This window comes from Pararge aegeria, chromosome Z (assembly GCF_905163445.1).
Source record: "Pararge aegeria chromosome Z, ilParAegt1.1, whole genome shotgun sequence".
NCBI classification, from domain to species: domain Eukaryota; kingdom Metazoa; phylum Arthropoda; class Insecta; order Lepidoptera; family Nymphalidae; genus Pararge; species Pararge aegeria.
Window position 1 is genome coordinate 13,426,893 of NC_053208.1, and position 144,179 is coordinate 13,571,071.

General features: G+C 34.9%; 9 protein-coding genes and 1 pseudogene across 11 annotated transcripts; 5 read left to right on the forward strand and 5 right to left on the reverse strand.

Annotated features, from left to right (window-relative positions):
• The first annotated feature begins 6,871 nt into the window (after nucleotides 1–6,871).
• LOC120636172 (gamma-soluble NSF attachment protein-like) lies at nucleotides 6,872–13,313 on the forward strand. The gene is made up of 8 exons (XM_039907515.1): nucleotides 6,872–7,130; nucleotides 8,095–8,162; nucleotides 8,538–8,692; nucleotides 8,881–9,036; nucleotides 9,182–9,252; nucleotides 9,543–9,690; nucleotides 9,941–10,189; nucleotides 11,079–13,313. The coding sequence occupies exons 1-8, from the start codon at nucleotides 7,078–7,080 to the stop codon at nucleotides 11,178–11,180; spliced, it is 1,002 nt and encodes a 333-aa protein (XP_039763449.1). The 5' UTR covers nucleotides 6,872–7,077; the 3' UTR covers nucleotides 11,181–13,313.
• A 2,505-nt stretch (nucleotides 13,314–15,818) lies between these two features.
• LOC120636244 lies at nucleotides 15,819–20,669 on the reverse strand. Its single transcript, XM_039907622.1, has 2 exons — nucleotides 20,490–20,669; nucleotides 15,819–19,583 (listed from the first exon to the last, which is right to left on the reverse strand). Exons 1-2 carry the CDS (start codon nucleotides 20,620–20,622, stop codon nucleotides 19,198–19,200), a joined length of 519 nt encoding a protein of 172 aa, XP_039763556.1. The 5' UTR covers nucleotides 20,623–20,669; the 3' UTR covers nucleotides 15,819–19,197.
• Nucleotides 20,670–23,607: 2,938 nt separating this feature from the next.
• Nucleotides 23,608–29,352, forward strand: LOC120636572 (annotated as a pseudogene).
• Nucleotides 29,353–41,712: 12,360 nt separating this feature from the next.
• Nucleotides 41,713–47,214, forward strand: LOC120636308. The gene is made up of 4 exons (XM_039907735.1): nucleotides 41,713–41,776; nucleotides 42,053–42,111; nucleotides 46,259–46,572; nucleotides 47,081–47,214. The coding sequence occupies exons 1-3, from the start codon at nucleotides 41,759–41,761 to the stop codon at nucleotides 46,539–46,541; spliced, it is 360 nt and encodes a 119-aa protein (XP_039763669.1). The 5' UTR covers nucleotides 41,713–41,758; the 3' UTR covers nucleotides 46,542–46,572; nucleotides 47,081–47,214.
• Nucleotides 47,215–47,516: 302 nt separating this feature from the next.
• On the reverse strand, nucleotides 47,517–60,516 carry LOC120636307 (mitochondrial thiamine pyrophosphate carrier-like). Its single transcript, XM_039907734.1, has 4 exons — nucleotides 60,283–60,516; nucleotides 58,833–58,924; nucleotides 54,427–54,622; nucleotides 47,517–48,275 (listed from the first exon to the last, which is right to left on the reverse strand). Exons 1-4 carry the CDS (start codon nucleotides 60,514–60,516, stop codon nucleotides 48,063–48,065), a joined length of 735 nt encoding a protein of 244 aa, XP_039763668.1. The 3' UTR covers nucleotides 47,517–48,062.
• A 9,526-nt stretch (nucleotides 60,517–70,042) lies between these two features.
• Nucleotides 70,043–81,778, forward strand: LOC120636014 (probable 3',5'-cyclic phosphodiesterase pde-5). Of its 3 annotated transcripts, XM_039907236.1 has the most exons (14): nucleotides 70,043–70,431; nucleotides 71,843–71,918; nucleotides 73,814–73,871; nucleotides 74,860–75,005; nucleotides 76,417–76,485; nucleotides 77,705–77,866; nucleotides 78,201–78,365; nucleotides 78,576–78,781; nucleotides 78,913–79,194; nucleotides 79,330–79,894; nucleotides 79,971–80,129; nucleotides 80,231–80,415; nucleotides 80,677–80,869; nucleotides 80,963–81,778. In XM_039907236.1, the coding sequence occupies exons 2-14, from the start codon at nucleotides 71,847–71,849 to the stop codon at nucleotides 81,107–81,109; spliced, it is 2,409 nt and encodes an 802-aa protein (XP_039763170.1). In that variant the 5' UTR covers nucleotides 70,043–70,431; nucleotides 71,843–71,846; the 3' UTR covers nucleotides 81,110–81,778. The 3 variants fall into 3 exon arrangements, with proteins under 3 accessions (XP_039763170.1, XP_039763172.1, XP_039763171.1); XM_039907238.1 differs by lacking the exon at nucleotides 78,576–78,781 and having other exon boundaries at nucleotides 79,121–79,194; XM_039907237.1 differs by lacking the exon at nucleotides 78,201–78,365.
• A 1,037-nt stretch (nucleotides 81,779–82,815) lies between these two features.
• LOC120636260 (macrophage migration inhibitory factor-like) lies at nucleotides 82,816–86,214 on the reverse strand. The gene is made up of 3 exons (XM_039907648.1): nucleotides 86,036–86,214; nucleotides 84,074–84,249; nucleotides 82,816–83,104 (listed from the first exon to the last, which is right to left on the reverse strand). The coding sequence occupies exons 1-3, from the start codon at nucleotides 86,141–86,143 to the stop codon at nucleotides 83,026–83,028; spliced, it is 363 nt and encodes a 120-aa protein (XP_039763582.1). The 5' UTR covers nucleotides 86,144–86,214; the 3' UTR covers nucleotides 82,816–83,025.
• A 7,622-nt stretch (nucleotides 86,215–93,836) lies between these two features.
• On the reverse strand, nucleotides 93,837–95,860 carry LOC120636416. The gene is made up of 2 exons (XM_039907890.1): nucleotides 95,460–95,860; nucleotides 93,837–95,233 (listed from the first exon to the last, which is right to left on the reverse strand). Exons 1-2 carry the CDS (start codon nucleotides 95,608–95,610, stop codon nucleotides 94,284–94,286), a joined length of 1,101 nt encoding a protein of 366 aa, XP_039763824.1. The 5' UTR covers nucleotides 95,611–95,860; the 3' UTR covers nucleotides 93,837–94,283.
• A 4,735-nt stretch (nucleotides 95,861–100,595) lies between these two features.
• Nucleotides 100,596–102,261, reverse strand: LOC120636435. The gene is made up of 2 exons (XM_039907913.1): nucleotides 102,074–102,261; nucleotides 100,596–101,967 (listed from the first exon to the last, which is right to left on the reverse strand). Exons 1-2 carry the CDS (start codon nucleotides 102,110–102,112, stop codon nucleotides 100,630–100,632), a joined length of 1,377 nt encoding a protein of 458 aa, XP_039763847.1. The 5' UTR covers nucleotides 102,113–102,261; the 3' UTR covers nucleotides 100,596–100,629.
• Nucleotides 102,262–136,496: 34,235 nt separating this feature from the next.
• On the forward strand, nucleotides 136,497–138,573 carry LOC120636375. The gene is made up of 2 exons (XM_039907828.1): nucleotides 136,497–136,517; nucleotides 137,325–138,573. Exons 1-2 carry the CDS (start codon nucleotides 136,497–136,499, stop codon nucleotides 138,237–138,239), a joined length of 936 nt encoding a protein of 311 aa, XP_039763762.1. The 3' UTR covers nucleotides 138,240–138,573.
• The last annotated feature ends 5,606 nt before the right edge of the window (nucleotides 138,574–144,179 follow it).

A 144,179-nucleotide genomic window follows, 5' to 3' on the forward strand; every position in this document is an offset into this window, starting at 1 on the left:
ATGATAAATACCGTAACGACAAGGCTGCTTGGGGGCAGGTCACTTCGCTCTCATCTCTAACAAACAGAAAAATTCTAGAGATTGTTGAACGATAAAATGGAAAAGAGAAATCTGCTGAGTTTCTTGAAGGCTCTTCTTCTTAGAATACGCCTTCCGAACCGGTGGTAGAGTCACTACAAACAGACTGACTTGACGTTTCAAAAGTGCTTATAAACTAGGCCAACTTGAAATTTAATTTAGGAACTTTACTGCTATGCTAATGAAGTAGTTGCTACTGTAACAGAATGACAATGATGCAAATTCGCAAGATTTTACCAATCAAAAAAATAAAACAAGGATACGGTCAAGTAGGTATTTACAATGTATTAGTGTATAAATGCGTGTACATCTAAGGTAAAGATGTACACAGGCTGCTATACTATCGTCACGAGTCTAGCGCAATGTTTCACGAGCATGTCGTGGTCATCAGTGATGCGAACCCATAAGTTTTTCTCCTGAAGTTGTCACTTCAAAAACAAGATTGATTTGACTTCAAGAACATGATTCTATTTTATAAATAATAAGAATTACAGAATCAATTTGCTCATTAAGAAATACTGGCAAACATAATCAAAACGAGTTCTATTATTAAAAGTGGATAAACATACGTTGCCATAGACATAGATAGAGTCATTCTAAACATGGAGGTATATCCGTTCATCTTAACTTGAAGAGTGAACTGGTTGGCCCAGTTTGGCAGTACTGGAGCAATCAGTGCTGCATGTCAACATTAATTAATAATTGTTTGTAATTTTAATTCAAGAAATAAAACTTAGAAATAATCGAATTTTAATACTTTAATAATTTTAATAAATAATGGTTCACTCTAAAGACTCGGTTAGAGGCGCGTAACGTTCTTCTTCTTCTTCTTTTGATTTATGACTTTTCGTAGTGCCAAAACAGCACAATGTACTTTGCCAGTGTCAAGTAGCTTGGAAAAGGCACGAACTAGAGTGGTCAGTAAAGAAAAAGAAATGTCTATTTCATAACTTCGACCTGCAATAGTAGTTGTTAGTGAAATGAACTAAGTACGCATGAATTTAACAATCATTTGAAGATAAAATAGAATTCAAATTTTATATCCAAAATATAAAAATCATAGTTTTAATTTATTAATTTTAATAAATTTGCATAGATATTTAACATACCTACTATACACTGACATTAACACACACTCGACATTTAAGGGACGAGGAATTTTAGAAGGAAGTATATCATACAGATTAAAGGGCAATTTCGGGCAGGAATAAAGGATATGTGAGACTGATCCTTCGTCCAGGCCACACTCACACAGAGAATGATCTCGAACTCTTATTTTTGTCAAATGTACTGGGGTACAAGCATGTCCAATCCGTAGACGACTGATAGTTGACGTGACCCAGCGAACAGGTTTTTTATGAATAAAGAACCAAGGTTTTCGGGGGATATTAGGCTGGATTGAAGCATATTGTTTTCCTTTAACCGATTTTGATTCGACCCACACTGAGTTCCAAGATTTCTCCAAGTCAGATTTTGCTAAGCAACGAAGGTCTTGCGGGTGGATTTTAAAATAGGTCATAGAACCCGATTCGGTTGCAAGTTTAGCCCAAGCGTCAGCTGTCTCATTACCAATGATGCCTGAGTGACCTGGAACCCATCCTAACATAACGGTAAGGCCTTTCTGCTGACATGTTTGCAATACCTCTCTTATCCTTAATATGATGGAGATTCTCATCTTAGAGCGAAACGGATTATCCTTTAGTGCTTGTAAGCAGCTTAAGGAGTCAGTTAGTACTATTGTTCGTTTTATGTTATGGGCTTCCACAAAGAGGATTGCTTCCAATATACCTATAGGTATAGACTCTCCAGTAAATACTGAAGATTGTGGGGGACACTTGAATTGAAAACCAATTTTGTAATTTGGTATCCAACATGCTACGCCAACGCAACCAGACAGAGATAATTTTGAGGCATCCGTATAGATGGTAAGGTACTCGGGCCAGTTACTATGAATAATTTCATTGAACCTTTGGTTGGCCTCAATTGTATCGTTATGTATATTTAAATTAACAACGGATGGTTTATAAGTCAAACTTTTGAATGGTGTAGAAAAAAGGGATATCATTGGAGATGACTGAATTGGATGAGGAAGAGATGTGAATTTACGAAAACTATTTAAAAGAAAAGGGAGGTCTTGGCTTGTTTTGACAACAGAAGATAGCCGTCGAAGGCTATCAAATAACGGATGCGAAGAAAGTTGTAAAACTTTACAGATAAAGCGGTCACATAAATACTGGCTTCTTATCTGAACTGGGGGATCAACGCATTCCACTTGCAGTGCATTGGTGGGAGATGACTTCATGGCACCAAGTATTATTCTTAGACATCTGTATTGTATTTTCTTTAGCTTTTCAGTTGCCAATTTGTTAATGGGGTCAAGAACAAATAGGCCATAGTCCATGTGGCTGCGGATTATTGCATTATAAAGAAGTTTTTGGGAGTAGGGGTGAGCACCCCACCACACCCCTGACAATGCATTGAGGATGTTAATGCCACTTTCACATTTTTTACTGACGTGTAGAACATGAGACGCGCCATTGAGTCTTGAGTCAAGTACAACACCTAAAAATTTGGCCTTATTTTCGAGGGTAATGCGTTGACCATTATACATAATATTAGCATCTGGAATGATTCTTTTTCGAGTAAAGACTACTGCCTTGCACTTATCGATAGAAAGAGACATACCATGATCTAATAACCACTGGCCTAAATAGTACAATTCAGAGTTTAAGTTACTTGTGATATTTTCCATGCAATTGGAGCTAACGTACAGAGCGATATCGTCAGCATATTGTAGAACATTGCAAAAGCTTACGACAGACAGTTCGAGATCATAGGAGTAAATACTATAAAGCAATGGACTTAAGACAGACCCCTGAGGGAGACCTCTCCAGATGGTTCTGGGGGGAAGAAAAGAAGAAGGGGTTTTTACCAGAATATTTCGGGTTGATAGAAGATTTAATATGATTTGAGTTAACCTCGGCGGAATATTCAGCTGATGCAGTTTATGTCTCAGAAGCGGAAGGAGAACACTATCATATGCTGCATATGCTGATTCTATGTCAAGAAATACACCCACAAGATACTCTCCTTTAGCCAGGGCTGTTCGAATATCTGTCGTAATGACTCCAAGACTATCCATTGTTCCGAGTCCCTTTCGGAAGCCAAATTGGGACTTGGCCAATAAACCTCTACTTTCTACTATCCATTCCAATCTGATTTTTATCAAGTGCTCCATAATTTTGGCTAACGTGGAGGGAAGAGCTATGGGATGGTAAGAGTTTGGATCCATGGGGTCTTTACCATGTTTTCGTATTGGGATTATGACTTGAGTTCTCCAAGATTCCGGGACTATTCCTGTTAAAAAAACTGTTGATCAAATCAAGGTAAAAATGCTTTGCTTTTTCGTTAAGTTTTACCAAAAAGGAATACGGTATGCCATCGGCCCCAGGGGCTGAATCTTTAAGACTTGAAAGAACTCCTTGAAGTTCATCAAACGAAAATGGGGCATCCATTTCATTGCTAGATAATAAAGATGAGGAAGGAGTAAAGCTACTTCCACAAGGGACATACGGAGGAGCAAGTTTATCTGCAAAGGCTTCAAGCCAGATATTTGTATCGTTCGATGAAGGATCTGTAGATGTAACAGAGTTCCGGAAACGCTTAATTTTATTCCAGACTCAGGACGAGGGAGAACGGGGATCTAACGATTCACAGTAATCTACCCAACCGTTTTTTTTCTTATTAGACATAAGTCTCCTAGTTAGACCATTAGTACGCTGGTAATCAAGAAAATTGCTACGAGTCATATTCATTGTATAAGAGGACTCAGCTTCCTTGCGTTTTTTAATCATGTTTGTACACTCGTCATCCCACCAAGGTGGAGATGAGTAAAAGTCACGTTCAGTCTTTTTTATAGGAATATGGAGGTTAGCTGATGATTTCAGAATTTTAACAAATTGCTCATAGTAAATTAAACAATCACCACCACCTCCAGCAGCTGAGAGAGAATCAATAAACCTATCAACGGAATCTGCGTACGCAGGCCATTGTGCTTTTGTTAGCTTATACTTAAGTAGCGGGTTAGGCACTTTGAACGGAATCGACCTTTGGGCCAAAGTGAGAAGAATAGGGAAATGATCGCTGCCGTGCGAGCTTGGGAGGGTTTGCCAAGACATAAGTGAGGCTAAAAAAGGAGAACAAAGAGATAGGTCTTAAGCAGACTTAGGGTTCTGATCTGGGTATACTCTTCTTGTCGAAGATCCGTTATTGAGAATACATATGTCAAGCTCATCAAAGAGTTCCATCAAAAGAATCGCAAACCCGTCACATGAGTGGGAACCCCAGGCTGTGTGGTGAGAGTTAAAATCTCCCATTACTACAATAGGGGAATTAAGTGATAGAAGTATAGATTTCAACTCTGGGATAAGTGATGAATGTGGGTGTGGAATATACACAGAGAGGAAATATATATTAAGTACTTTAACAGCTACAGCATTGAACTTTTTACTGTGGGAGGGAAGAGGAATGGAGGAATAGATGAGAGAGCGTCTGACTAGGATAGCGCTCCCCGCATACCCATCATCCCTGTCATCCCTCAGACAAGCAAAGCCCGGGACCCTAAAATGGGAAACTGGCTTAAGCCAAGACTCAGAGATGGCAAGAATGGCAGGTTTATATTCGTTTATTAGTAAAGATAATTCATGTTTTTTACTACGTAGACTTTTACAGTTCCATTGTAGAATTGTGACTAAGCTCATTATGAAGAAGAGAGATGATTTTTATCAATATATTTGCAACGTTGGACGGTAATGATTGGGTAGTAATCTTTTCTAAAAGATCAATTAGGGATGTTTTTAAAACAGGGACATCATTGTCACTAGAATTAGTAAAGTAGGAGTGATCATGGTTGGGATTAATGGCACAGCCATTGCCTAGGGAAGATGAACAGTTACCAATGATATTTTTATGAGCTTTTTGGTCGTATCCCTTTCTTGGGCTAGGTCTAGGACGAGGATTGCTAATAACCGTTTTTCGGTAAGATCGTGTAGGAATTGATTTAAACTGGGTATTGTCATGATTATTAGATGAAGCAAACATTTGCTTAGATATTTCGGCATAAGAAGGGTGGCTAGGCGGGAAACGGGAAGAAGCTTCAATATAGGATATATTATCTTGAGACATAGCCTGCTTAATAGACTGTTGGCGTGTATGTTCAGAACAGTTTTTGTCAGTAGCTAAATGCCCTCCTGAACAAAGTATGCATAATGCATCATCCATAGTTATGTTGCAAGTATCTCCGGTATGTTGCTGTGAACACTTGTAGCACCTAGGTTTTGAGCCGTATTGGATTTTTGTATGACCAAATCTACAACAATTAACACATTGTATGGAAGGGAAATAGTACGTTTCTACTGGAAGAGATGTATGATATGAGTAAATTTTATTGGGAAGAACTTGTCCTCTAAATGTGACGACTACCGATTGGGTTGGAACCCAAGTCACAATGCCTTCTGTTATTTGCTTACGGTTAAGTCTTCTGGCTTTGAGCACCTCTCCACAGCCGGAAGGGAGATCAAGAGACTCAACAAATTCGTCCAGGTGCCATTCAACAGGAACTCCTCTTACTAGACCCATTCGAGTTATATTAAACGTAGGGATGTATGCCTTAAATTCTGCATTTTCTAAAATAGGGTTAGTAAGAAAGCTATTAGCTGCTTCCCCGCACTTAAATTCCACAGAGATCTTATTTCTACCTACGCTCTTAACACCGTCATTAACAATAGATTTAATTTTATTCTCATATAAAAATTGTCCGAATTTTATTGCCCTGATAGAAGAGCCGGCCGAGGGATCAGTCACTTCGCGTGATACGTAAACAACAAAAGGGCCTGAATCCGTGTCCAAGTATTTTTTAGATGCAACTTCTAGGGATGGATGGATATAAATTAACTGAATAGAGGGATTTGCAGATGCAGGATCACTGATAGATTTTTTAAATGAGGCGTGGATTTTCTCTTCTAGTGGTCGCTTGCGACCAGAGGAAGTCGGCGTACGCTGTGGGATTTCTACATGCTCCCCTGGATCAGGGGGCATGGGAGGATCTGCCTCCATGTTCCCCCAGCTTGGTACTTCGGCGGACGAATACAATAAGCAAGCACTTACCAACAACAAATATTGCACAAAATATTAACACAAAACTATAATATACTTTACACCAAAGTCTCTTTGACCCGTGCGTTAACCACAGCTATTAAAAAGACACTCAAAACAGTTATTATTTTTGTAACCGAAAATTTTATATTTGGCGGCATAAAAATTCAACGTTGTTTCGCGCCATCTTTTTTTTTTCTGCGCGTAACGTTATCTGTGTATTGAAACATTACTGACAGCTTTCTTTTCACAAAGAAAATAATTGAAAGGTATTTTATACCTACAAAACTTATTAATATTTTATTGTGAGTAGCTAAAGTAGTTAAAGTATAACAGGAGTATTTGTATAATGCCGTACCCTTATTTTATTATTTCCATTATTTAGATCTTAAAAAGCAATTTGTTCATTCGATCGCCTGCCTGTTTTGAGGTACATTAAACGCTTTGTAAAATATGATTTTGTTTACATTTAGCACTATTATTAATTTAAAACACAAATTACAATACCCTGTCAAATTGATTTAATAAGGTAAAACACTCAGCTTATAGCATTGAAAAATGTAGTGAATATATTCTCTTTGATTCTGGAGTAGGAAAAGCCTAGAATTTAGAGCCGCAAAGGCTGAAATGAAATAAAGAAATAAAACTGTCATCATAGAAATGGAAATCTAGCTGGAAAGCGGAAACTGGAAACTTGGAACTTGGAAAGTAGAAGACTGGAAATATTCTCGGAACTTGGAATCGGTGTTGGAAGTATTGATTTTTCCACACATAGATAGAACTCATGTTCTGTACGTAGTATCGTTGTATTTATTGACACAAAAGCAAATACAGCAAGATCATAAGATGTCCGCTAAACTTCACGAAGCCCAAGAACATTGCAAGGCTGCAGATAAATTGTAAGTACGAAAGCTTCTACGTATTGAACATCCTAGGTGTATATTGTTATGAAAAGGTGGCTTGCCTTGCATCGGCATAAATAATGTAACACGTAGTTCATATTATTTCATTAACTTATATTGCAAATTCGCTTTACTTTGACTTTGGGATAAAATAGATATGACATGAGTTAGATGTAATCTAAGTTTATTTTGCATCTTATACTCCACCCAAAAGATATGTGTTAATATTATATAGATACTGATTCTCTCTAGTAGTAGTGCTAGCATGCACTTCGATTTTCAATTGCGCGATATTTTTATCGCATTTGTGCAAGCGAATCAACGCATTCTTAGTTCATGTCATCTAAAGTAAAATTGTGGTTGTCCTAAGCCTAAAATATACAGTTATTGGCCCCTCAATAATTTTCTCTACAAAATTATAAACATTAAACTGTAAATTCATAGTCAATTTATCTGCAACTTTCCTTATCAAGTTACATATTTAACAGTAATTAATAATAAATAAAAAAAAAACAGTTTGTAACAAATATATATATATGGTGTTATGGTTGTCACTGCATAATATTTTGAACTTTATATATCACAAAAGGTATTAGTTATCATGAATACTATACTGCGTGTCCCATTCCAACTCGAAGACTACATAGGATTCTTTGGGATTGTGGCTATATTATATGCAAGCTAAACAGGGCATGGTACATTTGCAAACAATATCAGATGCCTCTTAGCTTTGAGAGCTTTGTGTTGCTTGCAAGTATAGTGTTCTGGAATTGATTTGCCAAGTTGGGTTAGAATAGCAATAGAAAAGAAAAACTTTATTGCTACACAACCCAATAAGACAAAACACAAGGAAACTAGCTATACTAATAGTACTTTGTGCTAGGGACTTAGTGGGTTAGGTTGGACTTTGGAATAATCTTTGCATTAAGTACGTTAAAAAGTCATATTATCTTTCTTTCAGTTTAAAGACTTCCTTCCTGAAGTGGAAACCTGATTATGACTCTGCTGCCGACGAATATAGTCAAGCAGGTTAGTAATTCTTATTTTACATATAAAACTGTTTATACAATTGAAAGAGCCTTTGAATTATAGAGGCTGTAATTCAAAGACTCATTTTAATGTTAAAACATTACATATTGTTTCTATACACTATGAAAGTCTAAACGTCAAGTCCTCATTCAAGGTGGTGGTGAACAAGGTGGTGTGATATACTATATCACTGAAGATGCTATAAGGCCAGTCTTTTAACTTGTGTCCTTTAAAATCATGGCAGTTGGCATCTGTGTTAGGTAAATTATTAAGCAGGGATGCTGTAGGAAACATCTTGTCAGAACACTCCCCAACAGTTTTTTTCATAACACTTCAGTAAAATAAGTTATAAGGATAAATTTTATTTTATTTTAGCTCAATGTTATCGCATCGCTCGTGATTTACAAACTTCAAAGGATTGCTATTTTAAAGCTTCTGAGCTTTATAAGAAGAATCGTGCGTTTTTCCATGCAGCCAAAGCACTTGAGAATGCTATTATAGTTGGGAAAGAGATGACACCACCTGATCAGGTACTACTAGTTTTTAATAACAACCATATTACAGTTCAAGATGGCAGATTTTCAATCCTTTTCATAATTGGAACGCAATAAAGTTATGAGAAAAGAATTCTGAAATTGTATTTTAATTTGTCTATGATGTAAATATACAAAAAAAAAAGTTTTTTTATTTTTTATAAATGAATATTTCATTATTTTAGCTGTACTCCCTTGCTTGTGAGTCCAGCAGTTTGTACCAGCAACATGGCTCGGGAGATTCTGGGGCTAGTATCCTGGATAAAGTGGCAAAGATCATTGAAGAGAAAGCCCCAGAGTTGGCAGTTAAGTTGTTTCAGCAGGCTGCTGATGTTTCTTCGGTAAGATCCATTATTTTTGTGTTTGATTAACAAGTATAAGTAACTTATAAAGATAATTAATGATAAAAATAAAATTAAAAGATTTATCTATAATAATATTATGTTGTATACAATATATTATGATAAAACAACCTTCTTATTTTAGACTGAAAGTGGTCAGCACCAAGGCTCAGAGTACATCAGCAAGTCATCAAGGATTTTGGTTAAGCTGCAAAGGTTTTGTCATTTTTATTAACAACTGCAACTCATTTGTAAAATTTTAACATTCCAAACTCTTATTCAAGAACCTTAAATGTTGTATATTTACGATTTATAAAGTAGTCTTTTACTCCCTGCACAATCTTCTCCCCACCTGTAAAAGTCCCATCAAGATTGGTGCAGCTGTTGCAGAGATTAGTCAAAAATTAACATACCAACAAAAAAAAATTGAAAGACACTTAAATTTTATTTATTAATAAGAAAGTGATGCCCAATTGAAGAGTAAGTTTTTCTGTTTGTTGGGTTAGATATGATGAGGCTTTAGATAGCCTTCGACGCGAAATTGGCTTCCACCAGGAGTCTGGTAACATAATGGCAGTAGGAAGGCTAACGGTTGCAATTGTGCTGGTACAACTTGCAAGGGGTGATGCTGTTGCAGCTGAGAAAGCTTACAAGGTAATTAACAATTAAAAAAACTATAATAGCTAATAAACTATATTATTATATAAGTGTATAAAAAGTTTAAAATTTATTATTATTATAATATAAATTTATAGATTATAAAAGGCACGACGGCATAAGCGAGCGTCATGAGAGGGCACTACGGCATAACCGAGCGTCAAGCCTAATGTCGTGATGCCGTACCGTCGTCTCGACTTCGCATCAAAACTTCTTTTTTTTTTCTATTAACTTTTTTTTTTTATAGGAATGGGGCAACAACTGTGAGGCTCCGGAAATGCAGACCATCGAACAACTGCTGCAAGCTTTTGACGAGGAGGACCGTGAATCTGCCCAGCGCGCGCTCGCATCGCCTTTCATTCGCAGTATGGATGTCGAGTACTCGCGTCTTGCGTCCACGATTCCGCTGCCAGAGGCCTTGGAACCAGCACCGAAAAGCGTGGTGCGGCCGAATGCTGCTCTTTCATATGTCACCGCCAGTGCTAACAGCATAGCGGTGAGTTTTTGTTTTATCTGAACTTTTAACTTTCTTATGATTCTAGTCATCATATACACCCATATGGCTCTATCATATGATGTCTCACAATGCGTTTTTTGTATTTTGATTGGTTCTTTTGTAATATTTTAGAAGTCTAGATATACATATTATTCAGTAGCATGTGCAAATTGATATGATCTTTAGGTGGTACGAAGTTCACGATTCTCTGATATTTTTTGATAAATTTATAGATTAAATTGCCACATTAATTAAACGGATCTACCGTTTAAGGAATGTGAGATTGGAATTTTAAGATGTGTCAACAAGTTTACAGAAAACTAGAAAAACTATATATATATATATATCTTAATATATATAAATCTCCTGTCACGATGTTTGTCCGCGATGGACTCCTAAACTACTTAACCGATTTTAAATTAAATTGGCACACAGTGAGCAGTCTGGTCCAACTTAAGAGATAGGATAGCTTAGGTCTTTAATTATAAAATTAAAAATTCATTTATTTCAAGTAGGCCTAATATAAGCACTTTATAGTCGCAATTTTATTTTATTGCAAATTATTTGTCTATGATTAATTGACAGTCACAACTCACATGTTATATAGGTATAAATACTACTATACTCATTTAAGGCTTAGCGATACTGAACACTTTAAAAACAAAATCAAACGCAGACGAAGTCGCGGGCAACAGCTAGTATATATATATATATATATATATATAAATAATACTATATAGTATGCCCAATATCGAAATTTTCATGTCCTTAAGATGATTTAAGTGATCTTAATGTTTTTTTAATAAACTCCAATTATATTAACTTAAAAAATTAGACCTATATGTCTATTATCTGGACAGTTGACGTGAAACTTTAATGTTTTTTTCAGAAGGAAGAAAATGAAGCTAATTTGCGAATACAGCAGTCTTTTGATAAAGCGGCTCAAGAGAATAAGGAGAAAGCCGCTGAAGACGAGGGAGGGTTGTGTTAAGCTCCAACTCAAGTATGAAATTGCACGCTGGCTCTCCGTTTATTCGTCAATCGACAATCATTATTTTTCGTATTATTTTAGGGCACAAGGCTAAAATGCAGTGCAGTGCACATCGCAAAATGCTGAGTCGCGGTTTTTTTGCTCTATTTACATCTTTATGCTACAGCAATAAAACGTCATATTAGTAAATTTATTACTTAGTTAATTTTTCATTTCACTTTATTACGAATACTTCAAGATTGGGCATACATCTAGCCGTTTCTCCTTCAATTAATTATTTTTCGTGTTATTGAAATTATTGCATAAATTTGTTTATTAACTCATATCTTTCCTTACTGCGCAAAGCTATAGTATCCGCAGATAATGCCCGTGAGTGAATTTAAAAATCTCCCTATGGCAATTACCGACCACAAGTTTTTTGTAATTAATCTATTACAAGAATAGTAATATAGTACGGGGCCTTATTATTTAAATAACAAATAGAGAAGTTTGACAGTCAGAAATATGTAAGATTATTTTAATATGAAGACAAATAGCTTTAATATTAATAGGTTGCAAAAAACAACTTTCATCGAAGTATAGGGTCAAACTGATTTTGTAAGCAGTAAGAAATTTTGTTCCAACTTTTAAGGTTAAATTTTCATTCAATCTGTTTTATTTTTTATAATTGAAAATCTGGTGTGTACTGGAAAGGGAATCGCTAACGAGTCTTCGTGAGATCTGTTCACATTATAGGTAAGAAAATATGGCAACCGTTTTTCATGGTGTTACATCCCTTCCGTCATGGACGTGCCACCACGTACAAATCGTTTAACGGTTTAATAAATTAGGCTGAGTTTCTTGCCGGCTCTTCTCAGTGGAATCTGCCTTCCGAACCGGTGGTAGAGTCACTACAAACAGACTGACTTGACGTTTCAAAAGTGCTTATTAATTAGGCCTACTTGAAATAAATGAATTAAGAATAATTTTTTTGAATTTAATTTAGCTGCCATAACCCCTAACAGTTTACACATCACATCTGTCACATATTCACTTGCCGTCAGGTGGCATTGCAGTCAAGTCAAAAAAAAACTTTGAAGACATAAATATTAATTACTTACATGTTAATCATTGATCGAAATCGTATTTAAGGACTTATTCTGCGTTATATGTATATATTGATGTTAATTTTGTAGTTATATATGTAGTCTTAAAAACACCAAATTAGCTATTTTAGGTTTATTATTATAATATAAAATATTAGTATAATTTAGTCTACTGTTCTAGTTATATAAAATTAATATTCTAAAAGTTGCGCTAAATTTGTATTAATAAATTAACCAGCAGTTATATAATTTGTCAAAATTCTTGTATTTGTTATTATTGCCAAGTGTAAATTTAGGCAGTTTAGTAGTTACTTAGGCAGGATTTAGTGAAACGGAATAGGTAAACCAAATCCGTATTAGTTATCAGCACATTTCAGCTTAATTTTGTTAAAAAGGAATTATATAAATGTCATGGAAGAATATTTCTCATATATGATACGTCATGAATTATTTTGTATCTTTTTTCTCTGTTAATACTACTAAACTACTAAAACAGAAAACAAAAGATCTCCACATGATAGATCATTATAGTTCCTAATAGTTAAAACATTTGTTTATTTGTTATATTATGTATAGATTTTATTTTATTCTGTTATTTTACATTCAATATTCTTGGAAACATTAAACACGCAAAAATATTAATAATTCATTTAATTATGTACGTACTTAAAATTACATTACGTTAGTTAATTAAAAATAAAGCATCGTTTTTTTCAGATCACATTTTTGACATTTATGTAATTTAGCTTGTTCTTCATGATGATCGTAATTCAGCGATATTTGAGCATTTAATATTTATAAATCACTTCGCGGTACTACCCGGTCAAGCTAAGTTTGCACCGCGGATTACGTCACACTGACGCTTAGGTACGGTATGTAAAAAAGAAGATCATTTTGATCCCTTAAAAGAATTGTTGTTGTAATTGAAATATTAACTAAACGAATCATTGTTAAAAAGTGTTTGCCAATTAATTTTGACTAATAGTATGTCAATCATATATCAGCGAGGTGCAAATTTAGCGCGACCGAATTATATATTACGTATATTATTTACATTATTAATGCTAATAATGTTAATAATATACGTAATATATAACTCGGTCGGTATATTATTACGTATATTACGTAATATTATACATATATTACTATATATTTTGTAGAAAATAGATAGGAATTGATTTAAATATTAACCATGACCGGTATATCTGCCTGGCCATTTGTAGAGGTGCCACTTGGGCAGTATTTGCTATGGTTTAGTTTAAGGGTGTTATATCATTTTTTTTTTATTCCTTGCATATCTTTAACCTTTAGTCCCGTATTTATAAGTGTTACATATATTTAAGACAATATAATATGTATTAGATTAGGTTTAAAGTGATATATCAGACGCTGTAATTGATTATAAAATAATTTATTGTTGAACGTATAGATAGATATACGGTTGAAATCTGATATATAGCACTTGTAGTAAAATGAGCACCTTTAAATTGTTATTTTCTAAGTAATTGTTATTAGAAATTTGTTGATTGGTTCCCTTTGTTCCCAGGGATAGGCGGAAAAATGGGACAAAGATTTGCGTCGCAGAGTTAGACGCTTGTTTTGGCTAATCGGGCTATTAAATAAATGCTGCAAGATAAAACAAAAAAATAAAATATATGTATGCCTAAGTTTAGAATATAACGCGACTGATTTCGATTCCTGAGGCCTGTGTCAAGTTAGAAAGTTTTTCTTTATGTTACAGACATAAATAAAAACTAGTTAATTTGAGTCTGGCTTACTGATAATGTTTGTATTGCGACGAGAATGAGTAAAGCCATGGCATATCTCAAAATAAAGCGAAAAGCAATAATTATATTCTAGATTATTGGAGTGTGCTCTTTCTTATTTCTTAAAATACTTAATAAATGTATTTTGATTAATATGCAATTTAAATTACTTCGTGTTATGTAAAAGATTTTCACATATATATACCGACTACGTTCATATGTACTATTTAAGTTGTCAACTTAGTACGCATTGCAGAACACTACTTATTTATTATTAGCTTTAGAGGAAAAAGTTCGTTAACTAGGATCGGTTTTGACTATCGATACTCTAACCAGAGAGTGAAATGGAATTTATAGAAATTGTTTTTAAGCTCAAATTCGACAACACTTGTAAGCAAAAGCTAGAATGAGTGCAATTAGGTCCGTTCTCCTTTGACATTAGTGTTTCGGTACTCTAACACGTCTGTGATTGCGAGCGTGCATAAATCATATACTAATCGTACTGGGCCCAGATTCTCTTTACACTCATATCTTAACACACATATTGTAATCATATGAAACATTTGTTTTCTACGTGAAACCAAATTCCAACATTTTTTATAGTAGAATGATGCTGTCAATATTATGTATTATATTGCATCATCACTGCAACCGCGTTATATAACCCGGTTGCAGTGATTCAAATTTAATATTTGAGATATCATAAAAAAGTCCAGTAATGCAAGGTTTTACCTTGTGCGTGATATGCGTTTTCATGCACAATAAATCAGATTCGAATGTCAGAGAATTAGGGCCCTGTAACCACGAAGCACGGATTTTTATCTTATAGATCCGTACCACGAGGTTTCTCTTTAAATCTGTTGATGTTTATGACGTAGGTACTAGTTATCAGATTAACGAACGAATGTCATCCGCTTTCTAAAAATATATAAATTATTAAAAAATATATTGTATATCCTACATTGCTTATGTATGTTTAGTGCAACTTTTCCTGTGTTTAAATTATAGCATTTAATGTTTTAGCTCTTATGAGACAACTCAATGTCAATTTAGCTGAATATCAGATGCTTAGCCTTTATCTTCGAAATAAAATACTTAAATAATATATATGTTTTTTTTCTATTTATCTCCATTACTTAACGGATACTTCTTACAATTTTAAAATATTGTAAATAATATTGACGTAGTGTATCTTTGGATAGTTATCCTAAAGAGCTTCGTTCAGGGTACCTGTAAATTCAGGCCGTTATTCCTACTAAGATTCAGCGCGCTTCGCGGTGTACTTCCTGAGATCCCATGGCTGCTTGGGAGAAGCCTATAACTCGTTAATTATCGCATTTACACTTTTTCTAACTCATATAACCTAATTTGTTTATGGTTCTTGCCACAAGGTGTGGTATTTTGTGTTTGTATTATCATTTTTATAATTTTCCTAGTATCCATAAGGTCCATTAAGGTTATTAAAAAAAACGAATTTATTCTTTTTAATATGACATGTGACAGTTTGCGAGTCCCCTAAACTTTATGATCCGCCAAATCAGTTTATTCACTTCGTAAGTTATCACATTAGAGTTCGTGAAACGCTTTTTTTCTCTAGGAATGACTTAAATAACTAGGCATTAGGGCGATTCCTAGGTCTAGTGAAAACGGGCATACGGTATTCACCTCTGCCAAGTTCTTAGACATTTAAAGTTTTATAGGTTTGTTTTCAATGTGGGTTCAAATATTTTATAGTAGTTACTTAATAATAAAAAAATGAACATTATGCTTCGCAATAAAAAAACACATTACGCTAAAAATACGTTTATTTCCGCCTCATCCAAAATAACATTTAATTATTAAGGTACAGGAATACTATAATTGGGTATAGACGTATAATACAAGATGTTGGCTACATGACTAATAGATATATAATTAGTCTCACAAATAAATGTACGGGTATGCACAATCTTACTTGCCCGTAGCTCGTAGGTGGCTCTTCGAAACAATAGCGCGTGTACCTACCATGGTAGAGCAGTCTCTTGGTTATGATGAGCTAAAATTGGTAAGCAACCATATTAAACTCATCACCCGTGAAATCCTTATCAGTTTTACTTTATCAAGTTGTGCCTTGTGAAAATGTACAAGTTAGTTACTATCAAAAATACTCAATTCGCTATAGGTGTGCCTACTAAATTTGAATTTCACCAGGATTCCTAGATTTAGTCAAAGTGTCCATTGGGCCCACCTAAAACATTTTCCAAATCTGTTAATAAATGTTCTGATATAACAAACATAAAAAAAACTAAATTGAGAACCTACTCCTTTTTTCGAAGTCGGTAAAAAACTATATGCGCGGTCACTAGTGACTTACGATGTCCAGGCCTATTAAGATCGTGCGTATCTACTGAAAAAGTGCTTAGATTTTCATAATATGAAAGTTTTTTTCACACTATGGTTGCGTGATTAACATATTGCATATATCTATTTAACTAATTTTACCACTCTTCATATATTTTTTAAAACAATTAATTGCATACACATATTACATAAGACTTACATACAATAATAATACCTATAGTGAATAGAGATCTGTATATTTCAATTGCTGTTAACACATAGCATTGGTAAACAGTAATGTTAATTCTGTATGTAAATTGTACAGAAATCCTGAACTAAATATCAAGCCCAAAAGCAGTGACAATATTCGAGGAAATTTTAGTTAGATACAGTTGCACGGACATGTTTATCTTTAGAAACACCATTCGGTAGCCAATCAGTTGTCATAGTTAACAAATTAAAATAAGCTCAAAAAGAGGTAAAAGGTAATTGCTTTATGCCTCTTAATTTACAAATACAATCTACTTAGTGAGGAAAGCAACAAATATTTTGCAGGGCACGCTGCACGTGGTTTCGGGTGCAAATCTTATTCCTAAGTTAACAATCGAAACTGTAATAAATAATAATAGCTAATAAATTAAATTATTATCAAACATCTTGTTTCAAAGGCGTCAATGTTACTTCAGAAACAATTGGTAAATGGAAAAAAACGATACCCATTGAGAAATTGCTTTAGCGTTAATTTTGACTATATCTGCGGTTTAAAACGTTAACAACAAAACGTCAGGCGCCTTTTAAAAATGTATTTAATAACGGCGCGGGTTATGCATACATATAAACGTTTATAAACGTTTAAACCCATTACTCTCCCGTAGTTGGGTAATAATAAAGAGACATTACATTTTTATGGTTTTAAACTACACTGTGCTGATTTGTTTGATTAATTGAAGGTCTGTTATATTAATCTCAGAATGTATATATAATTTGACGATCCGTTTGGTGATGCCTTTTTAATAGTTGGTTGGTGAAATTAGCCCCTAACTTCATAGTATTTAATAATCCTTCATTACAATAAAATATAACAAATGACAATGATAAATACAAAACAAGAGTATATTTTACTAATATAATTAAATTACCATTATGCCATTTTAACGCCAATGCAAATCACTAATATTTGGTTGTGCCTATAAATAATTTTTATAAAAGCACATGATTGATAGCCATGTTTGAAAATATCATGTTGTTTGTTGTTTGTGTTTTATCAAAAATAACAGTATAAAAACCAAGTTATACTTTGAAAATAATTTATGAGGCAGGTTTATTTACTAGTAGTGTTATTTTTTTTAAATTATTTATCAAATTATGTAACTTAAACTCTATTGTAACTTTATGTATAAATTATTAGTCTATTATTATTTAAAAGTTGTCTTTTTTGATGTCTACTGAATCCCTTCTGCAGGGCTAGCACAGGTAGGTGACAAAAATTATATCCCCTGACAAGGGATATAATTAAAATTTCCACCTGCTAAAGCACGGGAACAGGAATAGGAGAAATCTATCCCTTAAGAGGAAATTTATTCCATAGAATAGAAGAAGTTTATCCCCATATATTATTTAGATAGTATTTCCAGTTAGTAGCACCAGTGCTCTGAGAGTTGATAAAGCTGTGGGAGAAGACAAATTTTTATTGTTTTCCTGGGGAGATAATTGTCTCCTGTTATGCTAGCTGTGCAGGGGTAATAATGTTAGTACTTTCTGGTTTTCAGGTAATAAATCCAGAAATCTTACATCTAAGATATAATATTTTTCCACTATATAAGTTTATCTTATAATAATACAACTACTATATTTATTCAAAAACTTAACTTAGTTTTTAATATATCTAACTGAGAATCTACAACTTTTCCAATCAAAAAGAATAATATATGAAGATCCATTAAAACCAGTGACAGGGATAAACAGCCCTAGAGACCAGAATCTTGAAATTCTATCAGTTATCAATGATCAATGAGAGAAAACACCATCAGATTGTCCTGGGCCCTGACTCCAACCTACAACCTAGCAACCATAGCAACCGTTCAGTTGTAACCACCTCTGGCTCGGCAAATGTCCCTTCGAAAAAGAAGTGACATCATTAATTGTCAATAAAGCTTATCTGCCTTTCCCTTGCAACAAGGCCTTAGCACACTGTATTAAGTTACACTTACTGGAGTCAAATATAAAATGAGAGTTCACACAAAAAAATGTTTATGTCCCTAGATGTATGTGACATAACTATGTCTATTTTACTTGTTTTTCTATATACATAGTGAATGACGAGTGGTACTCGCGGTGCCTACGCGTCATACACTTCACACCATGCTATGTTGCATAATATAAAGCTAACATTATAATGTATTAATTTGAGTAGAATCTCAATTGACTCTAAATGGTGTGCCTTAAAAAAGCAATTTTGAATGTAATTCAATAGAAGATCAGGGCTCTGGTAGAATCAAACAACCGGATAGCACTGTGAGCATGTTGATGAACCACTTTTTAAATATTTGAATTCAATGTGTAAATGAAGTCAGATAAATTATAATAAGCAATGATTTGTCTATACCTGGTCTGGATGGACCATAGTTATTTTCAGTTATTAAATTTTCAATTAATTTTACAACTACCATAGACAAGACAACAATTGGTAAAACAAAAAGCTTACCAACATAAGTTATTCTTACCAACCTAGTTTATAAATATAAAGAAGATTATCATTGAATATTTTTTTGATTGAACATAGTGAATGTATGGTGTAACTGATCAGCCATCAATTACACAGTTAAAATGAACCTTACTCATAAGAGTTTAAATTCTAAAATATGGTGTAATCATCTGGGGGACAGATGAGGTAGATTCCGCTGGATGTTCTTTGTCTTTATTATTCTTTGTTTTTCGGAACTGGAAACCATTTTTACGAAGAATTTTTCTTAATGTTTCGCGTGAACCTTTAAAGTTGATGTCATCTCTCAAGATTTGCAATAGTTTGTTGATAGTAGGCACTTCTTTTTTGAAAGCATAAAACTCGTGAATTTTTCTTCGTATAACTTGCAAATCAAATTCACTTACTTCAATCTTCCCTTTAGTTCGGACACGTTTCTTGGGTGCCCTTTTCAAAGTATCTGGATCTAACAACCCTTGTTCTACAAGCCTGGCTTCTTTAACTATGTTGAGCACTGTTCTTTCTGATACTCCTATAACAAATAAACATGCAGATTTAAATAGGTTTGATTTTTTTTTTCTTTAAATAAAAGAAATCCTACCCTATTTGAGAATCAAGAAATTTCTTAGTGTTTTTAACAAGCTGAAGAACTTGAAACTCAATTGAACTTCATCAAATTTGTCTAAATATTAAATATAAAATTAATTAGTTGATTGCACTAGCTAGAGCTACTAAAGCAATAATGTTCTATTTTACTGATATAATTACTGAGTCCAAAACCAACACCATTATTATTCTCACAAGCAACAAGCCCACAATTTTGTATGCTACTATTTTGGTTTTTTTAAATCTACCAGCTATACTGTATTTTGCCAGGATAAAAGGATCCTATTGCCATCTCCATTTGCAAAATTTTACCAAGATAATTTGACCTGCTAAGCCATGTATAAGTAGTTAATGCTATTTATTCAATCCTACAGGTATCTTTTAACATTAGCGTTTCGGCAAATATTATCCTACGTCCACCTGCAAAATTCAAGCTACATGAGAGCCAAATTTCATCATGATCTGTTCAACCGTTGAGCCGAACATAGTTTACAAAAATCCAACAAACAGACAAACTTTCGCATTTATAATATTAGTATGGATGTATGGATGTCACAGGTGGTTTATTAATTTAATTAATTATTAAGTGTAGTAAGTTAATTAATAATATGAAACCTTTAGAAAGCGAGTAAGTCGCACTTGGTTTTGGCCGGTTTATTGTTAGTCTCGAGACCAATCAACATGTGGTTTGCAGGGCTCTTTTTGTACTAAATTCAGTATAATGATATTTTTACTAAGATAATCTGGATGATATTATATTGATTAAAGATTCATATCATTCTCGTATAAAATTACAGTAGGTAGGTAGGTAGTACCAAATTGTAACACAAACCTGTGGCGGCAGACACCCTTACGTATACTTTACTGAGCGGTATTATTGGTACTTGCATTCGTTTCTCCTCGTCCATGAATTCTTTTACCTTTAAAATTATATCGCGCACTTCATTTGTTATATTTTTCGGCATTTTGTTTACAAAGTAGTTTAATATTTTCTAAATGGCCGACTTTTATTTGGTACACAGACTATAGATTTGGTCACAGACTCACAGATTAATAATTAGGATTTGGTTTTGCTCCAACATAGACAATAAAATAACTATCAATGAGTAGATAAGCACCTTTTAAATGGCTTTTAATACTATTAAATATGAAATAATTATAGGCGATTGCTTTTTGATGTATAGTGTGTTTCATTGAGATTAAAGATATATATATATATATATTTATGATATATATATATATATCATAAACACTACATACATCTAAAACACTATATATATATATATATATATATATATTTCCTTTTTTAATTATGCGTTTTTTTATTTTCAAAAATGAATTGGGACAAAAAAATACCTAGTTTGTTGTGTCAAATTGTTAAACCATTTTTTTACAATATTTTGCTAAAGAATTTTGGGCTGTTGGCTTCAAAACTTGACTTGCACGCAATCAAACAAAGCATCGAGGTGTGCTTCCCAATCAAAGTGCGTGTATAACATAAACTGGTGTTATTGAAAAGAGTCACCAGCCAAAACCAGTTAAAACGTAGTGTTTATATTATTAATAGCAAAATTGTCTTAGGAACTAGCGTAGCTGATAACCATCATATGAGTCGCCACAATGCCAAAGGAACGGGGCGAGTGCGAAAGCAGAAGCTAGCTTTCTTTCTGGAAAAGAGCATAGGCATTGATTCCCAGTGATAGAAGATCAAGCTCATGGGAAATCAGGAATTTCACGCAGACGCTCTCGACGTCGATTAGGTACGAATATAATATTTTTTTATTTTTACTGCGCCTTTATAAATCAGGTGTAGGTAATATTATAAATTTAAATATAAATTTATAATATAAATATAAATTGTGACCTGATAACGTATAAATCATGGAGCTGATTTTGAAATTCTGTTGGAGGTAGGCGTAGGCAATCGCGGAATCAGAACTTAATAGCTAGTGAAACCTAATAATGTACAAACAACAGTAGGTTAGGTACCTACTGTTGTTTGTTACAGAGGAATGACTTATTAATAAATGGTCTTACTAAGACCATTTATTAATAAGTCATTCCAATGATATTAATTTTGCTAATACGAAAACACTTTTTGGCGTTCTTGAAGTTTTCTGGTCTTTTTGAGCCATTTGGATGAACTTTTGTGATGTGTTCATGTCGGACTAGATTATTTATAAAAGATGCCAACTCATTTTAGCAAATATTTTTTTATTAAAAAAATACCTACTTATAATATTTTCATAACATCCTATGCCTTCTAGACACTACAACAATATTTAAACACCCAAAGTGCTAAAATTGGTAAGGCCATTTAGGTGTAGCTACAAACCCACATAGATATATTATAAACCCGAAAAAACATCGTTCTACTTTTAAAAGCTTCTGCTTTCGCACTCGCCCCGTTCCTTTGGCATTGTGGCGACTCATATGATGGTTATCAGCTACGCTAGTTCCTAAGACAATTTTGCTATTAATAATATAAACACTACGTTTTAACTGGTTTTGGCTGGTGACTCTTTTCAATAACACCAGTTTATGTTATACACGCACTTTGATTGGGAAGCACACCTCGATGCTTTGTTTGATTGCGTGCAAGTCAAGTTTTGAAGCCAACAGCCCAAAATTCTTTAGCAAAATATTGTAAAAAAATGGTTTAACAATTTGACACAACAAACTAGGTATTTTTTTGTCCCAATTCATTTTTGAAAATAAAAAAACGCATAATTAAAAAAGGAAATATATATATATATATATATATATATAGTGTTTTTGATGTATGTAGTGTTTATGATATATATATATATATATATCATAAACACTATTTTGGGCTGTTGGCTTCAAAACTTGACTTGCACGCAATCAAACAAAGCATCGAGGTGTGCTTCCCAATCAAAGTGCGTGTATAACATAAACTGGTGTTATTGAAAAGATAGGAATGATATAGGAATAAATATCATAGGAATGACTTATTAATAAATGGTCTTAGTAAGACCATTTATTAATAAGTCATTCCTCTGTAACAAACAACAGTAGGTACCTAACCTACTGTTGTTTGTACATTATTAGGTTTCACTAGCTATTAAGTTCTGATTCCGCGATTGCCTACGCCTACCTCCAACAGAATTTCAAAATCAGCTCCATGATTTATACGTTATCAGGTCACAATTTATATTTATATTATAAATTTATATTTAAATTTATAATATTACCTACACCTGATTTATAAAGGCGCAGTAAAAAAATACTATTAAAAACTTTAAAAATAAAAAAATATTATATTCGTACCTAATCGTCGTCGAGAGCGTCTGCGTGAAATTCCTGATTTCCCATGAGCTTGATCTTCTATCACTGGGAATCAATGCCTATGCTCTTTTCCAGAAAGAAAGCTAACCGCAAATTTCGAATTTCCTTAAGATCAGCTCAATAGTTTATACGGTGGATGGCTATAAAAACACAGAAAGGCAAACATTGGCCTTTAATGGTTTATAGTTATATATATAAACTGGATGTGCCCTGCGGCTTCGCTCGCTTAAATTACGGCATAAATCAGATACAAAACGTGAAGTATTTTCAATCGAATTGAAAGTGCCAAATATACAAACCTATGGTATTAAGTACAGATAGTAATTCAATATATTTAATATATCAAATTATTTAACCAAACAACTGTTGTGTGGGATATAATAGGTCTGTTATATCTGTTCTTGCTCTTGGAGCTTAAATCATCCACTACTTGAAACCTTACAGTATAAAGTAGTGCTTAGGTACATTCTCTTTGGTTCAAGAGATTACTAAAAAAAAAAATAACAACTCTTTAGTCACCTCTTTTATGCAGGCACCTCCTATAAAACACTGACCTATAGAAGCCTATAACTCTAATGCAGGACCTATAAAGTAGGAGGTTGGTAGAAGACCTCAGATTAATGATAAGAGGAGGCGGAGAAATGACAGTCACCATAAGTATGTCATTACCTGAGTTATCTGTTCTGTCTGTCCTTGGCATACATACCTAAAAGCTAAAGAAGAAGAAGTGTCCTATATGTGTCATTACATCTAATGAGTCATGACATCAGACGTAATCATTGATGACAAAAACAAGGATTGATTTAATATGTTGCTCTGAAAAAAAGCAGCAGGAGCTGAGTAAAATAAGATATTTAAAAGATATAAATCTTAATCATCCTCTACTATCCTCATTGCCTTTCTTAATTGTGCTTTACATACCTAGTGTTTCTCTTCTCAACTTCGTAAGAATGTCGAGCTAAAATTCTTGAGAGTTGGCCTCTCAAGAATTTTACCATCACCTTTGATTGGCAGTGTACGAAAAAGATATCCTTGAATTGAGTTTGCAGCGTACAAATTTGTTTGTGAGTTTCAAAAGGTCCACCTTTTGAAACTCACAAACAAATTTGTACGATTTGTTATGATTTGTTTCTTCTGTCGTATTCAGACAATCGAGCCAGAAGTTTCTATGGCAGTTCACATGCTGTTAAGATGAACAGATCAAAACAATATCGTTTATATCGAAAAAGTATTCACCCTTTAAGCAAGTTCAGGTAAATATTTATTAATGAAGAAATGGGATGAAAGTAGATATTATGATTAATTTTTTTTTGCTTATTACATAAATTATTTCAACTAATAGTCAATACCGAAGATTCATTGTAGCACGGTTAGAGATAAGATCTACAGATTTCACCAATCGTTGCCGAAACCAAATTTAATAAAAGCAAATTTTGCTGAATTGTTCCCAGTACGCCGCTTATAATGTTAAAGCTGCAGCCCTTAATCAAGTTTAACGCATAAACTTAGTTAAGCCTGCTTGATCGCGTTTAGTTTCAACGGTGAAATCGGCCCTCATAGTGCGGCAATATTATGTTAAAATTAAGATCGGGGATTTACAAGAAATCCATCGCAGCAGTCCCATCTCTTAAGAACTGCAGGCCACATAAGAGTAATCGGTCGCTTTGACCCGTTTTCATTGGGATGTGGCATCACGTAAAGCTCGTAAAAGTAGAATTCCCCAGTCAGTAACTAGGAAATAAAAATAATTAGGTACACCCAGAAACTCGTGCAAGATTAACGCGAGTGTATACATGCATGTGGATCTCCCAAATCGCCTGCGATGTAAGTAATCAACTGTGGTAATCAATAAAGAAGAGTCCATACACCTGAAACCCATCGCTTGCGAGGCAACTCGTGATGGATTGCTAACGAAGGATTGCGCCTTTGTGGACCCCTTTATCTATATTTATTGATTTCAACTAGATTAAAGACAAACAGAATGTTAAGGTTAGTTTGCACTGACGGTGCTGGCATTATTATTTAAAAAAGGCTTATTTTAGCATTTACGCTGCGGTTAAGCTATAAATGTTTCACTGGGCAAATTTAGACACCAGCTAAAGCCAAATTTTAAAATACATGGCTAAATTTGAACCATAAAGTTATCATTACCATTATCTTATAACTTATCAGTTATCATTACTTAACATGAGTTTATAAGTAATATAGGTTATTTTGCTTGCAGGAGTGTCTTAGATCCATTCATGGTTTACGTTCTAAACATGATGATATTTTACCACAGTGCATCTTTTATTTATGGTGAATTAGAATGGTCCTATTGCTTTATTGGAGTTGTGTTGGAATTTATATTATTAGGTGACATTAATTCAAGAACCGGTTATATAAATACGCGTAAAATTGTTTTAAATACGAACAAAGTTCTAATATATTACATTTCTACAAATTTATTCGCACACACATTGTCGTCGTTACCTTTGCAAACATAAATTTTCGTCAGATATGGCAGAAATATTAACTGCGGTATCTGTAAAAGCAACAAGTTTTTGCAACCTTTGAAATTCTTGGAGTATTTCGACTGTACCGCCTGTTCGATGCGTCTAGGTACTGGAACCGTCCAAGGAGCACATTTAAGGCTACATATTGTTTCAAATTTCTACGTATTTGTGTGTTTGGCTTAGCTACAATGCTAATTTTATTGAACCTCTGGGACACAATAACTTTTCTAGCGATAATAAGTACAGGCCATGTTAACGAGAAGGCCTATTTAGCCAAAATTTTAGTTGTTAAACATAGTACATCGGGTGCGCTGTCGAATTTCATGTTTATTAGTATAGAAATAGTGAGAGCTTGCTAATCTTTTGTTTTGTCCGTTTTTAGCCTCAAGCCAAGAGTGTACTTTATAGACAAAATAGCATCACTGGTTTCTTATTTAGTAGCAATGGTGTTTTATATGTGGAGTCTCGTAGAGTCTTATGCTTGTATTGGTTGGATAAATTTCCCACAAGAGCTAATGGTTACTACTTCAGAAAATACGATGAATTGCCTGATAGCTTTTCCATAAAATATTACGATTTCAATATGAAAAAATTAAAAGTAACAGAAATAGAGAATAACCTGTTTAAGAATTTGCTGAAATCTCTCAAGAACGAGATTATTTTAAGATCTCTATTGACAATCTATCTACTCGGCTGGTTACAAGAATATCGTATTTCTCGGATTGGCCCACTTATTTAATCGATGAAATAGTCTTGCTTATTAAAGAACAGTGTTATTTAGAAGGCGATGTCGTCGCGGAGGTAAGGAAAATTAAATAATGAATACCCTAGGTAAAATTGAAATTTTAATTTTTTGGCGTCTAAACTATTGGTAGCCTTAAGATATTGACAATTTATACAAATAATAAAAATGATCTTACCCACCGGTTTTGTTGAAATTCGTATCGATGGACCATAACATAAGTTTTAGCTCGTGACAAATATATCAACCGGCAATTTTACACCACTGAAATGAATTTGACAAAGTCGCGTGCTTGTATGTAACCAGTTGAAAGTTATTAGTGATTTTTAGGCCTCAGTTTCAAGCGATGGTCTTGTTATAATCGACGTTGGAGTATTGGCTGTGTACTTTTTACGAAATGAAGAAAAGGGTCATCTTATTGACGATGACTATTTTGGGGAGCTGTCTTTAGTAACGGATAGGGAAATCAGGATGTCTTCTGTGGTGGCGTTAAACTCATGTAGGGTTAGTGGATTCTTAAAAATATAAATCAAAAGCTATGAATAAAAGATAACAGGCGCGTATGTAAGCCTGTTATTTTTTAATTATTTTATAGTACCTGTCTACGGACGAACCACGCAGCTGGCCCACCTGATGGTAACCGGAAGACTAACAAAAGTAACAGAGCAAAGTTTCGCTGCTCATGCAAGGAACACGACCCACGAAGTGCCACCCCGTTTGCATCAACTGTTTTTACACCGGTAATCACACGGAACACACCAATGCAGCATAAATAAGCACGGCAGTAGTACTTCCCCGAACAAGCTCTATCACAAAAGAGCTCTTCTACTAATAAACTATTACGCACTGCTACATATCATAGGGCAGAGAGATAGGTTAATCATCATTACCATCATCAACTCATTGCCGGCCCACTGCAGGGTACGGGTCTCCTATCAGAATCAGAAGGATCAAGACCGTAGATTGACTGCATATTGGTAGACTTAACACACCGCTAAGAACATTATGGAGAACTCTCAGGTATGCAGGTTTCCTCACGATGTTTTCCACCACCGTTTAAAGCAAGTGATGTTTAAATTGGCCAAATTAAAAACGCACCTAACTCCGAAAAGTCAGTGATTCTTGCCGCGGCATTAACACGGTCTCCACGAAAGGAAAGCCGATGCTTTACCCACATGGCTATCACCGCTTCATAGATAGATAGGTTAGAGTAACGCAAATATAGAAGAATTTACTATTTGGGCGTTATCGAGCTTCGGTATCGACATTTGCCCCTATCTAGTCGTCTACACTCGTAATCATCATCATCGTCAGCCAGTGGCGTGCATAGCCCTTGGACCCAGGGTATGCACAAGGTGTTCAGCACAAACATAAAGTAAAATTTATACCTATTTTAGATATGTCGGTTTATAATCAAATTACTTTACGAATGTTATATTTTTGATTGATTTAATACTATCGTCTATCTACTGCTAATTGAATAAAAGTACATACCTACCCTGATTTACGTCACAAAATTATGACACACCATTCGGCAGCATTTTCTAAGCACACTGATGAAAATTATTAATATCACAATATCCTTTATCATTCCACACTTTACGTATATTGGACAATAAAACAAAAGGAAAGCAAAATAATCGATTGGTGTGTACAAAGCCGCTTAGTCAAGAATAGTTTTCGTAATATTTATTATTAAACATACGTGTTACTTTATCACCTTTTTTTGTGGATATTTGTAACATTGGTACACACCTTCCTAGGGATAGAAATTAAAGATGTCTCTAAGTACTTTTTCCAGGCACACTGAACCCAAACAAAGACCGCACGAATATGCTTTCATTATAAAATGAATGAATAAACTATAAAATAACGTTAACACATTAAACTATCACTACTCAAACTTTTATAAGTTGCTGAATTTATGCACTTGAACCGTTTATTTATCACCAACGCCATAGAGCATTGTTCGAAGGTAAACAATAATGGCGACTGAATATGCTAATGATAATATTGCAATCGAAATTAGTCAAAATATGTCTTTAATTTTTTTGTACGAACGCTATTTTATTTTGATATGTCAATAATAAATAGAAACAATATTTATTGTTAACTTTCTCACTTTCCAATAATTCCTGGAATACTTTTCATAACAAAATCAAACACGTAATTGATTATCCACTTCCGTGAGCAGTGCTTATAGACACCCATACTTAGAGAATTTATGAATGAGCTGTTCACACAAGACCGATGCTAATCTTGTAAGTACAAGCGCACGATTATAACATTACACGACACACACTACTAACTTGCACGCACACATCTAGCAGAACGATTCTTTCTTTGGGCGTGCTTATTTTATTTGATATTTCTATGCAACAGTAGAGGGCGTCATATGTCGAGTGATTCATAATAATTGATTTACCCTGCAATCGATAACATGAGATTAAAATAATAATATAGGTATTTTTACGTGTTTTAAAAGGTAAATGTTTAGCATTTACGGTTAAAAATTAAAATACGAAGTAGAAGATTTTATTTTTTACGCTATACGCCTCGCGCGCGCTGGTTTCGCTGTCGCCTGTCTAGCGACAATTGACCTAGAAGTTTGGCCGCTCATTACTAGATGGCACTTTCATATATTTTTTACTTAGTGTTTTTTTAATTACAAAACTTTAATGGTCCTATCTGAAGGTTCTTTAAGACCCTGAGGGTAGGGTGTGCACTGCTTATTTGCATATATGCAATGCACGCCACTGTCGTCAGCCTATTATAGTGTGCGCCGAAAGCTGAGTACACTGAATATAACCAAAAACAGCGCGATACCGTCGAATGTAGTTTTAGTTTCAATCGTATGGCAGCCGAAACTGAAACTTATTTTTTTTAAATTGTAAATTCTTTTAAAGGAGAGAGGTTTTGAATTTTTAAAGAATGGATCTCACGCGCTTCGTCTGTGATTGGCGGACTCAATCTTTAGTAATTTTTACACATAGTAGGTACATACGAAGCCGATAACAATATTTTTTAATGTTTCCAGATTCTGTTTTTGGATCTCGTTCAGAAAGTTGATGAGAGAATATCCACAGCTGTTTTTTAAAATGAAACAAACGCTCACTTTGAATTATGATTTACAAAAACGAACTAATTAACGTTATGTTATGTAAAGAAAAATGCTTGAAGAAAAGTTGCAGTTTGACTATATTTAGGTGCCTATGTACCTACCTACAAATTATATCTACTGAATATTGTTTTTTTCTTTCCTTCTTGTTTTTAGTCTTGTTAAAGTCTACTAATCTAATTGTAGTTTTACCTACATAAGTTTTTTTTAAAGTTCTGATTTGAACAGTTTTCAGTTGCTATTCCGGGAAATATTACTTTGGACTTAAAAGCTCTGTCTGCAAATTTTGACCTAGATCGTTTTAGTGGTTAGGCAAATTTTCATCCTAAGCTGCCCTATATCTAGATACTATTAGATCCACTTACGAACGACCTATTGTTATAAATATTATGAAATGATTAAATAGAGCCACATACTAAAATTGTATTCCAATTATAAATTTTACTTTATCAAAATATTGGTTTGTTTCAAATACAATCCTGTCATCCGAGCAAGCCAAAATAGTGTAGGTGGGTACCTACCTATGATTATTATAGAAGTACCTACTTCTTTAAAAAGTAGTTTAAAAATAAACTTCTAGTGCAGTTTACTTGAATACATAAAATTAGTTATTAATTCAAGGGTAATCTTATATAATTTATAACAAACTAGCTGTCCCGACGAACTTCATTAAGCCAACTTATATATTTTTTTTTTGACGTGACAACGTCTTATAATCCGATGGAGCCGGCTGCACGCACGAAAAAACATGACGTATGCGGCGTTACCTCGCTCTGAGGCGTTACATTCAAGGCTTGAAGTGCAAGCGAGAGCGCGGAACGAACGTTAAGCACAGTCGGCCTCCGCGGTCGACATCTGTCTCTCTCCTACTTGAGTGAGCGATGCGTCCGCGTGGACAGCTTCTATACAATAATACATTTACATGTTTTCAAGGATGAAGTGCAGTGAAAATTGAATGTGGTGTCAATTGTTTATAGCAACGATAATATCTATCAAAGAAATAAAATTAATATTAAAATGCACCCATTCCATCAGTATTTTCTTACGACGTTGTCACGTTCAACTATCGTCAGTAAGCCGACTATACAGACAACCAATTGGTTTTATTTGATGAATGTTATATTTTAATCCTTGTTATACTATTCCGGTCTAAAACAAATCCAAAATAACTAATATCTTTTTAGTTCTTGAGTTCTGAATGGTTACACCACTTTCTTTTATTTTGGGATTGGGATGTTGTGAGCTTCTGGGCTCTTCTTAGACGGGCGCGTTTGGAAACCTCCTAGTTTTAGTTTTAAGTTACATATGTCACCATCATCTAACATTAATGCTAACATATATGTATAAGCGCATCAAAAGTTCATTTGATAGGTCTACATGAATGAAACAATATATATTGTGGTAAAAAAGTTAAAGCCTTTGAAATACGAATTTAAAAATAATTAACCTACTTCACTAAGTTTTAACTGTAGGTACTTACTTATTACTTACCCACTCTTGCTTTGGCAATATATTTGGCATGCTAGGATGCGTGACTAACATTTAAAGTTTTGTTAGTTTGCTCAATTGAGTCAAAAGCGGGCCAAATAAACGTTTAAGTTGTTTTATAAGCGAAGTGTAGATTCCGCGATCGTGCGCGTCTCGTCCACGTGGGGAATGCGAAACAGTTTTTTTTTTTATTTAATTAATATTCTCTATAGTATAGTATTGCGACAAACTGGAGAAATGTCAACTTGTGCGTAATTTTGCTCATCGTACAGTTGCGTCATTACGGAACCCCTCTCCTGTGCATTGGCGGCGCAGCTTATACCTTGCAAGCGAGAAATGCCGATTCGAATTCCTGGTATCAAACATCTATTCTAGTTGACATGTTTTATGGTCTTCTGCGGCTTGGCCAAGCGGGGTTACGGACCTAGAGGCTAAGAGTTTTTACCCATCTTATCATCCGACAAGGGCTGGGAAGAAGACCCCCTGTATTGTTTTTTAAGCCTATGTAATGCCACTCATCTGCTTTGTGAAAGAAGATTCTGACACTTTCAATTTAGCTTAATTGAGAGATTTGTGTACAAATAAACAATTGCACATCTATGTATATACCTATTTATGTAGTACTGTCATTTTCATACTGTATTCCCCTTGGAAAGCAACAGCACTAATATATATATACAATATACACGTCATTTTAGTTTAGATAAAATATTTCTAAACGACAGAATTAAAACAGGTAGGTAGGTAGGTATTGGTTGATTTCATATAGATTGTATGAAAATAAAATATCCAAAGGAAGTTGTAACTCCCAATCCAAGAAGGTTTCGTGTCTTGGGTTTCATTAACGTTTACGAAACGCCTTAGGACTTTCATAGTTATTCTTGCAAAATTTCACCAGTAGTCAATCCTTTCGATTTGGTTTTAAACTTAAGTGATGTTTTTTTAATATTTTGGTAAAAACTCTTGCAAGGTGCGAAACCTTCCCTTCTAAAAAAGAGAAACATTAAACGCATTTCAAAAAATATTGCGCAAAAGTTTATACACTCGGTCATCTTAAGGTAGGTACTATAGGTTGGCGATTGTTTTTAATTACATATTATTATGTTATGTAAGTTTATCAAGTTACTGAGTACATCAGGTTTAGGAAATGAGGTTTCTCGTCCAATCTCTTTGAATGGATATTACTTAACTTAATACATACGGTAAATGTTATTTATTAAGAGTAGACCAAAGGTTAAATAATAGGTAGGTATATGGTGTTATTTACTTGCTCTCTCTTTGAGTTACCTGACGAGTAGAACCCAATATGTTGAAATCGGATTTTACTGCACAACCTCAGAACTATCTTCTTACTCATAGCGTGCAGTATTTTTGGCAGTCTATATGAATGAGCTATGTAATGGATGTATAAAATTTACCTTCATAGTTTGCCCGATACCTAGCGACATAAACAAAAGGGAATTTAGTTTTAGATTCTATGTAATCTTTGGACTCTACCTTTATAATAAGTAGGTACCTTATAAAATACTCTTTCACTGTACACTGAACAGTCATCATCATATCAACCGATAGACGTCCACTGCTGGACATAGGTCTTTTGTAGGGAGTTCTAAGTTCAACGGTTCTGTGCCGCTTGGATCCAGCCAGCGGTTACCTGCGACGCGCTTAATGTCGTCTGCACACCTTGTTGGGGGTCGACCAATGCTGTGCTCACCAGTTCTGGGCTGCCATTCCAGCACCTTGAACAGTAATAAATTATAACTATAAATAAAAACTGGCTTTTTAAACAACGTAATGCAGTAACATTAGGGTTATTGGAGATTCTAGTAAAATAGTTAGGTAAATTGCATAGTTGTTTAGGACTCGGAAAAAAACCACTTCTATTCATTGGCCCGACTCGGGGATCGCACCGAGGACTTCGTTATCTGCAATCGAATATGAGAACAACTAGACCAACGAAGCAGAGGCCCATATTAATAAACCAATCTCGAGCTAAGACAGATCTTAAGCATGGATTGAATGCTACTTGAAAACCGGTTCTTAGCTCGACGTTTGTTATTTAACAGTCTGTGTGAGCTTCCAGGATACCCCAATTATTCTGTGTTATGATATTTACCTTACCTCAATATCACCTTTTTAGGGTTGCGTGGGTTTCTTGTCTCATAAAGGTAAAAGGTTTCTGGCCCTTTCTTCTTATTTATCTATTTAGAGCTAGGTGAAGATGAGCCTATAGCGAAGTAAATAAATGTATTATGATTTAAGACTTTAACATTGGGATGCAAATTAGAATATTAAAAATGTTTTTTTTATCGCGTGCCTCCGACGGTTTCGTTACGGTACGGTGATATTGAGTACTTTCGTACTAACATTACAAATTCAAATGAAACCCTGTTTAATAACTGTATTTACTATATCTTCACCACACCTGCTGAACGTATTTCGATAAAATTTTGAAAGAAGATAGGCCTTACGGACGTATACATTTTAGCCCGGCAAAATGGTCGGTTCGAACGGGATTAAAAAAAAGGAAACAAACGGGGACAAATTTGCTGGTGGCAACTATAACAATTACAATTCACTTGTTTAAAATGTTTTTAAAACCATTAACCATTTTATTCGTATCCTTTCGTTCACACTAACATATTATTATGTGCTAACTATTCCCCACGATTTCACCCACGTTAACTAAAGGTTTTATCGTAATTATTTTTTTAATCGCCCATGCTTTCACCTTACTCATAGAATCTTCCCTTACGTCCCGTACTATTAATATTTCATTATCTCTTAAAGTTTGCGACTTAGGAAAGTTTATGTATATTAGATTATTTTGATAATTAACTAAACCCTAAAAATTCGGTGAATACGTTATTGTGGTTTATTCTAGAAAGGTTTCCTTGACTTTTTTAGATCAACTAAGGACCAATGTTTTTGTAGAACATTATATTTAGAATAACTGCCTAAAGCGAACACATAGGCAGAGAACGCGGGTACAATATAAATCAGAAATGTTAATGATATTTATACCTAATGCTAAAAAGAAATATAAAAATCGATTCAGAAGTTTAAAGTTTATCGATTACCAAAAACATAATATCTTATATCTTTAAAGGTGCAATTCTTGTATATATATATATATATATAATTGGAAATCTCAGAATCGGCTCCAACAATTTTCGATCTAGCTAGGATTCATTTTTAGAAAAATGACATTTTATTTGTGTTTTCCGGTAATAACCGATTTGGTGCAGACGAAGTTGCACGGGTCAGCTAGTTTATATAATATGAGGTTGAGATTCTCGTATATGTATCTACTCGTATGTCTTTCAGTTAGCAAACCGCGTCCACTGACCGAGATAAACATGAGCAAATATTCGTGGTGAAATTCCACTATTATTTCCACTCTTAAGTAATAATTATGATGCGTATAATAATCTGTATAAAATAACAGCGTTGCACTACTACGCCAACAAATTGGTATGCATTTCTGTTTCCCACGATTAGGTACACCTTAATGGTTAACCATGGTTGTCAAGAAACGTAGTAACGAAAAGTAATGAATTTTTACGCCACATTTCCTTCCTAGAATGATGGGGATAAACGTTTTTTTTTAGTCATAAATGCCGAACCAAGTAGATGGCCCACATGATGTTAAGTGGACAACCATCGCCTACCAGGTGTCCATCAACCTTTTTCTTTTTTTTTTGGCGTGGTAGAAAAGCTGAGGCGTAGGTGTTCCGCCTCATGTGCTTATAATTACACCAGCAACCACGGCTTTCAGACCAGAACACTGCATTGTTGCAATGCTGCTTATCGGCAGAAATAAGCATGGCGATAGTATTTACCTAGACGAGCTCTGTCACAAAAGCTGTACTATTACGAATGTACAAAGTTTTGGGGTTTTGGGCCTAATACGAATGCACAAAAAAATATTGGGTGGAAAACCAAAACATGAGATTTTTATATTTAAGGCCAATTACCACATGGGGTATTATTATAGCAATTTATTTATTTATTTATTTCGTCGTCGCTGTCGCTAATCAGATGTCGCGTAGTAATCGATTAGGGGTGAGGGTTAAACATAACTGCTATACTCCATAACAGGTTACGCTGCCACCGTCTTAGACTCTATCATCACTTACCACCAGGTGAGATTGCATAAATGTTCCGACATGACACACTTTTTCACGATGACGTGAAAAAATTGATGGCTAGCTATTACAGGGTTTTAAAATATTTTAGGTTAGTAAAACCTGATATATAATTTTGGTAAAAAAAATAAACACAAGTTATATTCACTCTAAATTAAGTTCCTACCAATGATAATTTACAGGGGTGAACTATTTTTTTATAGGTGTTGTTTCAAATGACCTTGGACAAGCGGACGTAATGAAAGTTCTAATGTGAATAAAACTAAAACTAAAACTGGCCTAAAAAAACGCTCAAAACAATGAGCTAGGTATGTAGAGATCGAAATCCTGATATAATAAAATGTGCGTAGTTGGTGACAACCCATTTATTTATTTTATTTATACTCTTTATTTGTACACCACTCAGAAAAACGAGACAAAAAAAATTAAAAAACACATAAAGAATGAAGCAGGATACAAAAGGCGGCCTTATCGCTAAGTAGCGATCTCTGCCAGGCAACCTTAGGATTAGGAAAACTAAAAAGAAAACAAATAGGTGGGGTACACTATTTAGTACACACGAATATCTACATACTAATACATAAACCAGACTACACAAATAAAAAAATACTATTGATAAATATTAAAAATACATATCTTAATATACCATAAATACTTAAATATGAGTTTGAGTAGAAGAAATAAATAATAATAGTCGTCTATTCCAGTAAACACAAAAGACGGATTTGTCATAGCTTTGGACAATAGGTCAACATTCACTGTTAAGTGATTGTACCTATATCTAGCAAATCTGAAGCATACCAATTGTATCTCTACTGCACTCTACTTTACTGACAGCTTCTAATCTGTGCAGAATTGTCACCACCATACATATTTAATACATGAAATTTAACTGCTGAGTTTCTTACCGGCTTCTTCACGGTAGAACCTGCCGCGCACTGGTGTTAGAGTTATTACAATCATGACTTTTCAAAAGTGCTTAAATTAGGCCTACTTGAAATAATTGCATTTTGAATTTAGAAGACGTCTGGGTGGGAACCAGGTTAGCAAAGTTATAGATTTGCGATTGGGATTTGCTTGACTCCACTTTTTCTTTTATGAAAACAATCTTTCAGATACTTTATAGTATAAAGATAGTTTTGAAAATATCTGTTTTTAATTAATTAAGTTTTTATCTATTTCAACATATTAGTTTTACTTCTATTTTTGAAACATTCTCTACTCTAATAAGTGATGAAAAGATTTTTCATATCAGAAGACATGCAAAAAAATAGAGTTTAGTCGGTATTTGTAATTATTGGTTGAATTGGTAAAAATTGAGTATGAAAGTATATAAACCACGGGACATAAACGAAACAAAGTTCATATAAGCAAAACATACCTACTCTCGTTTTAATTACAGCAAACTTAGTTACATAAAGTGTAGGTACGTACTGATTTAATTGGGTGGTAATTAATACTTTCGAGGTGCGTCGACTGTAACTCAACTACTTAATTAATATTGGGTGAAGACGATGTGATATTTTTTTTTAATTATTAATTTAAGGATCAAGCACATGGCCCACCTATAAACAGAGCAATACTTTGCAAGGCATGCAAGGAAAGGCCCTGCAACGTGCCGCCCTCTGTCCATCAACCTGAGGCTAAGGTGTTAGCCTCATGTGCCTGTAATTACACCGGAAATTAAGCCCTACAGACCGGCAGGGTGATAACGTATCTCGCGAGTCGCGACAGGTTTGCGACAGGCGTAAATCTTGCAATCACTGCTGTCAAACGTAACTTTTGTTTATTTATTGTATGGAAAAGTAAAGTTTGACAGCAGTGATTGCAAGATTTACGCCTGTCGCAAACCTGTCGCGAGATACGTAATCACCCTGCCGAACACAAAATTGCAACAATTCTGCTTACTGGCCAAAATAAGTATGGCGGTAGTACTTCCCCAGACGAGCTCTCTCAATTTCATTTTTATTATTTTCATATGTCATGTTCGGAAAATTGGCGTTCTATATCTAAATTGAGCTGCGGGTGCGTCGTTATTACATATTACCTTATCGCGGGTGGTAAAATCCTTATTCAAAAAGAGAAGTCAAAACAGCCAATCGCCTCATACCTACTTTTTTTTATGGTGTTGTTTTTATATTTGTGCCTTTTAGGACAGGCAAAGAGCATTAAACATACATCATATTCAGTCACGTGTTTTTTAAATAGATTTTGTAGACCGATTTTGTAGTCACATAGAAAATAATAATTGACAAATTTAAAGTAAGTAATCTAATAGCTAGCTAATATTTTTATTAAACTTTGTGTCTTAGAGTACGACATATATAATATTTAACAATCATTTAGATTGAGATTATACACATATCAAAAAACTGAAAACAATATTTTATAATCGTTGAGTAATTTTGATCCGTTTTTTCAATTATTTTCAATCATTCTATTATCAATTGGTAGCACCGCGAGGCGTAGCTATTTTCGAATAATTTTGCTAAAGCCATACTAAAGCTTTTGTCATCGACGTGAAATAATGTTTTGCTTGGTTGAAAGAGAATTTCTTCCTTCCAAAAGTGAGGCCGAGTATCAAAAAAACCAGATAAATAAAGCCATTAAAATCATCATAATCATATCGACCCATTATAGGCGAACTACAGGGCACGGGCCTCCTCCCACAATGAGAAGAGTTTGAGTCGGCAGTCCACCACGCTGGCCCAGTGCGGATTGGCGAATAACCGTTCGGTAAAGTTTTATTAGAAGGATAAGCTATAAGTTTTGTATTTACCTTACAAAGAAAAGAGTGTCATAAGCCAGGGTTCCAGTTGACACAATGTAATACACTTTATTATGGTCGCTCACTTCACCGCCATTTTCTAGAAAAAATAAAATATTATATTTATCCGTATAATATCTTTATATCTTTTTTAATAGCTTGAATGAAATAATTTACATTAAAATTTGGAATAATTATTTGTAAGCTCATTAATAAATATTAAACCGTGGGAACAAATAGTAGAAATTAATTTCTCCAGTTTTTCTTACTTCACAATTATTGGAAAATTACAGAAAAAAACCTCATATTCCAATTGCGAATACTGATCGGAAGAATGATCGGTCTTTGTGAATTTAAAGCTATTTATCGCAGTTAAAATACATATTAAGAGTATTCAAAATAATTTAAGATTTAATGTATGAACATTCACAGAAAGTTTTAGCATATACACTAGAGGCACAGGTAAAGCAGTTAAAACAAATATTGTATGAAGTGGCGCGATGGGAAAAAAGTTAAATCTTCTTGAGAGATTATTTTTACTGTTTCTTCATCGCATTCTTTTTCCTCACGATTGATATGAAAAGAATTATGTTCAACTCGGGAACACACCCCACTCTCATACTCAAACTATGTAAATATCTCGTGTGAGAATGGGGTATTTTCCGTCTTGTTTAACAATTTTCTGTTAAAAATATAATATAATAACTATTCAATATTATATATTTTATCTACTTCTTTATTCTAAAACTTTTTATTGCTCTTACATTTAGGGGCGGATATTGGTAGTCAAAATTCAAATTGGAACCTAAAACCGCCATTGCGTCGGATCCGTTTTGTAATAATTATTAATTTATTATAGTTTTGTAAGTATAAGATGACAGTTCGCAACCAATAAACATTTGCAATAGTAACTGTCAACGACCCCGCATATCGAGCGGTTTGTAAACGGGTGCATGGAATTTCATAAGCAGTCACAGTAAGTTTTGACGACCTCTTGGCGCAGTGGTGAACGCTGTGGTTTTAATTTGGAGTTTCCGGTTTCATTACTGGCAGCTGCTATCGGAGAACTTTTGAATTCAGAATTTTCTCTAGTCTGGTCTGGTAAGAGACTTCGGCCGTGGCTGGTTACTACGTTACCGAAAAAGACATGCCGATAAGCGATTTAGCGTTCCGTTACGATGTCGCGTAGAAAACAATTTGGGTATGGGTTTAATATAACTGCCATACTTTCTCACAGGTTAAACCGTTATTATCTTAGACTGCATCACCACCAGTGAGGTTGGAATGGCTAACTTGGAGTGGAAAAAAAAGTCAGTCAGTCAATTACGTACTCTTAAATGAAATCTATGACGTAATAATTTGCAGTCCTTAGGTTTAAGAGCTGCATGCATTTCATATGCGAGAATCCATGGCCAAATACACGTAACGTTATACAAATGTTTATTTATTTTTATTTATTTTACGTGTCTTAATTATGTTTAATTTATGTAGAAATTGTAACAACATGACATCACTTTTACACGTGTACCTATGTGTTTGCTGTAATATTGATTGTATATTATCTAGAACCTTTTGTTTTTTGTTGCCATAAAATTTCTTTTAATGTAAATGAAATGAAATGAAATTTATTTTTGCCCACAAAATCGCTTACAATTGTAATACAAAAATATATCTAACAAAAAGCATGTGGACAAATAGGGTTCCACTTCAGCACGAAGCTGCAGCGCTGGTTTTCAGGGGGACCCTGTATACTCACAGACGTGTTTGCGACTGCTTCATGCATATAAGACTATAAATGAAATAAAAGAGCTTTACATTAATTAGTCATCATCATTATAATCATATCAGCCCATTACCAGCCCACTTCAGGGCACGGATCCCTACGCACAATGAGAATGGTTAAGGCCTTTGCCCACCAAGTTGGCCCAGTGCGGATCGGCAGACTTTACACGCCTTTTCGAATATTATGGAGAACACTCACGCATGCAGGTTGCATAACGATATTTTCCTTCATCGTTGAATCAAGTGATATTTTAATTACTTAAAACGCACATAACTTAGAAAGGTTAGAGGTGCGGGCTGTGATTCGAACTCGGTCCCCCGAAAGTCAAGCCGAAGTCCTAGCGTAGGGTTATTAACGCTTCTTTCTCATAAGTCCTTCTTAAATTATTATTTTTTTATTAACAATGGTTATCGAAGCCAGAATACTGAATATATTTTTAGTTATATAACTCACTATTTTTTTATAGTAATTTTGAACGGACCAAGCTGATGGCCCACCTGTGGTAAATGGAAAACCATTCTATCAGGTATATAAAAAGAGCAGAACTCCATATGGCATGCAAGGACATGTCAAAGTGTAAATGTAACGTGTCAAAGTCAAAGTCAAATATTTCTTTATTCAAATAGGCACATAGATGTCACTTTTGATACGTACATTACATGTAAAATATGACATAGGAGTGAGTTGATGGCGATAAATAAATTCGTCAACTTAAAACTAAAGCTACGAGGGTTCCAAACGCGCCCTGGTCCAAGAAGAAGCCCACAAAAAACTTAGCCGGTTGTTATTCTTTTCTGTTGTGACCATCTCACATTGTCCTTTGAAAACTATTATTACATGCGGCCCTGTGTCCATTTTAGGGCGTAGCTACTAAGCCTCACGTGCCTGTCATTACACCGGCAACCGCACCCTTCAGACCGGAACACGGCATTGCAGTAATGCTGCTCAGCGGCAGAAATAAGCACTTCCCCGGACTAGCTGTGTCACAAAAAGCTCTACTGCTGCTATCAATGTGCTGTTAGTAAACCGGAACCTGTGATCTTCGAAGCACATGGCATTTGCAAGTTGACATCGTCAACGTCCTGACTCCGGGCTGGCTGGGCTGGTCGTGGAAATTTCTTTGTATACCTACACCTAATAATTTTAGTCCCGAACCCTGACTCAAATCCGCAATCAAACAGGCAGAAGCAATTTGGGATTTATAATTTATATATTGCAGACAACGGAACTAACTTGTAGTGGAATGAAAAAAAACGCTTTTTAGAAATCATTAAAAATCTGTGTGTCAAACAAAATTCCTACCAATGTTTGGAACCGCCAGTGGTTAAGCTTGAGCCCAACTCGTATTGGGCCGTTATTTTAATGTGAGTGCTAGTAAGTATATCTAGTTTCAGGTAGGCAACATTAATATGAATCAAATTTGATATTAATTTAAAAAAGCAGCACTTTTTTGTAGGTACGCATAGCTAAGGTAAAAGAAAATAAAATATAATTGTAAAAATCGCCAAGCACATAAATGATATCAATTTATAACTAATAAATAAAAACAAAGACATTCGGTCTGACTACTTCAGATATGAGTTGCATAATAACATCACAGTCTTACGCACTAAAGCTCTAGAATATTATGATGGTACCATTTCAACTAGATTAACACGTAATACTTCATAAAATAGCCGACTTCCCTTGACTCGCATCCTACCTGATACCTACTACCATTATGTATATGCATCGCTTAACTTATAGCCACTATTTAAATCGATATAAACATGGCATAAACATTATTATTATAACATTATAAGAAAATGTTCAATAATTGCTGATAGCATATAAATGGAGGCAAGTAAGTCACACCTATGGCAAATTTTTCCACAGGAAGCGATTCACTAAAACAAATAAATGTAGTGCACTTAAATGTGCTATCACACGCATGCTGACTTCGATACACTTAAATAATGGTAGTAAATATAACCTACGCTGAACACTTTTAGAATTACTCTTCAATTCACCCCACCTGTAAGTGCCCCACCAAAATCAAAAGGCGCCTTTCTACTGCAAACTGTTCAATCTGTATCACCTTTCTAATATGGTCGGGTTAACCGGGCTAGTAGGGAACATGGGGGAAGGATTATGCAATTCTTGGACACAAGACGGGCGTATATAAGCTTGAGGAAGGATTGAACTAAGTAGAAAGCCACCAAGTCTCAGCAGACCAAGTGTATCATTGAATCAGTCCAGCTAACCAAGCAAGATGTACGCGAAACTCGCTGTAAGTTTCAATGACAAAACATTTATTATAGTTGTTTTGATTAAGTGCCTCTTCGATCTAGTGTGTAGCATTGAGGTTCAATTTTCCCGGGTCTGGTTTAAAATTGTTAGATATTGACTATGCCCAGAGTTATAAAATTAGCGTTTTCCACCATGCCTCAGAGAGCAAGTTAAGCAGTCCTTTTTTATTAGTGGGAAGGTCTGTGCTAGACTTTCGCATATTATTAGCCTGAGGTGAATGATATTTTTACTATACTTTATTAAATTTATATTCCAGCTGGTTGCCCTCATGATTGCTGCAGTGGTAGCAGTACCTACTCCTGGAGGCGGTGGACAGTAAGTTCTTTCTTTAATTATACACTAATTGCCCTTTAATTTTAATTTGCACCCAAAGGTCAGTAACTCAGATCCCTTAATGTAACTTATCTAGTTAAAAAACTTAGCTTTTGAGTAATCCAAATTTGTACGGAGTTGTCAAATTTTCAAGTCTATGCCTCCATATAAATTAACAGATTAAAACTGAATCACGTGGACGTGATGCTAGATTACCTACATTTAAAACTACTGACCGCTTAGATGTAACTAAATAAACCTTATTCAAGCCGGAACCTATGACCTATCTTAGTAATAGTACTGTGTTTACAAAAAAGAGAGAAGAAAGAAGAGATTAACACAATAAAACAAACTAATAATTACGCCCGTTAGCAGTATAAATGACTCCAATTAATATTGATGAAAGCCAGTTTTAGATCAAGACCAAAAGTTGAATGGAAAAAATAAGAAAGACTACATAGATTTAGTCTTGTTTTTATTTACTATTTGCTTGAATGAATGAGCAACTGTTTTATTGTTGTTTTTGTATTTCGTGGTTCAATAATGTAGACTTGGCTGAGTCTTCATTTATTTTATTTAAGTTGTGTATGTTAAATGTGTTATTATACTTAGCTTCCTGCGATGAGTATTAATTGAGCGTAGTCTTTGTTTTTTTTAATACTATCTGCTGCCGGAGAAAACCCTCTTTGTTTCGGTTCTTCAAAAATCCTTCGGCAATGTAAACTTATCCTGGGACAATAAGTAGCGTAATCGTAAAATTGCAAAATGTTAACAATCTGTATGCAAAATGATGCCACGATTGGTGAGCTGAACATAGGTAACAAACAAACAAACACGTAAATCGGCATAAGCCATATAGGCTTTTTGTGTTAGCTGAAACTAAAGTCTCAAAAGCAGAACTAATTCAGATTTTATGAATGCCATTTAAACCTTTGCGTCAGTTAGTCAAAACCTTTACTTACTCTATTATTTTATGCTCAACCTAAAATATTACGCAAATGCACGCAATTGTATGTTATGTCCAGTAAAGATTGAAAATCTCAGTGCCACAATTCGATTAGCTAGTCAGATATAACTTATTGCCATTTGACTTGGATATTCTAATACCAGAGCGTGCTTACGTGACCAGTTATCGGAAACAAAGGAAAGTATCTTTAATGCAATGAACGTTTTAGAGCATGATCCGAAAAGAAATACCTACGTCGCGTCGTAAAAGTTAACCATTCGTAATCCTACTAAACGAGCAATGTTTGTAAAACTTGTGTTACGTAATTTCGTATGGTCACAACAACTATTTCTGCTAGGTACTCCACTCCTATTGTTAATTAAGTTTAAAGACTTAATTTAATTTTCAAATTCAAAAAATTGCCAAATTTTGTATGAAATTACTTAAACTAGACTAGACTTTTAAAATTTAATGTGATGAATGGGGCACTAGCTCCTTGAACTTACTTTACTAATTTCAAGGAAGCTAAATTATTGAGGTCAAGTGTGACCATAAGTTTTATTTATTTTCACTAAGCGACAAACACAATACAAAATAAAGACCTCATAATAACGTCAAATATTTTTATTTAATATCTGATTGAAGTTCTTTTACCGATTTTTTTAATAATTGAATAAACCTAGGTACATACCTTACTTTAATATGCAATATTGTTATATCCAAGCAAGACATTAGCAACCTGTTAGGCAGGTTGTTAAGATTTGAGCAGGAGTTTTAAAAGCTTAAGAAATATTTTTTCTAATGGCAAAGTCTAAGTCGCGAAATTCTTATTACATTGCGTCATTACACGTTAACTGTTACCAAAGATGGCTTCCTTCATTCTAAACTTCACATAACACAAGAACGACTTCCAGAGAATGTTACGGAATTGAATGAAGGCGAATATGCGACATCGCTGCGCCGCTACTGCAGCGCTGTATCTGTTTTCAGAACTTTATTGGAAAAATAGCAGTTTAGGTGAAGTTTTGATACAGTTATGCCAACCGCACAAAAACTGTTCCATAATTGCAATATTGAAATAATAAAGTCAAAATAATAAGATATTGCAACGTGAAGTGACACTATTATCTAGAGCCGGTTTGCATGAATACAGACTTTTTAATGGTTATGTAGCAGTACTCAGTTAAAATCCGGCTTACAATTGCACTACTCCAGTGACCTACTGTATAGACCGAAAGGCGAGATTAACATATCTTTGCTAATTCTTCTCTATTTATTTTATTGTTTTACCTATTAAGTTATAATTTTAGATTAGCTACAATAATTCATATATTAACATGATACTAAGTACTAAGTATTAACATTCTTAGTCTTTATTCTTGCTATTGCTGCACATTTAGGAATAGTGTGATAACAGCATGTACGCTTAGCTATAGTACATTTTTGCTTACTTGTCTGTCTTAAAAATAGTAAAACAAAAATTCATAAAAAAGATCACTTACAACTTTATTTGATTTCATTCATTAAAAAACACTTTACACTATTGAGCTGCGAAAAGATTTATTTCATAATAAGTTAATTATAGAAAATAGAGAAGGGATGCACCTGAAAAAGGTTTATCTAATTTGTATAAATGTTGAACACAAAACAATAAGAAAACACCTTCCGCCTAAACATTAAGAAACTTATTTTGATTGGCATATTGAAATATTCCCAGTGAAAGGCCAAACGTTCGATGTTAGTTCTTTATCATAATTTATTGATGCCCGCTGGCTCCTTCCCGTCATTGCGTGATTACTATAGTAGGAAGGCATAAGTCGAGAATTGTTTGGCAGCCTCGTCTGTAGTTTTGTATCTAGACTTAGATTTCGTTACATTGATTTAAATACTAAATAAAAAAATAATATGAATCAAATTGCAAATCACCTTTTATAAAATCGTATAACTCCGTTCCAGTTAAGTTAACTCACTCGTTCAAAATGTCAACTATGGGTAGAAATCAAGTTAATAATGACATAATGGTAGGTACGTTACACAAACTACGGTTTACTTTCTCAGTAATGATCGAAGCAAAAACCATAGGTAACGTCATGGCGATACAAGAGTGAAAAAATAAAACGCGGATACATTATTATATAAGTCACTAATTACACTTTCGTATTGCGATTGAACGGATTTTAACCATAAAAAAATTTGTATCACCCAATTAAGATTTTATAGCATACTGTTACCTCAATTTTGTTTGTATAAATTTTTTTATGTTAATTCCGATTGCTAATGATTTAAAAAAATGGACGAGACATTATTAAGGGTAGAATTCTCTCAATAATTAATTTAATTCTTTTTAATAAGTAACGAAAGCGCTAATAATACTAATAATGCTTGCACACAGAACCTATACTATAACACTCCAAAAATTATAAATATAATTTGACCAGGCAGAAATGAAACATTATTTGGAAAAATTCATAACAATAATAACAACATGCATCGTATCTGCTTGCTGATCGAAGGCTGTAATAATAAACTTTATTTTTAAATTGTTTCGGAAGTATAGAACAAAAATAAAGTGCAGTAAAGCCTGCCAATACTTATTAAGATATATATAGGTACTCAGTCGTATTTGCAGGAAGGCTTTCACTACTAATGTAAGGAAAGATATGAGAAAGTGTAGCGCAGTCGGAACGATTCAAGGTAATATTATGTAAAAGCTTGAAAAAACAATAGGGTCTCATTTTCCGTTTCGTGCTAACGTTAGATTATAATTGTAACTACACAGTATGGATAGGTAGTTTGCGATTGGTGAAGGTTATTGGATCGTTAAAATGTACAGTTGGTCATTGACCGTTATAAAATATCCAGGATTCGAGCTATCTCTATGTTAAATTTTGCTGAAACCTTTGAGTTGTAAAAACGTGCATTATTATTAGTAACAAAGCCTTTAACATACCAATGCCCTAACACTTTAACGGGATAAAATGTCTATATCCAGAATAAAAGCCATATATGTGCCGAATTTTATTAAGATCGGTGCAATGTTTGGGTTGAATAAAGATAACAAACAAATAAAATTTAAGTATGCCAACTCTATAAGCACTCTTGAAACATCAATTGTATCTGTATTTATAGTGACTCCACCATCGATTCGGCAGGCAGAGTATAAATAAAAAAAGTACGATTGTTTAAAAAGATTTTTTTTTCCAGCAAACACGTGACCATCCACGTACCGTACAAGATCCACACCATCCACCACCACCACGTATCTAAAGTTCCTTACCCGGTTCACGTACCCGTTGTGAAAGAGGTGCAGGTCATCAAAGAAGTTCCTGTTGTGAAACATGTACCTGTTCCCGTGATCCAGCACGTACCGTTCCCGGTAATCAAGAAGGTGGAGGTGGAGAAGCAAGTGTTTGTACCCATCCACCACCATGAGGAAGAACATCATCATGGGTGGGAGAGCGAGGCGCTGTCGCACGGCTGGCACTGATTTAGAACATGTATTAATTTCCTAGGTTAAGGTAAGCAAAATTCATTCAACAGTCGTTGCTATGGTTTTCTGTGTTTAAATATGTCGTTGAGGTGTTACAGTTGTCCTAGGTTCGATCCCGGGCAAGAGATGTTTGGGAATTTATTATCTTTGAATTTACTTTAGTCAGGTTTAGTAGAAGGTTTCAACCTTGGCTAGCTACCAACGACAAAGACGTGCCGCCAAGAGATTTTGCGTTCTGGTACCGTAGAAACCCATTATGGAGATAGTCCATGTGACATGGGTTTAATATTGCTACCATAGCCCGTAGCCATCATAAGCCGGATCATCATAAGCCGCCAAACAAGGGCTAACTTGTAATGAAAAAAAAAACAAAAACTTATGCATGAAAGTTTTAATAAACTAGACTTTTGTTGCATACCTATTTCTCGGTATCAATACTGTAACTACTAAATTTTCTTTTGGAAAATGTATTAATTATAATAATTTTTCGTTGGGATTTAATAGATAGCATTAATGAACTTTTTTTTTGGTTACAGGTACATTATAAGTAGTTAATAGTACTAAAATTAATTGCATTCAATATGTATTACTTCACATTTTCGACAGACCAACATTGTTTAAATAATTTCGGAAACTGATTTATGGATCATTTTCTTTTAAAATTCGACCGTCAAATGAATACAACCTAGTCATAAGAGTAATAATGTCAAAATTTCAAATATTAAAATAACATGTTCGTAAGAATATGTTTACATGCATTTAGGTCTGACTTCTACCCCATCCAAGTGTTCAGCCAAGAAATACAATATTGTACAACCACTGAAATATTTATATTTTAAGCTTATTAAATACCAAGCTTTTTTGAAAATTTGAGGTGTACCCACCTATTTAGGTGTATTTGTAACTATCATGTGTATTCTCCAATTACCACCTGTATTATTTGATTAAGATCACGTTTTGTGTTAGACCTCATGTAATCACATTCTCAACATGTATAACAAATATTTGGAGACAATTTGTACAAAAGTTACCATTGTAGTATATAGGAACCAAAGAAAGGAATAAAGAGCCGTTGAATTTGTTAAACATTTGTTTTTTTTATGTCTGTTATATTAAATAAATTACTAACTTAAAACATATATCTCACAAAGACCTGCGGTTTTTTGTGGTGGCTTTACTAAGGTAAACTATACCGACATTGCAATCATTATTAGATTTTGAGTAAGCTGATCGCTGACAACCATAAGACGTGCAGAAATCGTAAAGCAAAGGCCAAAGCAAGGCTTCTAGCCCACGTCCAACATCGTACTTCCGACCAATCACAAGACTCGTTCATAAAGCGGCGCGTCCTGTCATTAGTCGTAAATCATGCCTCCGATGACGTGGCCTGGACTCATTGGTTTGACCTAAACTTACTTCGGCTCGTCTGATAAGATTCACTCGACTGTCTGGTGATAACACACGCATTTTTTGGTAAACGGAAAATATGGCCATTGCAATTCTTATATAAATAAAAAATCATTTCCTTAAAAGAAAACATACAAATTCGTAAGTTGTGAACATTACAATACTGGTTGCTTGAGCTTTGTACACGGTCACTAATAAACCTCTATATAGTCCAAAAAAACCTTCCATTTTAACAGTGTCAGATAAACATTGTATAAGGTTGGTACATCTTACTAGATTTTTAGACGTACTTGGGGTGTCCAATGTGTCTTGGGGCTTGTGGCTCTGAAAAGAGAATGAAGGCTTTATTATTATAGCGTTGTAGCCTTTCCTAATGTGACTCTTTAACTCCACCATTACCACCACATTAATGCTTAAATTATTATTATAATTTTAAGTGTAGGTTTCGGTCAGCTGTTTTAAGTTATTTTTAATGAATTCCTTCGGTTTCTTCCGTTTACTTTGGGAAAATTATTGTTAATAAAGGTTTTATTTATACTAACCTCCTCAGGCTATCAAGGTCTATTCCCATTGCTGGGCACAGGTGTACTTTAACAAAGGCCACAGGAATTTAGAGCTTAAACTTACCAAATGCGGGCTCTTCCAATGGCGCGCTTTAAAAATTATTATCACATTTTAGAGTGAACAATCAGAACTGAAACAGGCAGCGGACATTTCCAATTTTGTAACTAATTATTTGAAATAACGAGCTCATTAAAACAAAATATTACGCAGGTTCCATGCAATATAGGAACTCGGTATTAGTTTGTAATTTTAGAGACCCAAGTTTGCGCTTGGTCAGTCATGCTTAAAGGCTTTCTTAAAGGATTGTTTTAGAATATGAAATATATTATTATCAATATGTTATTTGTTTGTTAGTACGTAGGGGTTAGGTAATTTGAGAAAGTAATGAGCTGATAAAAATATATGTATGGGCATTTCAATATAATGCGGATTAAACCGCTGGATTATCTTATATTTAACCTGTTGTCTAGATCCTTTATAGAGAGTGTAATTTTGCTGGAACAATCCAACCTGTTAATAGTTTTTACAGTTATTAGTTTAACCGGTTTTATTTCATAATCATCATTATCAACCCGTCGTCGACCCACTACAGGGAACAGGCAGTGGCGTTTCTAGGGTACTGAATGAGAGCAAGCCCAGTTATATATAGGACTGATTTGACTCATCATTTAGCCGATATAAGGCAGTTATGGTTGTGCCAAATCACAAACATCAACTCATCTTTGAAAGACAGTAAGATTATGGTCCACACGCGAATTACGATTAGAAATTTTGATTGTTAATTAAAGCCCGGCTTTTCGGCTTCTATGGTAGTACCGCCACTGGGCACAGGTCTCCCCTCTCATATTAAAAACTGTACCAAACTGTAACAAACTGTGTGGGTTTTAACGGCGATTATCACAACGTTTAACGCTAGTGATAGTGATAATAAGCGGAGCCGAAGGCATTTAACGCTCTTCGAGGCACGGGTGTTGTCAACACCAATTTTCTAACTCCGGGCTGGTACGGAAAACTTTATAACAATACCTAACGATTTTCGGTCCGATTCGATCCCAGGATCTCGTGATACGTGCTAACCACTGCACCAACGAGGTATTTTTCCACTCATGTATATTACCTAAAGATATAATAAAATAAAATAGAAGCGATACCGAGACGCCCATAAAAGTTACGTTAATGTTAAGTGATCAATTATACCCACCCGGTTCACTTTTCGCGAAATAATAAATTGTTATAATTAGAATGAAAGTACATTTGTTTCTGTTATTTTCCGAGCGTACAACAAAGTCTTTATAGCGTAACTATTTAATTATTTATGTAATATACCTAATATTATTATGAAACATATATTTTTGATTGGGTTCATAATAAAAAAACGTAACTGGTTGCGGGCCATACATTTCCATTATATAGAATACTAGCTGTTGCCCGCGACTTCGTCTGCGTTTGATTTTGTTTTTAAAGTATTCAGTATCGCTAAGCCCTAAATGAGTATAGTTGTATATACATATAACATGTGACTGTCAATTAATTATAGACAACTAATTTGCAATAAAATAAAATTGTGACTTTACTTAAAGATCTAAGCTATCCTATCTCTTAAGTTGGACCAGACTGCTCACGGTGTGCCAATTTAATTTAAAATTGGTTCAGTAGTTTAGGAGTCCATCGCGGACAAACATCGTGACAGGAGATTTATATATATTAAGATAAGAATTTCTATAAGTGTGAGTTATTAAAGAATTTACAATTAATTCAATATTACCTGCTTGATTAATATTATCATTCGTGAAGAATATCGTCAATTACGTTGATTTTTGCCCGCGTACTTATACCTACGATTATATGACCCGATGAACTTCGTATCTACTAATTATTTAAATGTAATTTCATTGTAACATCGATTAATGTGTATACTTTTAAAGATGTTGATATTATTGATTGGGGACTACTAGTATATATTAACTTAGTAGTGTCCTGACAAAAGGGAATATAAATGCATTTAAGTATATATTAAAATAATTACTTGACTGATGACTACCATCTGCGGTGCAAATTATAAAATTGGATCTCAAATAAGCAGCCTCTCTACACTCGGAATCTGAGGTTTTACTCAGACGTGTATTAAGTAATCTCACTTCCTTATTTAGGATTAGTAGTCACGTATTGCAAAACATTATATTTTCATCTTTTATGAGGCTTCCTAGCACCTCTTACCAGTTAAATCGTGCATGCTATGTAGAGTAGCGTTTCGGTACGAATTCACGTGAAACCAATTTGAAGATGGGTATGGGTACAAAAAGGGCGTGTGGAGTCCGTCAATCCGTTCTGGGCCAGCGTGCTTGACTACGGCCTAAACCCTTCATTGTAGGAGACCCGTATCCTGTAGTGGACCGTGCTTCACATGCCCTTGAGAAAATCATAGAGAACTCTCAGGCATGCAGGTTTCCTATTTTCCTGCACCATTAAAACAAGAGATATTGAATTGCCTTAATTAAAAACGCAAATAACTCAGAAAACTTAGAGGCGCGCCGGGGATAGAACTCGGTCCCTCTGAAAGTAAAGTCGATGTCTTATCCATCGCGCTATCAACACTCCCTTATTATTTTTATTACATACAGTAGCCGGAAGTAAATATTAAGAATCGAAGCCAAGATATAAACAATCGGTCAGTATAAGTCTTGTAGAGCTGCATTTCAAATGTTATGAAAGGCACTGGGTTAAAATTGATCGAATGACACATTATTTTCATCAGTCATCTCAATGCCCGTACATGTTATGGGCATTGAGATGACTAATGAATATTTTTATGAATAATATACAGAAATACTTACAATATAGAGATAAACACCCATACACTGAAAATCATTCATGCTCATCACACAAACATATTCCGCAAGTGGGAATCAAACCCACGGCCTTGGACTCAGAAAGCAGGGTCGCTACAGACTGCGTCAAAATTTATCAAAGCAGTGCATTATAATTTTATTGGTTGCTATATTTTCATTTTATATTGTCTCAAGTCTCAAGATTGGACATACATTCAGTAATGCAAAATTTATACAAATGTTAATAAATATCTACTTGTACATAGCAGAAAAAAAATCTAAAATAAAGATGGTGTGAATATTTCTTGTTAAAATTATTTTAAAGACGAACGTAAAAATCAATGATTAGTGCCAACGCTAATATGGTTAACATATCGGGGACTTTTGAATGTATTTAACATTTAAAATTATAAAGAAGGATTAACACAACCGAAATGAATTCTATTGCGACTTTCACTGTTTGCACTGTCTGTTTTATCATGCTTGGCAACTGGGCATATCATTAAGGTGTTATGTAAAGAGGCCGAGTTGCATCTAAGTCTTCCGTCTAGTCTCTAGATGTCTGTCCATAAACATATACATTACGAGTGGCCCGAACCCCAAATTAAGACCTCAAGCTGTATATCGTTTTAAATTTCTTTCCCTTTCATCTATCGATACAAGCTTGATTTGGTACAATTGGTGACAACCCAATAAATCTGACCTACGATATTAAACGAATGTTGTTGTGTTGACGGGAAATCAAAATCAAGTCGTCGCCCTCTCTTCGTACGAGGACTACAGGAATATAATGGAGAGCGCGTAACATCGTCCCCTGTCCTACTACTATCTCTAGTCCAGTTGAGGGTAGCAAGTTTTATTGAGGTACATACCTCAATTGCGGAGCTACGTACCTACGTTTAAAGCGATTAAATATCACTTGCTTTAACGGTGAAGATAAATTTCGTGAGGATATCTGCATGTCTGGGAGTTCCCCATAATTCCCCGTTCCCTCAAGGGCATGTGATGTCAAACAATTCGATCTGAGCCAGCGTGGTGGACTAGGACCTAAAGCCTTTTCTGAGAGTAGACCCGTGCCCTGTAGATTCCGGTTTATCATTATGATCATTACTTTTAATTTGATCTTTGGCATAGCACTACAACCTTTATATGATGTTTGTGAAATTGGAGTTACTGTTTAATTAAAGCAATTCACCTACGTTCAGTTTCACTCTGTCAATTATTTGACGAGATATGGGTAATTTTACACTTTGACCATTCCCGAGGAAGTACCAGCTTTGAGGGTGACAGTTTTAAAGCCCTACCTCCAATAGGGCAGATGATGATCCAAACTTTGTCAATTAATATGTCACCGTTACGCTTTGATAACAATTGAAGTATAGTTCTAAGTCGATTGCGAGTAAGAAAATCTTGTACTAAGGCTACAGGTAGAAACCGATTCAACAGCACTCTACTGTAAAGGCTATCTAGAGACAGCGTGGAGGGCCTGATTTGTATTGTAAAATTCACTCGTATGGTAAATATGTCGTCGAAATAGAACATTATTAGTATAAGTTTTTTACACAACAGTACCTACAACCTTTTTCAGTTTTTCAACTATTATAACTTACTAATAATTCACTATACCTAATCAGAAAACCAAAAAACCTGAACTCCGGAGATAAAGATTAGATGTTTATAAAATGAAACTACGAACCGCTATTTGCAATCTACGTTTAGCCAGATCTAAAGGATAAGTAGCCAATTTTGAGACAGTTCCGGAAACAGATCCTGCGATGGACGAGGCCAAAACAATATGTTCCGGTTTATGGGCGTTGGCTTTCGGATGGGTACATTCTCCGTTACATTTGTAGAGGTGGTTGAGTATCATTGGCTGTACCAAACTGAACACGGAGAACGTTATTCCGACTTGGGGTCCTAACTGAAAATGATCTCTGCATTAATAAAGTTCTTAGAATGTTAAAAAGTAAATATTTATGTCGGACCCTGCATTGTATTGGCCTAGCAAGGGACATTGGCGGTGCGAATTATCTCGCTGAGCTACTGTTGCAGTCCCAATGACTAGATGAAATGTAGTAGCGTGGGTGGCTTCATCCGAGGCTAACACAAACACGGGCTGCCAAACGATGTAGCGTTCGACGCGATGTCGCGTAGGAACCGATTAGAAGTATGGGTTCAATATAACCGTCATAACCCTACGACATTAACCCGTTACCATCTTCATTCGCAATGGCACGTCACTCCGACTCGACGGTAGTGGTAAGTATAATGCAAATATTATAAATGCGAAAGTGTGTTTGTTTGTTTGTCCTATCTTTACGCCTTTGCTACGCTTCCAATCAATTTGAACATTGGCATAGAGTTAATTGAAAGGATTGAGAGAGAGAGAGAGAGATATATAGACAAATTTTTATCCCAAGAAATAAATAGTTCCCAAGGAATTTGTAAAAAACTGTCATAAACTTGGGCAACAGTGTTATATGTATATAAAGGAAAAAATCGATTGTATGCCCTCTACACTGTTACCTCTTTTATCAATTAAGCAAGGTAAATTCTCAGCAAGAAGCAATATTATAGTAATATTTAGATTTCAGTCTGAAAAAATGGTATTAAAGTATAAGAAAATGCTAGGAAAAAATCCACGGTGCAAAATATATGTAAATAAGTAAAACTAAATATTATTAGTGAAAAAACAATATTATTAGGTTCCAAAAAAAGTAATTTTATTTTTAAAAGTAAAGTTTATTAAAGAAGTTTTAATTCACGGATTTTAATATTGTTAAAGTTATACAAGTAACCCAGTGGTGATAGTCTAGTGGTTAGGATTTCGGTTTCGCTTTCGGTTGGAATCCTAGCCCGCAATTCAAATTTTTCTGAATTGAGTATGTGCGTTAAAATATCATTTGCTTTAGCGGTAAAGAAAAACATCGTGGTGAAACCGGCATACCTGAGAATTTACTCAAAGGCTCTATGTACTATGGCCTAAACCGTTCTGCTGATAGGTTGATATTTTGATAATGGAACCCATAGTATGGTAATCAGATACATACCTACTTAGGAGTTATAGAAAGTTATTGTTATACCATAAGTACACTAGCGGTCCAGCCTTCGAAAAACGCCAGAAGTCCACCGGATGCATATACAACCTTAGCACCCTTGAAAAAGCCACCATATTGTTTCTTTACCAGCATCTGTCGTACTCGAATAACTTCCAAAGGGATGACGAGGGTTGCGCAACAAGTGCCAGCAGCTATGCCACACATGAATTCTAGAAATGATCTGCAACCAAGAAATATATAACCTGGAATATATATATTATAAAGTTGAAGTTGAGTTTGTTTGGTTGAATGCGCTAATCTCAGGAACTAAACAGAAGCTAAACATTAACTCGACTGTGAGGTGGTGGACTAACTGACTAAAATAAAATAATAATAAATAATAATAATAAATAAACAACGACAATACACACACATCGCCACCTAGCCCCAAAGTAAGCGTAGCTTGTGTTATGGGTACTGAGATAGCTGATGAATATTTTTTTATGAATATAATACACATAAATACTTATAATATACAGATAAACACCCAGACACTGAAAAACATTCATGTTCATCACACCAACATTTTCCAGTTGTGGGAATCGAACCCACGGCCTTGGACTCAGAAAGCAGGGTCGCTGCCCACTGCGCCACTCGGCCGTCAAATATTATATATATAGTCAAAGTCAAAGTCAAAGTCAAAAATATCTTTATTCAAGTAGGCCCACAGGTGGCACTTTTGATGCGTACATAAGAATTACACGGTAGTGAGATGATGGCGATAACCACATTCGTAAACTTAAAACTAAAGCTACGAGGGTTCCAAACGCGTCCCGGTCTAAGAAGAAGCCCACAACAAACTTAGCGGGGTGTTTTTTCTTTTTTTTTTTTTGTTATCGCCATCTCACAATGTCATTTTAAATTATTAGAAGAGCAACCTGGTTAGAGCAATAATTTACACCCAAGCTTTTTTATCGTTTACGTAGTCCTTTATACTATAATAGGACTTTTCTATAAGCTTACGTTTAATACAAACTTTGAACTTTTTAAGAGACATCTCCAAGATGTCAATTGGTAGTTTATTGTAGAATTGTATGCAATTTCCTTTAAACGAATTATGAATTTTATGTAACCTAGTATATTGCACTGTAAGTTTATTTTTACTTCTAATGTTTAAATTATTGCAGTCACATTTTTTCTTAAATTTAGAAATGTTTTTATGGACGTACATTAAATTTTCAAATATGTACTGACTATACACTGTCATTATTTTAAAATCTTTAAATTTATCTCTCAATGACTCTCTCGGACCCATTTTGTAGATAGAACGAACAGCCCTCTTCTGCAGCACGAAAATAGTGCTAATATCAGCAGCATTACCCCAAAGTAAAATTCCATATGACATAATGCTGTGAAAGTAACTAAAATATACCAGTCTAGCAGTTTCTACGTCGGTCATATGGCGTATCTTCTTTACCGCATAGGCAGCAGAACTAAGCCTGTTCGATAAATTATTTACATGAGGGCCCCATTGAAGTTTAGAATCTAACGTTATTCCTAGAAAAACTGTCGTATCCTCCAGTTTCAGTTCCTCATTATTAAGTAGTACAGTGGTTTTCACGTGTTTAACATTAGGTAAAGTGAATTTTATACACTTGGTTTTTTTTCCGTTAAGAACCAAATTATTAGCTTCAAACCACTGTACCACTTTAGCGAGAGAGTTGTTTACGTCGTCAAAAGCTAGTTCACGTCGATTTATTTTAAAAGTCAGTGATGTATCATCGGCAAACAGAACTATCCCGTGTTTATCCTTGGCAAGGTAAGGAAGGTCATTAATGTAAATAAGGAACAGAAATGGTCCTAATATAGACCCCTGTGGGACACCTATTTTCATAACTGATCCATTAGACCGTTTTCCATTCACGTCGACTTTCTGAATTCTATCGCGTAGATAGTTACTCATTAAGTCTAGAGCTACACCCTGAATTCCATAGTGGTGTAGTTTCCTAACTAACGTTTCGTGTTGAACACAATCAAACGCCTTAGATAAGTCACAGAACACACCAAGTGCATCACGTGACTCCTCCCAGGCTTCAAATATGTTTTGTATTAGCTCAACACCTGCGTCGATTGTTGAGCGACCCCGTGTGAAACCAAATTGCTTAATATGAAGTAAATTATACTTATGAAAATGGTAAAGTAATTGATTTAAAATGAGTTTTTCAAAGATTTTACTGAAAGTGGGTAGTACGGATACTGGTCTAAAGTTAGTGGGGTCAGAAGTACTACCCGATTTAAACAATGGAACTATTTTACTAAGTTTCATTAAGTCAGGAAACACACCACAATCTATACAATTATTAAATATTAAGGCTAAATCGGGTGCAACAATATCAATTAATGATTTGACAACGTTTACGGAAATGCCCCACAGATCATTTGTTATTTATTAATTAATAATTTAAAGGCTTTAATAACGTCAGAGCCACTAACATGCGTGAATTTAAAAGAATGGTTACACTCAGGCACATTTTCCTTTAATAGAGAGAGAGCCATATCTGGTGAAGAGTTTAATGATTCTGTTGTAGAGACGGGAATGTTGGTAAAGAAGGTTTCAAAAGCAGTAGCCACCTCGAAATCTGTTGTTAAGGCTTTATTATCTACATTAAGTTTAAAGTTAATATTTCGTGGTGTTACTCTTCCCGTCTCCTCATTAATTATGTTCCAAGTAGTTTTGATTGCATTGCTGCTATTTTTAATTTTATTTTTGATGTATCGCGTCTTTTCTAAGCGCGTTTAAAATTCTTGGAAAACAATTTAACATAATCCCTAAACTTATCACCAGTGTTAAATTGACGTTTAGCATACAATTCGTACAGCTTTTGCCTATTTTTATGAAGTTCAACTGTCGCCCACTCACTAAAATTTAATGTATCAGTAATCACAACCGACTTACTAGTAAATATAGAATGAAATAGTCTATTAAAGGTATTGAAAAAGGAGCTGTACATTGCATTTGGAGTCACCCCTGAGGGTAGGAATGGGAGGTCATTTACTAGGCTATATCTCATTTTCTCTATGCGGTTGGATGTTACAGGAACAAATGTTATTTTACGTTTAGAAACATTTTTCTTCACATTTTCAAATTGAATAATTTGACCACAATGATCAGAGTCTAATTTACTAATAATATTTTTGCTTATAGGAATTATATTTGTAAAGATGTTATCCAAACAGGTGGCGCTAGTAGCAGTTATTCTTGTGGGCTCCATGAACATATTTGATAGATTGTAAGTTTTAAATAAATTCAATAACTTGATACTTAAAGAGTTATTTTCTAAAATGTTTACATTAAAATCTCCGCATATTATTAACTTTTTATTACACTTTGATATTTTAAATAACACTTCATCCATTACCTTTTCAAAAAGTTCAAAGTTTGACAAGGGTGGCCTATAAACAGTAACAATTATAAATTGCTCTAGTTCAACCGAGGCTAGCTCTATTGTCCGTTCAACAGAAAGGCTAACAATATCGTTTCTGTTTTTAAATTTTAAATTTTTATTTAATAAAATTAAAGAGCCTCCATGAATCGCTGTAACCCTGGTGAACGAACTGCCAACCTGGTGGCAATATAATATTTTTAAATAGTTCTGAACCAGAACATTAAAAATAAACAGATATATCTTTTTGGTCTGTCTTCCGCCTGGTGCTTGATTTATTGATGGTCTGTCAAATGTATATCATAAAACGTAAATTATGCTAACGTTCCGGTTGTTTTTTATGCCCCATTGGCGGGTGCCTTGTTGGGAGTTTATTGGTGAAATTGCCCCTTAATGTATGAACGCTTCATAAGTGCCTGTGATATGGTCTACATGAATAAAAGATAAGAAAGAAAACAATTTTTAAATTTTAATTTCAATTTCACTCTTTACAGCTCAACAACTCTTTACGGGGCATGCATGGAACACGACCTACAAAAACGCCTTGTGTCCATCGATCTGAGACACATGGCAATGTTTCTTAGGTTAAAGGACACTTTCGTTATTAGATTAGTGGTTAGCATGTTCAAAAGTTGTGAATCATGAGGTTGATAATCGGGTAGGATCACAAAAACAATGTTTGATCGTCAAACATTTGTAGGGTATTGAGTTTTCTGTAATTTTAGACGCCGTTTCAGTGCCAGTTATAAACACTAATAGTGTATTATCACTAAAGTGTGTATATCGTTAACACCTGCCAACCGGCGTTGGAGCAGCGTGAACAGTTTACGGTCTAAATAAAGCTTATCCCCTCGATGAGAGAGGAGGCCGGTGGCCATTCGGTTACATTTGATAAGATGATGAAAATCCCGGAACTAAAACTTATTTGTCAACACCATGGTTTCTATGCAATTCAGTATGCATAAATAAATACTATTAAAAGCATTTGAATAATCAGAACAAACTTACTTATATTTAGGATCTATGGGATAACTGAAAATAAGTTTCGTTGTCATTTCGTAAACAAAAAATTGACTCGTAGATGAGAGAACGGAATGCACCTGCAAATAAATAAAAACAATGTTGGAATCAACTCGTATTATTTTAAACTAAATTGATCTATAGATACCTCGCCACAGGATGTGAGGTTACATAATCTATAAAAGAATCTCCAACTTTAATACATTTGTTATCATTATATCAACCGATGGACGCCAACTTTTGGAGGATCTAAGCCGTGGAAAAAGCGTAGACTACGGCGTAAATCCTTTTCAGTTTTAGGGATCCGTTCCCGTTAGTGGGCCCGTAATGGGTTGATAGTGATAATGGGCTTTTCCCACGTGTGTCCGATTCTCTTTACGACTTTCTTGATTTCATCTGTGTGGACCGTTGGACCAAACCATCACTGTGTTTTCTGTTGCTATTTAGCCACTCCAGCACCTTGAAACCCAACGTCAAATGGTTCACCTTAGAACCATAAGTCGTCACTGACAATATGCACTTCGAAGTCTGGATATAGGAAATCGAAATTTTGAATGCTGGCACCATATCAATTTGTCGCTTTCTTTTCGGCTGCTGCCATCGCGGTGAATACTATGCGAAGCAAACTATCTCGCTGCAATGTACATTTATTTGGTATATATACTTTTGACAAGTAAATTTGTCCTATAAGAACTTTTATGACAACTACAAGTTAGTCTTTGACTGCAATCTCATCTGATCGTAAGTGATAATTTACTCTAAGATGGCAGCAGGCTAACCGGTTATAAATACTTCTTTCCCTACAGTTACTACACGTCATCGTATCGGGACGTTATCTCGATTGGCAGCATGTCTATGTGAGGGTGATAACTAACCACGACCTATTTCTCCCACAAGCTCTTCAGCTTTTAGCTTTTGTATTATTATAGAATCTCATCATCGTCATCACATCAGCCCATCACTGGCCCACTAAAGGGCACGGGTCTCCTCCCTCAATGAGAAGGGGTTAAGACCGTAGTCCACCACGCTGGCCCAGTGCGAAATAGTGGACTGGAGAATCGAATGGAGAACATTATGTCTCTCATGCATGCTATACCCATATACAGGAAGGAAGGAACACATCGTAAAAAAATGGTTTTTTACGATGTGTTCCTTCACCGTTTGAGCAAGTGATGAGTTTTATTTGCTAAAATCGCACGTAGTTTAGAAAAGTTAGAGGTGCGTCCGGGATTCGAACTTGCCCCCCCGAAAGTGAAGTCGAAGTAATACCCACTAGGCTATCACCGCTTCTATAGTATCTATCTAGTAGTATATATCTTCTTATATGTAACATTCAAAGTAGTTCCTTATAATAAACCGTTGACACAATAAAAACAGCGTATTCAGCTTCATTAGTAGTAAGTATTTATAAAGATGTAAATGGGTGTTAGAGTCTTACCTGGCCAAGTATGTGGCCATGCCAAAAAGCTGTTATACCTTCCTCTAATAACATTTTTTTTGATATGCCATATAATGTGAGAGATTTACTTTCAGTTGTTTTCTTCTGCAACTGGGTTCTTACTTTAAGAACGTCTAAAGGTTGAGTAACGAAGCGAGTTACAACTCCAGAAATACTACCCGCAATTAACTTTTGGCTCGGTGTTAAAGAGTCTTCTTGACGATAACCGACCATTTTTTTTGGAGCTTTCTTGAAAGCATTCCTGTTATATGAATCAAGTCGGTATCCAAATTGTATCCTGCATCATTGTTTATTACAGAAGATATGTTTATTACTTTATTATACGAATGTTCCTCTTATATTGTCAGACAATTGAAAGATAACGCGAAATGCCAAGCCTACAGAATCAAAATAAATTGCAAAAAAATTAAAAAAAATATATTTTAAAAAGGTTCTCCAGCAAGTTAAGTAGGTCAATGAAGATACAAACAAGTAGAAGAGACTTAAATATCAAGTTTCGTAAATTAATATTAATTTTGACAAGCTTTTAATAAGACCTGTAAATATCTTACTAGCTTAATTATGAGACCCTGATGTGATAGTATTCCTCATTACTGAACTACTAATCGTGACTTCTCAATGAGCCCCAACTCATTTGCAGGGTGATTACGTTTCTCAAGACAGGCTTGCGCCAGGTGTAAGTCTTACAATCTTTGATGTCAAACGTCACTTTTGTATTTTGTTGAATGCAAAAGTGACGTTTGCCAGCAATGATCGCGATATTTACGCCTGTCGCAAACCTGTTCTCAGATACGTAATCACCCTGGGACACTACACTGACTGCGTTACGTAGCCTGTGTTAAATGGACGTTAAGCATCTGAGTTAATCAGACTATGGTTAAGACGTTTATCTTTTATCTACATTTACACTACTTATCACTTACTTCTAATACCTGAGATTATTAAGTACTCTTTATAAATATAATTTACTACAACGTTAGGTTTATTCACGTGCAAGTGCAGTTAATTTAAGACAGTTCCGGTGAAGGGATATGACTCAAAGATTACCCGATGCCACTAAATTTACTACTCCTGCTATTAACTAGTCCTGCTGCGAATAGGTAGATTTCATGAAAAGGTACTCTTTCTAACACAGTTCAATAAAAAAAAATGTATTCGGAGAGTTACGATATGGCGGTGAACAAAAGACTTTTTAAAAAATTATAAATTTAATTATCAAAAATTAATTGAAAATTACAGAAATTATTTAAATGAATAAAATAACAATTAATAGTTAACGCGTGTGTAGGTGACTTCAGACTAACGTTCCTTTCCATTGTTCCCTGCGTGGTTCAATTTGCAAGCTGGCATTCCTCTCTGGCCTATTGTTCGTGAAGCTTGCTGCATCAGCGGGATGCCGTGGTTACGGCATGGTAACTCCTCCCTCCTTAAGATGGAAGCTAGTCCTAGAGCTTCCAGGAGCGTCCTCGCGACTTGCTACCGCTGTATGTTTCTTGAAACTGTATATTCTCCAGCTTATTGCGGATATTACGAATGTGTAGAGGAGCAATGTGGGCCAACTGGGGATTGCCATCATATAGGTCCAGTTGACAGGTTCGACTTCTTCAATGTCTTCAGCTTTGTTTATCAGTTCATGGACACTATCCAATGAGACGTCTTCAAGATGAATCTCGTATTGGGCTTCTTTCTGTGGTATGAGGTTTTAGTTAGGTAATGGGATTATTTCATTGATGGTGGTACTAGTGGTGTGTGTTCTTATTGTTCTGTTCATAATATTAATTTGACAGTCCTCTGTTAGGTTGGCGAGGAATGTTCCTGCTAATTTTTTTATATTCGGTTTTCTGGCCGCACTGCGTTTTCACAACTTCCGGTTCATTTGATACTATAAGCCATGTATTTTCTTGAATCTTCTGTAGTTTTCCTCGTTTCAGGTGTATACGAGCATGAGTACAGTTACCAGGTTTCTGTTTAATGAGTGAAATGATGCAATCTTCTGACTTCTCTATTGATCTCGTGTCTAATGCTTTGCAGAGCTGGGTGTCTTCAGCTATCTTCTTGCAGTTTTCTTCTAGATAAGCGTACTCATCGCTTCCAAGTGCAAGGAATTTTGATTTTGGTATAATGTTATTTGGTTACGGTTGTTGGGTAGGGAGTAGATATGTATATAATCATATGTAGTGGGTTGAATGGATGGGATTTCTAGTATAAATGTTAGCGAATGTTCTGTACTATAAGCTTTAACGCTGATAGACCTTTCTATCGTATGAATATTATCTATACTTATTTTTTCTATGGGATTTAACGAAAAGTACTTCTGTAAATTATTAATTTCTGTTACTAAATTTCTAGGGCTTATAATACTAGGGTGCATTATGCCTAATTGAGAAAATGATACGGCATCTTCTAGCAACATCATCTTATCTAAAATAATCTGCAAACTAAAACTTATTTGAACGTATATTTCTAAAAAGTGTAACTGGTTTTCGACTGCATTGGAAGTGATTGTAATATTTTTCAATATAGATGATAGTATCTTCTGGTTGTCATCTATCTTCATTAATTGATTCGAATATTCTGTTATTGTATTTTCCGCCAAAGATAAAGTTCGCTTTTGCGAGCCTTGAATTTTAGAGACTGAAGTACGAATTTTATTGATTTCACTTTCGAAACGGATTGCGTCATTGCTATCCAGGTTACCAGTTATCAACTTTACTACATGACCTAATCCGTTAATAATACCACGCTTAATTCTACTTCTAGGTGAAATAAAAATTAATTTCTTAGTAATTAAATCTAACTTATGTTCTATCTGATCCCTATATGTTTTATGTAGCTCGTTTGCAGTGGTGTTGCTTTCAGCCATTCTAGTACTTGCGTATAATGACATTAATTTTGTCGATATTAAATGTAAGTGAGTAACATTGTAAACGCAAGCAAGGTTGAAGGAATCTATTTGTTTAAGGATCTGCCCCTGTCTAAGTAATAAAACTCCGTTCGTATTGTCTACGGGTTGAAATGTTATTTCGGATCTTGCCTGGAACACGAAGGCTTCGAGGATGATTGTCCTGGAACAAGATGAGGCCTTCGTAGAAGTTTGAAGTGAACCCGGATCGACTTAGAATTAGGGTGATTTCCTATAATTTCTGCTACACTGTTTGGATGAAAATGGATGATTTTATAGGGTCCTTTGAAAACCGGTTTGGTTTTGTCGTTTCTCGCTGTTTTGGCCACCTGTTTGTAAACTGTTTCACCTACCTTGAATGTTATTTCTTCTGCTGCCTGGTTCCGCTTCGCTATTACCTGCTCCTTGTTTTTCGCCATGTGCGCCGTAACGCATTCTTGTACAGCTTCGGCTTGCATTTTGTGTTTGATAACATAATCCTGGTAAAATTGCTTAGGGTAATGTAACTCTAGTGGGTTTCTGGATGCTGTGTGTCCGAAGAGTAGCTCGTGTGGGGTATATTCCGTTGCAGAATGAATAGAGTTGTTGTAAGCTATGATGGAAAACTTCATAATTAATTGTATAGGGTCGTCCTTGTTAGTCATTCGTTGGATTCTAATAATTTCTCCTATAGTTGAATGAAAGCGTTCTACGGGTGAATTTGAATTCGGATTATACGGCGTTGTAAAGTGAATGTTGATATCATGTAAAGCGCACATCTCTTTTATTACCTCATTATCAAACTTGCTATCAGAGTCTGTAGTAATTTTAAATGGGGTACCTAAAATTGAGAAAACCTGAAATAGGGCATCAGCTATATGTACACGACTAGTTGCGTTTAATGGGATTGCTTGTGCGAATTTTGAAAAATTATCTATAATAGTAAGGAAGGTAGCTCCACCTGTAGAATATAAATCCATAAAAATATGTTGCATAGGTTTAGTGGGTGTTTCCGTTAGGGCTAACGAGGGTCTAAGGGGGTTTCTTTCATATTTTGCTTGTAAACAGATGCTACACTTATTTATAAATGCCTGGATGGTAAGCAACATGTGGGACCAGTGGTAGTTTTTGTGTATTTGCTTATACGTTTCTTGTATACCACGATGCACTGTTTTACCCTCATGATATTTCTTAATTATTTCTTGTTGTTCCGTCTTGTTTTCAACTAAGGTAACGCGTGATTTGCATCTGAAGAGCTTAGGACCTCTCTCATTAAAAATTGTTGTGTAAACTTTAGAAAATGCTAAATATAACTCTTCGTTATAGAAGTAGCAGTAAAATACACGATCGGCAATAGTATGTTCTTTTAAGAATTGAACTATTTCTTTCTCTGTGTTATTCACTGTAATATGTTAGGTCTAACTGTCACGTTATTGTCGTTAGTGCTATTATTATCGCTATTACTGTCATTATTATCCGCAGGTACGTTATCCTGTACTGCTCCCTGGCGAACGTTGTCAAATATTCTATTTATAATATCGTCATCGTCATTGTCGTCTAAGTTTACTGCAAGTGAATCTACACTTTTATGGTAAATTTTAACTCGCGAGAGGGCATCCGCATTTGTGTTTTGTCGACCCTTTTTATATACAACCGTGTAATCGTACTCAGCCAGTTTAAGTCTCCACCTAGTCAATTTAGAATTGGGGTCTTTTAGTGACATAAGCCACGTTAAAGGCCTATGGTCGGTATATATTACAAACTTTCGCCCGTAAAGATACGGTCTAAAGTACTTTATTGCCCAGACGATGGCTAAAAGTTCTTTTTCTATGGTGGAATATCGGGCTTCTGTATCGGAAAGAGTTCTTGATGCGTATGCCACTGGCTTATCTGAGCCTACTTTTCCTTGAGACAATACTGCACCAAGGGCTACGTCTGACGCGTCTGTTGTTAATATAAAAGACTCGTCAAAATTTGGATACTGTAAAATAGGTGCATTGGTCAAAATTTGTTTGCATTTATTGAAACATTCTAAAAATTCCGGGGAGTGTATTACTTTGCTCTTTTTCTTAAGACATAAGGTCATCGGTTTAGTAAGCTTGGCAAAGTCTTTTATAAACTTTCTGTAATAGCCTACGAGTCCTAGAAAGCTCTTAATGTCTTTTTGTGTCTCAGGTAATGGAAAATTCAAAACCGCTTTGATTTTGTCTTGGTTCGGTTTGAGACCTTGATCAGTGAGTTCATGTCCTAAAAATGTGACGTGTTTACGCAAAAATTCCGACTTATCTAACTGAATTTTAAGGTTGTGTATTTTAAATCTATCAAAAACCTGTTTGAGCTTTTCCATATGTTCCTGTAATGACGTAGATATAATTATGACGTCATCTAAGTAAGTGAACACGTTATCTATACCTCTAAGTATGTGATCCATAAGTCTCTGGAAAGTACTAGGTGCATTCTTTAAACCAAATGGCATCCTAAGAAATTCGTAGTGTCCTCTCTCGGTGGTAAAAGCAGTTTTTTCTATATCATCGGGGTGCATTTCCACCTGATGATAACCGCTTGCTAAATCAAGTGTTGTAAAATATTGTGCGCGTCCTAGTCTGTCTAGTATGTCATATATATTAGGTAACGGGTACTTGTCTTCTACTATTCGATCGTTTAGCCTTCTATAGTCAATGACTAACCTCCATTTTACTTTTCCTGATGCGTCTGGTTTCTTCGGGACGATATGTACAGGACATGACCATGGAGATATACTTTCACGAATAATACCCTGTTTTAAAAGGTTATCTACTTGATTTTGTATTTCTTTGCGTTCCTGAGGGGGTTGCCTATAACTTCTAACAAAAATTGGAGTCTGGTCTGTCAATCTTAGCTGATGTTTAACAGTATGTGTGAAGGAAAGTGGAATGTTTTCTGAGTAGAAAATGTCTCTATAAAGGTAGCAAATCCTATTTATCTCGCGTTGCTCTTCTTCGTTCATATGTTCCGTTCTAATTTTGCCTAAGTTGTCACATAACTCTTTATCTATGTCTGAACTTCCCTGTATATGATTTAAATTACAAACCTCTGTATACTCAAAGTATGGTTCTAAAACAAACTTTTCATTGTTGGCTATTATTCTTTTCTCGGAATTAAAGTTAATAACAGATGTTCTAAATTGACCTTCTCTAACTTCGACTATTGCGGTGGGGGATTTTAAGCCGTTACACCATATGAACTCATCTTGAATGTACTGACCGTCTGCATAATTGGTTTTTACTAATATAATTTTTTCGCATCTTGGCTCTATTGTTATTTTCTTACCTGGGTAATCGAACGCAATAGGAATACTTGAGTTGGCGGTATGTAAAAGCCTATTTTTAATATCAATATTACAAGATAGTGTTTTTAGTAGATCTAACCCTATAAGGCCTTTATATTTCCTGTCAAAATCAAAAATAAGGAATTTATGAATTAAGTCACTATTGAATGCAGGGGGAAGTGGTAAATATGCAACTTGATTGTGCCGTGTAGTAGCGTGTGCTGTCTTTACTTCAAAGGGTTCGTACTCGACAAGGTGTTGGAAAATTGTGTTATGTATTACACTGGGTGATATCATAGAGCGCGAAGCTCCTGTGTCTATGAGGAACTTACCTTGAAATTCTGGTAGCACAATATACGGCAGGTGATCTTTATCGTGGTTGTTTAGTTTTATTATCCTTGGTCAACGTTGTGCTGACCTTGTAGAAAATTTGCCTGGGCCTCTCCGTCCTCCGTTTGAGGTTCATACTCCTGCTGGCTGACCCAATCTTGGTACTGACCTTGCTGATCGGCATAGTCCTCCTTGTCCTCGAGATTTGGTTGCTCGTAGTCTCCCGGTGAGCCTGTGTAAAATAGCTCCTCAGCGGCAAACTGTGGTTTTTGGGGCTTACTTACAGATCTCATTGTGACATCCGACACCTTCTGAGGGGGACTAACCTGTTGATGTGGTATGTTGTTTCTAAAGTTGCCTGAGGTAGGTCTATAGTTATTTGTTGTTAGACGGTTTTTCCATGGTAACATGGATTGTACCCATTGCTGCCTTTGTTCTGGAGTCAGGTTATTCTGACGTGGAACTACAGTTGTATTACTTAGATTATTTTGTGAGTTAATATATTTGGGTGATAAAGGGGTTTGAGGCTGATTTAAAGCACGTATTGGTTCCCTAAACTTTGCCTGAGCCGATGTTGATGGTGTGTTATAAAAGTTATTGTTGTAATTTGTCTTATTATAAGCAAGTCTAGCTTTCTCTTGCCTAGCTAAGACTATGGCTGATTCTAAAGTGAGGGGTTGTGCTATTCGCACCCCTATCGATACTTGGAACTCTAAATTGTTCGTATACTGTTCTATAACCATTTTTTCATAGTATGATTTGTTGGAATGTGTGCCTACGGAAAACAAAGTGTCTAATAACTCACGCAGACGCCTACCAAGCATATCAGCGTTCTCGTTTTTATGACGCCGCACCCTACTGAGCTCCTGCATAACTTGGATCTCATTCCTGGGTTCTCGCAATCTCCGTATAAGAGCATCCTTAATGGAGTCCCAAGAATTAAGGCTTTCTTCGTGTGCTATTGCATCAATCGCGGTATCACTGAGTCTACTTTTAATGAGGCATATAAATGCCGGGTGTACCTTAGCATTTTCGTCTAATAAAGCAAGGATATTTTCAATTTCTCGAATATAATAATTTAATCTCTTTGTATTACCATCATATTTTGGAATTAAATCCGCAATTAATTTAAAACTATCGCAATCTGGGATAGACATTTTGCAAAATAATTATCTAATAACTGATGAAAATGTTTGTTTTGTATAATATAGTACCTGCCTATCACGATAATAGCTGTTAGACATGCACTACTATAACTTTAATAAAGTCTATAACAATTTTTACTGTCAGACTTTTACCTACTCTAAAAATCTCTTAATTTTATGTCTCTAGCGAAATTAGCTTCTAGACAGAACTTAATACTAACATACATAAGGAAATAGAGCTTGGGAACTTGAATTAGCGAGAGTACTCACCACAGCGTTCTCAGCATCTCCTTACGGGTCTGACACCTTCCACGTGGAATCCTTTGTCCGGGCCGCCGTCGTAGGTTCAAACTCGCGATTTACACGGTCGGAACCGTTCAATTGGCCTTTATTCCAGCCAATTTTCGCGAAAAACCGACTGCGCCAGTTACGATATGGCGGTGAACAAAAGACTTTTAAAAAAATTATAAATTTAATTATCAAAAATTAATTGAAAATTACAGAAATTATTTAAATGAATAAAATAACAATTAATAGTTAACGCGTGTGTAGGTGACTTCAGACTAACGTTCCTTTCCATTGTTCCCTGCGTGGTTCAATTTGCAAGCTGGCATTCCTCTCTGGCCTATTGTTCGTGAAGCTTGCTGCATCAGCGGGATGCCGTGGTTACGGCATGGTAACTGGAGCAGAGCTTAAAAAATAATCATATAGTTTATATAATAGTATATATATCACTGGTAAATTGGTGTTATTTTAATGTATAATTACTGTTCAAACTCTTACGACTTATTAACCATAAGGTACCCAAGGTTATTTACTCTAAGATAGGTTACTATCGTAAGGTACCTAGTAAAAGTTTACCAGATGTGTTCTAAGTTTAATGTCCTAAAATACTTTATGTTTCAGGATAGGGAGAAACAAAGAGGGAATTTAATACTTAATCTTTAATGTATGAGTTAATATCATAACTAATTTTAGCTCTATATTTAACGTAGGCATCGAAGAGATTTTTAATTTTAAATGCATTTCTGTTACTATTAAAAACTTTGTACTCAAGTCTGACTGACTGACAAACAATCTACAGCCCGAACGGCGGAAGTTATATATATAGTAGGCGAAAGTTTTTACGAATTATCTATTATTTCAAGTTATATTCATGACACATTATTTGTATTCCAGGTTTTAGTTTAAAATAAAAAAACACACAAATAACATAGCTTTTAATCATTCCACCCCAAACATATAAACAGGGGATAAATATATCCATATACCTTGTCGCTATTTTGACTTTTGTTTTCTTTAAGGTTTTCCTGTGGTTTGCTTTCTAGAGTTTTCTTCAAAGTCGTGTTTCTTCACAGCCCTTACTTAAAGACAGCCTTTAAGGCCTGCCTAGCATAGCTTCTAGATGGTTTTTCGAGATACGCTGGTTTCCTCACAGTACCTTTAATAATATGTACATTGTAAATATAAATATTATATTTACAATGTTTATATACGTAGGTTTTATACAAGCAAATGTAAGCAAGCATTACATTAATTTCTATGTATCTTTGACGTCTATCTTTTGATTTTACCATTGGAGAGGCTGTTGTGACTTTGTTTTTATCTTTAAATGATTGACGTCGTTTTGACGCTGTTTTGAGTTGTCTGTTCGGAGCTTAGTAGGGAGGCTTCGGTGCCAAGCCGCCAAAAAAATTAGCGTTCCGGTATGATGTCACGTAGAAAACGTTAAGGGGTGCGGGTTTAATATCCTAATCCTAATAAGTTCACCTGCTACTTAGACCGGATAATCATTCGACGAGATGGCAGTAAAAAAAACTCTAATATGAGGGTTCAAGAAATTCTCATTTGTATTACAAAAATCACTGTGAACCTGTTGTAACTCTTAAAAGTTTCAGTAAATACTAAAAAGGCTACTTACGCTAGTGTATCTTATTGTAGCATGCACAAAATTGCCAATAAGATTCGGCTCACCCATGAAATCCAAAATTTAAAAAAAAAACACCAACCGGTGAAGACACTTATAATTTACTTATTAAATGGTATAATTCAATGGCGAATGGGCGCGATTAAGCTTTAGTGTCTTAGGGTCGTTTCTACTCCCTGATTAAGTTTCAAACAGGGACACCATTTCAGCTATTATTTGTATGAGGACAACCAATCCAGCAATAATAATAGCGGTCAGTGCTACGTGTGCATTATACATAATATATGCACTACATACCTCAATAAATGCATACGAGGATTACACGTATTGACGTAACAAGTGCGTTGTTCCTACAATGATTACTTACGTGGCATCACTCATCACTGGTGTATGAAGCATAAACATCGATAACGTATGGCCGTGACGAGCTTCTCCAAATTAATAGAGTGACCAATACGTAGAGTTAAAGTGCTTATTGTTTTTGAGCCTTCCTATAGAGCAGGCATATTCGTTATAGTGCTCGTATTGAAAAATCCAGGTAAGAAGAACAATTTGTTACTTGAACAATAAGATATAAGGTTAGGTTAGGTTGGTTACTTTGTTTATTTCATTGTAGTAGTTAAATTATAATAAACACATGCATAAATACTAAAAAGATCATTTTATATCAAGTATTAGAAGAAAAGTAATAAAATAAACCTCAAAAATAAGCGTTTAAAAGTTTTCGTTTGTATAATACTGTCTAAAATTAGATTTGTAGAAATGCAACAAAAAGGTTAGTTATAGTTTACGGTGTCCAAAGGTTTTCCAGTTTCTTAATTTTCCTCTATTTAAATATTTATTTAGGATTTGTTTTATGTGTTTTATTTATGATACCAAATGATTTTAATACTCCATTGGAAATGCTTTAGTGGTTTAATCAATTATACTTATTTGTAAGTATAACAAGTGACATTAATTTAAGACTACACTCTGCATCAGACCAAAACATTTATTATATGTACTTGGGTACGTACACATTTTTATTTTTAAATTGGACTTATTGAAGCAGAAAGTATCCAACCTTAACTGAAATAGTTTTATTTTTTTCTTACTTTTTTTTGAACACCGCCACTTTTATTTGTAAAGCCCTTAATAGGTCAAATTGACATCAGTGCGGGTGATTTCTTTTCGATTAGCTATGCCCAATTAGTGAGTACATTTTAAAACAATGGTTGTATTATAAAGTTAGAAGAAAATTTGTTTGTCAAGATTTTCTTCATTATCACGCTCTTGGCCCCCCTATACAGTCCACTGACAAATAAACAGACGGAAGGATAAATGGACACAACAGTTGTAGTAATAGTGCCCAATGGCATCCTCCATCAAATTAAAAGAAGAAACACTTTATTGCACGTATAACATATATCAAAAGAATCAGTAAGGAGTATACATTACACAATGTAGACATGCAAAGGCGGCCTTATTGCTGCAAGCAATCTCTTACAGGCAACCTTTGTAGATAGGACTTACAGCAAGAGAACCAGAATTACTAAATCAAATTATTGTTTTAGTTATTCTGGTTTGTGTAAATATATATTTGCTTACCGTCTTGGCGCAGTAGTTAGCGCTTTGGTTTCATAAGCGTGGTAGAGGTCCCGGGTTCGGTCCTCGAGAGAGGCACTTTGGAAATTAACAATTTCTAAATTTTTTATGGTTCCATAACTGTGTGGCTAGTGACCAGCCTTAGGACAAAATCGCGCCACCAAACGAATAATCATCAATGTTTATGGCTTGTAGCTGCCATAATCCTAACAGGTTAGCCCGCTAGCATCTTAAACTGCATCAACACCTACCACAAGGTTAGATTGCAGACAAGGGCTGTATAGACTAAAAAAATATTTACGAATCCCTGATAGAAAAGAAGGTGTAGGAACATCTGCATATTAAAATCTGTTTGTGTATTGTAGTCAAATGACAGATCAAAGCGTTGATGATGTTGCTGATATTATTGAAGACGAGGCTCAACCTAACCAGAGGAGTAAGGTAAGAATAATTCATAATATTGTAAATGCGAATGTGGGTTGTCGTTTCTTTGTCCTTATTTAACGCCCTAACTATTGCTAAGTTAGGGCGTTAAATAATCGACCTCATTTTAGTCATACTTTAGGTCCAGGAAAAATATCTAATTCCCAAGGGTGGCTTACAGGAACATTCGTAATTTTATAAGCATCTAAACCAAAGCAGACTTATTCACCGCGGGTGACACCACGGGGCGCGCTAGTAATAAATATTTAATGAAAATAGGAAAAGTTGCACAGAGTGAATTTACGTGTGTAATTTACAAGTAGGTACTATGATGATAAATGTAATGTAAACAATATTAAGGTAATAGTAATATCTTTATATATATATTTCTTGTGTGCGTGTGTATGTCACAGAACTCCTCCTAAACGGCTGGACCGATTTAAATGAATTTTTTCGTGTGCGTTTGGCTGGCACCCTGGATGGTTTAAATTCACAAATCAGCCCGACAGATGGCGCTGGGGTCCGCTAGTTATATATTTATTTTTCATTGTATGCCTAGGGTTGCTTAACATGGTATAAAAATACAAAGTACCTTCCCTTAAAAGAATGTTAAATACTAGGCCATCGAAGTCTACTAGTGGTCATTGGCTGAATTAAAAACACGATCCGTTATCTAATGATTTAATTTAAACTTCAGATGTTCATAGCGATATATGTATAATTATGGTCCTAATTAAACGATTTTCTAAATAAACTTAGATATCGCCTTGAATCTTCGAGACAATGAGACATTGTATCAACTTTTATATAGTTATATACCTTGTATTTATTACCTATTGTTTCAGCCCAAAGCGAACGTGCCTAGACTGCTACTATGATAACAAAGTTGATTTTCTAATGGTGCCAACCAATACTTACTTAAAATCTTTAGATACCTCTGCCCAATGAGGATAGAAACACTACGTTACAGACGTACTTGTACGTGTGTAATTTTTAATTGGCGAATAGATTTTTTATCGATGCGTTCGTTATTTCTTTGTCATTAGGGATAATAGTGACAATGTAGCAACCTTTACAATTTTTCTATGAATTCCATGCATGTTAGGGACAGCGTAGACTGGGGGACGGCAAGTCGGAGCATTTTATATATTCATTGTTCTAAGGCATTTTATCTCTACCCAACGAAAATTCATGCGTAACTAGTGGTACCAGGATTCAGCTTCCAAGGTTTATCCACGTGTTAAAGGAGATAACTTGTTAAGCCGTCGCGTTGGAACAGTCATTTGCTCCCTCATGAGAGTACAGGCCTGTCCCTAGCATTTGAACCCTCATAGCCTGATGAGGATGATTCAGATCTGTAAGGCTAGCATGTACGCCATGATAGAGTTATGTCTACCCATTATCTCGTGTGTCTGCAAAAATAAGAGTAACTGGTACAGATGATTAACTCGTGGCCCGTTTGCATACTGTACTTGGCGATATTACCTGGAAATGAACATAGGATATCTTGTGTATAAAATAAACAACCGGTAACCGATCCCATGAGGAAAATAACCTATTCTATTTGTCGTAATATGCAAAATTAATAAAATCTGCTATCCATACAAATATCATATAATGTGAACGTGTGTCTGTTTGTTTGTTGCCAATGTTCGGCGCAAATACAGCATCGAATTTTTACCCGTAAAACAAATGGCAAAGTCGCAGGCAGCGGCTCGTTTTCGCAGGCTATATTACGAATATAAGATAGCATTTAGAACAAATTAGATGGGCTATTTTGGGAATTCAATTCATCCACATTTGAATTTGACTCGAAAGGTGGATTGAAATCTAGGAAGGTCCACGTATCAGTCGGCGTAGCAGTAGCAGCACGTAGTTTTTCTGTAATTAACTGATATTTTTATGGTTTTTAGATAACAGCACACGACCCGCAAAGGGAGAAAAAAAAATCAAGTCTAATGCCGCCAATTGGTACGTATACGAACATAATTATCAATAATTTACCAAATTTATTAATAAAAGAGTATATTTAAAGATTAAGTTGAAAAGCAAATACATATTTTATTAAAAATCTTGAAAACTCAATTTTCGGGTATGGTAATGTTTGTGACTAAATGGGCTCAACTTTAACTACCTACAAGAAATGTATCGTATTTCCTTTTCTCTGTTTTTGTGAGTAAATACAGTAATAATTCATTACCTTTAACAATTCATTTGAATATAGTGCAAATTCTTGCATTTAGGTGGACAAAGTTTGTTTGAAAACTCCACCGTCTTAACATTTAGTTGAAATATTTTTTTACGCTACTAATCATAAAAATTCTACGAATATCGAATATATAAATTTAAGAAAAGCTACTTTGAAGCCTATGCTTACCAAGGGCTCTATTTGAAAGTTTTGTTTTAGTTTTCAGTGCAATTTATAGGTTTCATTATCATCATCATATCAACCCATGACCGTCCCACTACAGGGCACGGGTCTCCTCCCACAATGAGAAGGGGCTAAGGCCGTAGTCCACCATACTAGCCCAGTGCGGATTGGTGGACTTCACATACCTTTGAGAATATTATACTGAACTCTCTGGCATGCAGGTTTCCTCACGGAGTTTTCCTTCGCCCTTGAAGCACATAACTTAGAAAAGTTAGAGGTGCGTCCTGGGATTCGAACTCGGCCCCCCGAAAGTGAAGTCGAGCTCCTACCCACTGCGCTATCACCGCTTTGATAGGTTTAGTAAAACGATATTATTTTCATCCAATGGGACTTTTAAGTGTAAGAACCTCTTAGTAAATAAATATGTATTCTTGACGCGAGATGATTAAAGTTCTTATCTTAAAACTGATACAAGCCGATGATTGAGTTAGAATCTAGTACATTTTCCATGATAACCTAATTATTATACAGATTGTCTTCCATTGCACCATTATCTATTATTAAAATTATAGCATCGTTTAAAAACAGCTAGATGGTGTGGTTCTAAAGACCCGGAAAGAAAAATTATAAAATACCTCGACCACAATCAAGAAACATTGGAAGTCTATATCATAAACCGTGTGTCTATAACTCAGTTGCAAGAATTCCTGGTTAAAAAAATGTCTATGAATCTGGTGAGTTTTAATTCACAAGACTACAGTAATTCCTCTTACTATCAATAGAAATGTTTTCACTACGGTTAAGTGAAAATAGCTTCTGTTCCCACATAAATTTATAGTTCAATATAACTAAAACACACGCTTGGTATAACAAACCGAACTTATTTCTACCTTTTAGTTTAGTTTATTTATTAAAGCGTTATTTTTTAGTTTTTCCTTAAACTATTATTTTTATTAGAGCCAAATCCGTCCACGATCAAATTTGTTTATACAAGAGAAATCGGCTAAAGGTATCGTTGGAATATTAAATGAACTCTACTGCCTCATTGACTATAGTCAATGAGGCATTATGAGGTATTATGTATACATAATCCCTATCCCTATCCCTATCCCTATGCCTATCCCTATCTCTATCCCTATCCCTACTAATATTATAAATGTGAATGTAAGTTTTTTTGTTACGCTTTCACGCGAAAACTACTAAACCGATCTTCATGAAACTTTTTATATATATTTTTGGAGGTATTAGATATTATTTCTAATACTATACTAGTTCTATAGTATACTTTTCAATGAAAAAAAAAATTACGTAAGTTAAAAAAATGTTTGTGAAAAAATCTATAAATAATATAATTGACTATAGGTGTAGTGTAGCAGTACGCTACCACCCAAAATTACGTGGTCGAAGCCGCAGGGCACATCTAGTAATTATATAAATTAACGATAATGTTATTTTGTAAATTGAAAAATGTAATAATTTTATCAAATTAGTGTTTTGTCACCGGTCTTCAATATATCTATAAAATTTGAACGACATCAGACCGTTTGAAGAGGGTAAAATCAAGTCTGAAGGAATCGGTTACAAGCATACAAACATACCTACAGCTGAAGCTAATAAAAATCGTGTAAATAGCATTTACTTTCCTTTCCACAGTCTTTCAAGTATTGTATAAAAATAATAGATGAACAATTGCCTGCGTACGATTTAATTAATTTGCTTCTATTGTAGTAGCCCATTCATTGGGGTTTTCTCACCAGTCTTAAGTAAGGAAATTAGCCGATTAGAGGACGTTATTTTGTCGGTGTTAGTTATTATTTTGTAAGGATAATAGTTTAAAAGCCTCTTGAGTTAAAGCTCTATCTCCCCTTTGAGGATGCCTAGTGTGGGACGTTAAGAGGCAGAGATTCCGGACTGCAACAGAGATATTTTGCGGAAAAATGTATAGTAGAATTCTTTCTAGGCTAGGGTTTCTATATTATATTATAAGTTGCGCCCAAAGGGTTGAAATGAATTTAATAATGCTACACAGCCTTTTGATTCATATTAGTACTATAGGTGTTATTTGTGACATGACTCAAAACAAATCTCACTATTTAAAAAATGCTATACTTTGATATTATTTTTATGACAATGTTTATATTTCAGGAAAATTCATATCAGGCTGATCACGCAAGTTTAATAGTACCAAGAGAAACTTCCACTGACTTTTTGACAGTAAGTTGGATTTTTTAACACACACAAAAGTTAAAAAAAATACCAAAACAACCTTCTTGGGCTATGTACCGTTACATTATCTTGTCCATATATTAGTCGTTCGATCGTTGTAAAGTCTTTGATCATTGCGTGTTATCAATGGGGATTTATGGCTTCGAAAAATAATCACTATGGAACTATTCAAGGTTCTAACAAAGTTCATAGTTACTTAGCAGTGGATAGAGAGAGATACTCCATAAAACGCCGTGTAGTGCAGGGCAAGGTACGCACGGAAAACAATGCAATGGACCGATCAAGTCAAATCTGCGTCCCTTGTATGTCCCTACTAAACTTTCTACAAATAGGAAGTAGCGACGAATAATTATGACGCGAGTAACAAATGCCACAAACAGCTCAATAACTTGCGAAGCTAACGTTGCAATGGGTGGGGTACATCACTAGAAAATGCAGCGTTAGTAGATCCTCAAAAACAAGCGAACCAACGAAATAAAGCAATTCGTAGGAAGTCACTGGACACAAGCGCCAAAGCGCTGATATTCAATTAATTTAAATATTTTATATTTTAACTCTATTTACAAAAATAAAAGGATTTAAAATGTAATGGGAAGCGGTCTAACGGGTTTTTGTGAAAATAGGTGTCCCTCAGGGGTCTATATCAGCAAATTTTCTGTTCCTCATTTACGTGAATGACTTTCCTTACCTTGCGAAGGACAATCACGGGATAGTATTGCTTGCGGATGACATCACTGATGTTTAAAGCTAAACGACGTGAAAAAAATGTCTCGCTAAAGTAGTACAATGGTTTAAGGCCAATAATTTAGCTCTGAACGAATAAAAACCAAGTGTATTAAATTCACGCTACCTAATGTTCAAGAACCATTGTAGAACTTAAAAATGTAACTCCATCGTGATAACGAAATAAAAACCTGGCTAAGTTTGTAGTGGGCTCTTCTTAGACCAGGGCGCGTTTGGAACCCTCCTGCATTCGTAACTATAGGATAACTGCACTCGTTAACTTAAAGCTTTAGTTTTAAGTAAACGAATGCGTTTATCACCATCACTAACATTAGTGTAACATGTTAAATGTATGAACCTGTGATAAGGTCTACATGAATAAAACATTTTTGAATCGGGATTTTATTGATTTAAAAACATGAATGAAAAATGAAAAAAATACATAAAAAGGAAAATAAAATTTATTTTAATTTCTTTATTTTAGAATTTTGAAGACAATTTGGTGAAGAATATTGATGAACTGTCTACTGTATTGCAACTTGCACGTTATATTAAATTGGCAGTGCCAATAGATGCATACAGAATTTTCAAAATAGAGCGCGATGACTCTAACTCTGAATTATTTTATGTTATGGACTCGCCCAACGTAAGTCTTTTATTAATTTGGATTATATTTTAATGTTCCGGAAAAGCAATTTGAAATCGTTTGTAAAACCAATTAATGCATGAGGTTTTAACTCATATTTAACAACAACTTTAAAAGGCCACCTTCTATTTTTACTCATTCCAAAATAATAGAGGTTGTTTATCACAAGTAAATTAAATATAATTTATAAATCCACCACGGACCTGACATGGCTACTGTGCTACAAGGGATAACGAAAAACCTTGAAACTTGAAATTCAACCTTCTTGGGATATTACCTATATCCCAAGATGGCGATTTCAAGTATGTAATTGAAACATTTTTCTTAATTTTAGATATCCACAGAATTTCAGTTAGCTAAAGCCGAGGATGATAAAATTTCGTTTGTGCGGGAAGTCGCAAATAAAAAAAAAACCCTACATCTTTCAAGAGACAAAGACTTTGCATGTTTTCCAAATACACCAACTTCTTTACTTAAAACATTTGGTGTTCAAAATGTGGTAGGTTTCTCTTCTATTTTTGTTCTTAGGATTATTAGTTACATCTCAATATATTACGTAAGCTAATCACATTATATTTTTATATAGTCCTATTAGATATAGATAGAGCGGTGATAGCTTATTGGGTAGGAGCTCGACCTCAACTTTGGGGGGGGGGGGGGGGAATTCGAATGCGGTGCCCCTCTAACTTTTCTAAGTTTTCTTTTATAGAAAGAAGCAAATCATTTACTTTATCAACCAATGTTATCCAGTGAAAAAGCAATTTACGTGATGGAAATGTGGCGTATAAGAGACAAATATGATGATAAGGATGAAGAAATATGCGCCAACGTTGTAACTGCATTTCATTATTTCAATTTGTATTTAGTTAAAAAGAAAGAAAACAGCGTGTCAATTGGCTTACTTAACGTAGTACAGTAAGTGGAAAATAAATATTGCTTATTTTTAGTCAATACATTTGAGAAGCTGCCGGTTAATAAATTGTTATTAAAATTTAGGCTTGATGCATTATGATTTAATGATTTCATAATATAACAATATGTTTTAGGGCGATATTTAATGAGATGGTAGCACTTGAACCACTGATAAAAAGTATATTGAAATCCACTCAAGGGCTTGTTAACGCGGATAGAACATCTTTGTTACTCGTAGATAGTAATAACCCAGAACTTGTATCTACTGTATTTCAATTAAAATTCGACCAAGAACTAGGTTGGGTTCTAACAAAATCGATTGGATTGCCTATAAATCCACAGATAGCTGGATATGTCGCATCAAGTGGCCAAGCATTGAACATACCCAATGCATACTCCGATGATAGATTTGACAGGTAAGGATACTATTATTGATTCTATGTCTTCCTTTTTACAAGTTTTACTTGAAATAAACCTAAAACATGAAAATGATATAAATTTAATTAGAGATATAAGTGATACAATTTAATTATGTAGTTATTCATTTCCAGTGAATTGGATAAAGTTACTGGATATACGACAAGAAGTATATTATGTATGCCCATCAAGTTTGGGGAAGAAGTTATAGGAGTGGTGGAAATGATAAATAAGCTAAATAACTGTATTTTTAACAACGAAGATGAGGTTGCATTTCAAAATACCTCTATATTTTTTGGACTGGCACTTAACAACGCTAAACTTTATAATGATATTAAGAGAAACGAGCAACGATACAAAGTAGCTTTAGAGATATTAAGTTATCACAATACGTGCCAGGATGATGAAGTGCAAAAGTTCCAAAATGATACGCGGCTACTATTGACAAATTTAAACGATTACTACTTAGATCCCTACAAATTAGATGATTTTATGAAATATAAAGCTACCATTACAATGTTTGATGATCTGTTTAAGCTGTCAAAATTTGATTCTATGGCTGTAACCAAATTTATATTGACTGTAAAAAAGAATTACAGATTGGTGCCCTATCATAATTTCATGCATGGGTGGTCAGTAACACACGCTATGTACGTAATGTTGAAAAATATCCACGAACAGCGGTTAACATATAATATGGTGGGAAATATTATAAAGTTTATTATTGAATACAAGTATTTAATAAGATTAACTAATAAGTTCAACCATTTTTTAGAAACTAGCTCTGTTTGTAGCGTGTCTTTGTCATGACTTGGACCATCGAGGCTTTAATAATAACTATCTGAATGATACCAAATCTCCGTTGGCAGCTATGTACTCTTCTTCACCTTTAGAAAATCATCATTTTAGTATTACTGTAACTATCCTCCAACAGGTAACTAGGAGTAGATTAATAATGGTTATAAGTATGCATGCGATATGAAATTACATATAAAGGTATTTTAATTTAATGATTAAACATAAATATTTCATCAGGATGGTCACAACATCTTCTCTCATTTACCCAGTGAAGATTATAAGGAAGTTTTACAATACATAAAACAGTGCATATTAGCCACCGACATCAATACTGCTTTCTTTCCCAATTTAGCCAAACTAAATAAGATAGTTTCCGAACATTCCGAAAATAAAGAATTGAATTGGGAAATTCCTAGTAACAGGTAATTAGTTTATATTAAGTATATGATTTTGTAAATTTATGTTTCTTGATATTAAACATCTAATGACGGCCATACCGGATGTTGGCATGGCGAACGCGGCTCTAGCTTTTATGTTATTAATTTCTGTTTGAATGTTTATAAGGTGAAATTTATTTATTTAGTTAGTAGCAGTTCGTTCCCTCTCTATCCGAAGTCGCAATTTTATAACTAATTAATTATAATAGCATTTCAATATTATTTATTTGATTTATTTGCTTCCAGAAATTTAGTTATGGGTTTGTTAATGACCGCGGCTGATCTATCAGCTTCTGCAAAACCTTGGGCTATACACGAAGAAACAGTTAAAGCTATATTTGAAGAATTTCATAATCAAGGTGACAAGGAAAGGAAGGACGGAAGAACTCCTATACCTATGATGGATAGAAACAAACCAGAAGTGAAAGCTGTTAGCCAGGTAAATGTTTATGTATCTGAATGTGTACACATTTTCAAGAATGGTTAATTTATCAAGGTACGTAAAGATTTACGATTTTGTTGTTTTTCTCAGGTTGGATTTTTAAATCAAATATGCATACCTTGCTATAGTATGCTGTGCAAAATTTTTCCACAAACTAAGCCTATGTACGAAATGGCTATGGAAAACCTTAACATTTGGCAATCTATCACCAATAATGACAACTTGGAAAAGATGTGATGGGTATGTTAAAGTTTGGTATCAATCCAATGTCCAGTTACACAAAATATTCAGAATTTCTATAGGAACACACTCAAAATTAAATGTGATAGCAATGCCGCTTGCAAGAGATATTGATGCCAATTCTGATGGACAATGGACATAGATCTGTAAACTAAACATAATTTGGACGCCTACAAATAGTACTACCGTTTACCTCGAGTTTTACTGTAGAATGTAGTTTAATTTGGATATTTGTGTAGGTACAATCTACTCTCTCAGTCAAGAAAAATATACAATGGGCGAACCGCACCATTGTTTCATATATTCCTTAACATCAAATAATTAACTGCTCGCAGGTTTTACATCTAACGCGTAAAATTTGTTATTGCTAATTGCAATAAAACATTTTGAATATAAATATTCGAGATAAATAAACATAACAGAAAGCTTCTTTTGGTATGCTTCATGAGAATCCCGACTAAGCATAACTTAGATTGTGTAATGTTTGATTGGTGTAATGTAATAATTATATTAGCATTTATAAGTGGTTATAAAAACGCGCCAATAAATAACTAATTGTACTTAAATAATAAAATTATACAAAGCGCCTTTTTATTATTTAATAGCATTTTTTGCCGTAACAATTTTGCAGACCAAAGTGAGTTTGATCTAAACGCCTAAATTATACTTTGAATGAACTGTTATCGCCATCTTTAATTTACACAAAAACGCGTTAATAAAATCCTCTTTCTTTTCAGCTGATTTTCAGTACTAGTTGTGTCAGTCTTCCACTTGTATTTCGTAAAAATTATAAAATATTGATACAGATTTTTTATATATAGATATGCAAAACTCTAACAAATGATTTATTAGGTATATATTTGACACTACTTCCTTTCGCTAGAGAAGGGACCGTGAACAGATTGTAATATTCGTGAATCATCATCGCCTTTTTAACACGTAGAAATAAGGGGCTGTAAACATAGACCCACTTTTACAATATAGCTATTTCTAATAGTTTAGTTGTTAAGAAAAACAAAATGGAATTGTAGTAGGCAATTTACGTGATCTTTATGTTATTTTGCTCCAACTTCATAGGTATAAATAGCGGTTGAGCTGAACTTCCATGACCAATACAACAAATAGTCACACCTGCGCGTTTTTATATGTTAAACCGCGAAGACCGTGTGACTATATGTTTGTTTATTAGCCTTTATCGGAACACACGGCTTCCCACGCGACTCTTCTCTACTTTTGGCGGTTGGTAGCGTGTCGGAAGCATTCCAGCACATTTATGTATATGTATACATGTATCTGTTTATTGAGTAGGTAGCCGCAGTATTTCGTAGAAATTTTTAAAATACCACGGTCTTGCGCTGCTTGTTTCCAGCGGCTCCCTATGACTCGTTTTATGTCGTGTGTCCACCTCGAGTCGGACAGTCTGTGGTCGACCAACGCTACTTTATAAAATACCTCATCTAACCATCATCATCATCCCACAGATAATTCCGAGTAGGCAGTCTGTGGCCGTTGCTAGTTACCACTTTGAAGACAAAGAATACGTCTTTGTACGCTAAGTGATTTTGCGTTCCGCGGCCGCGTAGAAATCTAACAGGGTTTAATATAACTGCCAGACCCCTAACAGGTTAGCTTGCACCATCCTTTATCACCTAGTGAGATTGCAGTCAAGGGTTTACTTGTAGAGGAATGAAAAAAAACCGAAATTCAGAGGCAGAACGAAGTAAATTTAATTCCATAGTTATTTATAGAACTCTGCCTGACATGGGCGGACAGACAGACGGGCGAGCAGAAAGTCGGAGGGCTAGGGTGAATTTTTACCTAAATAACAAAGAAAAACTTGCTTCGCCCGGCCAATGAAACCTCACGAGACTTTTGATTTTCATGTTTGCAATAATTGCTAAATTGATTTTACTTCAAAATTCAAGATCTGCTATAGTAGTGCCATTTTTTGCAACGTTATACGGCGCGAGATCGTAAAACGTTAGAAGGAATCTGTAACAAAATAAATCAATGTAAGTATCCATTTAAAAAGTAGACAATAAAAATCTAACTATAGGCATTTATCTATCAGGCGACGTGTTAACTAAGTAGTCTTAAGAACTTGTCTTGTCGTATTAATATTACTGCGATCGATCCATGATGCAGTCTAATGCCATAAATGCGTAATCAATATTATCTTTGATCTTCAGTTTTATTACAGTGAAAGTTTGGATGAACATTTATGGTAAGATTTGTTATTATTCACTTCGGATGTACGATCTGCCATCTTTAAAACGTACTCTAATAAAGAGAGTATCCCTAATGGGGACTTTATTTTATTCGCATCTCCTTGCTTGTCTTAGCTGGTAGGCTCACGCCTTGAGCCTTCAAATCTACAGGAATCCAACCCAGATCCACTGATAAGTGGGCCTTTACTAAATATGTGGAACTAAGGCGTAAAAACCGTCAAGATACAGTCTGAATTGCATGTCGAGGGTTCGGTATCTTAGAAGACAACGTTTGTTACTTATTTGGTTAAATAAATCGATCGATTCGACAACAATTATTATCAAAATAAAAATAATAGCACGTTATAAAAATATTGTTTAAAATTTCCTGTAATTGATAACACACACAATTGGTAAAGGAAATTTACAACACAGACTTCTATCTACGCTATTTATTACATAGTATTTTTTGGGAATTATTCTACTAAAAATTTGTACACTTACTTACGCTCGAAGTAAATAATCCAAAATACCCAGATCAATTTACGAAATAAGGAGCCATTCTTTTCGCTAGAGCAGACGAGGCTAAATTTAGATATGGCCCATAATTAAATCTAATTCTAAATATAAATCTACTGAGCAGTCTACAAAAGCTGCAGTTTATATGGTAACCAGCAAGAAAACATATATCGGTTTAGTAATTGTTAATTAAAATTATGGGTATATTCTCGATACTCTTAAAAAATAGAATTACCTTCCAGGTTTGACTCCAAGTTCTTTTTGCATAACTGCCGTTAACAATTTTGTTATATATATATTTTGTTCGGGCCCTAAATGGCCAATGGATTCCAAAGAGGCAGATACAGCAGGTGACGTTGGGTCGCCGTCCATCGAAAGGAAGCAGTCACTTTCCACGATGCAAGTGAATTTCTAAAAGTATAATGCAAGATTGTACAATATTGAGATCAATTATGTATGTAGAACCTATTACATTTAAGCTATAAAAAAATCGTAGAAATAACGAACGTGGTGAAACGAATTGCAGTTTGCGAATGTGCGGTGGTCCTAATTTGGAACCGCCGCGTTTTTTGTCCGTTTCTGGTAAATCGATTGTTAATATAAGCTTTTTGTTAGAATAACAAAGACTATATTATTATAAAAATATTGCACAGCTACTGTAAGTATACCTATTTGTTAAAAACTTCACGAAGAGATTCAGATTCAGTACAGCTCATTTCTATAGTATAAATATACTTTCAATATCTGCAGCTTTTCCCAACAATAAGATCCCATAGGGCAATATGCTGTGAAAGTATGCAAAATAAACAAGCTTAGCTGTTTAAACATCGGTAAGGTGTCTTATTTTCCTAATTAAATAGGCAGCTGAGCTGAGTCTACTTGCAAGGTTTTTATATGGACCCACTGTAGCTTACAATTTAAGGTCCTAGAAAAACAGGGGAGCAACAGAAAAACATTTTTAGTGTCTCTCCATTTATTATGATGTTTTTATCATTTTTTTACGTTAGGTAGAGTAAATTAACTATAAACCAGTTTGACATATGTGACAAAGCACGTTAAAAGTTCTTCACCATTAGAAAACTATTTTATCCACAAGTAACAGAAGGCTTCATTTATTTTAAGTAAAAATAATTTTGAGCTTGGTATAATGCTATTTATATACCAAGCAAGAAGAAAAGAAATGAACGTGAACCGTTGTCTTATAAATTAAAATAAAGGTTTGATTTTCAAACGACATTTTCAGCTCCGTTTTTGATACGTACCGCTAAGGTTTGGTCCGCTCTTCCGGCATCGGTGTTTACCGCAAAATACAAATTGAATGACTTCAAGGCAAGAGTGAATAGGCATTTTCCAGGAAAGCGCGCCCCATCTCAGCTCGCATCATTGCTTTCCATAAAAGTTGTCGAGCCAAATCTATACAATAAAAAAGAGTCATTCAGCATCAAAACAATGATATGTAGATAAACTTTGCCCTTTATAGCATGTTATTTGAGATTATGAAAAGAATATATAGCGGGACGTAAGGGAGGGGTCGATGTGTATTGTAAATTCGGTTTTGACCGAAAATAGTTGGTAATAAAAGCCGCAAGGTGTATAATAATATAATAGTAGAATTTGAACGGATGAGATAGGTACTGTAACCTACTCACTTATACAAATAAAAGCTTAAAATCAGCTTTTAGAAATGTATCTATTGATATATTTCACAAAAAAAACATTGCCAAATTACGTTAGTAAGAAATAGGTATGCCAAACCCACAAAATCATGTCTTTATTTTGTGGTTGGGTATGTCATTCGACTCCACATATTGAAGGCTAAGCGCGGCTAAATAATAATGTCACGATCTCATTGCACTGGAAAAATTTGCATATATTGCAATATATTTCAATATTAGTGTTAGTATTTACGCGGCCAATGCATGTTGCGAAGGCACAGTATATTGTTCTAATGTAATCATTTGATTTTATATACTGTGCATACCCTAATTTTTTTATTTCAAAGCCTTTATAGAAATCATTAGTTAACCATAATAAATTTATTTTTATTTATTTTTCAATATCTTTATACAAATCATGATTCTTCAATTCTTTATACAAAGAAAATGCTTTTATAATGTTGTAGATATGTATTTTATAAACTTATAATGGCAGACATTTATGTTTAAAATATTATTAATTGAGAGGGTAGGGTACTTACATCCGCTTCCTTTTTGACTCCATCTACCAGAGCTGGTATAACCTTTCCCATAAAATCTTTAGAGATTTGCGATTTTGGGACATTAGTAAAAATCTTTAAAATCGGCATTACTGCGTATAATGTTTATTATATTATTAAGTTTATTTAATTTTATAACCGTTACTATAGCACGACAACAAGCAAATGTAGATAACTTTTAAATGTCATTTCGAGATCGCGATAAATAATGTAAAATTAACATTAAAACTCTTCTTATCATTGTTTATATGTAGATAGTGGAGCGATAAGCCCTGTTTATTTCAAATACCACAATTGGATACAAATCTGTTGTTTTAATTTAAGAAGCTCAATAAACTAAAAAAAAATTCTATTATATTTCTAAAAATAAAAAGATAAAAGTCTATGATACACTGACCGAGTCGGATCAGAGTTCCATTTTATCTTTATGATAAAGGAAGCCTAAAAAGTCAAGCTAATCGTTATATCGTTATTTATTACCTGAATAAATATATTTATATGAGCCAGCCCAGCAGTGGGCCACTATTAGGCAGGTGGGCTATTTACTTGGTCCGTAAATTTTTATATAGAAAACCGTCCGAGTAGGTTTAACTCTTCTAGGAGTAGTGCTTTTGATAAAAAATATTTGTAAATTAGGAGTTGGGCTGGGCTCGGAGAAGTTTACCAATACAGTTTTTGTTTTTTTTTTTTAATATTTTACCATCATTTGTAATCACAATAAAGACGCCCGTACACGTTTTTGCTATTAACGTGGTAATATCATTGACGAGCCATCTTATTGTACACTTGGATACAACGATTTAGATTCCATTAATACACAATATCAAGGCTTTTATTTTGAATTTGCATCAGCATGTCCTATGTCCTCCAGATACACTGTCCGTCCACTATTCGGCGTCACATTGGTCCCGCCACCTCTTTAAAACATCATCTTCCCGATTCCTATCTCTCTTTCATTGTTTTCCCGTCCTTCAGATACTATTCTGTGGCAGATGCTTTCTATGAGGACTACGATGAATCCTTAGATCCGACAGATCCTCTGACTCTTTCCAAGAAAAACATGCACAGTTTTATACAGTACACTTAAAATTCTGTAAGATTGGTGATGAAAATCAGCATTACAGTATTTCCTCAATACTGCAGATCTTAGTAGGCGATCCTTATACCACGATAATGTAAAATTAAGTTTGTATTATTAATTATTAATTCTGGTTTTATTTTTGAAAATAATTATTGTGGTTCACCAAGCATTTATTTACTACCGATCTATTCTCTCCCGAAAAACCGTATCTTCAAATTATTTGCCCGACCCGGGCAAATCGAATCCAAGACCTCGTGATCTGTCGAGCACGCTGACTACTAGACCAACAAGTGAATGAATGAAAGTTGACAATTCGGTTCACTCAACATTGACATCGATTCCGGGAACTCCCTATTGTTTTAAGAACGATGAACTTCATCAATAGAAAGTGACACCTAATCGGCGTTGAAAAAGCCCTTGATGGTTTGTTTATTAGCTATCCAATCATCTCTTTTTACTTATCAAATGAGTATGTTTTAGGGTAAATCGTACTCATTTGATAGGAGATATTATAGCTCGCCACTACCTCGACTAGAGTTCCCTATTTCTCGTGACATTTAAAATGTCCGTGCCAACAGAGATACTGCATATTAGTGCGGTTTTATATAAGATTGATTTAAGATGGAACCAGAGCTACTACAGAATAACTTCAGGGGTAGGCAAAACTAAAATGTCAATGATCTATCGACTCGTGGTGGATCACAAGGAAGAAAACTACACAACAAACAATTATTTTGTATGACTATTTATTAATCGATTGATGGGCCATTTTGTTGTTAAATTTTAGGATAAGAATGAAATTATTCTAAAGTTATAACTATAAAATTATTCATCATCTACATCATATCAACCCATTACCGGCCCACTACAGGGCATGGGTAGGAGACCCATATATTAGCCCCACACACCTTTGAGAACATTATGGAGAACTCTCAGACATGAGGCATGCAGGTTTCCTCACGATGTTTTCCTTCGCCGTTCAAGCAAGTGAGATTTTAATAACTTAAAACTCACATAACTAAGAAAAGTTAGAGGTGCGAATTCCAACTCGGCCCCTCGAAAGTGAAGTCGAGCTCCTACCCACTGGGCTATCACCGCTTGCATATAGATATTACTTAAATTTACAGAATTACATTATATTACTGTAAGGTGCGATGGTTAAATTGAACAAAAAAAAAACGTAATGAAGCTCGGACAGATAAACCGACGAACTAATTTCACCCGAGTAAAGATTAGGACCTCGCTTCGCTCGGTCAATAACAAGACAGATAGATTTATCGAAAACAATCTATTCTGACCCGGTTTGAAACAAAGATCCCGTAATAGCCGCCGCAGCCTTATTTTTATTATAGCATTGTTATGCCATTACGTAAGTCCGGTCTTTGTGATGTTAGGTGTTACGTGACCAGTGATCGAGAAAATAGAGGTATGTTAAAACTTGTTAAACATATTTGACGACCTCTTGCACAGAGGTGTGCTGTGGGATTTCATTAGCGTTATGTGAAGTACAAAACTTAAAACCTTTAATGAGAAAATTAAAAAAAAAGTACTAATATTATAAATGTCAATGTAAGTTTGTTTGTAACGCTTTCACACAAAAACTACTTAACCGATCTTCACATAAAACTTTGTTCACATATTCTTGGAAGTGTTACAAGTTATATAGGATACTTTTTATCCCTACCATAAGCTCGGCTCCTTTGGGAGAGGGGATGAAAGTGTTTGACGATTTTACACCATAATTACGACATATTATTATTTTTGTACTATAGAGATTATAATATGTATTTAATTTTGCCTAAACTTTGTGTAGATCTGATGAATGTGGTTGGAGATAGAGGACAGAACTCCACAGCGGGTAGCAGCAAACCCCTCATTTAAGGCTTAGCGATACTTAATACTTAATTTTTTTTTAGAACTACAACTAAATTGAATGCCTCATCAAAAAACAAAATCAAACGCAGATGAAGTTGCGGGCAACAGCTAGTATTAAATAAAAAGGTAAGCCAATTTCATGGTTTCATTTCCAATTTGCAAGGTGCCCAAGGAGCAGGCGCTAACTTCTTTTTCGATTTCAAGGCTTACCTTTGCGCTAAATATGCTTAACATGTTTTCTAAATTGGATCAGTTTTGTCTGTCAACATAGTGGCAAAACAATGCTACCAAGTGATACATAACTACTATTTTAATTTTAATTTATGTTTTATTTTTTTTCGATAATATTTTGATAAATGCCCTTAGAGCGCGCGTCGTGTTGAAACAACACCCCGAAGTAATTTTGTAAACACAATGTCGGGGAAATTTACTCCCTGCCTATATCCTATACTATTGGGTCGGCACAACATGTTCTCTTCTTCAACTCCCTATCAACTCTTTCACTAAATGCATCAATTATCTTCAGGCTGTCCCTTTTTTTTCTTAAATTAGGTGCGTTTTTAATTATGCAGTATAAATTCAATTCAGATTAATTTAATAAAGTCTATAAGTTTCGCGGTATATACCGACCATTTAAAAATAATGTTATAGACGTGATCGTATTGTGTCTCCTAATACTCTTCACAAAAGCATCAGACACCTAAAATGAGTAGCTACATCGAGCATGCATAAAACTGATGGCAGCAGATGAGTTCTAGAATGGAGTAGCCTGTACAGGATAACGCTGCATAGGATTCTCTTCGGCCCGACGAACTGCCCCTAGTAGAAGACGGGAAGTAGCTGGATGAGAAAAGTTTGTTCTATGTGATGGCTCACTCTCTGTGAACTCGATCAAGGCATCATCGTAGGGTACGAAACGCTTTGATTTCTCGTTTCTAAATAAACCTACAAAGATCTTGAATGCCCTAAAGCGAAGCCAAGTAACCTACCTTATAATATTGAGTGAATACACATTCTATACAAACAAACAAAGCATGCACTTGACCTTAGGTTGCATTAGCACTTACCATCCGGTAATATAAAATGGAGAATGACTTGATTAGGCAACTTTGGTTATGAATTCCTGAACTTATTAGAACAAGCAATCGTTACTTAGTTCACAAAAGAGCGCTAGCTTAAGATCGTAAGTGTAATCGTAAAAAAGTAAAACCCGTCGTTTTCTTTGGCAGTGTATTGAGAAATGAAACCTTTTCGTTTAGGCCGTCCATCAAGTTCATTTCCATAACAATCTATATATGGCCAACTATCAACCCACTAACTTGTAGCGTTATAAAAAGAAACGGTGAGCATAACCAACTGTTATGCAATTTAAAGAAGATAATGGGATTCGGCATAATTTGAAACATTAAGACTGTATAATAATGTATGTATTCATGTTTATTGGGACCAGACGAAAGGCTGTGTAACCACGATGTAGGTAACACACGCAGAGATACGCGTAATAAATTCATACTAATTACTTACTTGCTCATTTGATAACGTATAGCGTGCCTACCAATTTATGGCCAAACATTTTTTATTAAACTACGAGTTAGCCCTTGACTACAATCGTTAATATACCTACGAATAAAAATGCAGCAGGTCGAATTTTGTACCTGTATAATATAATCTAAATTTTATTGATGATTAAATGAGCTTACCTGTAAGTGAAATTCAATCATAATTATACGAAAGTGCCTTGTCCGAAGGGGATTAGTTAACCTAACTTATATATATTTATATAGATGTAGTCTCACATTTGAGGCGCCACCACTGAACACTATTTTGAGAAAACATTTCATAAATGTAGGGTAGATATTTCTTAATTTTCTTTGTGGGTAGGACGTACTTTTGCTCGTCGGTCCCCAATTGGGAGAGCTCATTCCTTTTAGAGTTATGTAATAATATTTTCGGAACATCTCTAGGGTATCATGGGTGGGAGGGAATAACTAATCCCCTTCGGACAAGGCACTTTCGTATAATTATGATTGAATTTCACTTACAGGTAAGCTCATTTAATCATCAATTATACATCAGTGCCTTGTCCTCGTGGATTAGTTAACCTAACTTATATATATTTATATAGATGTAGACTTTTGGAGCTAGTTCCGAAAATATTTACTTACAATGAGGCTAGGTTAATGTTGTACTTAACCAGCTTCCATAAGTTACTTATGTAGGTAATACAAGGAAAAAAAAAATTAAACTTGACTGTATTTATGATAATAAAATTTTAATAATTTTTAGTTCCTCTTATAATAATTTTATCATTATGAATAAACCTTATTATTAAAAAAAAAAGGTTCAGCAATGAATCAATAGCTAGTTAATCACCTGTATTTTCTTGAAAATAAAGTTTTTCTTATGTTAATTACCTTTATTGAAAAAAAAATTAAGTATTAACGCCTGTAATATTGCAATCAATCTATAATTATTGCTCTGGCTAGAGAGTTACATTCCTGATTTGAAATTGTACCTTTATTATAATATTTCCAAAACGTATTGGAATTTTGACTCCACCCAGCAGTTTTGCGAATTAGCTCAATACTAATTCCTGAACTATAAGCCTTTGAAGTAGACGCATGTCTAGTACTGTGGGCGGAGAAGATAGAAACATCGATACCAGCATCTCTTAGTGTGGTTTTGATCCAGCGACTTAATGTCTGGGTTGAGACAATCTTAAAAGGCTTCTTGAAACTTATAAATAAGTAATCCTGACTCCGCAAAGCTGCTGTTTTACTAAGGTAAGAAATAAGTGTGTGAGCAGGACACACAGCTGGCTTTTCTGGGAAAAAAGGTAAGTCTAATGCAGGTTGGTTTGAGCCTGGCCTAGATGACTTAATTAAATCTGGAATCTTAATAATTATTTTTGATGATGAAATTTCAATGTTGTTTACTATAATTTTTGATAATGTTTGTACCCGATGTGTTGTTGTAAGAGCTAACAATGTAACACATTTATATGACAGTTTCTTCAGAGATAAACTTTCATTAGGGTAATTTTTTGCTAAATAATCTAGAACTCTAGAAGTATCCCAGGTCACGTTGTATCTGGGAAGAGGAGGTCTTAATCTAAAGACGCCCTTGAAAAATCTTTCTATCCTATTATCTCTAGTTATATTTGAATCTAATATAAGTGATAACGCTGCTCTGCAGCTATTTAGGGTGCCATATTGACTTCCACCATTAAATAATGAAGTCAAAAAATTTAATACTTCTGGGACTGAAGCTTCAAACATATTAATTGAATACCTGGTACAGTGAACAAACCATTTCTTTATGGAAACGTCATACTGTTTGATGGAACTTTCTGCCAGAGATGCAAGCATTATGTTTACTGTTGCTAATGGGACGTCTCGTCGTAGTAACGACCGCCGTATAATATCCCGGCAACCAGGGTAAGGTTTTTCTGTACGTCCCATCTGCTAACAAGAGATATTTTTATATTTTCATGCGGTTTTAAAATTAATAAATTAGATATTAACAGTGATTGAAACAGGGGATACCAAGGTTGAGTCGGCCATCTAGGCACGACTACAATTCCCCTGGCTCTGTCAGTAATAATTTTTTGAAGACATCTTAGTATTATTGAAAAGGGTGGAAAAGCATAGAAATAGAATTCAGACCACTTCATTGTGAAGGCATTAATTTGGAAGGCATCAGGATCCCTATGCCAAGATACGAATCGATTACACTTTTTATTAACGCGAGTCGCGAAAAGATCAATGTAAGGTTGACCGAAGGCATTGGTAATTTGATTAAATGCGGAATCACTGAGTTCCCACTCAATATCTGGGTGGGTACGCCTTGATTCAGCATCAGCAATTGTATTGTCAGACGAACGTACATAATAGGCAAATATATAAACGTTGCGTAACTCGCACCATTGCCAAATATCTTTAGTTAACCTCGTTAGATGTGGGTATTGAATTCCCCCCATACGGTTAATGTAACTGATGGCAGTCGTGTTATCGATTCGTAATAGGATCTCACAATGTTGCAAATTGGCAGCAAAAATTTTAAGTGCGAAGAATGCCGCAAGTAGCTCCAGATAGTTAATATGTTGATTTCGTTCCTGTTCGGACCACTGCCCACTAGTTGATTCAGACCCGCACGCCGCACCCCATCCCGTAGTTGAGGCGTCAGAGTATATCTCTATTAAGTAATCTTCGCTTCTTATCTTGCGCACAGAACTGCCAAGATTTCTTAACCACCACGAAAAATCGCTATATAAAGACTCTGAAATATGGATAATCTTATTGTAATCTTTATGTCCTTGTAGTTTTAAGTATTTAAATCGCTCAAATTGTTTCGTGTATAGCCAGCCATATTCAATGGCTGGGCAGGCAGAGACCAATAAACCTATAATCCTTGCAAATGTTTTAATCTTACATTGGTGTAAATTCATAATCCTAAGTAGTTCTGTGCGAATACGTGTCCTCTTCTCCTTAGGTAAACAAATTTGTAATTTATGTGAATCAATTATAAATCCAAGAAATCTACAAGAAAAGGATGGAGTCAGATTACTTTTATCGTAATTTACTATGAATCCTAACGCAGTTAAAAGTTTAATAGTCATAGTTATATTTTTAGTACATTCATTAAAAGACCGGCCCATTAATAATAAATCGTCGAGATAAATAGTTGATATGTAACCAGCCATACGTAATAATTGCACAACGGGTTTCATTATTTTTGTAAATATGTATGGGGCTGTATTAAGACCGAACGGTAGGACATTAAATTCATATATCCTTCCCTCAAACAAGAAATGAAGGTATTTTCTCGAATCAGGATGAATTTTTAATAAAAAATATGCATCCTTTAAATCAACTGTGGCCATGAATGTATCTATTGTTATTAATTTTATAACGGTTCTTAAATCTTCCAATTTAAAATGATGCGTTTTTATGTATCTATTCAAGCTCTTTAAGTTTAAAATAAGGCGATTTTTACCGTTAGGTTTAGGTATTAGGAATATACTCGATAAATATTGTGTTGCGCACGGTTCACATTGTGTTACCGCCCCAGATATAAGAAGGCTGCTAATTGCCGCGCTGTACGCAGCCCTTTCTGTAGCCGTGTATTTAGGAGTGATGGGAAGTACTTTCTGTGTAACCTTCTGTGTAAAGGTTAACTTATAACCTGTAATCCTAGAGAGAACAGACTGATCATCGGTTATTAGTGCCCATTGTTGGGCAAATAAGGAAAGGCGACCAGCGAATTTTACCTCGTTTAAAATCGGCGCGTGTTCCGTTGCTGATGCTGCTGCTGCTGCTGCCGCGACCCTTTCGATGAGTAGTCGGGCTTCTGCGCGTGAACAGGCGGGCGGCTCCTGGTTTGGGCCGGCTGCCTGCGCGCCGGCGGAGCTTTCCAGTTTAAACCTCTTGAGGTTGACGGTTGAGGTTGTGTTTTTCTCTTAATTACTGTTTTACTGTTAACGTCTTGAACCCTTATTTCTGTTCCCGACTTCGAGACTATCTTAGCAGTCTTTAAAGTCTCAGCTACATTTTTACCAAAAATATACTTATCTATTTTTGTTTGTGAAAGATGATCATTCACTTCTTTTTTGAGGCATGACGAGATAAAATATCTTCTTTTCATTGAGTCCGTGTATTGAATATCGCAAAGCATCCTTAATCCTTCCATAATGTCCTTTATTATTTTGCTATCTGCCTGATTTTGTATTTGTAAGTCCATTACTTGAGCGAAACAAGAAATGGCTGAAGCGATTTGTTTTTGTCTAGCTTCCATACCCTTATCGCGTTTTAACACGTGTTCCGTCAAGGCGGCCTTGATTTCAAGATTGAGTAACGGTGCCGCGATTTGCTTGCAGTTGCTAGGAATGAAATATTTTTTGTTTCGAAACAATTCCTTGCGCGCTTCCTTATCAAGACCTGTAGTGGCTATATGGATTAAGCGGTCGGCTAACGCCTTACGAATTTCTGAACTATATTCGGAAATGGATGTTGGGTCTTGTCCCAAAATTTCTATGATCTCGTCGGGCAGGTTCTCATTTTCCAGCGTAGGTACTTCTACGGGTTCCGGTACCTCATTAATAATTGCAACATCATCAGACGTTATAGGTACCTCAGGATGCGGTATGTCCATCTCCGCATTTTCCGTCGTAATTTCAACTTCTTCTATTGGACTGGGTGGCCTTGAGCAAACCACAATTTCCTCGCCTGAAAGCGGGTAATTTTATCTTTACAATTCCATCGAATTGTGCGGTCTTATAATTATTAAGAGTATGCATCAATTCCTTTGAAAAGATCGTACTCTAATGACTTTTGAACCATGAAAGGCTCCTGTGAGCCTATCGATGTTCATATCAAATGCTCTGTTGAGCGATATATATCATGATTTGGGTAAATAAATCCCAATTCTAATGTGAATTGTATAAAATCTTACCTTTATTATATTGTAGTATAAGGGACTCCGATGATGACGAAGAGGTCGACGATTCTCTACGTGTACGTAATACGTCCAATTTTCGTTCCAATTTTCTTATTTTATAATTAATATAATCGACCTCACTGTCCTTAAACATCCTTTTAGGCATTTTTTCGATAAATTTACGCGTAATATTTGAGAAGTGTTAGTGGTTGAGCACTAAAAACGTGAATGAGCTCTCCCAATTGGGGACCGACGAGCAAAAGTACGTCCTACCCACAAAGAAAATTAAGAAATATCTACCCTACATTTATGAAATGTTTTCTCAAAATAGTGTTCAGTGGTGGCGCCTCAAATGTGAGACTACATCTATATAAATATATATAAGTTAGGTTAACTAATCCACGAGGACAAGGCACTGATGTATAATCATATTTATTTTATAAAAAATAAGACTACCAGAGGGATTTTCGTTGGATTTCACTTTTGAGAGGGAATAACATTTTTTTACGATTTCACACCATAACTTCGTCATTAGAAAACAAATTTTATTACTTCTTTTTGCACTGGAAAAGTGAAATTGTAACATCTTAAGAGCGAGATAGCTATTGAGTATTCAAAGTTATTTTGACGACAAAACTAACATTGTTTTTTCGTGCCAGAGAATATCGTCGAAAAAAACAATTATTTAATCCTCATCCGTCACTTTTCCACTAGAATGAAGGTAAATCTATTTGGTTTTATATAAATGAGCCATCGAGTGCAATCTGATGGTGACGTTTAAGATGGTAGCGAGCTAGCCTGGGGTATCAGGGTAAACTGCTATGTTTTTAACTCATACCTATCCATTATCGCAATAATATACGGCATCATATAGGAACGCTCAATCGCTTGGCAGCACTATTTGTCGGTAACTAGTCATGGTCGAAGTTGATACTCCGATTGAACCCGAGAATATACAGAAATTATAAATAACCAAAAGTCGGGAATCGAACACAGGACCATCCATAGAAACTAGCTGTTACCCGCGACTTCGTACGCGAAGAGCCTTTACACCAGAACCTCAAAATCAGTTCCATGATTTACTCTATACGTTATCAGATCACATTCAGACAGAAATACATGTTCTCCAGTTAATACTATTGATTATAAAAGCGAAGTTAAAAAAAATACTGTAAAAATCTCCTAATAATGAGTAGTGTGCAACCTCAGGGTGATTTAAGAGAATGCCCGAGGTTTCGTCTGCGTAGAATTCCTGATTTCCCGTGAGCTTGAGAAGATCTCCAATGGTGACTATGCCTTTCTCCAGAAATAAAGGTACCCACAAATTTTCTTATCAGTTCAATAGTTTATACAGACAGATGGCTACAAACAGACAGAAAGACACACCTTGGCCTTTAATGTAATATTAACATATTTAATATTGCGGCTCATTATAAACGGAGTTTCAAAGAATCTTATAACTTCTCCACTATTGTACGTGCATACAAAATTCAAAAATTAATTTAATTCAAGTAGGCCTAATATAAGCACTTTTGAAACGTCCGGTACCACCGGTTCTGAAGCCAGATTCTACCGAGAAGAAGCCGGCAAGAAACTCAGCAGTTGCTCTTTTCCAACATCAACTATTTTAATTTTTATTAGAAATTATTCATTTTTTTATCTTGCGTGACATGAAAGCGGAGCCGGATGCATCCAAGCAACCTTGTCATTAAGAAATTCATGAATTGTTTAGTAACCTCGCTGTAATAAGTATTTTTTTAAATATTCTTTAAACTCGTGCATTGGTAGGTCCAAAATTACCTTAGGAATCATATTAAAAAAGCGTAAGATGCCACTAATTTATGACCATTTCTTGTTAGTCAACTGTTTATATTCACTTTTTGTTTATATAGAATAATATGATGTCTTACATATACCTACCATATTATTATAAATATGTATATTGTGAAGTTTCAGTAGCATAGGTACCTATTTCTTTAAACTTCGCACGGAGGGATTTGGGTGATTTCAATTTATATATCAATCGTACAGCTCTTTTCTGCAATATAAATGTAGTTTCGATTTAAGCAGCTTTGCCCCATAACCAGATCTCGTAGGATATAACACTATGAAAGTAAAATAAACAAGCCTAGCCATTTCAACGTCAGTAATCTGTCTAATCCTTATATGCAGATGAGCACTGGGCAACCCACTGTAGCTTATTATCCAAGGTCATGGCTCGAAAAACTGTGGAGGTCTCCGTATTTAGTGATTTATCATATTTTTATCAATTTTCTTTACATTTGGTACCTACGATAATTCGACACACTTTGATTTTTTTTGCATATTAACGTTGTTGACTGTAAACCAGTGCGACACATGCGACGGCTTACAACGTCAGTTATCTTTACTCCTGTCAGTCTTAAAAATTAGAGATGTATAATCTGCAAACAATACAATGTCGCATTTTCCACTGCCATGGTATGCAAACCAATAGGGTTGTATTGCTGAGATAAGAGGCAACCAAATTTAGTGCAACGTTTTTGATACCATAGTGGCTTAGCTTAAGAAGCAAGTTTTATGATCAACACAATCGAATGCTTTATATAGATAACAAAAAATCCCCATGGCGTTCAGTGAACGTTCCCAGGCATCATAAACATGTTTTATAAGTTTAGCTCCTGCATTCGTTGTGCTACCTTTACTAAAACCATACTGCTCTGGGTGGAAAAAAAGTGATATAAAAGTTGATCTAATATAGTTTTTTCAAATATCTTACTGAAATTGTTTTTATCATTTTTACCAGACTTAACTGTGTGTTCCACAGAAGACTAACTATATCTTTTCATTCATTACAAGTTATATTTTTGAGTACAAAAATTAAGGACCCACCATGAATTGAAGTCTTTCTAAGGAACACACATGACATTTTGAAGTTATTGATGTTTGCTCCAGTGAGGCAATGCTCAGTAGCATATACTCATACACAATATGTGAATATTGAGTTTTTCAACAAAAAGTTCTATTTCCACTTCTTTGCTGGTGAAGTTGTATATTTCAACGTGCAATGTTCATATTACAGAGCTTCTCAAGTGTCTCACTGTCTAGTGTAAATAACTATTTGAATTAATACTATAATAAGTACTAGTGTCAATAATAGAAATATTGGTGGTACTTGAAGTACAATGTGTAGAGTCGTCAATAGACCTTTAATTGTATTGTAACAACCTATTGTAACAGTATCTGTAATTAAACTGTAAGCAAAGTGCTGCTTACTTTTGTTAGATAAAATTGAAGTATCTCTTAGACAATACGGATGACATGGATTTATTCATGTCAAAATAAAAAACTACCTCACTATGACAGCATGTCAGGTTATAAATTAAAATTATAAATATGTTCATTTACCTTTTAACTTATAGTGTCACAATAAGGAAAAGAACACAACAAATCTACATTTTGTTTTATTATGTAAAGTTGTAAATTTTCAATGCATCTTATAATTTGATGGTTTTTTGCATTTAAACTGTTTTTGTATCAAAAGAACAACATTTTTGTTTACATCTACATTGTCACTATCAAACTTTCAATAAGATAATATAAACCGGCCCTCGGTGATCATCTATTAGTCACTGAGTGATCAAGGTAACTGTTCATATTCACATACCTCTATCTAACTTGACCAAAATTATAATTATTTTTTAAGCTTACTTTTTAATAAGAGTTAGGGGGCTGTTATGACAGCTGTGCACTGCTCCAATCATGATACTAAATTGTTGGAAGATAATGTATCACTTAATTTTAGGTTAGCCATAGATCTCACAAGTACAGTTGCATTTATTTGCTTATGACTCATCAGCTGCCAGAATTTGTTCATAAATCTGCTTTTATGATAGCTCATATTTAATTGTTACAGTTTTACCTGAGTCTTCCAATTGTTTAATTACATTGCTGAGGCGTTGGACTTCACTTAGATAATTTTTTCTACTTCTCTCAAAGTTTAATTTATTTCATAAAACTGAGCGTTCCTTTCTTAATACCAGGTTTTTTGTGCGTGTTAATCGTACAGATTATTAGTTGATTGTGTTTAAGCACTATGTTATTGTGACTGAAGGCCATTGATTGTTTTATATGCCCTACTTAATTAAATGCCCAACATAGAAATTTATTTTAGAGCTTTTTAATAGCTACATATGCATTGTTCAAGCAAGCTGAGTGCCGTCTAGAGTTGGTCTTGCTCCTCTATGACCTCAGAGTGTGCCCTGTTTAAGTATGCTAGTTTGCCTATCAGCTCCCAATTCAACTTCACTTTCATCTTGTTCCCTTGATAAGTCAGCATTTACTTGTTCAAGTGGCTTGTGTTCATCAAGGGCATTCTTTAGTTTCAATTGCTCTTCCAATACATCCACTCTTCTGTTTAACATTGGAGGAGCCATTTTATAGAACTTGTCTCTGAAACACACCAAACAGTGTATGTACGCATATGTGAAGAAAAATAGATGACCTACAGAAGAGAGACGTCAGACGTGGGAGTCTCCAAGAGACAAAAGGAATAAAAAGTATGATAAAATTAGTGAATTGGATTAATAATTATAAAAACAAAGTCATATTAAAGATCTGATTAGAAATATAAAAACATAGGTACTAGTTTGGCATATCCAACAGTTACAAATACTATTTTTTGCGCTAACTATTGTAGGTATTTTTAAAAGGTATTGTAATTACTAAAGTAAATTACTAAAACTTCGACCTTTATCATAAGGTGTGCTTTATTAGATACTGTAAATGTTATCTGAGACAGTTTCAATAATTCTTTGACTTCACTTCCACAAACCCATCAAGTAAGGCGAGAATGATTTTGTCCGAGTGTATGTAAGGAAGTGTCTCGTGATTAACGAGAATGTGTAGACGGTGTAGGGAGTAACGCATTTAATAACCGCGATATAATAACGTTATAACATAGGAAAATAAAAGCAATACTCTCCAGTAAATCCTTTGAATGTAAATCATACATGGTTATAGATACATCAACTCAGTTGTGCGCGCGGCCCTATGTGTGGGTAAACCTTGTACATATACAGTGACTTTGTGTGCGTGACAAGAGGTACAGTCGGGTACAAATACAAATACAGTTATTTACGGGTTATATACGGGTTTTTTTTTAAAAAAACAGTTATTTGGTAATTTAATGTTTATTTATTGAACATTATTCTGAATCGCTACTTGAAAAATCAAATGATGAATTTTCGGATTCGCTGCTCTCATCAAGGTTAATTATGAATTCTGACTCCATGTCAAAATGTCTATAGTATTCTTCTTCTTTCTTTTGTACATGTCGACAAGTATTACCCCACATCCCTTCATCAATTTGACTTAAACATTCATTTATGAGTTTCATTATTTCCGTCACATTTTGGTCGACATTACGCGAAGCAATATAATTTTTTAAAATTCCCCACACATTTTCTATGGGGTTTAGTTCAGGATGATATGGTGGCAATCGAAGAACTTTTATGCCATATCGCTGAAGTATGTCATCAATCTTGTAACAGATATAGTTTTCTTTATTTTTTTTAATCAAATCATACAGTTCAATTTTTTTCATATCTTGATTAAAAGCTATATTTTTTTCTGTCAGCCATCTCTGCATTTCTATTTTTTTGGAATTCGAATTTGGGGCTCTGTCATTTTGAACGTTATGGTATGAGGCATTATCAAGCACAACCACAGAGTTAGGTGGAAGATTCGGTACTAGACGTTCTTTTAGCCACTTTTCATAGTTTTCCGCGTTCATGTTAGAATGGTAATCACCAGAAACACTATTTGCTTTGTATGTCAATAGTGCGTTAGGTACGAAACCTTGTTCTGAACCAGCATGCACAATGATAATTCTTTGTCCTTTCGACAGGTTTCTCTTTAAAGGTGGTCCATCTTTATTACCCCATCCTTTGTTTTGAACATGATTAGTTAAGATATAGCTCTCATCTGTATATACGATACACCGATTTTCTTGACGGTATCTGAGTAAATTTTTTAGGTAGGAAAATCGTAGTTTTTGGATGTCATGCCGCTCTATAATAACACGTCTGTTATCCACAGTTTTTCGCCATTTGTATCCCAACTTTAACAAAGCTGTACGCAGAGTCGAAATACTTCCATCATAGTTAAGTTTATCTTGAAATATTCCTTTCAACTTTAGCAAGGTAGGTAACTCACGATGTTCTAAATGGTAATTTTGAATAGTGGAACGTATAACATCAACGTTAAAGTTGTCTAATTCTAACTTCTTTAAACGTTTTTTACGGTCTTTATGCGGAGATTTAAACTTAGAGTCAGATTCTTTTCCTTCAGCCAATATATTAGTAACTGTTCTCTCTGATACCCCCACTGCCATTGCTGTTCTTTTCCGTACGCTATTTAAATGTTCACTTAGTTTCGATATTAAAATTGGACTTGCACTGCAAACTGGATCACTTACTAGTTCCAATATATCTCTCGCATCTATTTTCAGAAATTCGTATACCTTAGCAATGGTTTCTCGAGTCTAAAACAATAATACGTAAACGTCAACAAGGATATATTTTTTCGTATATAGAATCATAATAAATACCTATTCATTACATCTAAATTTAAAAATAAAAAATATTTACCTGACTCCTTAAACATTTTTTCCGTGAAGAACTAGACATTTTCGTAAACGACTGTACCCGTAAGAAAAAGCGATAGGAACACGTCTTGCTCGAACGACGACTGCCGCGTCACTGCCACACGAATGAAAGTTGTATATTTACAAGCGCACGCACACATAGGGCCGCGCGCACAACTGAGTTGAAGTATCTATAACGTAACGTAAATTAGAAGTTGGATTTTACGAGCAGCCAATTTTACATGTCAGCTTGACAGCGACCACCTCCTTGGAGTAATATTGTTCTGTGGCGACCACAGACCAATACCTCTCCTACCCATCCCTGTCTTATCCAGGTTTGTAGACATTTATGAAAAACGGCAAAAACTTTCTTCCCCTTTTTACCCCCCTTAGAGATATTATTTATTTAGATTTTTATTTTTATGGCTGGTAATCTAATTTTCCTTAAAACATAGGAGTTTTCTACAAACTTCCAAACAAATAGTGTAAATAAATTGTGCCTTCGCGATTCTTTCAAACATAAACAAAGGACGAAGTCGCGGGCATAAGTTAGTCCACTTATAAGACCACAACGCTCTCAAAACTGATCCCTCGGTTTGCATCCTTGCATACCATCATTATCATCATCATTATAACAACCCTTTACCGGCCTACTACAAAGAACAGGTCTCCACAATGAGAAAGGGTTAAGGCCGTCTACCACCACCCTGGCACAGTGCGGATTGTTGCAAATCCGCTTATCCCTTGCATATAACGAGTGAGAAAGCAACTGTAGGAAGACCTCCCGCTGTACTTATGATTAATGATAGTAATGTAATGTTGCATCTATTGTCGTACCTTTCACCTATGAATGTTCCCATGATTATAGGCCTCACAGGTCGAATGTCGAATAATGCTCGCGACGAAAACATGATGCCAGTAATTACATAAAATGTTCCTTTAGAAAGTCGGATAAACGCCATAGCGAAAAATTGATAATTGCCGTGCTAAAAAATTACAACTCTTATGCAATACGCAAACCAGTTTATCCTACGAATAATAATAACACATACATATACACATAATTAGATAGGTATGATGCAATTTAAAATTTTAAACTTTGTAACATTACAATAAAACGCAATATTGACCCGCTAACACTAGATGGCGTTAGTTGTAGTTGCGTGAAATGTAAACCGCGCTAAAGAGATTTTTTCCCACTAGTACAAGACGGTGCCTCGGCCAACCATAAAGTTCCTTCCCTCCGTCACAAGGTAACCTTGTATAAAACGTGCATACGTCCCATTATGACATACGCCAGCGTCGTATTCGCCCATCGCCCTCACAGCTCCTACAGGAGCTTTCAAGTCCTGCAGAACAAGTTTATGCGTATGACCACGGACAGTCCGTGGTTCATGCGCAACGTAGATCTCCACTGAGACCTCGATCTTCCCACCATAGCTCAGTACATGAAATCATTATCAAAGACCTACTTTGAAAATGCAGTCCGACACCCCAACCCCCTAGTGGTCGAGGCGTCCACTTACACCCCCGTCCCCGACGTCGAGCTTAAGCGGCGACGTCCGAAGCATGTCCTTGACGACCCTGACGACAAAATAACTACCGACAACTTGTCCCAACAACACACACACACGCAAAATACACAGCGTCTTCGCCGGCGAAGACGAGGGCCCCGATTTCTGACGTCATCCGGACGTGGATCCTTACCACGGTCACGGGTTCGTTCGGACTAAACAATGATTAGTCCAAAAGTCCACCAACAGTCAGATTAACGTCGAACCGAGCCGAGGTCCGAGTCCTCGCAGGAGGCACCCTCGGGTCGACGTCTCCCATACTCCCCCCGATGTCGTCGAGCCCTGGGGCTCTTCTCATGGCGAGCTTTCGCGCTCGCCCCACTCCCCCGGTGACGCCGTAGCAACCCCTTAGGTGGTTATCGGCAAGTGTCCTTCCGAAAAAGCAAAAGCAAAACCATATAGTTCCAGCTTACCCTGTACTCTCTGAGACACTTGTCGGACGCTGTAGTTAGGAACCTTGCTAGTGGAGCCTACAGGACGTGCTTCCACTGCACGGGACGTTATCCAGGGACACTGTTCTTGACTGTCAAGTAACTCTAAGTGTACTCTAAATACAAATTAGTTCTTCACACGTGTCTTAAAATCCCTCGCCCCGCCACTTTTGTTCCGTCACGTAGAATTGGTTACAACTCAATATTTACTTATAATTCTTCTGTACGTTTTCTAATTAACTTCTCCAAAATGGCTGAACCAACTTGGATGAGATTTAGTTTTTACATTTTAATGCGTTCATGGATGCTTTGAAAACACGATCGGAGCCGGATAGCGTTGCTTTACCAGGCAGGATGACGTAGTTCATCACGCCTTGGCAAGCAGGTTTCAACATAAAAGCAATTAATGTTTAATTGCATAAAACGCATTCAACTCTCTGTCAGTTAGATATGGTTTCATACTGGTGCTCGAACTCAGCCCCAGCAAAAGAGAGGTCGATTTATAAACCACCAGGCTATCACTGATTCATTTGGTTTTTATAGTGCCAGTTCATTATTGCCGCCTACAGTGGACGTCCAGCAAGGAATGAAAGTTGTTTGTAGTATTGATTCTAGGAAATATTTATTTATAGCTTAAAGTTAGTTTCACATCGTAAACGGCAGTGCCGTCGTTACAGGAAGTAAGATAAGAGCTTAGATACTTGGCTGGCGGCTGTGTCATGTGAATGTAGCGACCATCTTATGGTACCCTAATGTGGGACGAGAAAAAATATTATCTATGCAATTGATATCTGTAGGTGTCTTTGTTACTTAGCCCTTCCATCACGCAGCGATGGGGCAACGAAACAACGTGATTTTTTTTCATTAGTAGGTAGACCTAGTTCATCGGCCGAAGAGTAATAATAACCCTTGGCTAATTTTTATATCGTAAAATACGCGCATACTACGGTACATACTACGGCTAAAACATCTTGCTATCGCCTCTTTGTGCTAAAATAGCCCACGGGTTATTAAACCATCTGTCAAAAGTGAGGTGGAATTAGACGACTCTATGAATTGACTTTCTGTGTGTGTGTTGTATACAGAAATGTCAAATTTTATATTACAAATTGCACGAACTTGTTACCAACGAGTGCTATGATGTCATTGTTATGAGGGGTGAAGAGGTGAAAGGAGGGATTGGTACTTACACTGAAAGCCTCAGGGCATTGCCATTATACCTATTATATAGTATATTTGCCATATTGCCTGAGGCTAACCATACCGCATTCTTTAAACACAATCAATAATGTTTCATTGGTGTATATTTTCTAACACGGCAGAGTAGGAACTCTGATCGTAACGAAGCAATAGAGTGAGTCGATAAATATCGTGATATCGTGGGCCCTGAAAAAGCCTTTATTATTCATACAGCTGTCGCGTTTGTGTGTTATTAAAAAATAAAAATTTCCGACAGTCGTTTGTTTCATGGCTTTTTTTTCCTTTACCTTAAAGCTTAAACTGATGCTTTATTTCCTATTACAATCTAGCCTATTTACTTGACTAATGAGTAACTTGATTTTAACTTAAACTTCTACTTATAGTAGTAACATAGATATAGTCCAATAACTAACTCAGTCTGTATCTATGATTTTACGTTCACTTTGTTCACGGGACCTTATTTCTTAGCTCAAACGCTAGTTTTATTATGTTTTATTTTTATGGTCTTTTAATATTTGTTGTCATTTTCCAGAACGAATAGACTGTCTCTTTCCCCGTTCAAAGGATAAAGGAAAAAAAACATAGATATGAGGTAGTGCAATAAATAAGATATAAACATGAAACAAATATATATAAATAACAAACATTTATGTACAAATAAGATGTAAACATACATAAAGTAACACTTCTCATGATTAATATGATCTACTAACAATCATATAAAAAGTATATATAAACAATAAACACAGAACATTAATATATTATTTACGAGTATATTCAGTCGGTATTCAGTTTGATTTATAAAGGAGTGAATCGTGCTTTGCATGATATCTCCTTTTCAAAAATTTCCTAGATCGTCGTTTTTCTTAGTCTGTACAATGGCTTCGTAGCCTCTTATACTTTTCCGGGAGCACAACGATAGCGCGATTCAGGGGTCAAGAGGCGACATCTAGATATACGGCTGACAATTTCATCCCGTGCGGGTTTATGTCTCGTACGCTCGAAATTTACTTTATATTGGTGGCGTTTAATGAATATTATGGGTAATACTATCCATATAATATAGGTTATGTAGCTTAATGAATATTATGGATACTATTATCTTAATACAATCCATATAATAATACGTTACGGTACGCGTACGTTATGCTTTGATAACTGTAACAACTGTTCCGTACCTTTTACTGGGATTTAGGGCCTATAGAATGTGCTGTATGTTTTGTATAAATTATAGTTATATGCTGTAGGTATAAATCGATTAATAATATGTAAAGGAATCTTACTATCCTACTAATATTTTAAATGTGAAAGTGTGTATGTTTGTTACAATATCACGCAAAAACGGCTGAACGGATTTGGGTGAAATTTGGCATGGATGTAGCATTTGACATGAAAAAGAACATAAACTACCTATTATCCCGGGAAATAAGAGAATAAAAAAACCTTAATCCGCGATATCAGCTAGTTAGTTAGGTAGTTTAGTTTGTTAGTAGTTATTTTATTCCCCTCGAAATTTTCTTATTTGTAAATATTTACAGTTTGGTGAATAGAAAAACTTACGATTTTAACTTAATTTCTTTTGTTATTAGTTAAAACTACTGGTAATTCTACTGATAATGCTAAAAATCTAGCATTTAATACCAGTAGAATATATTAGAATTATCAGTAGTTTGCCAATGTACTTACATAGGCCGCGCGTTTATAGTTAACGTAAGCGTTATGTAACATAGTATACACTTAGCTTATGATTCAGCCCTTTGCTCTATAGAAGCTATATTTTGTAGCCGTGTCGTCATGTTTATGTAATTTATCTTGCAGCAAATTGTCCGTTAAATTATTTTAACATTCATCAAGACATATGATAGTCTGTCAGCCAAGTTCCAACCAAGAATAAGAAACTGGCGACGCAGCTTCCGTATGTAATATGACATGAACCATTTTAAGCCACTTTTGCCTTCCTAATAACTCAAAATAATAGATTTTGAGTTATTGAGTTGTTACATAAACACATGAAATTTATTTATTTGTGTAAACCCCAAATTGAATGAACTAGAACCCCAAACTTGACAATTACATCTCAAATGGTTATTGAGATATTAACGTCTAAAAATCATCATCATTCACACATTCCAGATGACCTAGAAAGTTGAAATTTGACGTACAGCTTGGTAGTTGTGTGTATGCAAAGGAAAGCATTTAACGATTTTGTAAAAATATTTCCCTAATAATTTATTTTCATTAACACCTTGCGCCTATCAAAGTTTCATAGCTAATACCTACTTACGTATTTAATAATATTTTTCAACGGTTAAGTATACTTAATGACTCAGGGTCTATCTCAGGAACGGAACGGAAAAATACTAATATCATTCAATTACCTATTCAATAGAAATATAAAATAATACGTTTAGTCCTCATAAAATTGCCTTCCTTTCGAACACTTTACAAAAAGTAATGATATTGTTGATTATTACTACGTCAACCTGCAGATTGACCGTAAGGGTTCACCACGAATTCATGAATCTGTCAAAAGGTTAAAATATTTTGGTTGACCTTTTCATCCGTTATTTTTATTTTCAGAATAGGGGCGACGCAGAAAATCCATCGGTATATTTTATGTATTTATCAATAGCTGGCTTATCAGTTTGGGCTGTGCATATTAGTCAGTCAGTCAGTCAGTCAGCTTTTACTTTTAAATATACCGATTACAGTATTTGTAGGGATGATTGCAAATGATTGCCACAACAGTGTTTGACTTTAAAAATTGTCTAAACAATAGATCGTTTCTATTAGTATTTATTGTTCATTTATTATGAAATAACTGATTAAAAATGTATTGCAAACAAGTGTGATTACACCCAAGCGCAAAAGCTAAAAAAATACATAAGCGCATATAAAAAAAAAATCGGACACTATGATTGTATACATTTTGCGGGGATGCCACTCTATTAACCGGGACTGCAACGTCTATTAGTCCTCTGTCTCACTCTGAGCTTTAAATTGAGGCCGATAGCTAGAAAACATTTTACGGTCCAAAAAGATTTCGAAGGCAACACAAAATTTCCGAATACTTTGGTTTTAAAGCACTTGGGGATTTAAGGTATGTGGGGAAAAATGTCAAAAAGCTTCCCGAATATTTAACCATCTAAGTTCTGCAGTGTACAATTATCGGTTATTATTAATGACACATCCTGTATAAAGAAGATAGGTGTTGTTCTAAGCCTGCGCCAGCTCCATGTTTCCGTGTTGCACTTTCTGCACTCGAACTACACCTCCGTGTAGTTTCTTCCTAAGTTGAACGATTCTATAAACACGCAGCGTATATTTCATTATGTTTCAACGCTGCAACAGCGACGATACGTAAATTGGTCAGTCATTGACCATATAATACATTATACTTACAATATAAGAAAGTATGTAAAAATATAATTAGTAATAATATTAGATTAAATTATTATATTCATACAAATTTAATATAAAACTTCACTTAAGTGAAATAGTAAGACACAAAAGAGCAAGTAAAAGATTAATCTTTTACTTGCTCTTTTGTGTCTTACTTGTTTATGTGGCCGACTAATGAATTATAGTCTGTACTAGTGCAGTTATCGACAATCCATTGGATTGTTTCCCAAAAAATAAACGCATGTGTTATTCTTCTAATACCCAATATAATAATTAATCTATAATATGAACAATTCTATATTTGTAGTTCACATAGAATGTGAAGAATAAATATATAAATAACATATAATAAAACATAATATTATACGTGCTCCAAATTAAGATTTTGGTAAAAAATAATTAAACCATAATTTTAGAGGATGAAGTAATGTTCTAATCTGCAATTAATAATTGTAATAATAACAAATCTATTATTTGAGAAAAAAACAATACCTAGGAATAATTATAGAGTACACGCTACAAAAACACATATCAATGAGAACATAAACAATAAAAAAAAAGAAAAATCTTAAAATTAGGTAATTAAATCAGATTAAATGAACTAAAAACAAACAAATATAATTCTATGTTGGCCGGGACATAATACTATGTAGCGTTAACATATCTGTGGTGTAGTTTCCCCCAAACAGAGTATCGCCTCAGCGTTATGCTGTAGCAGTGGACAGCGCTGATTCTCAGGCGACATCCCGGATAGAATTACGCAAATGACGGATAAATACGTTTTATGCGTCTATTAAACTATGTTAAGTTGGAATCTACAAATTCCAATGACGCCTCATTGGAAATAAATACATAAATAAGCATTTGACTGTCCCTATCTGACTTTTGGGATGTAACGTTTCAGCATAACTGCGCCAAAGTGTAAATTATATCGAGGGCAAACTCAACGAAGCCCGCATAGCTTAGAGAATAACACGGTAGCGCGCACTGGTACTTACTGTCTACTAACTTACCGGAATTAACACTTACATAAAATCTACCCAGTAGATCTCGAGTTATTACGATTGCGTATACAGGCTCACGTTTCTTTTAAGAAAGTAATACTCCGAGGCACTTAAGTTCGTACTTGTTATAAATCTTGAAAAATTGTTTTAAACGAAAACGCCACCCTCTACCGGTGATGGAATCTTAATCATATACACGATGCACTCATCACATCAACCCATTACCGGCCTATTAAAGGGCACGGGTCATAGTCCACCACGCTGGCCCAGTGCGTATTGGTGGACTCCACACGCCTTTGAGACCATTATGGACAACTCACAGGCATGCAGGTTTTCTCACGTTGTTTTCTCTCACCGTTGAACCAAGTGATATTTTAATTGCTTAAAACGCACATAACTTAGAGAAATAAGAGGTGCGTGCTGGGATTCGAACTCGGCACCCTAAAGTGAAGTCCTTGAGTTATAACCACTACAGTTCACTACTTAACATTAAATATTAATTAAAATCTTTAATTAGATTTATTAATAAATAAAAGAGGAACACATTTATAATTAATTAGCAGATTACATGATTTTATTATTGTTTTACTTATTGCAGTGTGATTTTCATTAGCATATAAATTGATAATTTCATTGTATGTTTAAATTTATTATTTATATATTCCATCTTCAGGGGCGAAGAGGTTTATTATTTAATAAAGTAGCTTGCTAGCTAGCTTGTGTCTCTCAAAGTCATTAAACTTTTTTGTTTTTGAATAATATATATTTTCCGGGGTTTTATATTTACGATATTACAAATATATTTATTTATTCAGCATGGACGGATTTGTGATTAAACATTTAATGTGATTGTATGTATTAAACCTAACCATATAGATATAACCTAACCATATACTATAAAGAGGAAAGATTTTTTTGTTTGTTTTGTATGTTTCTTCTTCGTACGTTTATTTCTTCGCTAAAAGAAACCTATAGTATCCCGAAGCAACATGGGGAAATTTTTTTTTTTTTTTAATTGAGATCTGTAAGAAAATTCCAATAATGTAGCCCATCAGGAACAAAGTTTTATCATGATTAAACTACTCATTATTACCTAAAAAAAAGTCTGGAAGAGTATCCAACTATCATAGTTAAGTCATTAGTACCTTTTGTGTTTTAACATTTTATTAGATCGCCGGTAGAAAAAAAGTAGGTTACATTAGTATCGAAGTATTAATTCTTATTCAAATTTATTTAAATCATCAAGAGTATTTATATAGCAGTAATTACTTTTTTATTCATTTCAATCGGACATTTATTTTCGTAGTTTTCGCTAGACTGAATGAATGAATTTAAAGACATAACCTAAACTAAACCGTTATTTTTAGACAGTTTATTCTTTTTTTTAAGTGAATTGAATTTTTATTTTTTTTCAGTAAAACGACACCTTAATTGAATGCCACACGTCTATCAAATAAAATGTTCCTACGGATTTCTTTAAAAACAAATACAAACGCGGACGAAGTCGCTACCCACACAGTTATTAAAACATCGTCACACTGCCTTTTGGTTATAAGACCACGCATGGTCATTTATATTACATGGTTCTGTATATTTGCTCTTAAAATGTATTCACTACGATTTGAAACCAAAGATATTCCGCTTTTCTTTGTCAAACATAAACAGGTTATGGTAACTCTTTTCAAAACTCTAAATGTAGAATTTTATGATAGAAACTGGGCTTAAACTAGATTACCCGTTTACTGGGGTTTTGGCTTTTGTATCTTTTGCATATAGCTCTTTCACGTATCAGATTCTAAACCTATCAAGCCCGACTGATGTAGCAGTGGAGATTCTTGTAAAGGAGAAGTTGACCTGTAATACTAACGTTCGCATTGGCTACTCATTCTATCAACATACAGCTTGTGGACGGTTACACAGAATATGGCATTGTAAGCCATATACTTCTTAGCTTCGGGTATTAAGTTAAGTGGCAGGCACGTGGATCAGATTGGCCACTATTATTGGTTCGATTGCATTAAGTAGTATGTTTTCTTCCAAGGTAAGTACGGAACACGCAGTTCGCGAGTAAGTGGTAATCACTTATTTTTTTTATTAAACACTTTAACCATTACACAGTAATGGATCGTTTGTCGAGATGAACTTTAGGATACAGTAGGTAATTGGTTTCTCAGGTCCTAACAATGTAGTATAATTTTGTTTGGCTACAAATGATCTTTATTCATACAGCGTTGTTGTTATGCAATCGACTTTCTTCGCAAATGTCACAAGTTCAGCAGAGCCGGTGAGCAATAAACTGTGCTCCGCTTACCGGAATGGAATTATATTTTCAAGAATGAATGAAGAATGATAATAGTTTATTGGTTCTGCTAAAAGGATATTGCAAAACAGGTACTTGTTTATATTTTGAGAAACTCTTAGTACGCAGGTAGATAATTTGTTGAGTTTCCATGGGGCATACACCTGCAGAATAACCAATAGGTATCACTGCGCGTTTGAAAATAAAATCTTATTGTAAATCTTACCATTCCATCACGTTCTCTAAGTTAAGACGTTTACGTATCCATCCTACGTTTTTTGCGTAACATGTTTGTATCTTCTTTATCGTGTAGAACATGCATGGATACGTACTGATCATTAATGTTATGATGTTTATCTCCAGCCTATTGACCTGACCCAACATATGCGAGAAAGCTTCTGAGATACTTCTTAGAGACTCACAATACTACTGCTCCAATAAGTTATAGTGTGTGTGTCAAACTGGAACTGGAACTTAACGACGGTTAGCTCGCCAATTTCTGAACTACTGTCTGATACCCAGCATTTCTAACAATCAGACAAACCAGATAGTTCTTCGAGCATCTTATTTGCTTAGCATTTGCAGTGCAAAATATAATAGTTTGATTGACCTATTTTAAAGTGGACACTTTTATTTGTTACTGTTTTAAGTTAATTTAAATGTATTGCTGTTTGTGCATTTTAAGCTATAGCGGTGATACCCTAATTTCCATGGCGTCGGCTTTAATTTCTGGGGGGCAGAGTTGTATCCCTACGGGCAACTCGAACTTTTCTGATTTATGAGAGTTTTTAGCAATTAAATATCACTTGCTTCAACGGTGAAGGAAAACCTTGAGGAAGTCTAGAAGTTGCCTAGCGTGATGGACTGCGTCTTAAACCCTTCTCGTGCTGAAAGGAAGACGCTGCCATCTAGTGGGCCGGTAATGAGTTAATATGATGATGATGAAGATTATGAATGATGATGAAGAAAATGAATTTGCATTTTGACTTTTTAAGCCAGCAGTATTTTATACTGAACATAGTTTAAGTTCGATTTTATAATTAATTTTCGTTTAAAAACATAGTGCAGTGGAATCGACGATTTCATTTTGTTATTTTATAAATTACCGAAGTTTTTTTCATATTTTTTCGTAATTGAACTATCAAGTTTTCGCGATAACAAATATTGACATCAATTTGTATGAGGCTCAAATTCTACATAGCGTTAAGCATTTACCTTTTGATTTGCAACGGTATATTTCTGTATCGATTGTCTACATTTGTCTCATAAATTCTCAATTTTAAATTCATCAGATAGTTAATATTGCTAATCGAATTTAATCTTTACATTTACAACTAATAAAAATAAGATTTTATTTAATTTCTGTTACGTACCTTGTAAATACCTATGACATTTCGGTATAATGTATGAATAGGTAGATAATCTAGATAGAACACAATACAATTATTACACAAGGAAATTTTATTATAATCGCGGAAAATAGCATCGAAGCCATTGTGCTATAGCAAAATCACTGTGCAAACAATAAACACATCAGATACCAATAAAAATACTCAACATTGTAAGCTGACGACAAAAAGCAAAAAATTGAACACAAGTGGGAATCGGAAGCATAGCCGCGTGCATTAAAAGAAAAGAAGACGCTTCTTAGCCAAACTTTACCTATACATAGTATTTTTTATTTGGAACGAATTTACTTAAAAAGGGTTTTTTTATTTTCTCTTGGTGAAATCCTCATGCATAATCACCGTGCCTCCCCGTGGCGCGGGGAGGCATGGTGATTATAAACCAATGAAGTTAATGTTATTATCCGTGACCCAGCTAGTGGCGCCCGCCATTGCAGGCCCTCCTCTGGGACATAATAAAATGTCCCTAAAATCGCCGAAGGTGCACTCAAGGCGCGCTTTGCAACCCCAGTCCTCGGGTTGGAAGGCGCACCTTGTGTTGCCGAGTGAATCTCCAACGGGTGACGGATTCCCCGCATCCATAGCCCAGAGGTCCTCATCCAGGGGGCAGGCGGCGTTCGTGATTATGACGCCTGCGCCCGACGACGTACTACTTAAAAGAGCCTTTGTTTTTTTTTCTCGTGGGGAAATCCTCATGGATACCACTACACCACGGGTAGTTGCAGTGGTTATACGGGACTCATACCGACTAAAACCCCACGGTGTTCCAACTCATCGCCTGGTGACTGGGTCCTGGGAACGCTTTCGGACACAACCGCAACCCAGCCAGTACGTAAAAGCAGTAGCGTGTAAAGAAGGTATGCACAGTGTCTGCAGAAGATAAAAAAATAAGAAAATCTCGATTACGAGTTAAAAAAAACTTAACGATAGGCATTGTAAGAGTTGGATGAAGCCTACCCTTAAGTATTTATAACTAGTACGAGAGATTTGGTTCATTTTATATCATCAGCATACCCTGTGCATACCCTCTATGTACGCCACTGCTTAAAAGAGCCTGCGTTAACCAGTTAACCGGTAAAATGTCACGCAAGGAAAAAAAGTTATTTCCTTTAGTCTAGCTAATCGGTCACGTCCGGCGTAATTCGCTTTGACCACATAAGTTTTTTACCCGTCCTTTATTATGAACAATCTTCTCGTTACGTTTTACTAAAGTAAGAGAAAAGTATGTATTGTAAACAATAGATTACTTCTTTACATTAACTAGACAAACCCAGTATAACTAATACGGAGCATCTATTATTCCATTCTTAGTGACTAAATTATATGCATTGCTTATAGAATATTTATTAAAGGACTTCATTTGTACGGTTAAGCAAGTTAATTAAGCATTGTGTAAAATTACAAAAATCACAATTTTCTATTCGGCGATAAGGGGAGCCATAACTCCGATTGTAAATAAATAATTATAAAGTAGAGGTTTACCTTACAGAAAAATTTAAACCATGTCTAATTAGCACAGTTTTTGAAGTTATGCTTGTTGAGAGTAAATTTTTACGATGCGCGCGCACACCGTCCCAAAAAAATACCTTTTTTCTATTGTTAGTGTCGTTTTTTCTGCAAACGTAGAATAAGGCGAAAGATAAAATTTTTGAAAAGACTTTTATCTTGTTACGCCAAATAAGTATAACTTCTAACGCGTGTACAAGAGTACACACACGTTTTTATGAAGAATTCAGCAAAAACGCTTTTCAAACAAATTTGATTATGCGGTGAGGTGTTTCGAAATTGATCGATCGAAATGTAATTTTTATCTCAATTTTGACTTTGTTGTCCGATGTAATGAAAGAACAAATATATGTAAACTTTATGTTACAAAGTGAAATATTATATAACGTGTAACCGAACAACGTGTACTGTTGAAGGGTTCATAAGTACCTATATGGAACCTACGCCATTATGAATTTTGAATTTGAATTCGGTTTCACAGATAAGTGTCAGAGACAGTATATTATGTACCTCTAAAGCCTGTTAACTCATATTTCGATTTTCATTTACACGTTGGTATTTACATGCAGGTACTTTGATAGCTTTGACAAATATCACCGCTGAATGTGTTTCCTAATAAGTGATCATTATTGTTTTGTTACAACATCCAAAACATGCCTTTATAGTTAGTTGACTTACACAATAAAAATTCTATGTTAAAAGCCCAAAACATAAAAGTATCAACTTAATTAACATAAGGCGCCAGCTTATGCAAGTTTAGAATATTTTATTGTGTGATTAAACGCCGCGAGAATGTGTTGCTATAGTTTGACTATCCTGGTTTTACATGGATTTCATTTAATGATTTAATACCAATAATTTTCTTTTTCTTTTTATAGTAGTCAAAGATACGGTCCAGGTGTTATATCCATCATACCGAGTGCAGTATTTCACTCAGGAATATTTGTGTTTACCCATTACCCACCCACGCAGACCAGCGCTGACGGAGCTTTGAACGGTCTCCGTCACTCCGATTTCCGATGTAGACACGGACTCTCGAACGTAACTTTACATTCGGCGTATGTATACCCCCGGAATTAAAAACTTTGATAGCGCGAGTTAGGGAAATCAATAACAGCTGTCTTGCCAACAGGTTCAAATCCAACTCACTGACCCGATTTGTTTGGTTGAGGAACATGTTTAATTTTTCTACTAACTTTTTGTTAAATTTAACCAAATTATGATATCGAACAAAGTAGTATTTCATGAAAGCGAAGTGTTTCAACTGGTTGTGACATCAGAGCTAAGAAATGTTTCCTTCGAGTTTCGATACTAACCACGGGCTCTCCCATCTGTCCCGGTCCCCGGTTATTAGGTATGATGCTTTCTGAAACTTTTGCTATTAGAATCTTATTTAACTAACAGATAATTATGACTCTTAGATAATAAACCGATAATTCGGAATAAAATAATATTGCAATTATAAACTGAGTTTTTAAGTATCCTATCTTTTAAGATGGACGAAAACGCACATTTAAAAAAAGAAACATTTACATTCAGTTCAGTACTTACGGACTTCGGAGTCCATCGCGGACATACAACGTGCATTGTAATCTATACTTATAATAAAACTGTAACTTCAATATTTCTGTACGTTTAATATATTTTGAAAATTTTGACCGGGGGATGATGGATAATCGACAACTGAGCCCAAAACAGATTTTTATTTAATTTTTGTCTGTCTGTCTGTCTGTCTGTCTGTCCGGGCATCACGTGAAAACTACTGAACGGATTTCAATAAAATTTGGTATTGTGGTAGCAAATAACTATAGAATATATAACTGGGTCAACATATAGGATACTTTTTATCCCGATAAACAATTTCCTCTGGGAAATGGGATGAAATTTTTTATCAATTTTACTTCATAGATCCGTTAAATTATGACTGATTTTTAATTTTTTATTTATTTGAAAGTGTATGCTATCAAGCATGTTCTGTCTAATTTTAATGAAGATCTGATAAATATTGTCGGAGATAAGGGACATAGCTCTTCACAGATAACAGCAAGTCGCAAGGCATATGGGACAACGATCTAATGCATGCGTATCATCCTACTAAATACTAATATTATAAATGCGAAAGAAATAAAATAATATAAATATTAATTTTGATTATATACCTGCAAATTCATTTTTAAAATATTCAAATTGCACCTATCGCTTAGAAGTTGCGACGGGTATAGAATAACACGTACGGCCGCGAAAAACATAGTTTGGCAATAAAACAGGTCCACCTGGTAGGTAGCGCTGCAATTAGTTTCTAGGTTTAAAAAAAAAAAATAATTCAAAATTCATATATTTCAAGTAGGCCCAATATAAGCACTTTTTAAACGTCTGTCCGTTTGTAGTGACTCTACCACCGGTTCGGAAGGCAGATTCTACCGAAAAGAAGCCGGCAAGAAACTCAGCAATTGCTCTTTTCCAACTTCAACAATGCACATTTTACATTTTAACATTCATTTTTCTATCTTGTGAGAGCTTAAGATATTAAAACAATTTGGTGCAGACGAAGTTGCGCGGGTCAGCTAGTTTATATATATATATATATTAAGATAATGTGACCATAGATATTACAATGGGTCGGACCTTAAAACCTTGATCCACTTTCTATTAGAAAACAATATCTACTACTTACGAAAAAGAATGCGTTGCGGACGTATTTATAAACACATAAAGGTTTTGTTTTAATTATATTGTCAAACCTATAAATACTTAATTGCCATTAAAATGTTGATTCTTTATATTCAAGCAATGAGCGGTTTTATGGTTGTTGTTTATTACCGTTTTAGCGACCGTAACCACATCTTTGTAAGATCTGACATAATTAATACTTTTGTATACTTGCTTCCTATAGTAATTGAGGAAAACATTCTCGTTCCCGATGTTAGTCCTACTTCTGGGCATAAGCCGCATCTCTCATAGAAAAGAGGGTGTTAGAACATAGATCCACCACACGGCTCCAATACAGGTTGTGGTAACGATGTTACCACATTTTAGTGACAATAACTGGGACCGCCGTCTAAACACGTGTTGACATTACCAATTCCCTAACTGGGGACTGGTGTTAAGAGTATGTAAGAGAAACCCAATACCGAACAATTTCTGGACCAACCTGGGAATCCAACCGAGGACCAAGCGATCCGTAGTTGAATTTGCTTACCACTAAGCCATAGAGGCTGTTGTCTGTTTTTTTTATATATCATTCAACAGCTGTTATAATTCTTTCAATAGTAGTTGTACATTCTGTCACTCTAATTCAGCTTATGGGTGGATTTCATTACAATGTGGTTATTTCAATGGGCTACAGCCCATAAACATTTGGAATAACTTTGAAAAATTATTTTTTTTAGGTTTATTTAGGTTATTGTTTTTCGTTATTCATAATATATAATACATAAATTCTCTCATATCACACTTGAGTATTTTTTTTACCCCAAATGACCGAGGGGATAAAACTTTTTTCAATATTTGGCACAGATATGATCCCTTAAAAACATTACAAATGTAAGAATTTTGCCTTCTTAATACCTCTTTGAAGCGGTGATAGCCCATTTTGTAAGACTTTGACTTCACTTTCGGTGGGCCGAGTTCTAATCGCCGCACCTCTAACTTATCTAAGTTAGCAATTTAAAAATCACTTGCTTCTCTTAAAGGAAAATATCGCGAGGTTACCTGCATGCTTGAGAGTTCTCCGTAATGTTCTTAAAGGTGTGCGGAGTCCACCAATCCGCACTGGGGCAGCGTGGTGGATTACGGTCTTAACATTTTCTCGTTGTGGGCCGGTAATGGGTTTATATAATGATGATGAATAAACATGTAGCATTTGTACCCTCCATAATGGAGTGACCTGAAGTTATATCGAAACCCCCAGTTGAACTGCATGTAGTAGACATGCAGTTCAACTGGGGGATAGATAAGACCACCGGCCGCATCGAACGTGTTAATTTACGAGTCAAATATCATGTCGCAACTAGTCTACGTTAAGGATCCTTAGTGGATACTTTCTAAACAAAACCACGACTTGCTTCATTGTGTAACCGTAAGCCGTTAGAGGTGTGTTCAAAATAATAACAAATTTAGCAACTGAACTTCTGTAAATTTGTTTTCCTGCACGTTGTACCCTCGCCTTCGCTCACATACTAATCCAGGCCATCAATGAATGTCGCAGTAAATGTTGCCGCCAAATTAGCAGCAGGAAGTATCTCTCATAGATGAGATTTAGACCATAGCATCATGCTGACTCAAAGCGGGTCGGCGGGCTTCGATGATTACATAATATGCTAGTAACGATAATTGGTTTAAACGATTAAGATCACAATGTTAGTGCCAATAACCGCGTCGGTGCCAATTTTAGCGATGGTACATTTTTTCAACTATTAAATAACAAAAGTGTTACATTGTATACATAGACTGCTAAACACATTAATTTCCGTATTCAGGTGAAAATTAGTATAATACATCTATTTATGCACACAGAAGCTTTTCCTAATATTGAATGTTAACATAACACATTAGTATTGTCTTAACCTAAACATGTCTAATATGGAATGGTATCTACTAATATTTTTTTTTTATGTCTGTATGTAGCCGTAAGGTTTTTTTTTCATTGAAATTCTGCCAGCTTAATAAATTTACATATACAACGTATAACCTTGGCCTGGTCAATTTATAATAATATTATTATGCTATGATTGCAGAATGTTTTCTTATTTTGTGCGTGTCTTGGAATTTCTAAAAGTATTTCTACGCTGATTATGTAAAGTATTGGAACCGGGCTAAGTAAATAAATTAATGAGAAATTTCAAAGATGACTACGGAATAAATTTATGCACTATTAAAAGAAATGAATCTGTCGCATCGTATGACTTCTGGCATTTTTGCATAGCATGATATAATGGTTTATTGAAGGAAAGAATGTGGCATGGCAAAAAAGTCTATATAAAACTATATATCAAATTGAATACTTAGCCAAATAAAAGATTAGAAAATTGAGATGATTCTATTATTTTATGTAGTTAGTACTTCTTTTATACTTATAATGTATTTGGGTATCGCAGTTGTATTTTATCCAGAAGTACTTGCCATTGGCCAGCTCCTGTGAAGAATCGTACCAGAACGTTTATATCTGGCGACATGACAATGTCGATCGGATCGTAACTAGTAATTTCGAAGCCTCCCATCACACCAGACCCCTGCTGGGGATTGAAGCTAGGACCTTCCACTTAAATAGTACTTTAAGTAATGGCGCAGGGCCAAAGAAAACGACTAGCGCTGCACAAGGTTAAAGCCGGCCGAAATCTCTGTAATAGACGAATACCCAGCAGTGGACGTCCATCGGTTGAGATGTTGATATTACATGATTGAATATTATCTATCCTACGAAGGCATATATACTTATTTGTTGGTTTGTTTGCAATAATTTTACACCTATACGTTAATACGAGAAAAAGTGTCTTTTGAAGTGTACTCAACAATCAACATTCAACATCGTAACGACAAAACTGTTAATTGGTAAATTGTTTCATAAAAATAAATAGTCAACCGTTTCTATTTATTTTGGTTCGACTAACGAAACTCTTGAAGATAAGTAGGCCTGGTGGAAAGCAAAAATGAATTATTTTTGAGCGCGCTTGCCTATACCTATTTACTCTTATCTTGAAGGAAATCATTTCTTACGTGGTAATAAACACTTAATTTGGGAGGGGGTAAGTATCAGAAAAGTAGATAAATGCGACGATCCACTTAATCTGAAGCATGAAGCTGGTACTCGTCAGAGCCTCCGCATAAGTGACTACAAGACTCCATGCTAGTTCAGATTTGAACTTGGTACATTATGACGAGTTGTACGGGAGTTATCCAAGGGGATTTCGTAGGAAAGGTTTTTCAAACGCTTTCCATATGACATCGATTTCATGATTAACTTCTCGATATACCAAGTACCTAACTCAGGTTAGGTACCTGAGTTAGTTAGGTAGTTCGAAAATCATCAATAAAACAATCATATCGCATTAAATACTCTTCTTAAAATTATTTACAGACAAGAATCACGTTAAACATTAAAGAACGCTCAATGATTCAGCATTACTGCCTAGCATTACGTAAAAGTAATATTTGTATTACAAAATTTATTTTTGATTCATTGAACCTACTAAAGCTTCAAATTACCGCGTGTAAGCTGACCGTGACACTAGGTGTTGCGGTGCCTGGCGGTTTCTTTTTTTTACCTATTATATTTACAACTTGGAAATCTATGCATTGAGTCATCTATATCTATACTATTATTTAAAAAGAGGAAATATTTTTTGTTTGGTTGTACTCAGTGGGCTACGAAAGTACTGGACCGATATTAACTATTTCTTCGCCAATGAAAGCTAAACTATTACGAAGTAACGTAGGCTATAATGAATCTTTAAAAAATTGGGAATCCTTAAGAAAATGACAATAATGTACAAAGTAACCAAAGAAGTAAAATTTTGCTGATGATAAATTCATTCACTCGGCGTGCGCTAAGAAAACTATTAATAATACATAAAAAGTACCTATTGCATGATTAAAGTACTTATTATTAACTACAAAAAAGTCTGCGAGGGAATATATCGAACTATAACAGTTAAGTCGCATTAGTAGCCGTTTTGTTCTAAGATCTCTTCTTTATTAGATCGACTTCAGTAATCGTTACTTTCTAGTTGTTTGTGTGATTAGTACCTATTACATACCTGACCTGCCTTGAAGATTCATTGCTAATTCACCTGGTGGTAAGTGATGATTCAGTCTAAGATGGTAGCGGGCGAAGCTGTTACTGGTTATGGCAGATATATTCAATAGGAAGGCAGATTCCACTGAGAAGAGCAGGAAACTCTGCAGATAGCTCTTTTCCAACATCATTTTATAGTTTAACAACCTTTAGAATTTTTCTATTTTGTGAAAGTTGGGAGCGGATCGGCATGCTTCCAAGCAACCTTGTCCTTACATTTGTTAGTAAATTCAAAATTCGTTTATTTCAAGTAGGCCTAATATAAGAACTTTTGAAACATCAATTATGTCTGTTTGTAGTGATTCTACAACCGGTTCAGAAGGCAGATTCTACAGAGAAAAAGCCGGCAAGAAACTCAGCAGTTCCTCCTTTCCAACATAATTTTAAAATTTAACAATCATTGTTCTAGCTTGTGTGAGATGAAACCGGAGAGGCTTGCTTCCAGGCAACCTTGTCATTAAGAAATTTACCAATAGTATAGTAACATCGATGTATTAAATGTGTTATAAAAGAGCAACTGCTGAGATTCTTGCCGGCTTCTTCTCGGTAGAATCTGCCTTCCGAACCAGTGGTAGAGTCACTACACACAGACAGACTTGACGTTTCAAAAGTGCTTATAATAGGCCTACTTGAAATAAACGAATTTTGAATTTTGAATTTTTTGAATTTAAAAACCTATAGGTACTCAGCCCCACAAATGTTTCACTTTCCTAAGACGATATGCTGATATCACTAATTTATGGCCGTTTCTAGTAAGTCGATTGTTTATTTAAAAAAAAATATAATAGCGCGTTATACGTCTAAATGAGCGCGCGGATCTTAAACTCTTCGGCTTCGACATTTAAGCGGATGAAACTGAGGGGGACACCTAGTTCATGATAAAACATATAATATTCTCACCTACATATACAACAACAGTCTACTGTTAGCCAGAACATTTCATAATCTTAGTTCTCAAACTACGTCATGATTCGCAACGGCAGGTTGATGAAGCCGCACTAACTACTTTCTCTGGTGACCGGCCTTTGACCTCAAGTCGAGATGATCCACCTGATCATGCAATTTCCGCGATTCGCATTTCCTATAATAATAGACTGTTCTAATTTGCAAAAATACAAGTTGCTAGAACCCATGTATTCAACGCATGTTAATAATTTCCGGCTAGATAGCACTAATGCAAAAACGCCTTAAGAAGGGCATGGGGTCAAGATTGACCTTCGCCGGATGACTTGGCCCTTTTTCAACCATCTTAAAAATAAGGAGGTTTTTAATTCTGGTGTATTTTTTGTTAGCCCTTGACTGCAATCTCTGAACTTTTGATTGTCTTCTGTAACGCGTTACATACTTATTGTTTGTGTCTTAAGTGCTAATAGCGCAAGAGCGGCGGCTGAGACTAGAACAGCACAGCGTCCGTTGGGCTATTTTTATTATAAACGGTCTTCTAACTTTCGGACACTCGCAGTGAAACATGGCAGCTGGTTTCACAGTTGGATTTCCTAGTTGTCAATGCGTGTAAGATTTCATGCCACTTTTTATAATACAACAAACAACAAGACAACCGCGACAACTAGCGAACCGCGCCGGCCTCGTACGGTTGCAAAATATAATTTTGATACTAATTTGGAGTACTTTTGTGTGATTAATAATACATTCATAAAATCTGTGTCGTTAAGTATAGACAGCGTTTGCATTACAAGTGCGCAAGAATTTGTCTGTTAGGACCACATTATAAATCTTTGAACATCTTGGCTTTAGGCTACTATAATAATTATGTATGTGTTAAATACATTTAAACCTTCTTTTAAAGCACTCCATATATTGCTGAAAACTGCATTAAAATCCCTTGCTTAGTTAAAACAGCAGCAGCGACTTTGTTTTATACCGTGTAAAAATTGCTTAGTTGGGCAACGGGTTACCATTCCGACTTGTGAAGGTGGTTCCGATAAATATCTGAGCAAGATAGCGCGTCGGACACCCACCTTTGGTTTCTGGGAATGAGAATGGTTGGAGGATACACTCCGGTGGATAGGGTTCCGCAGCGAATGAGATATATGACGAATATCATAGACAGAACGATCGAGTGTACCTGAAAGAGATACGGAACAGGAGATCAGTTAGCGGACCCCCTTCAAGACAGAAAAACCAAGAGGCAAAGGTTTGCACAAATCCAGCTCTAAATTAAAATGAGGATAGAGGTACTACCGTTGTATGCAACAGCAACCTGTTGCGACAGCAGCAACCGGGGCGGGTTGCGTTGGGTTCCAGTTAATATTCTGGCCGCTTCGGCCGGCTGGCTAGTCCGAAATACCCTCCCGGAAACGGATTACCTTCCTGGATTCGAAGATTCGAAGATCGATTCGATTGTTCCGAGATCTGGCATAAAATGGTTGGGTATTATAATAATAATAAATAAATATACTACGACAATACACACATCGCCATCTAGCCCCAAAGTAAGCGTAGCTTCTGTTATGGGTACTAAGATGACTGATGAATAATTTTATGAATAATATACATAAATACTTAGAATATACATATAAACACCCAGACACTGAAAAACATTCATGCTCATCACACAATCATTTTCCAGTTGTGGGAATCGAACCCACGGCCTAGGACTCAGAAAGCAGGGTCGCTGCTCACTGCGCCAATCGGCCGTCAAAATAATAAACGTTAAGGCCCAGTAACCCACATTGGAGCAAAGTGGCTGCATAAATAAATAGATTTTACGATTTTTATCACAATTCGCAATATGTTAGAGGTCATTTTATAAGGGGTGGACGACCTCCCTGGCGCAGCGGTGAGCGTTTTAAGTTGGAGGTCCCGGGTTCGACAAACGGCAGGGGCAATTTGAGAATTTATATTTTCTGGATTTTCACTACTAATCTGGCTTAGGCCGTGGCTAGCTACCACCCTTCCGACAATGACGTGCCGCTAAGCGATCCACCATTCCGGTACGATGTCGCGGTTAGGAGGATGTGTTAAATATAACTGTCATACTACAGGTCAGCCCATTACGATCTTAGACAGCACTTTATTAATTAGAGGTAATTGAGATTGCAGTCAAGGACTAACTTTTTGTGATGTACAAGAACGAGGAGGTTCTATTTGTAAGTAGGTTAAAAAGAACCGACGGCTTAACGTGCTCTCCGTGGCAATTTCCTAACGCTACAAAATAAGTTTTAACCAATACCTATTTTTGACGAAACCCAAGATCAGTTGTTAATTAGCAAAGAAGAACAAACTTATCAAATATTTATCTTCTTCTCTACTTAAGAGCGTGAATCAAATTATGAAAAAGGGTTAAGAATTAAATAAATTCAAAAAAGTAACGCTTACGTAGGAAAAGCTGTGTGCATCAACAAGTTATAAATAAAAACTTGTTTTAGTATGTAACAAGCTATCGAACTAATGTACATACTTGTATATTTTTGGCTTATCATTATGTTACAGCATCAAAAAAGAATAGGCATACATAAAAACAGAAGAACCGGAAAATTTTACGATTTTAGTACATGAGGTGTAGAAAATAAAGCTTCGAGTAAAATGTTTTGGATTTTTGATGCTCATAACTAAGAAATAGGTGTATAGGCGTAAAGATTACTTAATTTCAACCATATGGCACTTATGCTTATACCCATGCGTAGAAACTAAGAATGTTGAATGTGTTGTAAAATGAGGCTGCGTTAAAAAATGGTATAAGTGCTCAGTTACATAATTACCATAGGTACCTACCATTAGAATATTATGAGTACTTGTGATTCGTAATTTAATTTTGTAACTAGAGCTAGCTATTATAACCTACTGAAAATATAATATTATGTCCAAATAATTATTTAGTATTATCATGATTTAAATAACTTGATCATAATATTCCTTAAAATTTCACTTTATGTACAAATTAAGAGTAACTTAAGTATAGAATTTATAATAAAACCGCAATCTAAAGTAAGTATTATTTTTAAGGAGCCAAATCTTAGCACTAAATATTTATTTATTTACAAAAATATGTTAAATATGAATGAACTAGCTTTTGCCCACGATTTTTACGATTTTTTACAAATCCAGTGGACACCGTTTCCAAGGAAAATAATCCTGTCTTACCTACCCTCCGACCTATATAATAAGCCTATCTTACCTACTCTCTCCGACCTTTCAAATAATTCTATGACAAAAATGAAGTTGATTGGTTGCTCAGTTAGGGCATAAAGAAAGGACAATCAAGAAACAAACAAACACTATCGGATTTATAATTCTAATATGAAACACGCGAATGTTATAATTGCAATAAATGTATATCTGTTAGTTTTTTTGAAACCTATATTTGGCACACTCGCACTCGTGATCTTGATGACATTTATTTCTTAAATAACTTAATTTCTAGTTCATCAAAAGAGGAGATGGAGCCCTGGGGCTGTTCTCATGGCGAGCTTTCGCGCTCGCTCCACTCCCCCGGCGACGCCGTAGCAGCCCCTAAGGTGGTTATCGGCAAGTGTCCATCAGAAAATCGAAGATAAGTTTTGTTCCGGAAGAGCATAAGCAGCAGTGAACGTACATTGGTTTATATGGTGATTATGATGGAGTTTTTAACCGAATTTTATGAAATATTTTGTGTTTCTTTGAGTAAATTCCTGGATAAACGCAATTGGACGCGACCTTGCGTACATATTTTAGAATATTTATTATTTTTAGGGCAAGCTAACGTCTGCTAGGCCGGCTAGTTAATTATAAATGACTAGCTGCTGACTGCAACTTCGTGCGTGGTTTTCCGGAATAAAAGTATCTTACATCTCCCGTACGCAAGCTGCCTATGCGGCATGGGTAACAAGCAAATTAACATAGTAAAAAAATAATAAGTGTGTATTACACTTATTATTTTTTTAAATTATAAGCATGGATAAAGTCTTTTTACTTATCCACAGCGTCGAAGTGGCGGTTAAAAGCTAGTTAGACATAATTCGACAATGAAAATGCATCTAAAGTAACCCGGAAAGAAAGGTACTAAGTTACGATTAACATATATGTACGTGTACAGACGTTTGATATGTATAGGATACAAACAAGTTGCATAATAGTAATCAGATGCAAAGGGACGACATGATGGTAGGTACATTTGCGTGTTCAACGCGTGTACCTCAGCACCGTGTGAATTATTTCCCTTCCGGTTTATATGAAAACTCTCTAAAGAATGGAAATTTTAACCAAGATAATGGTGTAATTATCACGTAACACTTCCACAATAACACAAATGCGAAAGTGAGTTCGTCTGTCTTTTCAAAGAGACGCTATTGGACCAAAACTGCCCTAATAACAATGTTTTAAAAATGCTTAAAGAAATGCGACGTCAAAAGCCACAATAAAGAAAAAAATAACTGATGGGCACAGCGGAATGCACGATTACCCGACCTCAGAATGCGTGTGTACAAAAAAAATTACACATCTTTTGAGGAAGGTTTTTTTAAAGAATTTTTGACTATAGCGTATTTCAAGTGCCATTATTTGATGAAGATCTGTATTGCATCTTGTTAAAAATTTTACAGTTTAAGTAATTTAAGAAACAAAGTAAATTCAAGACCATATGAAATTAGGATCGTGAAACAGACAATGGTGCCGTTTTGTTGTACCCTGAACTGAGCTGAAATGACAGGTTTAAAAGAAGAGCCCTCGATTTCCCATTGGAAAAGATTTTGGATAGCCATATTTTTAGATCTGCTAATTTGTTTAACTTAACTGAAATAAATCGTTTTAAAGATCTAAATAATAAAAGGGATTATCTTCATCATTATCGAAAACGATTAAATGAGACGTTTAGGCCGTTGTATACCACCACGCTGGCCGAGTTTTTTAGCAGACTTACCTTTAAGAACATTATCGAGAACTTTCAGACATGAAGGTTTCCTCATGATGTTTTCCTTCACCGTAAAAGTAAATGTTATATAATTGCTTAAAGCACACATAACTTCGAAAAGTTAGAGGGGACGTGCCGAGGATCAAACTCGGTTTCCCCAAAATGCCGAAGTCGTAACCACTATGCTATCATCGCAAAAAATAGGAATATTACACGTGGACTTGATAATGCTGTAGTCAGTTCAAATACTAACTTTGTAATTTGGTTAAGAAATTGTAATGGGGAAAGGATTATTGTACCTAATTATTAAGATGTGTAGTTAAAATAAGCGTGCATATCTATCTCTATGATTAAGTCTGGATAAGTGTAGTGAACGGGCAAGGATTTATTATTGGATTTCAAAAATATTAAGGGAACACCAGCGAGGAGCAGGAAGCAATTCCTCGCTGGCGTTCCCTTCCCGTCAAACTACACAAATCACTTTCATCACTATTACTTTATCACTGTAACAATTCAAACGACCATGGCCTATTTGAAATCGCTTATCATAAAAAACACTAAGGCAGCCCTAATACCGCTCCCTCTTTTTTATAACTTAGTAGATGGTTTACTATTTTTGTAAGATGGTTAACTTACAAAAATAGTAAACCATCTGAGAAAATTAGCTCCTCACCGCAATTCATTAGGCTCGACGCTACATACATATTTTAGTAATTCACATAAATATGTTAGGAAATTTATACAAGCTCATTGATTTTTGCACTTATAATGTTTGTTGCTTTAGGCGATGACCCGGTTGGATTTTGGCAGTTGATATCCCACCCATAGGACGCCAGGGTGGGTCCAGATTATATTATAATTATTATAAGGAAGAGGAGTGCTAAATATTATTAGAAAGCCCTGACTACCGGTGTAAGTGACTCAAACGCTAATACTTGTTATTTCTTTCAAATGACAAAGACTCTTATGCTCTAGCGAATAAAAGAGAGTTTACAGTGACATTTTTATTGGCTCTTGACTGCGTTTACTACAACTTCTGTGTTTGCTTGCATACGAAACACTTGACACAAACGCGTTAATTACTGTTTGTGTGTATAGGCAGGCAGAGACATGGGGTTACTTAACTAGTTACTTAGACCGCTGTTACACAGGGTGGTGGCGTTCACACATTATTGTCCATTGTAGAGCAGTATGACAAATACCGTCAATGGATAATGGATAATCTAACAAGCCAATTCTGTACTATAAAAACTTAAAACTAAATAGCCGTAATTAATCAAAGAAAAAATATTTTTCACGGGAGAGAGAGAAGACAGCACTAGTTTTTTATCCCTTAATTAAGTTTTAGTTTAGAGGTCCGGTAGGTATAACAGATTCAGATCTATGTCTCTCCCAAATTTATGAATGCGACATAATGCAATATTGCGTCACTCCGCATATATTTTCAAGTTTTTTATTAATTTATTCCAACTGAACATATTTCGCTTTCGTAATATCTATCCACCTATCTTGTAATTATATTGAGTACATCTTAGTTACGTAATTTTTAATAACTTTACGAATTTTGTTGTTTTCATTCTAACGTAATCAATAAATATTTTATAAGCGAATATAATTATCATGTATCGGTATTCGTGCTCACCGTTTATAATTTATTGAAGAATTTACATATTTGCAATATGCAATACCAAAGATAGTAATTGAGTGCTATAATCTGTTTTCCTTGGCATTGGTAAACCTTTATTGGTTGGAATATTCCTATATTTGGTAATGACGCCCCTCAGAATAGAAGATACATCATCATTACCTTAGCTTATAATACTTCAAGTAGGCCTAATATAAGCACTTTTAATACTGGGCATACTAAGGTATCTTCTCTCGTAGGAGATGGAATTATAGACCCTAATAGGTCAAATTTCAGAGTTCGTGCTGAGAATGTTAGGGGTTGAAAAACTATAGCTAACGATTACTGGCCTGAAATGGTAATAGATCTTAGGACTTCGGGATATGTTATAAGAAAGCGGATAACTTGTGGTTAGCGTAAACATTCGAGGCACTTGAAGACAGATCGTTCTTCGATCTTTGTAAAAACTGTTTAGCGCAGCAGGGTTGGTTAGTCAAAAGTAAAATTACTTGAGACATATTTATGCCTTTGTAGAATAAAATGCCAAAGGCTAAGTGAAAGTGAGCTAGCTGTCAAAAAGCGATCAAATTCCTGCCACAATAACCACGATTAGAAAAGCATAAAATTTAACTTGTTACAAAATTGTTTTTAGTTTTATTTTTTCGTATGAGCTTTTATTTTTTTGCTGGGGTTAAGCTTTTATTTATATAAAAGAAGAAAAAGGTTTAGAATCTACCGCCAGTTCGGCATGTTAATCACTTGTCTTTACTAAGAAGTAGCAGTTAGTACAAGTTTATCCTAGGTACAAGCAATAACGCCTTCATGCCTATAAATGATTTCAAGCTCTTACGTTTCACACTTTTCCACAAAACGTGTTTTCCGCATTCTCAATATTGAAATTGGCTCTACAATTAATACTTTACTAACCGAGGTTAGATAGTGTAAGAGGTTTAGGGTGTAACTTGTAAGATGTACCGAGCACAAACGAATTGAGAATTTCACTTTTTTCTGAGGATTGGGAAAACGAAAGACGTTTAGATTAAAAATGTTACAGTTATTTATAAGAGCTGCCGCTCATTTAATGTGACAGTGATTTTTGGTCACTGTCACCCACAGCTTGCTCACTGTTTTTATCACTGGCTACACTTTTATAGAACTCCACTGAGTGACAATATGTCACAGTGACAAAAAATACACAATACAAATATAGACAAAACGAGTACCTTTAAATCAAGGGTAAATAGACTACATCTTCTTAGCAAGCCCGCTCTACCTTAGGCAGCATCATCACTTACCATCTGGTGTGCTTGCAGTCATGCGCTCGTCAATATATAAAAATGAAATACTACTTATTGTAGTCATTAATATGAGTAAGTTTTATTATTACAGTTTTTTTTATTTAGGTGTCAACAGAAAACGCAAGTAGATTATTGCTAACCTGGATAATATATATTTTATGTGGTTTGATGTAGTTTGTCACTTTTATAAAAATCGCATTAATTGCCATTATTTTTACTCTTGGCTGGTTTTAATTGCATTTATGGATCGTGGCAAAGGGAATGTCTTTTATTATTATACCTACTGATAAATAAAGGTCGTGGTAAAAGTAAGTACCTTCTTAGATTTTTGCCGAGCGGGTTTAAAGTTATTGACATTCATTTGAAGTGGACCCCAGTAACTTTAGTTAAGTCGTACTGTGAGGGCTCTTGCGAAATTGGATGAACTATGAATCTTAACGGAATATGTGCCGGTATTCAAGGCGGTACATCTACTTAAACGACTGAACTTGACCCGTTTGCGTTTACTATTTGCATTTAGTATTCACTGTTGATGCTCTAGCACTTAAGCCCTACAGTGTTTATGTAACGCACGTAAACTATTTGGTTTTGGTTGGGCTAATGTGTCCTACATTTTAGTTTGTGTATTTGAAGAGTCGCCTCAGCGGATCGTATGCCAATTCGGTTGGCACTCTCTTAAACTAATAAAACATAAAAAAAAAAGAATTCTTCCAGCCGATAGTTACATATCAAATCAATGCTGCTATCGGTCATGAAATAATTTTGCAGTAGGTATCTACTTTAAATTTGGATTACAAATAATACTCAGTTATTAAATTTTACTGCAGAGGACGACAAATAAATATGTACGTCATAAAAGGGGTTTACAATGGGGATATAAAATAATAGTGTACATTTAAAAAATATACTTAGATTTTTATTCCTACATTGTTAGAAAATATTAAAAACACCAATTTCCAAAGTATTTTTAGGTTTATCATTACCTACAAATTCAGGTTTGGTTCACCGAATTACCAAGCCATTCAGAAAAATTATAACATTAAATAATTTTATATTTTTGCCTGCTTTCGTTAAATATTTGATTTCGCTTGTATTATTTGGAGCCCTTTCCACAAACTTCGTATGAATATAATCTAATGATGTAAGTTAAATTAGTTTTCACCACAATTTTTCTAAAAAAATACACTGGCTACTGTTACGTTTCTCGCGCTGTGTGTTTACAGCGAAGATTTTTTTTGACGTGTACTGGTTTTTTAGCTCCTTAAAGGGAATTAAAACAGCATCTTGTAGAAAATACCTATAATGTAACTTCAGACTTATCTTTAACTATCTCTTTTTCTTGCTCCCTTTTGATTAGTATAATGTAGCTATTTATTTCCACCCACTTCCTTACTACTCTGCTGAATGCTTTTAACATTTTTACTTTTATAAATTTATGTACCTACTCTTTCGGCAATGTATGGTCTATAATAAGTTTGTATTATATGCTGTTTTTGCCAAAAGAAAAAAAATAAACATCAGCAAGCAAGCGACTGTTGGACGTAGGCCTTTCCGAGAGCACGCCGCCTAAATATTTTTAGGTTATAAAGAATAAATAGGTCGTTGTTACGGCATTGTTTTGAAGTAAATTTAAGGGCATCATTTGTATTCATTGTTATTTGTTAGCCTGTAGATCTATGGCAAATAGTACTAATGAGAAAAAAAACGTTAATTATGATCTAAATATAACGAAAAACGAATGGCCAAAGTAGTTATTTTGCAGAATGTTTATAATCAGAAGTGGAAGCGGTGATAGCGCTTTTGGTAGGAGCTCGACTTCAATTTCGGGAGGCCCTGTTCGAATCCCAGAACTGACCTCTAACTTTTATAAATTATGTGCGTTTTTGAAGTAATTAAAATATCACTTCCTTCACTGTGAAGGAAAACAACGCGAGGAAACCTGCATGCCGCATGCTGGAGAGTTCTTTATCATTATAAAGTGTTTTAGTGTCAAGGGTGTCTGGAGTTCACTAATCCACACTGGGCTAGCGTGTTGGACTACGGCTTTAACCCTTTCTCATTGTGGAAGGAGACCTGTGTGCTGTAGTGGGCCTGTAATGGGTTCATGTGATGAACACGGCAACCGAGAAAAATAGAAGAGAGCTATGAGTATGAGAGCTTGGAGTATCTATACGTGGCCAAATCGGTAATGAGAATATCCGTAGCGGAACCAGAGGTACCGATATACTCAACGACTCGCGAAGCTGAATGGGCGGGGCACATAGCTCGGAGAACTGATGGACGCCGGGGTCCCAAGGTGCTGGAGTGGCAATTTCAAACGGTCAAAAACAGGGCAGGTAGATTCCTAACGAGGTGGACTGTTGGCATCAGACAATTCACAGGGAGCCTGTCTACCTGTGCCTCGAAATGCTAGTGCTTTGGCAAAAGCATTTCGAGGCACAGGTATTTCTCTACAAAATATCTATGCCCAGCATTGGACTTCACTCGGTTGATATGATGATAATGATTATGATCAACCAAGTGAAAAGTAAAAACAACTTGAATAGGAAACCAGGAAGCCAAACTTACCTGGTGTAAGGACCAGAGGAAATGTTATTTATTTTCAATATATTTTTTTTCATTAAATTTACACTTTCATTGTCACTGACATTATACAATTGTAATAGCAGACCTTGGACCCTGATCGCCAACCGCTAGCGTCCCTTTTACTTGTCACGCCTAATACCAATTATCATATTAGGTGACAACTCATTGATTTTTATTAGTATTCATTAGAGAACAATTAATTGAATAATAATTACTCGAACTTGGTTGCGTTATATAATATTTTAACCCCGATTGCAAATGTGATGCTAACAAAAGTCATATTGTGAAATGTAAATACCGTGTTATTTGAGTTACGTAAGTGTACGATGAGCTGAATGATTATTTTTTTATAATTTGTCAGGATTTTGTAAGGATTCTCTAGACTTATAATATCGTAGTTAAAATTGTAAAGGTTTTGGACCTACCAATGCATAAGTTTAAAGAATGTGTTAAAACACATTTATTACACAATTTATGAGTTTCTTAATGACAAAGTTGCTTGGAAGCATCCGGCTCCGCTTTCATCTCTCACAAGATAGAAAAATGAATGTTAAAATGTAAACTGTAAATTTTTGATGTTGGAAAAGAGCAACTGCTGAGTTTCTTGCCGGCTTCTTCTCGGTAGAATCTGCCTTCCGAACCGGTGGTAAAGTCACTACACACGGACAGACTTGACGTTTTAAAAGTGCTTGTATTCAATGAAATACAAGCACTTTAAAACCTACCTACCTTAGGCCTACTTGAAATAAATGAATTTTGAATTTAGAATTTTCAGAATTTTGTAATTTTTTTATTAATAAAAGTTGATTTCTTGATTAAGTAGGTATATATGGTTAGGTACTCTTCTTCAAACTTGGTTGTTGTGAATGAACTCTGACAATTTCCATCGATCTGAATGAGGATTTCGATCGATTTATGTTTCGTATGGCTAGCTTAAACAGTTTTAAATAAGCGCAAGCTTTTAGGTCACTAGGCGCGTGATTCTATTTTTGGGACACGGCACTGCTTTTGTCTAGCGACAGTACACCCAGTCTTCAATGCTCTTTTATGTCCATTTCCACGTTCGACCGGCGTTTTACCTCATGAAGTATATGGAGTGTATTGCAGCAAGAGTGTAGGTACATGTTTGGTTCATGTCGCTGTATAGACGCTGCATGAACCGCGCTAGCTACATACAAAACTCATCGCAATGGACCAAGGTTATCCGTCATTCTTCGTTGCGTTCGATACACTCGACTTCTGAAGACATGTGCATTTTCAAACCAAAGTGTTCGATTAACTGCCTCGTTGGTTTAATGATTAGCACTTGGGATCACGATATCCGGGACGGAAAACATTAGTAATTCTCAGTAGACGTGTGCATTACCGCAGAATCCGTCGGTCTCGGTTACTTACTTTTAACATGTGATAATAGGTTCTCGTCAAAGCCTGCACAGCGACCTGCATTGGAGCAGCGTGGTGGCAGCCTTATTCTTGATGAGGCCGAAGCCCAGCAGTGGGGCATTAATAAGCTGAGGATGAAAGGAGGACTTTAATCCAAAAACTTTTCAGCTTTCAGATTATAACAATGTAGTGGGCCACTGTTAGCATTGATTCTCGCGTGAAGTGACATGAAGTATTAGTTTGTTTAAGCTATACTAATAATATAACAACTGTGAACTATGTCTGTCTGTTTGTTGTTACCTATGTTCAGTTTACCATGGCACCGCTCTTAACGAAAATTTACAAGATAACTTGCATCTCGGGAACGGTCATAAGATACTGTTTATCTCGAAGAAGCAGTCGGGGACGGTTGATGGCCAATCGAAATAAAAATTCTGTTACCCGTAAAGCTTCGCAGCAAAAGCGACCGTAATTAGCGTAGTGTACCTACCTATTTGACAAAATTTTGCATTACCTACTTGCGACCGCGTTTATTACGGTCTTTTACAAATCCCGTGGGACCCATTTTTTTCTAGGATATAAAGAAGCCCATGTTACTTTTCGTTCTTTCAACTAACTCTGTGCCAAAAATCAAGATGATTTGTTGCTTACTCGTAGTTAGGGCGTGGAGAAAGGACAAACAATTGAAAAAACTTTAGCATTTATAATATTATATTATTAAGAATAAGATCTGATAGCTAGCTAGATAGATTAGCTAAGTTGACAATTTCCTTACTCCGAGGTCCGGTCTTATACTATGAATTTATACGTGCAAAACCCCCATACTACTATTATACATATTTTATTCTATAAATGTTTTAAAACAATAAGTGTTTTGGGAGGAAGGAAATATTTTCCCCTTGGAGGTAATATTGATTGATTTTTAAATAATTAATCAGAAACTGCGGCACTTGTGTTTAGCTGTGTATCGCAGCCGGTTTGCCTTTATTACTCGTGACCCTAGATTGAAAAAAAAATCATAATCAATGTGTACAAAAGAGTAAAATAATTGAAAAAACTTAAAGAAAGTATGAACTAAAAGTATTTAAAAAAAACACTTATTATATATTTCTTCCGAACGCAGGTACATCACTTAATTCAAAATATGGAGTTGTTGATAGAAGTGCACTAAACTTTCAGGAGTACTTAAAGGAGTGTATAAAACTTTAATAAAAGTCCAGTCGTTTTCATCATGTTTCAGACGTGACCTAGAGGGATTACCATAAATGCTCAAAGCAGTATTTTTAATATATTGTTTCTACTACGAACAATTTCTGATATCCCGCTAGATTAAGCAAAAGCAGGCAAAACGTATAACAAATTAAAGTGAAAATACCAAATTTTTTAATATAACTTGATTTTTTTTTTATTTACATATATAAAACTTGTTTATGACTATTTAACCCTCCAAGTCGGAGGTTTTAAAAAGAGTGAAACGAATACAATTTTTTTTAATTCAATATTTAAGAAAATATATACCTTAAAAAGTTATAACTTGAAACGTATAATCAAAAATCATCAAGGATCACTTTCATAAAAACTTTCATCCCCTATTTAGCCTGTTTCTCTCCAAATTTGATGATTTCTGTGTGGGTGTATGTTTTGTTTTAAAAATTATGGATTTTAGAGACGTCATGATATGACGTTTATTTCTATAATTATAAAATAATACTGCAAATCTAAAGGGCATTTTTAACTATAACCTAATAGAAGGCACCTAACGTTAGGCACGTATAGTTTCAAATTACACACAAGTTTCAAGTTTTGTAACCAAAGTGTTCAGTTCTTATATGCAACAGTATAATTTGATTAATTAAGTTCAATCAAAGAAACTTGACGCATCAGTATCGATGACTACCGCATCACCTCGTTAAACGAACCTTTGAACTGTTGGTCCTACATCTGGTCACGACGTGAAAACGTCACGAGCGATCCTGTGCTAAGGAATACACACACGAGAGAGGGGCTGCTTGATAAATACACATGCGCTGGCGGTTCGAAGGCAGTCGTGGCAGCGTACACCTCGCTTTCAAAATGAGGACGCTGGCGATCACGGTGGGTGACATACTAGTGTTGTGATGTTGTTTTGTTTATAAGCTATAAAAAGTGATTTAAAATTAAAAATCTCAGATTATCTTAGGTTGAATTTTAAGAAAAGTGACGATCTTTACAATTAGAGTAGTGAAGATTAAAATTATTAACCGATAATTAATTATTTGTTTTGAGCCAAAAGTGAAAGTTTCTTTAAATCATCAAAAAAGTTTTGTTCAAACAACTCCTTTTTTGTTTTTGTCACCAAAAAGCTTAAAATCCGCGCAACTACGCGTATGATACGTACGGTTGTACATTGATGCAAAAGTGCAGTGTACTTTACGTGACGGATTTTCAGCTCTGTTTTATTATTTTATTTTTTCATCATTCCATTAATTTTTTTGAAAGATTAATATCTGAAGTTTTGCTTTCAATTTTGAACTTTATTTAAAGAAACTCGAGAAGTACTCGGTGGACTAAATTTTGTATTGGTCCCCAAATGCATTTCTGTTTGCGTACTGTTATATAAACACTTTTTATTCCTTATTTCCACGGGAAAGGAAATTGATAATCGAAGTCTCATTGCGAGTTCGTTTCAAATTCTTCTCATAATTAAGTAGGCATAGTACATGAGTAGGTTTATTTACTAAAGACAATTTAATATGAGCTGAGCCGTTATTTTTTAAAAGCTTTCATTTAATTTGCAATATGTTTCTTTTCAATAACGTACATTTAAGTGTTATACAAAGTTTGGAGAGTTCAAATCCTGACTCAAAAGATTCCCTTTGACTGAAATGTGTAAATTAAATAAGTTTTTCTTCTGTTCCACAGTTATGGTTGGCGCTTGCCGTAGTGGCTTCAATAGCTATACCACTTAAAGATAATCAAGAAAATGCTGAAGTTGTAAGAGATAAGCGATCACCCACTGACTGGCACTCACCTCCAGAAGGAGTTTGGGAGAAAAAACTGATTTGGAAGGAAGAGTACAAAAAGATTTGGGTAAAAAAATTAGAGTGGAAAACAGAATGGCGTAAAGAGAAAGTCCCGAAATGGATAACAGAAAAAGTACAACAGTGGCAAGAAAAACAGGTACCGGCTTGGAAAGTGGTCAAAAAGCCTATAATTAAGGAAATTAAGGTTCCAATATGGCGCGATATAAAGGTTCCTGACGTCAAAAAAGTATATAAACCAGTTTGGAAGGTCATACAAGTGCCAGTAACGAAAACTATCCACGTTCCAGTCTGGAACAAGAAATTTGTTCCTGAGTGGGTAAAAGAGGGCGTTCCAGGAGAAAAATACCTCGGTAAGGACGAGCATGGATGGGAATACACAAGTCACGATCTATGGCGCAAAAAGTTGATCTGGAAACCGGTTTGGACTAAATCATTCAAAACGGAGCATAAACAGGAATGGGTAGACGAGAAAAAGTTGGAATGGAAAGAAGACTGGAAAAAAATTTGGAGATGGGAAAAGAAACAGGAATGGGCAATAGAAAAGAAAAAAGAGTGGGTTGAAGAAAAAGTGCAAATATGGAAAACAGTTAAAACGGAAGTTTGGGTGCCGGTTCAAAAGAAAATCTGGGTTGAAAAATGGCATCAAATTCATGTCCCGGTATGGCAATCTAAGGAAGCGTGGAAGAAGGTATACAAGCCTGTGTGGCAAAAGGTATGGGTTCCTGTTCACCATGAACACCATGAGCATCATGAGCACCACGAACATCACGAACACGATGGATGGGATAAATAGTTTGCATACGGGCTATGTTATTTGTACATATAGAGATAATTACAATGTAGTCTATTGTTACTTAATTGTTACCGGTGAGACCCAAGATATTAATGTTGAGTTTTTGTAAATAATGTTATGGACTGCTTTATCTACTTATAACTGGTATTTGCCACGCAAACACTTTAGGCGTACGCCATCGCGAATGCTCTCTTTTATAGCGATTGCAAGAAATTCCAATCTTGATTTGCGAATGTTAATTTGCTTTTACGTGCGCCTTTAGTCGTGAACTTTTAATATTGTATTTAAAGACTAAATAACGATTTATCTACAAAATTAGAAGTTTACTGTGGCATCAAATGTTACTTACCAATTTATTATTTAAAATAATAGTTACTTAGTATAAAACTTGAAAATGCCGTTCAGTCATAATTCATTTGATTTTTACAAATGATTTATGATTGCACCATATTCAACAGAGAAGAGAACGTTGGAATCAATATCCAATTTTTTCTACTTTACTGGTCAGTTACCAGTTATTTTTATTATAATATCAATACCACATATTATATTTCTTATATAATGACCATTCCAAAAGATTTTAGATTTCGTAAAAATGTAACAACTAAATGGGGCAACACGTAAATATTGGGAATGCAGAATGATCCTGCACGCTTCTGCTAATCATAGCCAGGATGCGACGAAATATAAATTCAACATCGACTATCTTTAGGTTGAGTTCGCCCAAAGAGAGGGACTCAAACTATAATTACTCTGTGATTTAGTCAGCAGCGTTCATGTTCTATTCCTAGTGCATTGCCATTTTTTAAATAATAACATTATTATAATTGTAGGTTGTTACTATAAAGTAGATGTACATGATAAAAATTACGTTTTACTCCCTCCCATGTTTGGTGCATATAATTCTTGTAAAAAAGGAGTGGATTACAGTTTTTACTTTGTCAATTGAGAGTTACATTTTTGTTTGACAAAGTTTAATTGAATGTTATTATGATTTTCATTGCCAGAGTTTTTCTAACCAAAAACGAAATAATTTATGTTTTTGTCACTGTTAGTTCATAACAGTGATGAAGAAATCTATTGGTACCATTATGATATAAAGTACAATGTTGTTTTTATGTTTTATAAAAATATATGAACAGGTTGAAGATAATAAAGAAAATGAGTACATACGTATGCATTTTTTATTTTACTTATACGCATTTTATATGAATGCAAAAAATTAATTAACCCTATAGTAAATTCTTTTTAGGCGGGTAACTTTATGCATTTATATTTGAATTATACAAAGAGATCATTCAAAAATCATTAGAATCTCTTAAAACACTAGCCAATGCCCGTGTATTCTAATTTTAGAGCAATTGCAGTTTTCTTGAATCCTTAATATCTTTCCTTTGTTTCTGGCTAATAAGTATCTTTTGTCCGTTTATCGGATGTGGAAGCATATATTTTATGCCAAATTTAGTCAACATCGACAAAGTTTTTTGTCTTGGAAACCGTCTTAAGATGTTTTTTCCGAAATAAATAGTATTATTTGTCAGTATCTAAGCTTTCTGCCAAATTTCGTAAAGACCGATGCTTTGGTTGAGATCAACGTTGGAGCAAACAGATAAATGAACATACGTTACATATAGAAAAATATATTTATTTTATATATATATATAGACTAGCGAGCAACTCAATTAATACGTTTAATCCACCAATTAATAATTAATAATTTCAAATACCTGTCAACTGTCATTAACATAACATTATTACCTATGAGGTCAATTCAATTCAATTCTTGTATATGGCTTGAATTAAATTGACCTCATAGGTGAGGTCGTCTAGTAGAAATACCTACAACCCGTCATTAAAGATAGTTTATTCTTAAATTGTAATAATATTGTTAGTTATGATACTCAGACCGGAACTCAAGTAAGTCAGTGTAAGTTTTCAAATCAGTAACAAACGTCACCACTGATAGCGAATGGTCACTGACTAACAGACTGACTCACTTATTGACTGACATACTCACGGAGGAAGAAATATCAACTAAGAAAGGATAGTTGTAAATTCTACCCCTAACACTTTTGGGGTATAATTTACTAATTTAGGGTGGACTATTAGAAAGATAATTTACAAAGATCCTTTTTTATAATGTAAGAGGACCAAATTAGTGATAACTTTTTGTTCGTGTTAAAACAGTAACTCAGTTAATTCGAATACAATTAATTGGTTATAATTGTAAGATGCGGTGCGGCGGCCGAATCAATTAATTCAATTGCTGTCGTTTCATGAAGTAGATCAGAATCTTCGAATACATACTCAATTTTATCGGCTGTTTAAAATATTATTTTTTTATTAAGTTTGAACCCTGGTAAGGTAAACTTCAAACTTCAATATAATATAGAGTTACTGATGATCGGATCAATTCATGAGGATGTCGATATTCGGGGAATCAAAAATAACTGCGTATAAGATTTTTAATTTATATTACATTTTTTTTATGAATAAACTTCAACTTATTTTTCAAAGAAAGTGACATTCTCATGAGTAATAAAGGTTTTTCGTTTTAATAATTGTAAGAATTAATCTTAATAAATGGTTTTGTGAAGCGTGCCAGAAAAGTACTAATTAGCTCCTTTATCCGCGTGCGCTGTCTTAATTGTCCGCCGTACGGAAACATTACCTATGTTTACTTCAAATATTTGGCTCTAGTCGATCTACAAGAAAAACCAGGAAGCCATAAACCTAAATTCTATCTATTAGGTATTAACGAAAATAATAAAAAAAAAAAGTGTCTTTTACAACATGTGAATTGGTATCTTCAACTTGTTCATAGTATATTTTTATAAAACCTAAAAACAACATTGTACTTTATATTATAATGGTACCAATAGATTTCTTCATCACTGTTACCAACGAACAGTGACAAAAACATAAACTATTTCGTTTTTGGTTAGAAAACTCTGGCAATAAAAATCTTAATAATATTCAATTTAACTTTGTCAAACAAAAATGTAACTCTCAATAGACAAAGTAAAAACAGTAATCCACTCCTCTTTTACAAGAATTATGTGCACCAAATATGGGAGGGAGTAAAACGTAATTTTTATAATGTACTTCTACTTTACAGTAACAATCTACAATTATAATAAAGTTATTATTTAAAAAATGGCAATGCACTAGGAATAGAACGTGAACTCTACTGACTAAATCGCAGCGCAGAGTAATTATAGTTTGAGTTCCTCTCTTTGGGCGAACTCAACCTAAAGATAGTCTATGATAATCGGAATTTATATTTCGTCTCATCCTGGCTATGATTAGCAAAAGCGTGCAGGATCGTTCTGCATTCCCAATGTTTACGTGTTGCCCCATTTAGTTGTTACATTTTTTAGAAATCTAAAATCGTTTGAAATGTTAATTATTTAAGAAATATGATATTATATTAAAAATAACTTTACTTGATAAACAAAATACTCTTAACTAACAAATACATCACACACGTTTACATTCACACACTTTTATACACACACAAATATTATATACTCAAACACATATACAGAGTGCGTGTGTGTTAGTCAAAAGTGTGCAACTATTATAGTAAAATAGAATGTAATTTTTGTATGCAGGATATAAAAATTCGGATCCACATTTAGATATACGACGTCGAGATTATTACGTGATCTGTGTTATCGTACTTCCTCTCGTGCGAGCAATCGGAAGAAATAGGGACCACAAGAAAGTTGGAGGTACGAGTAAGTTACCTATATATGTTAGTCAATACACGGCAATACAAGATAACTTTGAATCCCGAGATACTATAATATCCTTATGTAAGAGTAGGTAAGGAAGTTATGCAATAAGGATGTAGTCTTAAATTCAATACGGATTTATTACTCCAAGATTGCACATTTTTGTTTCGTGAGTTTTTGATATGGACATTAAAAGAAAGTGAACATTATAATAAGAACTTTTAAGATACTGAATGTTCATTAGCTTTATTCAATAAATTGGAATGGGTCTGTAGAGTCTTTCTTATCAATATTAATATTATGAATTTAAAATTTGGTCCGTTTATTTATTTTTTGGTTGCCTAACATTAAATATAAATTGTTTGCTAAAATGGTATCCATGCAATAAATATGAATTTTTTTGAATTTTAGTACCGTCCTACTACTGCAGGGACCGGGTTTCCTCCTTCAATGAGAAAGGGATAAGGCCGCAGTCCACCATGCTAGCCCAGTGTGGATTGGTGGACGTAAATATTATTTATTTTTTTATTTTATTGAAAATTAAACCTTTGCTAAAATTCCCTCTATGAAATTAATATTATTTCAAGTTGCTGATTGGTAATTATTGTGGTTGGACTATTTATTAATTAACATATTATTTTAATGCATGCTTACATACATAAATAGACTATTTTAAAAATGAAAACAGTTGACAAAATAACGATCAAACTTATAACCTAATTGAAATATCACCTAAACAAATTACCATTTCAGTAAAGTGAAGTAATTCGTGGAACGGTGCCAAGAATGCTGGCTGGATTTCCGCGCAGAATAGCCATGCTGATAGTTTGCGCAAAAAACTGAGCCAGACCTCTTTTGAGCCGAGGAAACGTTATAAAATGTGCTGTCTATTATAATACGGTACTGAATCGTGCTCATACGAATTCTGATCTCGTTTCAGCGTTTCAAATAGCAGGCTAAGGTAGCATCTCACGAGGAGGAGGTCATTCTTATGCCATCAATATCACCAGTACGCAAATATATTACACAGTGCTTGATACCTTTCTTCGGACTCTGTGTTTACGTTTGCCATTTCAGTAGATTTCACTCGAAAATATTCAGCACACATGTTTCGTAACGCGAAATAAGCAGTATATGTTCAGGAAAAGTGAGTGTGTTATATGAGCATAATATTATTACTGATAACGTCAGATAAACGTAGGTAGAAACTACACTTGCTCGTGTCGTTACGTTAGTGTGATGTAATAACTATGGCGTACGAGGTGCGCGTCGTGCAACCGTAATACACATGCGCGTGACGTAGGTGTAATGAGATCATGGTGAGTATATAATTAATATTCCTGGTGCTATCTGTGATACTTATGACTACCGAGCTTATCGTCAATAGCATTATAAGACCTATTTTTTTTTAAGGAAGGTATAAATTATTATTAGGTAAAACTTTTGTAAAGTTGATTGAATTGTTGTAATTATGTTTTTGTTTCTGTTTTTTTTTTGTTCTCGTCTTAATCTGCTATGTATTTATAAATGTAATTGGTGCTAACCGTACTAATTGAATTAAATAAATAAATAAATATAAAATAAATAAAATAAAATTATCATCATCCGCAGCCTTTTAACGTCCCACTGCTGAGCACAGGCTTCGTCTCTGATAGCAAAACGGTTTTAGAGCATAATTTCACCATACTTCAACAATGTGCATCGTTGGGCCTCTTACCCACCCCACTTAAGTCCGAGACTCGGTGTTTACTCCAACTTACAATGCCGGGCTTGTAATGAAAATAATTTAACAGAAAATACAATAGCATAAAATTTTTGGCATAACCCAGGAATCAAACCCAGGAACACAAGATCCGTTGTTGAATATGATAGTTACTTATAGACAAACGAGGTAGTGAATCGCATAATATTAAAGGTGAATGTAAATCTAGCTTTGCTAAAATGTCGTATTGTATTATTTCTTAAGAATTATTGAAGAAGACTAATTTGAATAAATATTATGTAGACTCTTAGATTAATCTCAATAGATCTTAGATCGATAAAAAATATAAAAACTGCCTGTTTTTTTCATTGATTGCATGATAGATGTTGCCAAATAGGTCCATTATATAAATATCGTTGTCACGTTTAGTACATCAATAGAAACCTAAACGTATGTCTATGTACATAATGTGCCTGAATATAACCCACGCAAAAGGTTATG

Excerpts from the sequence above, each read along its gene's own strand:
- LOC120636172 (XM_039907515.1), top strand. The coding sequence starts at position 7,078 with ATGTCCGCTAAACTTCACGAAGCCCAAGAACATTGCAAGGCTGCAGAT. Across the intron at positions 9,037-9,181 it reads AGGCTGCTGATGTTTCTTCG|ACTGAAAGTGGTCAGCACCA; the intron begins GTAAGATCCATT and ends TTCTTATTTTAG. Across the intron at positions 10,190-11,078 it reads CCAGTGCTAACAGCATAGCG|AAGGAAGAAAATGAAGCTAA; the intron begins GTGAGTTTTTGT and ends TGTTTTTTTCAG.
- LOC120636244 (XM_039907622.1), bottom strand. The coding sequence starts at position 20,622 with ATGCCGAAAAATATAACAAATGAAGTGCGCGATATAATTTTAAAGGTA. Across the intron at positions 19,584-20,489 it reads AAGGGTGTCTGCCGCCACAG|GAGTATCAGAAAGAACAGTG; the intron begins GTTTGTGTTACA and ends TATTTGTTATAG.
- LOC120636308 (XM_039907735.1), top strand. Across the intron at positions 42,112-46,258 it reads ACTCCTGGAGGCGGTGGACA|CAAACACGTGACCATCCACG; the intron begins GTAAGTTCTTTC and ends TTTTTTTTCCAG.
- LOC120636307 (XM_039907734.1), bottom strand. The coding sequence starts at position 60,516 with ATGGTCGGTTATCGTCAAGAAGACTCTTTAACACCGAGCCAAAAGTTA. Across the intron at positions 58,925-60,282 it reads ATGGCCACATACTTGGCCAG|GTGCATTCCGTTCTCTCATC; the intron begins GTAAGACTCTAA and ends ATTTATTTGCAG. Across the intron at positions 54,623-58,832 it reads CCCATAGATCCTAAATATAA|ATCATTTCTAGAATTCATGT; the intron begins GTAAGTTTGTTC and ends TCTTGGTTGCAG.
- LOC120636014 (XM_039907236.1), top strand. The coding sequence starts at position 71,847 with ATGACAGATCAAAGCGTTGATGATGTTGCTGATATTATTGAAGACGAG. Across the intron at positions 73,872-74,859 it reads AAGTCTAATGCCGCCAATTG|CTAGATGGTGTGGTTCTAAA; the intron begins GTACGTATACGA and ends GTTTAAAAACAG. Across the intron at positions 80,870-80,962 it reads AAGTGAAAGCTGTTAGCCAG|GTTGGATTTTTAAATCAAAT; the intron begins GTAAATGTTTAT and ends TGTTTTTCTCAG.
- LOC120636260 (XM_039907648.1), bottom strand. The coding sequence starts at position 86,143 with ATGCCGATTTTAAAGATTTTTACTAATGTCCCAAAATCGCAAATCTCT. Across the intron at positions 84,250-86,035 it reads GAGTCAAAAAGGAAGCGGAT|AAATTCACTTGCATCGTGGA; the intron begins GTAAGTACCCTA and ends TTATACTTTTAG. Across the intron at positions 83,105-84,073 it reads CTTGGAGTCAAACCTGGAAG|ATTCCTTCTAACGTTTTACG; the intron begins GTAATTCTATTT and ends ATTTTGTTACAG.
- LOC120636416 (XM_039907890.1), bottom strand. The coding sequence starts at position 95,610 with ATGCCTAAAAGGATGTTTAAGGACAGTGAGGTCGATTATATTAATTAT. Across the intron at positions 95,234-95,459 it reads TATACTACAATATAATAAAG|GCGAGGAAATTGTGGTTTGC; the intron begins GTAAGATTTTAT and ends ACCCGCTTTCAG.
- LOC120636435 (XM_039907913.1), bottom strand. The coding sequence starts at position 102,112 with ATGTCTAGTTCTTCACGGAAAAAATGTTTAAGGAGTCAG. Across the intron at positions 101,968-102,073 it reads AAAAATGTTTAAGGAGTCAG|ACTCGAGAAACCATTGCTAA; the intron begins GTAAATATTTTT and ends TTATTGTTTTAG.
- LOC120636375 (XM_039907828.1), top strand. The coding sequence starts at position 136,497 with ATGAGGACGCTGGCGATCACG. Across the intron at positions 136,518-137,324 it reads TGAGGACGCTGGCGATCACG|TTATGGTTGGCGCTTGCCGT; the intron begins GTGGGTGACATA and ends TCTGTTCCACAG.